A 135,543-nucleotide genomic window follows, 5' to 3' on the forward strand; every position below is an offset into this window, starting at 1 on the left:
CCAAACCCCCCTTTGGATCCGCCCCATTTCATTCATGAATATGGCAACCATCATTGAACATTTATCAGCATTCAGCATCCACTAGTGTAGCAGGATTTTCGTTTCCAAATAAAAATATATTGTTTTTAAAATAGTGTAGCAGGAAGGGGTAGCTTATATATTGATTGATTGTGCAACCATTTTAGTTTCATTTACGCTCATGTGTTCTATCTTGATCTCCCACTCATCATCGAGACCATGACCATCGTCTGGTTGTGTGCTTAATTTGTCAACTAATCAGTTCTTTCGTTTTTCTAGCAGTCTAGCTAAGAGAACAAGACTTACCGCTACATGCATGTATACTGCCCTTGTTTAGATTAAGGCATGATTAATTATTGCTTTTGCCACTAAGTTTGAAGTTTCTTATGGTTTCCAAAACGCTAGATACTTGCTCCCTTTTATGGTCATATGAACCTTTCTTTCCTCAACTCACTCCTTGGAGAGTAAATTAACAACAACTGTTATTGTAATTGGTTTACTGCTGCGTGACACAATTTAATCAAAGTTTACTCCTTTGGAGCCAAACAACACACAAGAGTTTTAGGCTTGCAAAGGCAAAGAAGAACATGTAATCCATCTATGATGATCTACGGTTGTGAAATGGATTTTATGACTACATTTATTACTTTAGACAATATAAAAGTGTTTGCTAGCTACTTGAAGTCTTGAACACTAAAACATGCATGTGTCACTCCTAAGTAAGAATTTACTACTCCCTCCGTCCATAAGAGAATCAATTCTGAGAGTTGTCCTAGTCAAGATTTTTAAAAATTGACCAAATTTCTAGAAAAAAATGCTAAGATCTATGTATCAAATTAATATCATTAGATTTATCATAGAATATATTTTTATAAGATGCACATTTTATGTCATACATGTTGTTACTCTTTTGTATAAAATTAGTCAAACTTAAAAAAAAATGACTGGCGCATATTCTAGAAATTAATTCTTTCGTGGACGGAGGAAGTACTTGAATACCAAAACATGTCACAATTTCAGCTATGAAATAATATTTTTCTCTCATAACCAATCAACATTAACATCAGCATAAGGTGAAATTCAGCTAGCCGAACAGGTTGTAACGATCCCATTGTTGCGAATTGTGTGGCCATTGAAGTTTTTAAAGTGTTCATTCGTTTAGAGCTATTCCTAGCATGAATCAATCCTAATGAGAGTTAGCTATATAAATTACTGAAGCATTCATGGCAGGATTGGTTACAGGGATGATTCCCTAGGGACCGGACGTAGCCTTAGTTCCAAACATGCATGGGAGACACGCAAGAACATCTTTTTTTTTCATAGGAATTTTTATTCCATTACTCGACCAAGTCGGCTAAATCGCCCGACACCAAAACTGTGATACAATTTGGCACTCCGGCAACACCATTGGTACTGAGTCATTATTTTTGCTACCTATCGAGGCAAGCTCATGAGCTACCCTATTACATTCGCGTGGAACATATTGAGGACTGTGGATCTAGAAATTTCCGCCAGCAGGTCTTTCAATTCATGGACAATGCCGCCCACCACGGCAAGTCTAAAATCATCACCTTGTACTGCCCAAACTGCCTGTTGAGCATCGGTTTCCAGAATGAAGTTATTTGCACCGATGGATAGCGCTGCCTTCGCTCCTTGCAGACATGCCATGAGCTCAGTGTGTAAAGGGCTGGTTGTGAATGCCACTCTTCCAGAACATGACTGAATTACTGCACCCCATTCGTCGCGGATGACATAACCCCAGCCTCCTTTCTTTATCTGAATCCCTGAATGCGCCATCAACATTCACCTTCAGGAACCCACAGGGAGGTTTCTCCCATCGCTTTCTACTGATATCAATGCCGCCGGCATTTTCAGGTTTCTTTTGCAGCTGCATTATTTCTGTTGCTTGTCTACCACTCAACATGGCGATATCATCTATCGATCTCCTCGTAGCCCCTTCTCTGATCTTGTTTCGTTCGTGCCACCAGTTATTCAGGAGGAGACCCGCCTTCAACTGTAGCTCGTCTCTCATTGTCAGCAGTTTCTGAACTGCCTCTCTTGCTGTGCAGCAGTTGACCTGGTCGGGCACAAGATGGATGCCATCCTTTTCATCACCAGCAGTGGCCTGTCCATCTGAATCAAACATGCATGAACAAGTACAGGAAAAAGTGAGTGAGTGAAATTCATCAAATATATAAGGCCAGGGGAACAAACAAACGATTTTTACCCCCACGGCCGGCCAGCAGAGATGCATGCATGGTCCGCCTTTTTGAGTTTGGACACAAGACAAGAACGAAAAACCTCCACTTGCTTCTGCAGTTTTGCTTGAACCAGATCGAGAAATTCAGGGTTTTCATCCGAGAAGGAAGAGAAGATCGAGCACTCATAGGTGGGAGTGGGACAGAGAAAGAGAGAGGCGCTTCGATGGCTTATCGCCGGGATCGAGCGACGGCCGGACGCGCCTAGCCTAGGCCTATAGGTCCAAAGCTAGATTGCTCACTGTTCCTCTGCTGCCGGCGAATAATGTTCAAATCCATTTGCCCGTGACGACAGTGAGACCGATCGATCGCCAGGTATATCATATGATGAGTGGATGGGGAACTCTCTAGCGGCCGCGGATGGAAGGTCACACTACTGCTCAGCTTGGATGAGGACCTGCATCGAAGTTTCGTGGAAATAATTAAACCAGCATCCATGCATGCATTTCCTTTCTTATCCTTCCAAGTTCCAAATCTGTGTAATGCAGTCACTCTCATCATGCTCCGTTATTGAACGATGGAATATGTTGCGTTTCCTTACTCTGCTCGAGTATCCAACACAGCCATGTCAAGACTCAAGAGCTAGCAAACGAAGTTTTTCACCCTGCACCACGAGGCATACAGGGGTATTAGTCCTAGATTAAAGTGAAACTCCACGTTTGCGAAGAAAAAAAAAAGATGAGACTACTACCTAGCCATACATGTATGATACGTACCTAAGTCCTAACCGTAGAGCCAAAAGCCCATGCATGCGCTAGCTTTTTCCTCTGTCGCCTCCCAAGCCATTAGTTTCTCCTCACAATGCGTTTCTTCGGTATTGACTTCTGCTATCCTTCTCACAAAGTCACAAGGCCACTACCTCATCTGCACGATGCTACTAAACGTGTGACACGGAAATTTAATGCATAGGTGGACAATCGGGCAGCACGCCACCGGGCAAACCCTCAGAACATCACCTACCTTCTTTCTATTCAAGGATAAATCTTGGGACATATTTTGTTACCAGTTAAATATAAATAACAAACTACTGTAACAACGCGCTGTCCAAACAATGCCCTATAGAAGTTGCACCCACATGTAAAATATATAGTTAAGAAGAAAATGAAATAGTTTTTTTTAAGAAACAAAAGGAAATAAAATTGAAGGGGAAAACTAATTGTTCATTGGGTATCTATTTCGGTCTCATCTAATAAATTACATCTAGAAGTTATGGACTAAGCACTAAAAAAATTATGGGTATTCGTAATGAATGGCAATCATAATATGGATTAGATTGTTGGTGTATAAATATTGATGTCATCCAAAACTATGAGCATTGGCCATGACTAGTATGGAGAAATGATATCTTATTTGTGCCTTTGTTGAGTCATCTGTTACTACATAATAAAGATTTGGTGTCCACACTTAGTTCAATGTATCAATCAAAGTTCAAAAGTTGTCAATTTTGGCAGATTTAGTGGGTTCTCCCTATGCAACATGATGCTGACTTCCTAATCAGAAATGCTAATTAATTAAACAGCATACTATTTCCATGCAGTATATGCGCCCATCGAAACGTGGATGTGCCTAGCTTGTGCTAGTCCTATAGCCTCCTAGGCACTACTTGCCAGTAGACTCGCTCGCGTCTCGATTCTGCGTTCTGCCAAACCGAAGCTTCCATTGCGCTAGCCGCTAGATAGGCATGCTGAAATAGCATCCAACAATCACGTACACGAGCAAAGCCGCTGAGGCCACGCGTGCCAGCCTCCGGCGTCCCTGACGATCGAAACACGTCAAAGGATTGGATCTGTGGCTGCGCGTCATCTTCATTCTTATTAGGTTATCAGGTGTGTTGTCAGCAAAAGGCGTTGTTCCTAGAGAAAGATCATCGATTGGATTAGTTATCAGGTGTGGTGTCAGCAAAAGGCGTTAACGTTGTTAGAAGTCAATAAAGTCAGTGCTTAGTTTATAGTAGCGTTTAACCCTCGCCGTTGCTTTGGGCTGCAGCGCTGTAGCATACTATGGATCCCCGGAGCGGCGCGGCGACGACTTTGACGCTACGCCCCGGCGACGGCCAGGCGGACCCAAGTCCGCATGGAGTTGTTGCAGCCAGCGCTTTTATAAAGCCTCGCAGCGTGCGGAGCAGCGTCGTCATTTGAGCATCACAGAGGCAAAAACCTTATGGAGCACTCTGCCATCTTTTCCGGCTGCTGCCTCGCGGCGGCTCTTCTCGTGCTCGTCGTAGCTCTCGCCGCTCCCCACCGTCTGGGCGCGGCGGCGGCAGCGGCGGCGCCGGGCGACGGAAGCGAGACGAACTGGCACGTCGTGAGCGTCAACTCGCTGCTGCCCAACACGGTCTGCACGTCCACCAAAGGACCAGCAGGTAGCCTTCTGCTGCTGCCATCCTATGCACTTGTTCCCGTGTGTCTTTCACATGTGGCTATTTTATTTGAAGGAAAAGAAAAAAAAACGATAGCGTCACATGACTAATAATAACTAGCTCGTCGCCTCGTCCTGCATGCAGCGGCACCCAGCTCGCTCACCGTCGTGCACAGGCACGGCCCGTGCTCGCCGCTGCGGTCACGCGGCAGCGGCGCACCGTCCCATACCGAGATCCTACGCCGAGACCAGGACCGAGTCGACGCCATACGGCGCAAGGTAACTGCGTCGTCCAATAAGCCCAAGGGCGGCGTGTCCCTGCTGGCGAACTGGGGCAAATCTCTCAGCACCACCAACTACGTCGCCTCTCTCCGCCTCGGCACGCCGGCGACGGAACTGGTGGTGGAGCTCGACACCGGCAGCGACCAGTCGTGGGTCCAGTGCAAGCCGTGCGCGGACTGCTACGAGCAGCGCGACCCGGTCTTCGACCCCACCGCGTCGTCCACGTACTCCGCCGTACCCTGCGGCGCGCGGGAGTGCCAGGAGCTCGCCTCGTCGTCGTCGTCGCGCAACTGCTCGTCGGACAACAACAAGAATTGTCCCTACGAGGTCTCCTACGACGACGACTCGCACACCGTCGGTGACCTCGCGCGCGACACGCTGACGCTGTCGCCGTCGCCGTCGCCGTCGCCGGCCGACACGGTCCCGGGCTTCGTCTTCGGGTGCGGCCACAGCAACGCCGGGACCTTCGGCGAGGTCGACGGGCTCTTGGGCCTCGGCCTCGGGAAGGCGTCGCTGCCGTCGCAGGTGGCGGCCAGGTACGGCGCGGCCTTCTCCTACTGCCTTCCGTCGTCGCCGAGCGCCGCGGGGTACCTGTCCTTCGGCGGAGCCGCCGCCCGTGCGAACGCGCAGTTCACGGAGATGGTCACCGGCCAGGACCCGACGTCCTACTACCTCAACCTCACCGGCATAGTGGTCGCCGGCCGGGCGATCAAGGTGCCCGCGTCCGCGTTCGCGACGGCGGCCGGGACCATCATCGACTCGGGCACCGCGTTCAGCCGCCTGCCCCCGAGCGCCTACGCGGCGCTGCGGTCGTCGTTCCGGAGCGCCATGGGCAGGTACAGGTACAAGAGGGCGCCCAGCTCGCCCATCTTCGACACGTGCTACGACTTCACCGGCCACGAGACCGTGCGGATACCGGCGGTGGAGCTGGTGTTCGCCGACGGCGCCACCGTGCACCTACACCCCAGCGGCGTGCTGTATACGTGGAACGATGTGGCCCAGACGTGCCTGGCGTTCGTGCCCAACCACGACTTGGGCATACTTGGGAACACGCAGCAGAGGACGCTCGCGGTCATCTACGACGTGGGCAGCCAGAGGATCGGGTTCGGCCGCAAGGGCTGCGCCTGAAATCCACCGTCACCAACAGCTATGACGTGATGCGATCTCCATTTGTTGGGGTTTTTTCCCCAAGATTTCAATAAGTACTTTTTAATCTTAGATCAGCTATCTGACTAGCAATAAACTTTGACAGAGAAACTGTACTGCTGGATATCACTGCAATACTGCATAAAGTTTCAGTCAAAGTGTACATGTATAGTGGCATAAAAACATACAGTGCTAAAAATGAAACTATGAAATATGTTGATCCTAGCGATCGTGGCTTAAATATGCATGATAGCTTACATGCGAAGAAATTGATGCATCGATTCCCCGATGCATATGTGTGAGTGTGAGTTGTCACATTAAGTCACCTTAGGAATGACATATAAACTGCTTTGTAATTAGATATTTCAAAGTAGGCGATGGGTGCATCACCTCATTGACGACAGTGGTGCTTGGGACGAAACTGCTGTTCGGAGGTTTTTTTTTTCTTGTGATGCTGTTGAAATTTTTAAGATCAAGTTGCTTGCTCATGAGACTCCAGATTTTGTGGCCTGGCATTATGAGAAGACGGGTTATTTTTCTGTTCGCAGTGCTTACAGGTTAGCTGTCCGAAATTTTTATGGGGCTGATAATATTACGAGTAGTTCTAGTACTGTTGAAGGTCGGGCTGAATGGAAGAAATTGTGGCAAATTGATGTGCCATCCAAAGTCAATGTTTTTGCTATGAAGGCCGTTAACAATGGTCTGCCTACTCGTGTTAATAAGAAACACCGCTACCTTGAGCAGCAGGATATATGCCAGAATGTGGGCAATATGCTGAAGATGTTTACCATGCCTTGGTGGCTTGTCCACATGTTGTGACCCTTACCGTCAGAGCAGATGTTTGCCAAGGCGGATCCAGAATGGTTGATGATGCTGATTTACAATAATACTCCTGAGGTATTGGCAAATATTTTTATGCTCTTTTGGCACACTTGGAGTATACGATATAAGAGCAACTCCAACAGCTTTGCTATTTTTATTATGGAGGCCTTTTAGAACTTCTATAGTAGAAAAAGAGGCTCCAACAGATATGCTATTTGGTTTTGTAAAATAGAAAGTTTGCTATCCCTTGATTTTCGCTGGCCATTTATAGCCAACCACTGACACTAGCTATGACACTAGCTATCTGATAGCAAGGCTGTTGTGAACCTCTTCTTTTTTAAGAAGTTATCTATTTTACAAAATGGCTAAACATTAGAATTTGACTACTAAATTTAGCCAAGCTCTTGGAGATGCTCTAAGGTGATTCATGAGGATATATGTCATTTTATTGCCAGCTCGGTCACCTTCCTAACCAGGTATATGACATCCCTGAATAATATCCGACAACAGACTGAGCACATGGATGCCAAAGGAAAATATTGTGCAAAGTCTGGGGCTAGTAATGCTCAAAGGCAATTTTAGTTCAGAAGAGGAAGTGTTGGGTGTCACCACCGCAGGGTTCTTTTAAGATCAATGTTGATGTTGCGTTTGATCAGCTATCTGGTGATGCTGCAATAGGGATTGTGATCCGAGATTGGCAGGGTTCCATGAAACTTACCGCCTGGCGGTTTTTATCTCATTGCAGGGATGCTGAGGAGGACGAGGCGACAGCATGTTTAGAGGGCCTTCACATGGCGTTGAGATGGCCAGATATTTCGATGATCCTGGAATCTGATCGTTCTGCCCTGTGGAATGTCTTTGCAATGATGCACGACGCCGGCAGCCAGTTATGCAAATTAGAGGTTGGTAAGATTAGTAGGGATCAGAATAATTTGGCACATGAGTTGACGTGTTTTGCTTCTAGGTCTAGGGAGTGTCAGTGTTTTTTTATTGTTTTCTAGATTGAGTTGTGTCCCTCTCTTTTAAGGATGTTATTTAATTTTTAATAAAGTTTGTTCCGTTCGCAAAAAAAATAGAGTTTTAGACATATTTCTTTTTGCAATTGGGCCTTTGGTAAAAAAAATCATATTTATACTCCTGAACAACGTAAAACATAACTTTAAACTCTTTTCTTGGCGTCGTGACCTACGCCACCGAGGTAACCCAACTTTGGACCCTCTTGAGCTTACCACCGTAAATCATGCTACTAGACTTGCCACATCACATTGCGAGTTATCCTCCAATCTTGGTGCCATGACCTATTGGTGTCAAGATGTGTTACCTCAGCGCCGATAAAAGAGTTCAAAGTTGATTTACGTCGCACGGGGGTATACATATGATTTTTTTTTTAAAAAAAAGAGCAGTTTTTTTAAAAAGAAATCAGGCACACATATCAAGTTCCACAGAATTTAAAAATTAACGGTTAATCTAATTATTTATTTAAAATAAAAAATAGGAAAGGGAAGAGCCAGCTGATGTCCTCTCACCCCCAACTCCTCCAACACGACACGCGGGTGTTGTCACACCCCTCCGAACGGCGCAACAGGAGCTGCCACGTTAGCATTTCTCAATGGTCGCATGTGAGGCCCTGCTACGCACCAACAAAAGAGTCATATATCTGAAGGAAAAAAATATTATTTCTAAGAAATTAATTATAAAAAAAACAGGGACGGGAGGTCCAGCAAGGGAGCAAAAGGCGCGTCCGTGTGCTCAGACTGAGTCACTGAGCTTGTTGGTGCCGTGGCTCGGTGGCTATGGACGCCGATGCCGATGATGCAAGGTGGCCGCGCCGATGCGATTCGCGTACGTACTCGGATTAGCTGGGCCTGTCAATTCCGCGATTGCCCGACAGTTCAGCAAATAACCGGAGCTCTGAAATGGGCCTCAATCTCACAGTTCAGCAGCAGCGACTCTCAGAGACTTGTGGAAGACGGCGCACGCGGCCCACCTCAAACTCGGCGAAGGAATGGCAAAGCACATCTCCTTTTTCTTTTTCTTTTTGTTTTGATGAGGAGTTCTGAAGAATAAAAATAATTGTGTGTCTCTTTTGCACCTCTTTTGTGTGTACGAGTACACAGTACTTGTACTTGTACGGTTGTAGATATACGACCGTAAAGGCGTTCGGACGCGCTTGCCCCACTGCCTCAATGAAAGTCGGTGTACATTTGGGAACTTATACGAGATCTTACGCCGTCTCACGCTTGCACGCACTTCCTCTCCATCGTAGGATCACGCCGGTACGTCGTTCACAAACCTGACGACGCAAGCAGATGGTAACCTAACAGGCAAGCACTAGAACTCTTGACTAGAAGCTTAGGCCTTGTTTAGTTCCGAAAAGTGAAAAAATTTCGGTACTGTAGCATTTCGTTTGTTTGTGACAAATATTATCCAATTATGGACCAACTAGGATCAAAAGATTCGTCTCGTGATTTACAGCTAAACTGTGTAATTAGTTTTTATTTTCGTCTATATTTAATGTTTCATGCATGTGTCACAAGATTCGATGTGACGGAGAATCTTGAAAACTTTTTGGTTTTCAGGGGGAACTAAACAAGGCCTTACGCGAGTGAATCTAATAAAGAGGCAAAATTTATGATTATTTTTTTATCCATCCATTTTTTCCGTTCATTCTCCCTGACTACCAGATAATATAGATTTCTATTCTAAAACGATGACACCTGAATAGCTACGGATTCTAATTCTAACTTAGCAAGACGTATAAACAGGGGATATATATATTTGTATCCTAGAAATAGAACAAATCAGATGTCACTTGAGAAAAAAAACGATTTGGAAACTTCCGCATGTTGAGTCCGATTGGGAGCATGTCATTGGAACAAAATAGAAAACCAAAAATAGAGTACAACAAGGCATATTGTTCCCAATGGAGGATGCCCAGTCTGTCAGAATGGAGCCGAAAACATTAAACACTTGTTCTTCATGTGTGATCAAGCCAAAGCAGTACGGAGATTGAAAGGAGTTTGGGAGAAAATTCAAGATCTGCTGGAGGCTGACCAATTAGGATCTGTTATGTTGGAAGAAATAATTAATAGAGGTGAGCAGATTTATGACCTAAAGCTAGGTTTTGCTAAACTTCTCTTGACTAGTTGATAGTACCTGTGGTGGGAACACAGACAGCTAACTTATGGAGAAACAGTACAACCACCATCAAGATCAAGATTAGCGATTGTTTCCTTAACAAAGAATTACAAGTTGGCAACGAAGAAAGATGCTAAGATAAGACAGGGATGGAAAAAACCAAAGGAGGGTTATATCTCACTGAATATTGATGTTTCGTTTGATGAAGATAATGGTTGCGGCAGTACGGGTTCTATTATTCGGGATGGTTCTGGGGGTATAATTGCAGCTTCAAATACTTTTATTCCCTATCTTGTTGATGCACCAACGGCCGAAGCTTTTACTCTTAAGCATGGATTGTTGCTAGCTCAACATATTGGAGGTAATCGGTTGATCGTTCAATCTGATTGTTTAGAGGTCGTTCAAACTACGGAGAATGGAGAATTTACTTCGAACTCAGTTGCTGCAATTTATGATGAGTACAATATAGTCTGGAATGGATTCCAAGAGATCTCCATTGAGGACTTAAGTAGGGAAGCAAACAAAGTGGCGCATCAGCTAGCTAGGTAAGCTATGATTTCTAGAACAAATTACATCTGGGACGATGATCCCCTAGTTTTATTGTTCAATTATTATTAGACGATGTAACTATCTTCGATCAATAAAGCTTGTCTCAAGGCTTTTATCAAAAAAAAAAAGATGGCATCTCTTTATTGCCTATAATTATTATGTAAATAGAAAAATATTATAGAAGGGAATCATCTGCATCGACACAACTTCTAACTCGTTAGCAGCAAATCCTGTTGCCCTCTTTCTAATTCTACCCAAAAATAAGAGGGTAATGTGATGACGCATTCGACCGTACGTGCCTCGACATCGCCGGAGACGGCATCGTCGTCCCAAGTCCAACGTCGCTACTACCATGGCCACATCATCAATGCGCGCATGCCGGCAATAATCGCCTTCCTTCACCAGGATCATTACTGTGCTATATGTCACGCCATCATGTTGTCGATGTCGAAGATTCCGAGCCAACACCCAATCGAAGTGTCTAGCATGGTTGCCTGTCGTCCAAGAGGTGCCAGAGACAAACTACACGCTAGGCATGCATATGTAGCTAGAGTTTGAGGCACCATCGGGCATAGACGTGGCCATGTGTGAACTCCTACGCCCATCGATGTCATTGCCATCAGCGCGGGAGGTGCAGAACGTGCCACCCAACCCGAGTCCTCAACATCGAGCCGCTATAGCACCCTAGCCATGTTGTGCGCATTCCAATTTTGACATGGTGGCTGGTGCGCGGCCAGACTCACATGAACTAGAGTAAGATGGGTAGCAATAGCTTCAAAAATTGCCAAGGGAGATGACATAGTGATGGAAAGACGTAAGTACAAAAGCAAGAAAAATGATGTCTAAATTCTGATTTACAAGATGGAGAAAGAGAGATATGGAGACAAAGTTTGTTAAATTTTATAGAAAAAGCAAAACGTAAATAAAAATATACTACTATCCATGTCTTCGTTTTCCCGTAAATATTTGTCGGCGTCTAGATTCGTGGTCTAGGCACTAACAAGTATAAGTCTGCGTGACTGACCAAGCTTGGATGGTGATGCAAGTGAGGCACAGGGGGTTTATACTGGTTCGGGCCAAGAATGCCCTACGTCCAGTGCGATCGAGGGTCCTGTATAACCTTGCACCCAAAGGTGCTTGTAGTAGGGGGTACAAGCAGATTGCGAGAGAGGGGGGAGCCCCAGGTCTCGGCTTGGTGATGGACAGAGTGTGGATTGCTGCTCTATGAAAAAGTGTCGTGTGTGTGAGTGTGTCTGTGTTCTCTGGGCCTCTCCTTAGTTGTGAACCCTGGCTCCCCTTTTATAGTCTCAAGGGGAAGACAGGGCTTTTACAAGAGTAGATTTCTTCTGTTGAATGGTGAAATCTCAGTCCCGACCCTGTTGAAGCTGGTCCATCTCGTCCTTGGGGGATGGTCGGCAGTATGGCTGTTCCTGTAGAGTGTTACCGAGCCCTGTAGGAGTCGCGGGGGTCGGGTCGCCGGCACTGCTGCGCGGGCTGTCAATAGTGGGAAGTGACCTCAAATAGTGGTGCTGATTAACCTCCCCCACTCCCTTCCTACTGTGAGGCAGTACGTCACAGTGAAAGAGGTAAGGGCACAGTGTCCAGGGTGGTTGGAATAGTTATCGCCTTGCCCTGCCGCGGTATGGAAGCCGTCGCGTCTGTCATGTCGCGGGTACGGGCGCCGTGTGATGGGAGGCTTGCTGCCCAGGCGTAGTGGGGTCCGTCGCCCGAGCCTGGACGCCCTGATGATTGTGGTTAGCGTGTTTCTTTGCGTTTTTTATTGCTTCTGATTTGGGTGTCCCTTATTATGGTACCCAACAGTAGCCCCCGAGCCTCTGAAGAGGTGAGGTCACCTCTTTAGAGGTTCTTTCCCCACGGACTGTGGTTGACTAGGAGCTTTCACCTTTCTCTGGGGGGTGCGCGCGAGCGCACCCGCCGGGTGTAGCCCCCGAGCCTTTTGGAGGAATGGTGTCATTCCTTCAAAGGCTTTCACCCTTTGACAGCTATAGTCTAGAGTATTTTTCAGGGATAGGTTGCGTGTTCTTTACACGTAGTGCCTGTTCCCATGTTGCGAGGAAGCCCCCGAGCCCTTTCCCCGCAAGGGTCGATCAGGTTCTTTCTCGTCTTGTAATTTCGTCCCTCATTCTTCCTTTCACTCGGAGGAGGGGTGGGTTGTGCCGTACTACCCTCGGTGGGCGAGTGACGACACTTCCCGGGAGCTGCAGACGGGTAGATCCGAGTGGATGTCCGAGTCCCGTTCGATAGGGATCGGCTAGTGGCCTTATGGGCACATCTCAAAAAGTACCCGAGGGCAGTCACGGTGGATGTCGGAACCGTTCGTTAGGTCCCGAGGGCTCGATGCCTCCCTCGATGGGATCCCACTCTCGTGACACCCGCATGGGTCTCGGATATGACTTGCAAAGATGCGCCGACTCCCCGTAGGGTTCGGACCTTGGCCTCTATTGTGCTCATCTCCAGTCATCCCTCACTCAGTTATCCTGAGGCGACTGTTCGAACCTGTGTCGCAGGTTAGTCTCGCAACCTTTGGAACATAGGTGGCCATGGCCTGGGGATTTTGGGCCTTGAAAGGCTTTCTTTAGACTCGTTTTTTCGCGTCGGGGTCGGGCGAGACGGAATCTGACGCCCGACGGAGACCTCCATGCGACGCTTGGTCAGCGGGGGGTCGGGCGCCACGTCCCCTGGAAGGAACCGCCCTGACATAACTTTTCAGGGCGCTCCTTTTGAAGCGCGGCGCGTGGGGACTCGAAACGGCTGTGCCGTCTCGCCCCGGTTTGGACGGGACGTTTCGCCTGCGAATTTAATGCGCGCGTGCGGCGGGCGCGGGAATCGGAGGAAGTTGGCGCTTCGAGTTTTCCACCTGAGTGGGGGACGGTTGCTCCCTCTCCCGTTTGGCCTTCCTTGCAGGGCGTGCGTGCGGCGGGCGTGGTCGTGGCTTGCCTCTCCTATAAAAGCGGCCGCCGGTGGCTTGGTTTCTTTCCTCTCACTCCTACGCCACAAAACCTTTGCCTCCTGCCCCTTCCTCTGCCGCCGTCTCTTCCACCTCCATCGCGCAGACTTTCCTCTTCCTCCCAGAGCCATGGCCGGCGTCGAGGCGTGGCCACCTAGCAATGTGACCAAGTCCGCGCTGGAGGCGCGCGTGAAGGCCGGGATTCTTCGTCCTCTCAAGGACGTCGGGTTCCCGGAGTGGATCGTTCCCTCGGCGAACGACAGGGAGCCAAACCCGCCGCCGGGCTATGTGATGTGCTTCCTGTCGTTCCTAGACCGGGGGTTCGGGGTCCCAGCCGGTCGCCTGATCAGGGCTATCCTCCACTACTACGAGGTGGAGCTGCACAACTTGAATCCTAACTCGGTGATGCAGGCCGCCGTCTTCACCACGATTTGCGAGGGGTTCCTGGGGTTCCTGTCAATTGGAACCTCTGGCTTCACCTCTTCAAGGCGGACATGTCGGCCCGCTATGTGGGGAAGGAGAAGATCCCCCTGCGGGCCGGCGGCTGCACGCTGCAGCTTCGCCAGCAACGGTCCGGACTGTACATCTGGAGCACGATGCCATCGTCAAACCGGGGGTGGCAGAGCGCGTGGTTCTACCTCCGGAATGACGGTGGTCTTCTGCCGAAGTAAACCGGGAAGATGGTGACAGAGGCCCCCCAGAAGTGGGTGTGGGGTGCTCCGGCCAAGGACCAGAAGAGGCTTGCCCCGCTTCTTGCGGGGCTTCAGAAGCTGCGAGAGGCCCGAGTCACTGCGACCACGGTGGCAATAGCGTTCCATAAGAGGAGCCTGCTTCCGCTGGCGCAGCGCCGGGTGCCCATGTTCGAGATGACCCGGGACGTCCCTTGGGCAGGGACGAGGATGTTAGCCGAGCCGATATCGGCCTCGGACATCACCGCCCGGGTCGAGAAGACGACGCACCCGGAGATGAAGAACTCCCGGGTGGTGCCGATGCGCCCTGAAAAGGGGTATATTTCCCTGGTAAGAATGTGTCTTGTATGTTGATCTCCTGCTCCCGTTTTTTCTTTCGCCTGATTTCCCTGTTGATCTGCTTGCTCCACAGGGGATCGGGGCCGTCAAGGACTCCCTGCCCCCTGTCCCGGAGGACAAAGAGATCCGGGCCAAGAATCGGGCCCGGAACGAGGAGCAAAATAAGGTCAAGGAAGGGAAGAAAGCTAAGGCGGCGCGAAGGGCGGAGAGACGGGAGGTCGCCTCCAAGAGCCGCCGTGAAGCCGAGAAGGCAGGGGTCGCCCCGCCTCCGTCTCCTGAGACTTCAGTCTCAGAGATAGAGGGCGGGGGCGGCGACGTCAACTGGCTCGACGAGCTGATGGAGGAGGACGACGCAGTCCCTCCTGCCGGGGGGATCGAGGCCCCGGAGGGGTCAAAGGCCCAAGGTGGGTCGGAGACCCCCGAGGGGACCCAGGCGCCGGGGGGCGGGCAGCCCGTCCCCCACATCGTTGTGGACGACGAGGACAGCGTCCCTCGTGAAGATTCAGCCCCCGTGGGCCTCCAAGAGGTGGAGAAGGCGTCGGAGGCCGAGCCCGAGGAGGCCCCTCAATCGGTAGCGCCGGAAGGTCCGGCCGAGCCCACCCCAACGTCCGGGACGGGAGCTAGTGCCCTCGTGGAGGTGTCGCAGGCCGGGGCCATCGTGGTGCCCCCTGCGCCGTCGGCAGGTGAGGTGGGGGTCCGGCCGTCGGCCCCTGGTGCCGCGGGGGACCCCCAAGGAGCCCCGGGCTCCCATAAGAAGTCTGCTCCCCGGGCGAGGTAAAAACAGGATTCCTGATCCTTCTGCCGATTTTTTGTTTTTCTCTTTCTTCTGACTTGACGCTGTTCCCCCAGCCGTAAGCAAAAAGCGCCTTCGGTGGCGCTAGCCCCCCCTGAAGGCCGTGAAGAGGGGGGCTCAGTCGACTCCCGGGTCGGCTAGGCCTGCGTCGCCGCCGCCTCCAGGCTACGAGGAGGCAGGGCGCCACCAGGGGCAAGACACGGGGGCGCCAAAGGCCCAAGGGCCGGAGAGGACGGCCCTTGCCCCCGGGGCTGCGCCTCCTTCGGGAGATGCTGATCTGGGGGGCGCGGGCCAACCCGCGCATACCGAGGAAGGGCGAGCCATCGTGGTGTCCAGCGCGGCGCCCGAGGCCCCCGCGGCGGGAAGGGAGGAGGAAGCCGGATGGGGCAAGAGTCCCGTAATCTGGCCCAACCTCGGCGATGCCGAGGGAGGAGCCAGATTTGTCCTGGATGACTCGTCAGAGAATTACCTCTGGCAGGGTTTGGATGCGTGTGGGCGCGTCGGTGTCGAGGCCCTTAACCGAGCTACCCAGCTCGTGGGTCGTGACATGTTTAATTTGGCTCAGGTAAGATTTTTACCCGTGTTGAAAAGTAGTTTTGTCCTTACTTTTGCGGTATTAACTCCCTGTGTGACCTCTGACCTTGCAGGCGCTCAAGGCCACCTCCCAGGAGAAGTCGGTATTTCTCCGTCGGGAGAGGGACGCTTGGGCGTCCTTTGAGAAGGAGAGGGCTACCAGGGAGGCGGCCGAGGGGGAGCTTGCGAAGGAGTGCGAGATTTCTGCCGAGCTTCTGCAGAAGTGCTCGGCACTGGCCACCGAGGCTCGGGAGGCCCGGGATAAGGTTGCCCCCCTGGAGGAGAGGATTGGGGTCCTCGCCCAAGAGTCTGAGGCGCAGAAGGCGGCGGCTGAGGGGTACAAGGTTGAGGTCGCTCGGCTTGAAGCTTTGCTCGCCGAGAAAGACCTTGCCTTGAACCAAACTCAGACCGACTTGGCCGGGACTCTGAGCCAGGTGTCCCGCTGGCATCAGAGCTCGGCGGAGTACGAGAAGCGCGCCAAGGGTAGGACTCGCGCCCTTTACCTTAGACGCCTTTGTACTTTTGAATTTGTCTTCCCTGATTCCTTTTTTCTTGTCGTGTTTTTTTTAATCAGAATTGGAGGTGAAGGTGGTCGAGACGTCCTCTGCTGCCGAGGCCCTGCAAAGGTCCCTTGACGCCGAGGCTTCAGACCGCTCGGCTCTTGAAGCCGTGGTCACCTCGGCGTGTGAGGGGCTCGGGGTATCGGCGTCGGGATCGTCGCTGCGGAGTCGGGTCGAAGCCCTTTACTCCCGGGCCGGGGAGAGGATGAGGGAGGCACACCACGCTGGGGTGAAGAAAGCCCTAGCGGTGGTGAGCTCTCACTATGCCGGCATTGATTTGCCGGCAGTCTGTGAGGGCTACGTTCTCCCGGATGATGAGACTGAGGCCCAGGAGGAGGTGCAGAGGCTTGAGGATGCCGTGGCTGCCCCCGGAGATGCCTTGGCCACCTTCTTTGACGACGAGGTGGAGCTTCCACCCCTTGGGGCTCGAGGACCTGAGTAGATAGGGAAATAGAATTCTTAGTTTTTCTTTTTTCTTTTTGTGGGTGTTGAGGCCAGTAGGCCTTGTATTATACAATGTTTAATGTTCAATGCAGATATTTGTGTAATTGCTTTTTAAGCCGTTTTCTTTTTTCCTTATGCCGACCCGACCTCGGCAGCGTGGGGTCGGGTAAGCTCCTTGCGGTAGCCAGAAACCCCAAGCCTGAGTCCTCTTCCTTTTTCCCTTAGTGGTTTTTTAGAAGTCCAAATCCGTCCCCCGAATCTAAGGTGAGTAGGAGCGGTCTCTGGCTCGTGAGCGCTGACCTTTCCTAGTGCTCATGCCTTAAGATTTGTGGGACGAGTTTCCGGTTTTCCTAAAACTTTCTAAGAGAAAAAAGGGAGGAGGACTTTGGGTCGGAGTTCTTTTAACTTGCGCGAAAAAAGGAAAAAGGTTTGGAGTTGACACGGGGGGTTCCCCCCCTATGTAGCCCCCGAGGGAGGCTCGGACTCTGGTGGGCAGGTCCGAGGCTCCCTGATAAAAAAGGGCCATATAACTTAAACTTTCATTTATTTCTCCATGGTGATGAACAAACGAAAGTTTTTACAAAAGTTCTAAGGGTAAAAGCGACGTAGCTGTTCTATGTTCCATGCGTTTTTGAAGACCTCCCCTGCTTCATTGGCGAGCTTGTAGGTGCCTGGTCGGAGAACCTCGGCGATGACGAAAGGTCCTTCCCAGGGGGGTGTGAGCTTGTGACGACCCTTGTTGCTCTATCTGAGCCTTAGCACCAAGTCGCCGACTTGAAAGGCTCGGCCTCGGATTCGTCGTGCGTGGTATCGGCGGAGGGCCTGCTGGTATTTGGCAGAGTGTAGGAGGGCTACATCCCTGGCTTCGTCCAGCTGGTCCAGCGCGTCTTCTTGGAACGTCTTGCCGCTATTTTCGTCGTAGGCCTGTACCCTCGGGGACCCGTACTCCAGATCAGTGGGGAGGACGGCTTCCGACCCGTAGACCATGAAGAACGGGGTGAAGCCTGTGGCTCGGCTTCGGGAGGTTCTCAGGCTCCAGAGCACGGCTGGTAGTTCCTTGAGCCACCTTTTTCCAAACTTGTTCAGTCGGTTGAAGATCCTGGGCTTCAAACCCTAGAGGATCATGCTGTTGGCACGCTCCACTTGACCGTTGGTCTTGGGGTGAGCCACTGCCGCCCAGTCCACACGTATGTGGTGTCTGTCGCAGAACTGCAAGAACTTTCGCCCGGTGAACTGTGTGCCATTGTCGGTGAGTATGGAGTTCGGTACCCCAAATCGATGGATGATGTCCGTGAAGAACAACACGGCTTGCTCGGCCTTGATCCTTGTAATGGGTCGGACTTCGATCCACTTAGAGAACTTGTCGATTGCGACAAGCAAGTGGGTGAAGCCCCCAGGCGCTTTCTGCAAAGGCCCGACCAGGTCAAGTCCCCAGACAGCGAAAGGCCAGGTGATGGGGATCGTTTGCAGGGCCTGAGCGGGTAGATGTGTCTGCCGAGCATAGAACTGGCATCCCTTACAGGACCTGACGATCTCTGTGGCGTCGGCTACGGCGGTGGGCCAGTAGAAGCCTTGTCGGAAGGCATTTCCTACCAGCGTCCGAGGCGCGGCGTGATGGCCACAAGCCCCCGAGTGAATGTCCTGTAAGAGCTTGACTCCCTCTTGACGTGGGATGCACCGCATGAGGACGCCCGAGGGGCTTCGCTTGTACATCTCCCCATCAAGGAGGACAAAGGTCTTAGCACGACGAGCCACGCGCCTTGCTTCAGCCTGGTCCATGGGCAAAGTGCCGTCGACCAGGCGTTGAAGCAAAGGGTAGCGCCAGTCGGGCGAGTCGTCAGGCGCAGGTGGCTCTGGCTCGATGTCCATGGCCTCCTGTTCGCGAACGGCAGCGTCCTTGGGGTCGGAATTCTGTTCGCTTGGGGGTCTGTCCGACCCCCCGTCGTCCTTGTAGTCGACGGAGGGCTTGTAGAGGTCGCTGACGAAAACATCCGGGGGGACCGTGGCCCGCTCGGATGCCATCTTGGCGAGCGCGTCGGCGGCCTCATTATACTTCCTTAACACTTGGTTAAGTTCGAGGCCGTCGAACTTCTCTTCCAGGCGTCGAACCGCTTTGCAGTACGCGTCCATCTTGGGGTCATGGCAGCTAGACTCTTTCATGACTTGATCGACGATGAGTCTAGAATCGCCTCGGATGTCGAGCAGTTTGATCCCAAGCTCGATTGCGATATGGAGACCGTTAACAAGGGCCTCATACTCTGCTGCATTGTTTGAAGCAGAGAAGTGAAGCCGGATTGCATATTGCATCCTTACCCCGAGGGGTGAGATGAAGACAAGGCCTGCGCCGGCCCCAGTTTTCATCAGAGACCCGTCGAAGTACATGGTCCAGCATTCGTGTTGGATTTGTGGGGGTGGGAGCTGAGTCCCAGTCCACTCTGCCACAAAGTCTGCCAGGACCTGGGACTTTATGGCTTTGCGAGGCTCATAGGTGATCCCATCGCCCATGAGCTCTATGGCCCATTTGGCAATCCTCCCGTTAGCCTCTCGGTTCTGAATCACTTCTCCCAAAGGGAAAGATGAGACTACTGAGACCGGGTGAGATTCAAAGTAATGTTGGAGCTTGCGCCGGGCCAACACTACAGCGTAGAGTAATTTCTGGATCTGGGGGTATCGGGTCTTTGTGTCGGAGAGTACTTCACTGATGAAGTATACCGGCCTTTGGACCGGCAGGGCGTGCCCTTCTTCCTTCCTTTCGACCACAATAGCTGCGTTGGCCACCTGATCAGTGGCTGCGACGTAAAGAAGAAGTGGTTCCCCCTCGGCGGGGGGCACCAGGATGGGAGGTTTGGTGAGTAGAGCCTTGAGCTTGTCAAGGGCTTCCTGGGCCTCGGGGGTCTAGGAAAAGTGCTCAGATTTCCTAAGTAACCTATACAGAGGCAGCCCTTTTTCCCCGAGGCGAGAAATGAAGCGGCTTAGGGAGGCTAGACACCCCATCACCCTCTGTACTCCCTTTAGGTTACGAATGGGGGCCATACTCGCGATGGCCGAGACCTTTTCTGGGTTGGCCTCGATTCCCCGCTCAGACACAATAAACCCGAGGAGCCTGCCTCGGGGGACCCCAAAAACGCACTTTTCGGGGTTGAGTCTGATCCCTTCTGCCCTAAGGCATCGAAATGTTTCTTCTAGGTCGGCAACCAGGCCGCTCGCTTTCCTGGACTTGACGACGATGTCGTCTACGTAAGCCTCTACCGTTTTGCCTATAAGGTTCCCAAAAACCTGGAGCATACATTGTTGATATGTAGCCCCCGCGTTCTTGAGGACAAAAGGCATGGTTACGTAGCAATACATTCCGAAAGGGGTGATGAAGGAAGTCGCGAGCTGGTCGGACTCTTTCATCTTGATTTGGTGGTAGCCGGAGTAAGCATCAAGAAAAGATAAAATTTCACATCCCGCGGTGGAGTCAACTATCTGATCAATACGAGGCAACGGAAAGGGATTTTTTGGACATGCTTTATTTAAACTAGTGTAGTCTACACACATCCTCCACTTCCCATTTTTCTTCTTAACTAGCACGGGGTTGGCTAACCACTCAGGATGGAATACCTCCTTGATGAATCCAGCCGCCAGCAGCTTGTGGATCTCCTCCCCGATGCCTCGGCGCTTCTCCTCGTCGAATCGGCGCAGGCGTTGGTTCACGGGTTTGGAGCCGGCTCGGATGTCCAAGGAGTGCTCGGCGACCTCCCTCGGTATCCCAGGCATGTCCGAGGGACTCCACGCAAATATATCGGCGTTTGCGCGGAGAAAGTCGACGAGCACCACTTCCTATTTGGGGTCGAGGCCGGAGCTGATCCTCAACGCCTTGCCCTCAGAGGTTCCGGGGTCGAGAAAGACTAGCTTAGTTTCCTCCGCCGGTTCGAAGCTCCCGGCGTGACGTTTGGGGTCGGGGACGTCCTGGTCGCAGTCACCGAGGCCGGTAAGGATGGCCAGAGACTCTGCCAGAGCCTCGGCCTGCTCGACGCACTCGACGTCGCACTGGTAGGCGTGCTGGCTGGTCGTGCTGACGGTGATGATGCCCTTTGGCCCTGGCATCTTGAGCTTGAGGTAAGTGTAGTTGGGGACGGCCATGAACTTGGCGTAGCATGGTCGTCCCAGGATCGCGTGGTAGGTCCCTGGGAACCCGACCACGTCGAAGGTGAGGACTTCCCTTCTAAAATTGTCAGGGGTCCCGAAGCAGACGGACAGATCGATCTGTCCGAGGGGGTGGGCACGATGCCCCGGCACCACTCCGTGGAATGGCGCGGTGTCGTTCCTCAGCCGGGACTTGCTGATCCCCATGAGGGCCAGAGTCTCGGCATAGAGGATGTTGAGGCCGCTGCCTCCATCCATCAGCACCTTAGTGAGACGAGTCTCGGCGATGATGGGGTCGACGATCAGAGGGTAGCTCCCGGGATTGGGGATCCGATCCGGGTGATCCTGTCTGTCGAACGTGATCGCGCTCTCGGACCATTTGAGGTACAAGGGTGCGGCCGTGCTGACTACGCAAACTTCTCGGAGTTCGTGCTTCCTCTGACTCGCAGTGAGGCGAGCCGTTCGTCCCCCAAAGATCAGAAGGCAGTTCTTGACCTTGGGGAAATCCTCCCCCTGGAGGTCGTCGTCCTTGGGAGGCTCTTCGGCATTCTCTTTGATGATGATGTCGGTGTAGTACCGACGGAGGACGGTGCACTCCTCAAGGGTGTGTTTGGTTGGCCCCCTGTGATAGGGGCACGGCTTTTTCAACATTTCGTCGAAAAGTCCGGGGCCAGCAGGAGCCCGCTTGGGGTTCTTGCGATCTACCGCGGCGACCAGGTTGTCGTCCGGCTGTCCCTGCTTCCCCTTGCGACCCTTCTTCTTCTTTGGGTCGCGCGAGCCCGAGGCCTCGGTGGCCTCAGCCTTCTGTTTCCCCTTGGCTGTGGTGTCGGAGAAAATGGCGCCAACTGCTTCTTCGCCCGAGGCAAAGTTGGTGGCGATGTCGAGCAGCTGGCTAGTGCTCGTGGGGGTCTTGCGTCCGAGCTCGTGTACGAGCTCCTTGCAAGTGGTGCCGGAAATGAAGGCTCCGATGACGTCGGAGTCCGTGATGTTAGGGAGCTCGGTGCACTGCTTGGAGAATCGCCTGATGAAATCTCGGAGGGACTCATCGGGCTTCTGCCGGCAACTCCTGAGGTCCCAGGAGTTCCCAGGGCGCACGTACGTGCCCTGGAAGTTCCCAACGAAGATCCTAACCAGGTCGGCCCAGTCGTGGATCATGCGCTCAGGGAGGTGCTCAAGCCACGCCCTGGCCGTGTCGGCCAGATGCAGTGGGAGGTTGCGGATGATAAGCAGGTCGTCATCCGCTCCACCTAGCTGGCATGCCAGGCGGTAATCCGCCAGCCAGAGCTCAGGGTTAGTTTCTCCTGAGTACTTGGCGAGGTTGGCGGGTTGTCGGAATCGCGCCGGGAATTTGGCTCTGCGTATGGCCTCGCTGAAGACGCGGGGACGCGGAGGCTCTGGTGACGTGCTTCGGTCGTGATCGGGATCGTACCTCCCGCCTCGGCGCGGTCGGTAACGTCGGGACTCGGCCTCGTCCCTATCACGTCGCCTGGCCTCGAGGGTGGCCCGCACGTCCGCATCGGCTCCGACGCGCTCGTGGACTGACGGGGCTCTGTTGCCCCCTTGTGGGTTAGGGGGTGGCAGACCCTGTATTGTTGGTGCCTTGTTTGGATGGGGTCGGTCCCCACGACGTCTTGTGCTATGGGATTGTGAGGCAGAACTCTCCGCGTTCTGTACCACAGCCTGCTCCAGGAGGCCGCGTAACCCCTGGCGCACTCTTCTTCCCTCAGGGGTCGATGGCTCGGGCATCGCCCTGAGGAGGAGCGCAGCGGCCATCACGTTTTGGCTGGCCGTGCTGAAGACTGGGGCGTTTTCCCCTTGGTCCGCGACAATGCGACGGTTGACGTCACGGGCGCGACGTCTGGCTTCACCCCCGTCTCCGCGGCCTGACGGCTCTCGGACCAGGGCCTCGCGGAGTTGGCGGAGGCGTGTGCGCTCTTCTTCGAGCCTGGCCTCCAGCTCATCGAGCTGTGCGAGGTCAGGACGGTGTCCCCCAGCGGGGGCAGATGCTACCCCACGGGCTCCGGGATTAGTTCCGGGAGTTGGATTGGGAGGTGGAGTTGCGTCCTCTTGCCTGGAGGGCCCTGCGTCCCCCTGGGCGCTATGCGGCGTGCCTCCGACCTCCAAGTTGAAGCATTCTCGTGACGGGTCGTAGTTTCCGTCGTCGGAGTCGGAGTAGCCGAGACAATAGTTGCTGGCCTCCAAGAAACGCATGAAGGTCTCCGGGTCGCCGCACCCGGAGAAATCAGTGCCAGCCCACTCGTCGTCGCCCGAGGTGAGGTCCCCTGGGTATGATGAGACGGGCGGTGTGGAGACGAGGTCCAGTGTAGACCTCAAGTGATGTCCTGGAAGTTCCGCGTACGCACTTAATGAAGTGCTCACGGAAGAGGCGTAGGTGGCGGCGGCGTTCCTGAGCCCAAAAGGTAACTCGGGAGGTGCCGCTGCGACTCCTTTACCCGTAGGTGGAGGAGGACGGGATGTCGAGGCCCCTTTGTCCCCCTTGCGGGGGACGGGCGCGGGCCGTGCCTTCCCCTTTGAACGGGGTGGGACGGGTGGTCGCGGTGATCCTCTGTTGGTCCTGGGTGTGGAGCTTGATGCCCCGCGAGCCCGTCCTCTAGCGCCTGTCGGGCCGGAGGAGCGGGCGACCTGGTGAGGAATATGCGGGGGGAGGGCCGGACGAATCCTGGCCTCAGTGGTAGGGTCGGAGATTCTAGATCTCTGACGCCCCCTCCGTGAGCCCCTCGCATGGTGTCCCGAACGTCTCCCACGCACTGACTGTGGTGGGATCGGCTCGGGGCTAGGCTCGACGTCGTCACGTGGCGGGAGGAGGACCATGTCGTAGCCGGAACCGAGGGACATGAACTCCAAACTCCCAAACATTATGATGGTGCCGCGACGGAGCGGGTGAAATCCGTCTGCCATCCAAGCCTTCCCAATAGAGACTGGCAAGCGTCACACAGAAGGCCCCTACCTGGCGCGCCAACTGTCGGCGTCTAGATTCGTGGTCTAGGCACTAACAAGTATAAGTCTGCGTGACTGACCAAGCTTGGATGGTGATGCAAGTGAGGCACAGGGGGTTTATACTGGTTCGGGCCAAGAATGCCCTACGTCCAGTGCGATCGAGGGTCCTGTATAACCTTGCACCCAAAGGTGCTTGTAGTAGGGGGTACAAGCAGATTGCGAGAGAGGGGGGAGCCCCAGGTCTCGGCTTGGTGATGGACAGAGTGTGGATTGCTGCTCTATGAAAAAGTGTCGTGTGTGTGAGTGTGTCTGTGTTCTCTGGGCCTCTTCTTAGTTGTGAACCCTGGCTCCCCTTTTATAGTCTCAAGGGGAAGACAGGGCTTTTACAAGAGTAGATTTCTTCTGTTGAATGGTGAACTCTCAGTCCCGACCCTGTTGAAGCTGGTCCATCTCGTCCTTGGGGGATGGTCGGCAGTATGGCTGTTCCTGTAGAGTGTTACTGAGCCCTGTAGGAGTCGCGGGGGTCGGGTCGCCGGCACTGCTGCGCGGGCTGTCAATAGTGGGAAGTGACCTCAAATAGTGGTGCTGATTAACCTCCCCCACTCCCTTCCTACTGTGAGGCAGTACGTCACAGTGAAAAAGGTAAGGGCACAGTGTCCAGGGTGGTTGGAATAGTTATCGCCTTGCCCTGCCGCGGTATGGAAGCCGTCGCGTCTGTCATGTCGCGGGTACGGGCGCCGTGTGATGGGAGGCTTGCTGCCCAGGCGGAGTGGGGTCCGTCGCCCAAGCCTGGACGGGGTCGGGCGAGTCGGAACTTGCGTCCGAGGCCCTGCGGGGTCGGGCGAGTCGGAACTTGCGTCCGAGGCCCTGATGATTGTGGTTAGCGTGTTTCTTTGCGTTTTTTATTGCTTCTGATTTGGGTGTCCCTTATTATGGTACCCAACAATATTAGATATATAACTTTGCACTTTTGCTAGTATTGCAAAAACGTGAAAAAAAAAAATACTGGCCGTCCCGTGCTAGCTAGTCGTAGTAGGCGCTTTGCCCGTTTGCCGGTTAGGTACAGACGACGTAGAGTTGCTTTCTAGCTCGATTTGTTTTGGGTAACCGCAAGCCTGATTGGCCCAGCTCTGCTACGGCAACCACGAGCAGTGTGCTGCTTTTTTCTCGCGCTGTCGTGCACGCACATGAGCGCATCCCATGTCCGACGGTACGCGTCGCGTCAAACAATAATGATTTCCAAGTTCTAAAATCCCGCCGGTGACAATAATCCTGTCGTCGTTACATCTGCGTTCCAGCCGTCGCAGCCGCGCATAAACAAGAGGAAATGGGAGGTGGTCACGCGGAGTCCCTACGACGACCTTGCCATGCAGCCGAGGAGCACCCGTTGTGCTCGCATGTCCGATTCGGCGTCCTGATCGCAAGGAAACGCGATGCGACTGCCTAGTTCGCGGGCTCTGGTCGCTGTTAGTGCTTCCCTGTACTGCGGCTTCTGTCAGCGTACGTAACCGATGCAGTACTGATGACTTGATGAATGCATGATAACCCACGTACGCTCGTAGCAGGCAGCGACCCGTACGTCCCGATCGACAAGTCACGAGCCATGATCACTTCGTCACCATCTCGAGCGCCGTGGCTCACTGATGCATGCGCACCTCGATCGTCCTGGACGACGCATCGGCGCGGGTAGAGGCATGATTTCACGTTTTTTCCCCCTATACCATGTGGTGGACGACAAAGAAAGCTACGTCCGCATCATCATCCGATCCATTTCCATTTCCATTTCCATCCGGGCACAGCACTCACTCCCTCAGTTAGTCAGATCACTCGCCACCGCCCGCGCGCGCGCGCGGTCGTCGCTGTCGACGGGGATACATAGGATCTCGACACGGCCCCAAGCCAAGTGCTGCCATTTTCTCCACTCCCCTACACTGCACGCGTTACGTCCCGGTCTAGCCGAATCGAGGGGGTGGCGGCCGTGCGCGTGTGCGTGGCGCACGGCCTAATTTTTGCGCACGAGACCGTAGACTTTAGCGCGGTAGGGTGAGTCGGTAAGGGCCACGCTGCGCACAACACACACTAGGTCGCGCGGCTGGCCGGTCCGGCCAACAAGCAGTCCAGCACTAAGCTAGTATATAAGCAGCGTCGACTCGGCTCGTCTAAATCGGAGTCGATCGCTCTGATCATTGGAGTGGTTAGCGAGCGAGCTAGCATTAGCAGCTGGCTACTACAGAGCCCGGCCAGTCGTCCGCCCATGGCGTCCGTGACGCGGCGCGCTCTGTCCCGTGGCTGCTGCCGCCGCCTGGCGGTTGTGCTCGCGCTGGCAGTTGTCGCGGCGGCGGCGGACGACGAAGGCAGCGGGCCGAACTGGCACGTCGTCAGCGTCGCCGCGCTGCTCCCGGACGCTGTCTGCACGCCTAAGAGAGGTAGGCTTCGTCTGTTCCTCCTCCTTGCACTGCGCTGCTGCTGCTTCTTTTTTTTTTTTTTCGGTGCTGTGGAAACTGCTACTGCTGCTGTGCTATGGTCGGCATTGTCATTTTTCCCCTTAAACCCAAAGGATGGTAGGTCAGCAGTGCGACGATGCGTGGACTGCAGAATACGGCTGATATATGACTATATATAATATGATATAAGTGACACATCGCTGGCATTATACTGTATTTCTTTTATCACCCCTGGAGATACACACACTATAAACAGAAGATATGAACGATGTTAATATTTTTATCACCCCTGGAGATATCACCCCAGATATAAAATTTGTACTTCCGAATAGGAGTAAAAGTCTATACACGGAGTTCGTATTTCCTTGACATTAGTCAATAAAGTATTCTTGTTGTTCCCTAAAAAAAAGTATTCTTGTTTTTCGAAAATTTTGATGTCCTCAGCTTTGACTAAATATATATAATATTAATATTTATGATATATATAATTAATATTATTAGATAGATCATTAACTCTGTTTTTATAATAAATTTCTTTAAAGATATAAAATGGTGTTAATATTTTTTTATAAATGTAGTCAAATTTAAAGAAGTTTAACCGGCACACAAAGATAGCGACAAATAAATAGGGGAAGAGGGAGTACCTAAGCTCTACCACCGTAGATAAAATGAGCTGTAAGTATATGTGTAAATCCTAGTATTGTGAGACAGTGGGAGCAGATAGCTTAGCTTTATGCCGAAGTCAACAAAGGAAGTTTTTTGACAAGCAAGTTGGTTGTATTGCACATTTGTAGCACTAACTACTGCTGTTAGGTACACTCGACACGACAGTTGCACAAGAGAATTTCTTGATGTGACCATCCAACCAAAGACCAAAGCGCTCCCAAAAAAAATTGCAGCAACTCCGTTGTTAACCGAAACAATGATGACCGCCAGTGCCAGAAGTCACCAGAAACCTTCTAATATAATTCCCATGCTTTCTGAAATCATGCAGCGGCGGCGTCAAACTCGTCGGCTCTCAGCGTGGTGCACCGGCACGGCCCATGCTCGCCGCTGCAGGCTCGGGGCGGCGAGCCGTCTCACGCAGAGATCCTGGACAGGGACCAGGATAGGGTCGACTCGATCCACCGCCTGGCCGCCGCTCGCCCGTCGTCGACGGCCGACGACCCGTCCAGCGCCTCCAAGGGCGTGTCGCTGCCGGCGCGCAGGGGCGTGCCTCTCGGCACGGCCAACTACATCGTCTCGGTCGGCCTCGGGACGCCCAAGCGGGACTTGCTGGTGGTGTTCGACACCGGCAGCGACCTCTCGTGGGTGCAGTGCAAGCCGTGCGACGGCTGCTACCAGCAGCACGACCCGCTCTTCGACCCGTCGCAGTCCACGACCTACTCCGCCGTGCCCTGCGGCGCGCAGGAGTGCCGGCGGCTCGACTCGGGGTCCTGCTCGTCGGGCAAGTGCCGGTACGAGGTGGTCTACGGCGACATGTCGCAGACGGACGGCAACCTCGCGCGCGACACGCTGACGCTGGGCCCGTCGTCGTCGTCGTCGTCGTCCGACCAGCTCCAGGAGTTCGTCTTCGGGTGCGGCGACGACGACACCGGGCTGTTCGGCAAGGCCGACGGGCTCTTCGGCCTCGGCCGCGACAGGGTGTCGCTGGCCTCGCAGGCGGCCGCCAAGTACGGCGCCGGGTTCTCCTACTGCCTGCCCTCGTCGTCGACCGCCGAGGGTTACCTGTCCCTCGGCAGCGCCGCGCCGCCCAACGCGCGGTTCACGGCCATGGTGACCCGCAGCGACACCCCGTCGTTCTACTACCTCAACCTGGTCGGGATCAAGGTGGCCGGACGGACGGTCAGGGTGTCGCCGGCGGTGTTCAGGACGCCCGGCACCGTGATCGACTCGGGCACCGTCATCACCCGCCTCCCGTCCCGCGCCTACGCCGCGCTCCGGTCGTCGTTCGCGGGGCTCATGCGCAGGTACAGCTACAAGCGGGCGCCTGCGCTGTCCATCCTGGACACGTGCTACGACTTCACGGGGCGGAACAAGGTGCAGATCCCGTCGGTGGCGCTGCTGTTCGACGGCGGCGCCACCTTGAACCTCGGCTTCGGCGAGGTGCTGTACGTGGCGAACAAGTCGCAGGCGTGCCTGGCGTTCGCGTCCAACGGCGACGACACCTCCATCGCCATCCTCGGCAACATGCAGCAGAAGACGTTCGCCGTCGTCTACGACGTGGCCAACCAGAAGATCGGGTTCGGCGCCAAGGGCTGCAGCTGAGACTACTAGTCATCAATCTGCGTGGGCGTGGCGTGCATGCATACGCCCGCTGGTGATTCGATATACGATTCATAGTTTCATACGTATATAATAGGCAAGTTGATGATCACGATCCGATGACAAATGGAAATAAAAATGATCAAACCGAAAACTCTGGCGCGCCGGTATGGAAGGACAGCGCGGCTGTCGCCATCGTCACTGCCCCTACAAATCCACTCCGTCACACCAATCTCACCATCGTCTGGCCACGACACAACACAATGAAGGCGCTCACGATCCTACTAGCCTCGTGGTGCTCGCGCGTTTGCGCGATCGGGTCCGCGTTCTCGGTGGTGATGATGCCCTCTGCCGCGCTCCCCGTGATGGCACCTGCCGCCGCCGCCGCCGCCGCCGCTCCGAAGAGCTCCCTCGAGGCCATGCTCGACACGGTGAAGAAGCGCGGAGTGCAGGAGCAGGACGACTCGTCGTCGTTCCTTCCGCCGTTGCCACCCCGGCCTAGATGCCGTGGACGGCCGCCCACTCCAAGACCACGGTCACTTCATCCTCCTGGATTTAAGGCTGGAAATGGTGAGGCCGTTGTTGAGAGTACAGATGCCAATTGACGAGAAGACAGATGATGGCACGGGCAGCCGCCGTCCTTAACAACGGCCGCGGCAATCGTATACAGTAGATGGCAAAGTCTGTGCTTTGCCCTCCGCTAAATCTGTGATTAGATAATGACACTCATGTGATGATGTGAGTTATGACAATGGCACAAGGCCCATTATTTTTAGTTGCAAACTCGTGTGTGGTTACATTACATTAACACACGAACAAGCGCCGCCCATGTGTGTTTGTGCGCATCAGCCAAGACGTGGGCGCTGACGAGACCCCTGTCAAAGCCCAAGCTAAAGCTACGGCACGCCGTGGCGGTTGATGGCGTCGGTGGCCGTGCCCCCGGGTCGCCCAACTCCTCCACCACCTCCCAGGTCTCGCTGCGTCTGGACGTCGTCGGGGCCCCGGCCCTTCGTCTTCGCCACGGGGATGGCGGTGCCGGGGACGGTGGGCGCCTCGGTGCCGGAGCCGCCGTGGGGCACGTCGGAGACGGGGAGGTGGCCCTGCGCGCCGTAGCCGCGCATCTTGTAGTCCTCGATGCCCTCGTACCGCACGTACGGGCTCGTCTCCGTCGGCAGCTGCACCGTGTCGCCCTCGCCCTCGGCGGCGGCCTTCCGCTGCTGCTGCTGCCGCCGCTCCTTGGCCGCCTCCATCGCCGTGTGCCCTTGGCTTGATTCGCTGCTCGCGGTTGTACGCACCCTTTCTTGTGGATTAGTGGGACTTGGTAGATGCTTGCACGATGTTTTGTGAACCGACACGGCGGAATCGCGCCTCCATTTATAAGGGCCGTCACGTGAGTTTGGAACCTAGAGCCGCGCGCTATGGCCACCTCGCCGGATCAGGGAGCGGCGTGGCGGGCGGAGAGGTGCCCTCCTTGCACACGTGCCAACACAAAGGATGGGAACACGTTGCGTTTTCTTGTTCCAGGTGCTGTTTCGGTCTTACAATGAGACCCACCTCCCCCTTCCCTTCCGTTACCCGCGCACGCAAACGGAGTTAAAGGTATGTTATTCTAAAATTATATCACTCTATCTAATAAATTATTTAAAGAAATTATTGTAGATAGTGTAATATAGTTAAAAGCAGTTGCCACGAGGAGCCACAAACAAAATGTCACACATCCACCAATCTTTAAACGTCAGGAAGGCCGGAGGTATGCAAAGCTTTAACTTTTAGAATTTGTGTCGGTTAAATTTTTCTAAGTTTGACAACATTTTAAAAGAGTATCAATATCTATATATAAAATGATTATCTTCTGATATTATAAATCTTAGTGTTTTTTTAGAAATTTAATTAAAATTTTAAAAGTTTACTTTAGAATAACTTTAAAAATTAAAACTTTTTGAAACAGACGGAGTATTTCAATAGGCGCATCTTATTACCTGCAAAGCTGCAGTTATAGCAACTCCACGTCTCCACGGCGATCTGAAACACCTCAGGTTGCCAAGCCGTAGGTGCGGCATGCCAAAACTATGGCCAACAAATCATGCGCCAAAGACTTGGCAGAAGATGTTGCAGAAATCTGAAGAGGAAACTATGGCAAACCAAAGATGCGGCGAGTTACCATAGCATGGCAAGTTGGGACAATAAATTTGTTAAGTCGTACTTTTTCTACCAGCAGTATTTTTTCTATATGAACAGTATTTTTAGTTATGACTTTTCATATCAGTAAACAAGTTAATGAGATAAATCACATGTTTTTTATTCTTTCTAAAAATCTTTGACAAAGTTAAAACACACAGCATACGATGGAAAATTTTCTATCCAAGTACTTTATACCATCATCGATCCAAATACTTCATACCAAAGCTTTTCTATACTTCATACCATCAAACTTTGGTAGATGATGAAAAGCTCTCAGAAAATGCAAAAACACCCAAAAGCACTGGATGACTGGACCACATACGATGAAAAATTTTCTAATACTTTATAACATCTGACTCAAGCCTTGGTAGATGGAGCTCTCAGAAAATGTAAAACTAAGGCTTTGTTTAGTTCCAAAAATTTTTAATTTTCAGAACTGTAGCACTTTTATTTTTAATTAATAAATATTATCTAATTATAGAATAACTAGATTTAAAGATTCATCTCGTGATTTATAAACAAACTGTATAATCAAATTAATTTTTGTTCTCTTAAAAAGTTTTTAATTTTTGAAGTAAACTAAACAAAAGCAGTCGACCTCATGGGTGGGAATTCACCAAAACGACAATTCGTACCGCCCGAACTCGTGGCCTGCAACTATGAGAGCCAACTTAAGGGAATAGTGGCAACAGCTCCGATTCCAAGTATAGCAACACAGAGAGCTACATATTTATAATTATATTAGTTAACCAACCAAAAGATATTGTAATTGCATTACGAGCACCGAAAAACTGTTCAAAAGATACCACACTCTGATACTAACACGGATAAAAAGCTGATCCACATTCCCGTAGCTGGCAACACAAAATCGATACGGGCCAAAAGCGTCCAACAGAGGACGGATAGAATGGCAGCCGGCAGGCTTAGTCGACCTCCTCCATCTTGCTCTCGCCGGCGTCGTCCTCCAGCGGGGGCATCTCAGCGTCAGCCTCAGCCGACTCATCCTCGTCGATGCTCAGGCCGAGCTTGAGCATGCGGTGGATTCTGGTGCCGAAGGTGTTGGGGTCTTCCAGGCTGAAGCCGGAGGTCAGAAGAGAAGTCTCGAACAGCAGCATCACGAGATCCTTGACTGACTTGTCATTCTTGTCAGCCTCTGCACGCTTGCGGAGCTCATCCATGATTGGGTTCTCTGGGTTGATCTCCATAGTCTTTTTGCTCGACATGTAGCCAGCCATGCTAGAGTCCCTCAGGGCCTGCGCCTTCATGATTCTCTCCATGTTGGCAGTCCAGCCATACTCACCGGTGACAAGGCAGCATGGTGAGTCCACAACACGGTCAGACACCACCACCTTCTCAACCTTGTCGCCCAGAACCTCCTTAATTACCTTGCAAAGCCCATCAAACTTCTCCTTCAGCTCTTCCTTCCTCTTCTTCTCGTCCTCGGTCTCATCAAGCTTCAGACCCTCCTTGGTGGCAGAGACAAGTTTCTTGCCCTCAAACTCCTTGAGCTGACCAACAGCATACTCGTCAATGGCATCAACCATGTACAGGACCTCGTAGCCCCTCTTCTTCAGCTTCTCCAGGAAGGGGGAGTTCTCCACTGCTTTCTTGCTCTCACCAGTGATATAGTAGATGTCGTTTTGTCCCTCCTTCATCCTGGTCACGTAGTCCTTGAGGCTGGTCAGCTCATCACCGCTCTTGGTGGAGTGGTATCTCAAAAGCTCAGCGATCTTGGTCCTGTTCTGCGAGTCCTCATGGATGCCAAGCTTGAGGTTCTTGGAGAAAGCCTCATAAAACTTGTTGTAGTCCTCCTTGTTCTCAGCAATCTCGAAAAAGAGCTCAACACACTTCTTCACAAGGTTCTTCCGGATCACCTTCAGGATCTTGTTCTGCTGAAGAGTCTCACGAGAGATATTCAGGGGGAGGTCCTCAGAGTCAACAATACCCTTAACGAAGCTCAGCCACTCAGGGATCAGCTCCTCACAGTTGTCCATGATGAACACCCTGCGCACATAGAGCTTGATATTGTTTTGCTTCTTCTTGGTGTCAAAGAGATCAAATGGGGCCCTCTTAGGAACAAAGAGAACAGCCTTGAACTCCAGCTGACCCTCCACAGAGAAGTGCTTCACAGCTAGATGCTCCTCCCAGTCATTTGTCAAGCTCTTGTAGAAGGCAGCATATTCTTCTTTTGTGATCTCTTCTGGCTTCCTCATCCAGATGGGCTTCTGTTTGTTGATCAACGACCACTCATGAGAAACCTCCTTGATCTTCTTTGTTTTCTTTTCCTTCTCTTCCTTCTCCTCATCAACATCCTCAACCTTTCCTTCCTCAGTGTCTTTCTTCTCTTCCTCATCTTCATCATCAGAAATTTCCTTCTCAGTTGTTTTCTCAGTCCACAGGGAGATGGGGTAGCTGATGAACTCAGAGTGCTTCTTGACGAGATCCTTGAGGCGACGCTCCTCAAGGTATTCCAACTGCAAACAGAAAGTTCAAAGATGAGTTCAATCAAAACCAGCAGGCTTTACAACAAATCACTTCTTTACACAGAACAAGCAAACATATTACCAAAGAAACAGTCTGGTAATTGACAGGAGAATGAGATCATGAAACTTGTACTGTAATCTTAACAAAGAACATACTGCATGACTAATATAGCAAAACAAGCATAAAAATAAGAATTACTAATTCTAGCGAGGCTTCACAAAGAAGAATACAAACATATAAGTCATAGCTGAATCACCAAGTGGAACCTCAAAATAACTAGTATACAACTACAAAATTTACTTGATTGTTTATAAACATTATGGAGCAAATTTGTATCCCAGAAAGGAAATTAAGGCACAAATCTCTCAGAAAATATGTACCCCCATTACAAGTCATTTTTACATTTCGAATTATGCTAGGCATAAAATGCTGTAACCACAGTGACAATGCCACAACACTAATATCATGGGGCAGGTAAAGATGAACGTGTCAATCTAAGACAATGGTAGTTCACAGATTATGTTCCAACGAGCATCACTCTATATAGGTGCTAGTCTCAAATTAATATCAGCCTTGCAAAAGAAAATGCTGAATTTCTGTACCCCAACACTGAAAGTACCAAAATGAAGCATAGGACGACCTACCAACTAAGAGTTTACTGGTTAACATGTAGATTAGATGAGCTACGGGTAACGCATAATCCCCATCAACAATTAAACATAAGCACAGGTCAATTAGTCATGTAGCTGAGTTATCATATATATTATAAATGATAATCCACAGGGCAACAACATGGGACGGATGGTATATATAAAGGAAATTGCTAATCTAGAGTCCCAAATATAATAAATCTAGCAAAGCACACAAGCCATGAACTATCACAGCTGCAGATCACAAACAGCTCCATATTTTTTACATAACAAATCTCAAAAGACTGAACACAGTTAGCATACCTGATCGTCCTTAAGGAAGAGCGTGATCTTAGTACCCCTGCCAAGCTGCTCTCCAGATGTATCACGAGTCACAGTGAACGATCCACCGGCCTGAGACTCCCAAACGTACTGCTCGTCGTCGTTGTGCTTGGTGGTCACGACGACCCTCTCAGCGACGAGGTAGGCGGAGTAGAAACCGACACCGAACTGTCCAATCATGGACACATCAGCACCAGCAGCGAGGGCCTCCATGAATTCCTTGGTCCCGGACCTGGCGATGGTCCCCAGGTTGTTGACGAGGTCGGACTTGGTCATGCCGATGCCGCTGTCGATGATGGAGAGAGTGTTGGAGGCCTTGTCAGGGACAAGGTGGATGAATAGCTCTGGCTGCGCATCCAGCTTGCTCTTGTCCGTGAGACTCTCGAACCTGATCTTGTCCAACGCCTGCAAAAATCAAAACAGAACACGAAACTTAGACTACAGAGAAACAAAATCAATCGTTCAGAACTCGCGAACCGGACAGATTTGGATCGCCACCAAAAAGCCCGCACATCATCTCGCAATGCTCGGATTAAACCACATCATCTCGCAATGATCAGATCAAACCAGAAGGATATATAAAATCTAATACAGTAATGCACAGATGTATTCAGAATTCGTGAATGATGGGGGCAGCTTACATCAGATGAGTTTGAGATGAGCTCGCGGAGGAAAATCTCCTTGTTGGAGTAGAAGGTGTTGATGATGAGGGAGAGCAGCTGGTTGATCTCGGCCTGAAAGGCGAAGGTCTCCGTGTCCGTCGCCATGGTTCCTGAACTCCGAAGCTTGGAGGAGGCGGCGGCTAGGGTTGGAGGCTTGAGGGGTTTCCGGATCGAGAGGACTCAGAAGAGCCGCGAGGCTCAGGGTAGGGGGTATTTATGTGGTTGCGCAGTTCTGGAATGTTCTACATGGGCCTAAAAAAGCCCGGCGAGGAGAGTGCCGTTGCTAGTAGGACTGTTTGATCTTCATGTGTAAAATTTTTATATAGACTAGGTAGCATGCCCGTGCATTGCTACGGAATAGCTACAATTTTAAACTAAAGACACACAGATCACATGATAAAATAACAGTACTATGAAATTAAATACCGATATTAAAGTGACATTTAATTCAAAAGGCAAAGTTTGTGAAATCAAATTCAAAGCTCTGATGACTATAAATCCAAATTCCAGTGTTGTTCACAAATGACTTCACACATATGTTATCATCCCATAAATAGATTTTTACCTGAGTATGTTGAGGATTCCTGTCTCTGTTTCAGTTCACATTCTATACAACTAACAGAAACATAAGAGAGAATATACACCAACATACTGGTATTTTTGTTTCTTAAATACAAATGATAGCTCCATAGCATACAATAGAGAAATATTAAACAAAATCAATTTCAACTATTGTATAGGAAAATAAAAGACATGATCTGAGTGCTTCTTATCTTCTGCCATCAACAATCAGAAAGAGACAAAAATGAGAATATAGCAAGGGCATCCTGAGAACAATGCTATGTCAATAAATTTCAGCAATTCCATTGCATACATGACATAACAAAAAATAACAACAAACCTAATAAAAAGATCTAAATAGAAGGCATGAACCAGATAGGTGGTGACCGGTAAACATGAAACTAACTTGATAACTTTGTAATATTTTTCAATTTCTTGAACATGTACTCCAATAAAAGTTAAAGGTTCATTATCACAGCTAAATTGGGAGGGGGTCGGGTCATGTTACTAAATACTAAGAAATAAATAAATAAATAAATAAATAAATAACCCTAAAAGGTCAAGAAAATGTGGGAAGAACAATAGTATTTAGTAAATGTGAGGAAAAGAATAGAAGAAAGGCATAAACATATACAACTACAAGGGTGTTGATCCTAGCTCTCTACTCTGGAACAATGAACAGGAATCACATGCCATAAGTTCATAATTCAAGTTCCTCCATGTATGGCATAATTCCCTTGCTCCTATTGCAATCTAAATGTACAGAAATAAAAAATGAAACCATGAACACGAAAAGAAAAATAATCATCAAGTAGTCATTGAAAATATCTCTAAAACTTTAGGCTCATGGCTGATATTTTTTGATAGTAGACATGTAATGCACTTTTATCACTCAACATGCTAAAAATAATATGACAAAGTTCTTTAGGGAGATACGATTTCAACTGTGAAACATTATTTTGGCTATTGTAACTATTGCACTAAGAGCTCACGGTGCTGATATCCAAGAAATTAATATGAGAGGAAGCATTGAACCTCGACTCATTGTGTCCTAATTTATCTAATAACACTAACATCGGAACCCATTGATGAATTGTATCTCATGCCTTCATTCAACTATATATGCAGAAGTAAAATTGTAATGCCTGACAGGCTGCAATATAGCCTAATGGCATGTAAAAAGCACAATGCATGCAGCAAATCAAAAGGAAAAATTTAAACCAAAGGCATGGCACTCCCACCAACAAAAAGCACCAGCTAACCAAGGTAAATAGCTAACTTCCATATCTCAATGCCCAGGGAATGAAGATAACAAATAGATCATCTATATATGCTGTAGGAAAGTAAGTATTTATATTGTTTGCTCAGATCTATGGACCAGCTAGATTTTTATTTTTCCAGTCATGTCAAATTTCATGGGCCAATCAATCGAATATCATGTCTCATGGTCATCATTTTGCTCTGAAACATGCTAAAGAGAATATATTAACTTTGCATAAACTCCATTATCCTGCAGTGTAAATTTAAACCCAAATTCATCAAATTAATAAAAATTACTTCAGTTAAAAAGGCATTGATGTGAATTAATAGGGATTGAGCATTTTTAAGTAGGTAGTGCAGAAGTAAGTGCAAACACATATATATTGACAATCAACTCGTAAAGAGACAAATAGCAGTATCCCATCTGCAGTTCTGCACATGCGCCAAATCAAAGTAGAGCGTGCATCGCTGTCCATTTGGGCACATATGCACCATCCTCCTTCCAGATCAGGCAGATACATGTATATGAGTTCCAGAAATAAGAAAATACGGCTCAAGTTGTGATCGAATGAGTAGCTGAAAGGTCCTAGTTTGGTTTTGGTAATTGAGTGACAACTTAGGTGAACTAATAGTGTTTATGTGAGATACACAGGAGATTAGTCCACAGGTGATGATGTGATGATGAAGGAGCTCATTGCATATGAGACATGACATGGAGTCATGTGACCAAGGTGGAGAAGATCAAGATGAGGCTTGGCTTGATGGACCGGTTGCAAGAGTGAAGGGCAAGTCGGAGGCTTTGAAGCGAGGGACCGCGTGTGACGGTGAAGCTTGAGCAAGACTTGGCGCCGATGGACCGAGACAACGGTGAAGAGCAAGTGAGGTCAAGATCGATGAACCAATACGGTCACGTGATGATATGAAGTGGATCATATCATTTGGTGATTGGTTGATGCATGTGTTGCATCAACATTGGAGGAGATGGAATGGAATGCGCAAGGCAAAGGTATAACCTAGGGCATTTTCATTTCACCGGTCATAGGTGTGTAGAGAAGTTTATGACCGGATTTAGGATAGATGGCTGTACTATCAAGAGGGGCAAACTTGTTTGCATATCGGACATCTAGTGCCACTTGAGCGATCTAACTTTGCATACGTGTTAGGATCGAGTGGTGTGGCAAGTTTGAGAGGCTAACTCCTTTGGTAAAAATGTTTGTGAAAATGCTAACACACTTGCACAAGGTGGTGTACACTTGTTGGTGTTGGCACACTTTACAAAGGAGGTGGTTTTCCTAGGGTTGAGAGGAGTGTGGGTTCCTCTCTTGTAAGTGCATCTAGACCTTTAGTGGGTTTTGGTGAATTGAATGACAACACAGTTAAAGGTCTAACAAGTCTGCTAAGTGTATCAAAGGTTCAACTAGAAAGCAAACTTGATGGTATTTCACATAATGTTCAAATGAAGACCAAAGTTGTGTATTGTTATAAACTGAAGCTTGATTGGTATCAACACTCATATCAAGAAGATATTCAAGCAAGGATCACAATATTGAAGAAATGGTTTTTCAATGGATGCTTAACATGATGTGACTTGAGTATGGCTCGATAGGGTGAAGATAGCAAGGAAAGGGCTTCGAGGGACTAAGCGAACGTGAAGGGCAAGCAATGGCTTGTAGACCGAGGTACCATGGCTAAGGTGAAGAAGAGAGTACTTGCATTGAGTCGAGGTACTAATTGAGCTATGAGGAGTCATATTGTGTTGAGGATCAAATCATTAGTGGAAGTGACTTGAAGCCATGGATTGAACTCACATGTGTTGAAATGATTCAAGTCACATGCTCAAGCTATATTTACTCAGAGAGAGGAGACAAAGTTGATTGCATCCCTAATGAAGTGATAGTGAGAAGTGGCATATGAAGACATTGAAGACTCAAGTGGTTAAAATGGTTATATACTTTTGATCTTGAGTTTAGGATTTGCCGTACTATAAAGAGGGATGCAAATTTAGTTGGTCTGAGGAAGATAGAGTGCTCAAGTATTAAAACTAAATCAAAAGAGAGACACTCTAGCACTTCACGAGCACGTAGAATAGTTTTGTATGACTTGGGGTGTCGGAAGTCCCGACGTACGTCGGAACTGATGACGTATGTCGGAAGTGATGACGTTCGTCGGAAGTCCCGACACCTGACCCTCTTGCTACCTCTGCTCGCGCTTGCGTCGGAAGTCCCGACGCGCGTCAGAACTGATGACGCATGTCGGAAGTGATGACGTTCGTCGGAAGTCCCGACACTTGGCCCTCTTGCTACCTCTGCTCGCGCTTGTGTCAGAAGTCCCGACGTATGTCGGAACTGATGACGTGTCGGAAGTGATGACATGTGTCGGAACTGATGACGCGTCGGAACTGATGACGTGCGTCGGAACTGATGACGTTGACTGGTTTTGTATAGACTTCTAACTAAGGTGAACAGTGTTTTTAGTGTATGTCGGAAGTCCCGAGATCCACGTCGGAACTTCCGACGTAGATCTGAACGGTTAGTTTTCAGCTTCTTGTATAAGTAGCTGTCTCCTCACTTCTAACCGTTGGCTCACTCTTCCACTCGACTAAACCTTCGGCCAAGGCACCTCTCTAGCTCCCAAAAGCTCCTCTCTTCTATCCCCTTTGCTCCTAACTTCAAATCTTGCAAGGGATTGAGTGAGAGAAGGATTCTTGGTGAGAGAAACATCAAAGCAAAGCTTGAGCACTTGATTTCTTCGTCAAGCCGGTTGGATTTGTGTTTGTTACTCTTGGAGCAAGGCTCCTAGCCGGCTAGGCGTTGCCCGTGGAGCTTCCAACTTATGTGGTAGTCCCGGGAGGTTTGTAATCACTCAAATCATCTAGTGAAATCACCCCTCATCTCAAGAGATTGCTCTCTTGACATGAGAACGAGGATAGGGTTGAAAGAGACCCGAAAAGCTTGTATGGCTTCCTCAACAACGTGGACATAGGCAAGCCTTGGTGGCGAGCTGAACCACGGGATAAATACCTTGTCACTTTGTGTTCTTGCTATTTGTGTTGCTCTCTACTTGTTTATTTGTGATTCTAGGGTTTGGTCCCGATCTACAAATTGGTGGCTCTCTAAGGTCAAGGAAGCACTTGGATAACTTCATCTTACCACTAGGAAGTGGGGTTGTAAGTTATTGGCTTCACAAAGTTCATTTAAGCACTTGCAGTTCATTTCCCGTAGGCGTCGGAACTTCTGACAGTTTGCGTTGGAACTTCTGACGACGTCGGAAGTTCCGACCTAAACTGTCATCACTTCCGACAGTTGCTGACAAGTGACTTTGAGTTGTGTAGAAATTTTTAGATACGCCTATTCACCCCCCCTCTAGGCGACATCAAGGTCCTTACATCTCTCCCTCCCGCCGATCTTGCGAGGCGGGATTCGACGCTTTTGAGAAAATTAAGTGCATATTTTCTATTGCGCCGGTGGGAAATTTGGAGAAGTCGCGGGAGTGTTTCTCAGTAGGAAACACTCACCGGACGCTCTGCGCGGAGGCACCGGACGCTGGCCTTTAGCGTCTGGTGTGCTGTTGGGTGCAGCAGAGTGCACCAGACGCACCAGAGAGAGTTCGGTGCTCAGCGTTCGGTGTAAGGGCGTTTTGCTACCTTCTCTGCGCACGAGTCCGGTGTGCACCGGATGCGTCCGGTGTGGACTAGTTGAGCGTCCGGTGGTGCTGTGCAGGCGCGCGTGCGCAGTAGCCGTTGGCGGCAATGGTCGAGTTCAAACGGCTAAGAGGACCCACGTACCTGCCCATGAAATTCAAACCATCCCGTCGTCTTGGCCCTTTGCTTGCTGGGGGCTGGACATGATCGGACCATTTAAACCAGCCCCGGGCAACTTCAAGTTTGTCTTCGTGTTAATCGACAAGTTCTCCAAGTGGATTGAATACATGCCCCTGGTCAAGGCAACTTCCGAGAAGGCTGTGGAGTTCCTCAATCAAATCATACACAGATTCGGCATCCCGAACAGCATAATCACCGACCTGGGCACTCAGTTTACTGGCACCACTTTTTGGGATTTCTGCGATGACAGAGGCATAGTCATAAAATATGTGTCAGTGGCACATCCACGTGCCAACGGTCAAGTTGAACGTGCTAACGGAATGATCGTCGACGCCCTAAAGAAAAGATTGTACACCGAGAACGACAGAGCACCCGGTCGATGGATGAAAGAATTGCCGGCAGTAGTCTGGGGCCTCCGAACTCAAACCAGTCGAAACACAGGGGTGTCTCCCTATTTCATGGTGTACGGCGCAGAGGCGGTTTTGCCGTCCGACATACACTTCGGATCTCCTAGAATCGAGCACTTCGACCAGGCGACCGCCGACAACGCCAGAGAACTCGAAATCAATTGCATGGAGGAAAAGCGTTTAGTTTCATGTCTCCGAACAGCAAAATATCTCGCGGCAGTCAGGCGGTACTACAACAGGAACGTCAAGGACCGTTCCTTCGTGGTCGGTGATCTGGTGCTTCGATGGAAAACAAGCCAGGAGGGAATGCACAAGTTATCTACTCCCTGGGAAGGACCCTTCGTGGTGACCGAAGTCACACGACCTACGTCCTACAGATTGGCATACCCAGACGGAACACGAGTACCTAACTCTTGGCACATCGACAAACTGCGACGTTTCTATCCATAAAGTTTTAACGACTTTCTTTTGTAAGTGTCTTATAATTGTCGACAATAAAATTCTCTATTTTTTGCCTATACCTTGTCATACACAGCACTCGGCAAAACTCCTGCAATGGATGCTCTTGGCGACAACCAAGACAAATACGGTGACACGTCACTCAGACATTTTTACAGCGCTCAAAACAACAGTCATGACAAAAAGAAAACTTTATTACAAACTTTACATACAAAGTTTACAATAAATACCCTGACGGGCAGATACTAGTCTATTCCTACAGACTACTTTATTGGCCCAGCTGCTCGGGCTGATCACCCGCCTGGCCCTGCTGCCCGGACGAAGGGGTCGGGGCCACCGGCGCCTGGCTGGTCGAGACCGCAGGCGTCGACCGCCCATCTCCAGCAAAGGACGCGCCCGACAACTCCCTGGCCGACCTATCTGAGCTCGGCTGGTCTGGAGGAGTGGCCGTTCCGCACAGGTTGATGTCGCCGATCACTGTCGACGACAAGTCCAGCAGACTACCCCGAAGTTCGTCCGCTTCCTGTGGGCCGACTTCCTTCGGGTACCCCTTCTCCAGCCTGCTCAAGTCGACCAGGGGGTAGTGGGCGCGTACCATGCTGAGGACGTGCGCGCCGGCAAACTCCCCGGCGTCCTTCACAAACTGCTGGAGCCAGTCCCACGCCCGTTGCGCCTTTTGGACCGGGGTCAACTGCGGCGCGCGGGGCTGGCTCTCCGGGAGCTCGGGACTGATCAGGTCCAGGACCGGGGACACTCCCTTCCAGATCCTGCAACAGTTGACCTTCCAGGAGTCCCGGTCCTTGATCAGGTCATCCAGGTGCTTTTTGGTGTTCACCCTGAGCACTGCAAACGAAACGAAACGTTACTTTCGGCATACCAGACAAGCAAAGGGGCAGGCAGCAACCAATAAGGCGGCACCCATTACCCGCTAACTCCCGATCTTTTCGACCTAATTCCTCTTCCGCTCGCCGCCCGGACTCCTGTGCACTGGCGAGCTGTTGGCCGAGCTGCTCCTTCTCTTGTTGGAGGCTCGCCACCTCCTCCTCCAAGTCTGCGTGAATCCTAAACTAGTCAGCAAAGCAAATTATACAAGTACGCGAAACTGCTCGGAGCGTGTGACCAACCTTCCTGCAGCCGGTACTGGTCGGCCAGACGACGAGCGAGGTCGAGACGACGCTCCTTTTCAGCGCTCATCTCGACCACCTTCTCCCCGACCTCCGCCCGCAACCGGTCTACCTCCGTGGCAAGGGCCTTGTTCTCGGCCATGACGCCTTCTATCTGGTCAAAGCACCGTTTCCGGTACTTCGCCGTTTTCATTACGTCCTACAAAGCAAGCATACAACGATCAAGCAAGACAAGACAAAAGAATGCGCAGCAGTACAAAAAGCCGCTTACCTTGACTTCGTCGACAAGGCGCTTGGCCGCGCGCTCCACCCTGGCGGTCTCTTCGGTCTCGGCGACCTCCTTGTGACCGATAAAGTGATCCCCGCGTTGGCGCCACACATACACGTGTTGGCGGCCATCACGGGGACGACCCTCGATCTCCTCCACCTCGTCGTCGGAGGCCGCCCGGGTTTCTTCCTCCTGTGCTGCGTCACCCCCGGTGGTGGTCCCAGGCATTACTGGCCCTTGGACCAGACCTGGGGAGCCCGCAGCCGAAGAGGCTCCTGCTCGGGGCGGCGGGGGGACTTCACTTCCCCCGGCAGGAGGAGCGGTCGGAGATCTCCCCTTCTCCGAGGAGTCAGTTGGGGGAGCCTCTCCAGCCCTGGTCGGGCTGCTTGTTGTCGGCGCCGCGCTCGGGAGCCCCTCGGTGCTCCCAGGCGCGACTGCAGCTGTTGGCTGCTCTGTGGTCTGGGGGGCTGCATCCCCAGAACCGCGGGCAGGCTCGCCCGCTCCCTGGCCGGCAGTTTGGCCAGGGTCGACATCCGATGCCGCACTACAGGAACTAAAGTTAAAAAAAAAGAAAGGGGGAGGAATCCAAAATACGTAAGTCGAACACTTACAGGTCTGACCGACGATGGGCCGCGGTGAACCTCCTTCTCGCCCGGCCGGTCGGCGCCTGTGCCCCCACCTCGGCAACTTGCGGGGCAGCGGCGCCACTGGCCACTCGATCAGTGGCGATCGGCGCAGTGTCTGGGCGGTTCCGAGGCCGCCGGACCAACGAAGGCGCAGCCTCCTCGTCGTCGTCGTCGTCGTCGACGATCCGCACGAGCCGACGACGTTTCGGCGCTTGGCTGCTCTCCGCCGGCAGGTCTGCCGGCAGCTCTGGTGTCGGCAAGGGATCCGCCGGCAATGGCCTTTTCCCCGCTACCCTCTCCTCGGAGGTCGGGACGGGGCGGGCTCGGTCTTCCTCACTGCTGGTGTAATGAGTACACCGAGCAGCATCCTCCTCTGGCGGGACCTCTCCCACAGGATCTTCCATCCCCGGTGCCAGTGATACATACACCACGCACCGGTCGACATCACCGACCTGCAAAAGCAACAGAGATAAGCCAACTGCAGACAATATACGAATGATCAAACGGAGTTTGCTACATACCTTTGGTGCTGGTCGTCCTAACTTGAAGGCTTGCACCCGATCACTGCTACGGGTGAAGCCCCCATCCGCGAAGTTAAACAGCTCGTTCAGCAGCTGTTGTACCTCCGCTTTCTCCAAGATCTCCGACCGCATCCTGGTCGGGTCTGTGCTTCCGGCATACTCGTACGCCGAGTGCACCCTCTTCTGGCAGGGCATCACCCGGCGACAAATGAAGTTGCCGACCACGCCAAGCCCATCCAGGCGCGACCAGTCGATCAGCTTCATCAGATCCGCCACTTGACCGTCGAACTCTGGGCGGTCGGTCCAGCTCGACCTCTTCTCGGGAATGTACCCCACGTCGCAGAACGTGGAGCTGCCCGGCTCCTCCCTGACATAGAACCACTTCCTGTACCATTCGGTCAAGGAAGTGTTCCATGGGCAGTGCAGGTAGCGGTTCTTCATCCCATCACGAAGGTTGAGGTATACTCCACCTGCAACCTTGGATCCTCCAACTGCTCCTTCTTCCTTAAGCAGAAAAGGTACCGGAAAAGATCGAAGTGCGGCTCTATGCCAACATAGGCCTCGCACAGATGGATGAAGGTGGAAATAAGGAGAATTGAGTTCGGGTGCAGATTGCAAATCCCGATCTCATAGTACAAAAGAAGTCCTTGAAGAAAAGGATGGACAGGAACACCAAAACCTCTCTTAACGAAGTCTTCAAAAACGACGACCTCACCGGCGCAAGGATCGGGGTAGCTCTCCCCCTCCGGTGCCCTCCAGCCGCCGAGCTCTGCGTCGTGCAGAAGCCCCATATCGACGAGGTCACCAAGAGATTTTGTGGTGCTGCGAGACTTCTTCCATTCCTTGGCCATCAGGTCGGCCCTCTTCCTGGAGTCGCTCTTCGCCATTAGAGGTGCGAATGTGGGCTGGAGTTAGGAAGATGCAGGTGATTGGGGAAGATGAGAACGGAAGGTTTGAAGGCAATGGCAGGAGAAGCGGTACAGGCGGTCCTATTAGGCCCTTATAAACCCGCGACCCCACCTCTCCCACTTCCTGTAATCTCGGGAAGTGGGCAGGCCTTGCGGCGGACGCGGCGTTTCGGTTTACAATGATTATAGACAATTAATGCGGCGGAGTTTTCGTACCAATTGATGGTTTCCTTTTCTCAAACCATGCAAAGAGCGGTTGTACAGTTGCCAGGCACAGTTTTTCATGCATCCGTCTGACATATCGTCAGGAGACCCCGTCACGTCAACTTTAAATTTGAAAGACCTTTTCAAAAGTAAGAAGACACATACGCCAGTGAGTCAGCAATCCGGGGACTGCACCGACCACCGAGCACTCGACGCTCGGGGACTGGTCGCCCAGTCTATCAGCTCGGAACTCCAAGGACTGCACCGACCACCGAGCACCCGACGCTCGGGGACTGGTCGCCCAGTCTATCAGCTCGGAACTTCAAGGACTGCACCGACCACCGAGCACTCGACGCTCGGGGACTGGTCGCCCAGTCTATCAACTCAGAACTTCAAGGACTGCACCGACCACCGAGTACTCGATGCTCGGGGACTGGTCGCTCAGTCTATCAGCTCAAAGCCTTAAAGCATGCACCGACCACTGAGCACTCGATGCTCGGGGACTGGTCGTACAGTATAGTAACATGTAATTCCAAGCAGCACACTAAGTGCCTGGGGACTGGTCGATTGGTCTTTTCGATTACAGACGAGCATGACATGCTCGGGGACTGGTAAATTCAATTTTTTAGACCTTGCTACAAGGCTCATACTTCGCCTTCCAGCAAGCTCGGGGACTACATCGGTACGATGCATCTAGCGATGCATCTCAGTCTCAAAACTACTTTGGGGAATTTTCTTTTGACCCTGACACCACGTGCCTACGACACCTACTACCAGGCTCGGGGACTAAGTGGGCACACTTCACCTAGCGGTGAATTTGCTTGCTTTTTTGATGCTTCTGCCTTTCAGAAAGGCAAAGTGGGCACACTTCACCAGGAAAGAATTTTTTTTTAGAGCACCATGCATTCTTCGAACAACCCGCTTCTTCGATGTCAATGTTGATCAACTGTCTTTTGAGTTGGTCAAAGAACCGTTGCAACTGTTTGGGCGACTTTCCCACTTATTGAAGACGTCAAGTCTCACTGATCGAAGAAACTCAAGATGGCGTGTTACATCACAATACATGGTGCTCGGGGACTAGCTGTGGGGGGATATACCCCTATACCCTTACGGCTAGACTTCGGCCAGGAGGCTTGGCCCATTACGAGACGAGTTCAAGGCTTGATCCGACAACCTAGAGTTTCGCGCAAGGAAACAAGATGTGGAGATCAAGCAGGATTCTAGTCGGTTAGAATAGGAATTGATATCGAATTATCCATGGCAATTGTAACCGACTAGGATTAGTTTCCAGATCTGTAACCCTGCCCTTCAGACTATATAAGGAGAGGCAAGGGACCCCCCTAGGACATACGATTCTCTCAACACAAATCAATACAACCAGACGCAGGACGTAGGTATTACGCCAACTCGGCGGCCGAACCTGGATAAAAAGCTTGTCCGTGTCTTGCGTCACCATCGAGTTCGTAGTTTGCGCACCGTCTACCGATAAACTACTACCGTGGGTATACCCCAAGGTAGACTGCCGACTAGCTTTCGTCGACAGCTAGTGACACGTGGCCGACGCCTGAGCACCGGACGCTGGGAGTTGAGCGTCCGGTGGCTCCCTGCGAGCGTCCGGTGCCCTAGTGTTTTGCCTAGTGAAGGGGTAATGGCTAGTTTAGCCCTTGGGGCTATAAATAGAAGTGGTGGCCGGCCTTGGCCGGTGCTGAGCACCCTTGGGACTTAGTGTCCATGCTTGAGGAGTGCTAGGAAAGCCTCTAACTCACTTGTGCTTGCAAGAGTGCGAATCAATAGCGAGTGAGCGATTCTAGTGCGTTGCATTGAGAGATTGCATCGAGTGGCACTAGGTGTTCATGTTGCAAGCCGGTGGTGCTTGTTACTCTTGGAGGTTGCCACCTCCTAGACGGCTTGGTGGCTTGTGACTCCGTCGAAGCACGCAAGGAGATTGTGCGGTGCTCCGGAGAAGAGATTGTGAGGGGTACGGTGCTCACCTCGCGGGGATCGCGAAGAGCAACTCTATTGGATCGTGTGTGTCATTGAGCTACTTCACTTGTGGGTAGGTTCTTGCGGTGTCCTAGTGGGGACGAGGTTCGTGTAACACCTCTTAGCCGCTGAACCACCAAGTGTTGGTCGACACAACGGGGACGTAGCTTGGTGGCAAGCAAGTGAACCTCGGGAGAAAATCTTCGTGTCAACATTGTTCTTCCCGTTGGTTTGCAAGTCCCTAACACAAGCTTGTTCTTATATTCATATACTTGTGCTTGTGTAGTTGCTCTTGTAATTAGTTAGCTTGTGTAGCTTGCTAGTTACCTTCTTGCTTGTGTAGCTAGAAGTAGTTCCCTTGAGTGACTAATTTGGTTTGTGTAACCTTGTTAGTCACATTGCTTAGTTTGTGTAGCTAAGTAAGTTGCGCTCTCTAATTTGGCATTAGTTGTCTTGTTATTGAGCTTGCTAGTGAGCTTAGGCTTTGTGCGCTTTGCCTCACTAGTTTGTGTAGGAGCTCCCCCGGTTTGCAAAGTACTAGTTGCATAGGTTTGTGTGACCTTGCTCCTAGAATTGTTTAGGTGAGCTCTTGCTAAGGTAGCACCTTGCTTGCTTCTTTAGGATCTTTTCAAGGTGCTAGAGAACTTATATAGAGGGGTGTAGTCTTGGCTAGACCGATAGTTTTAATTCCGCTTTTGTTTCGGTTAGCCGGCGCGATAAGTTTTAGAAAGGACTATTCACCCCCCCTCTAGTCCGCCATCTCGACCCTTCAGTAGCGAATCTGGGGCTTACGTACCAGCGCTTGGCCTCGGGCTCGTTGGCATCGCTCTACTGCGACCCATTCTTCGCCTCATTGTCGTCGAAGGTCGTACTCCTCCACCATGTGAGGCGGCCTGAGTTGCCGGGGGGAGGGGGGAGGGCTGGCTTGGTGGCCCAGGAGGCACCTTGGGGAATGGGGACCTACAGCGACCGGTGCTCATGGAGGCAGGAGTGCAGGACGGCACTATTTCTGCTTAAGTGAATATTCACATGCATCAAACAAAATAGGGGTACTATGAAATGAGTCATTTTTCACCCTAAACTTCACGAGACACAGAAACATACACCCAACATACTGTAAGATCTCTATAATCGCTAATTCTTAGTTTTCATCTTTTTTCTAAAAGCAGAGTGAGGAATTTTCAAACAAGTGGTAGAAAATGTTGAAATGGAAGAAAACCTTGGGGCGCCCAATGTTAATTGCAACATCCTCACCGTCCCTAGGACTTGAAGGGGCCTGAATCTGCTCTCCTGTCATGCTGCTCAGGTTCAATCAGATGATGATGTCATAAGTAGAATCAACAGTTCAAACGATCTTCAGGGTGCATAAGCTAAACACTGGTAAAACTCAGCTTCATGATAAAAAAACAAACATAAAGTTTTAGTCAAGTTAACAACAGTAAGAAAAATAGAATGATTGACCCTACCTCTTAAGGCTCAATATATTTACAAGGGAATGAAAACCAAAGAGCTCTAGCTTTGAATCCCCTTGAGATCCACTGGATGTATCATGATCATCAGGAGAACCTTCCCGAATACTTGGATCAATAGTTAGATTAGCATCAGGCTTCATGTTCCTATATCAAACATAAAAGAGTGAGTCCATACACCTAGCACCTCGACAATATGTTTTCTACTAAATTCTCTTGTATCTATGATTTTCAAAAGAAAAGGACAAAAAACAAATAAGAAAGATCATGACCAGTAATACCATTTCAAGTTGTTCATCAAAGAAAACAAGGTTGAGGGTATATATGCCATGTGGCAAGCCATACCATGCACAAGAAGTAAAATCGATACAAGGACAAAACAATATTCCCTTTCAAGCATCACAAACTGACATTACACAGTCTAGCCGCAAAACTAAAATCTACATCAACAAGCTTATAGTTGCTTGACAGCCTATTTTGTACTGATTTCAACAATGGTGGCATTGCAGTTGCAAGTGCTCCCATAAAACAGATATGACAGACATGGTCTCACAGACTTGCGCCCGATGCCCACAGTTTTAAATAGGAGGAAGCAACCCAAGGCCCAAAATAGTAGTTTCAGTGTTTCCTAGCACCCAATGGAAGTCCACCTAAAATCATAACTTCCGATACATCCAATAGATCGAGTATGCTCAACAGTCCACAACTACTCTCCAATTGCTCCGTTCAACACCCCATGTGCTAAGCAATGCATGTCCAAGACAATGCACACACTAATTTGCAGCAACTATACTGGTGGTCCACGCAGCACCTATGCAATCTGCTAGCACGTGACATAAAAATTTGCTCGCTAAACCTGCAAATGGGAATAAAGTCCGCATCACCTTGGCGGCTGGGGCGTCACGACGGCGTTGATGGTGGCAGAGGAGGATCCCGACTCCATGGAAGTCATCTGCATCACGGCGCGGTCGCTCGACCCGACTGGCCGGTACCGCCGCCCATTGGGCGGCGCGGGCACCGGCAGTGCGTCGTCGGCTTCCTCGATTCCACCGTTCTCCATCACTTAGGAGACGCTGCGGAACACGCCGAAATTGATCCGAGCCGAACCTAATCAGGGAAACCCACACCTAGAACAACCGAATGGCACACGCACGCGAGGACAAAATCCAAGCCCAGGAGAACCGAAGGAGAAGGAGGACGATGACGACACAGGATCGGAGCAGGGGAGAAGGCGAGTGAAGGGAAGGGGACTCACACTCCTCCCGCGACGCCACCGACGACGAGCGACTTGCAGATCACGGAGGGGATGGGGGGCCTACCGCTGCCCAGCTTCTCCGAGTCGATGCGGATCACGGAGGGTGCCGCAGATGCGGATCACGGAGGGATAGGAAAGGGTCTTCAGTCTTTGCTCACGACGATGGAAAGGGGAAGGGGATCGGGGGTCTCTGGTCAGTGCTCATGGTGAAGATAGGAAAGAGGGAGGGGATCACGGAGGTAGCTTGTTTTGGGAGGTTGAAAGTTAGTGTGTTGTTATAGCTATTCGTGGGAGATCATATGGACAGTTAGTGGTAGATGATACGGATGACTTGCACGTTGAGACATAACTTATAGTGGATATTAATTTTATAAGAAAAAATAACAGATAAGAGATATAGATATGGTGTCATAAACATTAAAATTGTTTTACATATATTTAGTCTAACTTTAGACACATAATAAAAAATCTACAATTGCATTAAACAATTTTGTATGAGTGCTCATTGCTGCACCATATCATTTCTTGGACATGATGTTCAAGGTCTTTAGTTGTGTCGGTTCTATAATGTGCACTAGATGATTCGTGGAATCCTTCTTGTCTTCACTGTGTCATTTGATGGGCTGAAAAGTCATGGCTGGAAGTACAATTCACTGATTTATCATGAGAGAAAAACATTGTTGAATGACTGATATATTTAACATACAATCTCAAGCGAAACAGGATGTTTGTTTCCTTTGGTTGACATATTAAACTTCATTGTCGATGAGGATTCTCGAGGGAATCATCATCATTTTTTATCCATTTGAACTCTGATCTCGATCAAACTTTAAGCTTATGTTCTTGGGAATTAGGCATTGAAGATTTATTTTTTTGGATTTGGATTATAGCACTATCGTTTGTATTTGACAATTATTGTTCAACCACGGATTAACTAGGTTTAAAAGATTTATCTCGCAAATTACAGATAAACTGTATAATTAGTTATTTTGTAATCTATATTTAATGCTTCGTGTATGTGCCGTGAGATTCGACGCGATAGAAAATTTTGAAAAAAAAAGATTTTAGGTGAAACTAAACGAGGCCCTACTATAACGTACTATCTTGCATCTTGCACATATTTAATGCATACATGGGCATATACTTGTGGGGAACGTATCATGTGCAACCCAGCTTCGTGTGCAACCTATGCAACCATCAATTAAGACCACATGATTTAGATCCAACATCCGAGATTTTTTTTCACTTAAACCCTTCCATCTGGATACACACGGGTTATATTTAAACCCACGGGCGGAGGGGTTTAAGTGAAAAAAACCTCAAACGTTGGATCTAGATTTTGTGGCCTTAATTGGTGGTTGTATAGGTTGCACACGAAGCTGAATTGCATATGATACGTAGGCATACTTGTGTTTCCATCACATTCACCAAAGCTAAAAGGTATTATCATGGACACATGATTCTCACATATATGCCCAATATTGAAAGTATTCGTTATCTATATATTCTCTATTTTGTTAGTAGAGATAGAAAATTTATGTCTTTTAAAAGTTTTCGGCCTTTCTAATTCACGTGTACTAATAGATTAGAGCTATTTATTAAAGGTTTGTCTAGAGAGCAACTCTGAAAATATCTTTATATCATTCTTAATTAATAGAAATAGAGTTTTCGAAAGTCCCCAACAACTTTTGTAATTGAATCTTTAAATATTTCCATCATCCATTTTGAATTTCCCAGTAGCAAAAAAATAAAATAATTTTCCCTTAAAATGACTCTCTAAATGCTAATTTATTTAGAAAGTATTAAATTTTAGAATTTTTTATTTACAAAGTATTTTTTATTTATTAGAAAGTAAGATTTTAAAAAGAGCTCTTACCTTTCCAATTTTTTTTTTTAAGAAAAGCTCTTACCAGCTTTCCATATGCTTTGGCTACTATCCGATCCGACCCAGGCCACACCCATCTGGAGCTAAAACAACCCCAGGCCCGTATGTCTTCCCGCCGAATCCATTCCGTCCACGACACTGTGGAGGCCCACAACCAAGTCCTAAATCCAGTCCGTTGGACCAGCAGAAAACGCATCCACGATCGTCCGTCTCCGCCACCCCTCCTCGCCTCTCCGTTCGGCCGAGTCCAGTCTCCCAGTCCGCAACGGAAGGAGAGGAGGCGTCCGTCGACCGCGCAGGCGCAGCGCAAGCGTCGAGGGAAAATCGCACCAACCCGGGGGCGAACGAATCGTCGGAGAAGGCCGGGGAGGAGCTCTAGAAGGTGTGGGAATGGCGACGGGGGTTTCCCTGGCGGCGGCGCCTCATGTTGCTTCGGTCACGGGATCGGGGTCGGTGGAGGAGCAGGCGGCGGGGGTCGGCATCTTGCTTCAGATATCGATGCTCGTGCTCTCCTTCGTGCTCGGGCACATCCTACGCCGCCGAAAGTTCTACTACATCCCCGAGGCCAGCGGCTCCCTCCTGATCGGTGCGTACGCGTTCCCCGCCCGCCACCTTGATCCTCGCAGTTTTGTTTGCTAGAATTTCGAAATTCCGATCAGCACATTCGGAGCTGGGGATTCTAAAATTCAAGTGGCAGGGGGATGATAAGATAAATGCGACTGGATCAGTTGGTGTCTGGGGATGTTATGAGTCCGGCTATGACAAATGCAAGTTGCGACGTGGAGCGTTCGGACAAAGCAAATGTTCATCCAGCATAGGAGAGTTCAGTTTTTCTTTTATTTGAGAGATAATATGAGAGTGTTTTTAAGGGTACCTTGGGCTCGATTAACAAAAAAAATGCACGCATCATACTGTATTGTTCCATTAGTATATCTACATTTTTAGATCGCAGCCTTCTGATTCTACTATCATGGCGTGTCTAGCTGTAATTTGTCTGCGCTTTGCAGGAGAGAAAATGAGCCTTCACCTTGGAAATTTACACTGAAGGATGCTTGTTATCCTGATCAACTATCTTGTTGCTGCTAGAAACTGGTTTAACTTTTATGATAAGTGAAGGTTTAAGATGAATGTAGCATTTGGATGGATTACAATATTACTAACACTATTTATTTTCTATCTACGAACCTTAAGAATAGAACCTCTAGTAACATGGGTCACTTTTAGAGTCAGATAATTTGTTGAGTCAACGTTCACTTTCACACTTCAGTTACTAGATATTTGGTCAGTTAATGCCACATGAAAACATATGGGTGCTTTTTTCCCTAGACATGTCAATGTGCTCGATCTATGACAGGCCAATGTCTTTGCATTATTCTCAGCTGGTCTTGCTTGTTAATTCAATAATGTTGTTCTAATGAAATCGAATGCTACTGCATTTTTTCTTAAAACAAATAATGTCTGCTTCATGTGACACGTGTTATGCACTTGCTAGGACTCAGGAGTTAATGTGTTTACCTATAAAACCTAACACATGCATTCAAATGTGTTTACCTATAAAACCTAACACAGGCATTCAAATGTGAGTCACGAGTTGCCAAGTTGATTATTGACTTAGTTTTCTTAATAATATGACTTACTGAGGGCCTTTAGGAGCTTTCGCTTTGTTACTTTATTTTATTAAGGCATGTACCAGAATAACAATAGTCATGTTATCTTGAATCGATACTGTAAACTACTGAAATGTTATACAAGTTTCTTCTGGTAAACTGAAGCTTTTAATTGCACCCTGTACCTGATGAGAAATGAGAAATCATTTTTTTTGTGTGTCAGGGATGATTGTTGGAGGACTTGCTAACATATCAAACACTCAGAAAAGCATCAGGTGTATATGCTACATCTCTTACTCCTTTTGGTTGACCAAATAATCCCCACAAAAACATTGTTGTTAGTTAGTTTTGAACATTGTTTGATGTTTCTTTCCTTTTGTCAATTCAGGAGATGGTTCAATTTTCGGGAGGACTTTTTCCTTCTCTTCTTACTGCCTCCAATTATATTATATCCTTGATTGTATTCTGCTTTTATTTCTTATTGCTCATTGCGGAGATTTTTCATGTTTTACTTGACTGCATCTTACCCAGTCAGGATTCAGCTTAGCACCAGTAAGTGTTGGATCCTGAGGCCCTTTAGATGCTTAGCATATCAGGAACAGTTAATCATTATATTATTATTTATTTTATAGAAACCATTCTTTTCGAACTTTGATGCTATCATAACATTTGCAATCCTGGGAACCTTCATCGCCTCCATTGTTACCGGTCTTTTGGTGTAAGAACCCATTTCAATTGCATCCATACGTTTTCATACTTATTTATTCCATTGACAAATGCAAGTAATCTAATTTACACCTGTGTCAGCTACCTTGGTGGGTTACTATACATTGTCTACAGGCTCCCACTGGTGGAGTGTATGATGTTTGGTGCTCTTGTATCAGCAACTGATCCTGTGACGGTTTTGTCTATATTTCAGGTTTTTGCCACCACTTATCAAATACAAAAAGAATTTGTGCATGTTTTGGGCTATGTTTTTGAAAGGAAATGTTTTGGGCTATGTTGAAACAAATTCTTACATGCCTCTCATATCTACTGCTATCTTGAAAGAATGTTTATGAAATTGCAGGAGCTTGGTACTGATACAAATCTATATGCACTGGTTTTTGGAGAATCAGTTTTAAATGATGCTGTATGCAGAAACTTTTCCTTACCTCATACCCATTTCTTTAATTTTTTTTCTACTGATGCTTATAAAATTCTCGGTACCCTTCTATGGTCTGTCATTTAAGGTGGCTATATCCTTGTACAGGTGAGGATGTGCTTCTGAGTTTTTTTTATTTCTTATTTGAATAATCCTATTTTGAATAGCTTTACCTCTCAGGACTATGGCATCTATGAGGACGCACCATTCTGGAAAGAACTTTTTCCTTGTAATTCTGAGGTTTCTTGAAAATTTTGTTGGATCAATGTCATCAGGTATTTTATAGTTCTTTATGTACTCCCTCTATATAGGATTTAGAAGTCGTTTAGGATAGCGACACGGTCTCCAAAACACAACTTTGACCTCTTCTTTTTATAAAAATATTTAGGAATATATATATACACACACTTTTATGATAGTATTTTTCAAGGAAAATCTATTCATATAATTTTCACATTTGTAAACTCAACAATTTAAAGTTATTGATGATTTATATTCTCAATGTTTGACCCAAACCCTGTCCAAAAAACGACTTCTAAATCCTATACGGAGGGAGTATATCAGAACATATTATGAGCAGCCTATAACCTTAGTTGTCTTAATCAGATTATTCCCTCTCATTTTTATGATTGCTTGTAAGCATTTATATGTTGTTTCACATTTTATATTGTAATGACCTTTTCTCTTGTAGGCATCGGTGTTGGACTGATTTCCGCTCTCATATCCTTTAATCTAATTTTACTTTATAAAAATGAACATGATTAATCTTGAAAGCTGTGTGGGAGGTTTGGCTTCTTTTATAGTAAGTCTTGTTCACTCATGGGGAAATTTTTAGCACATACAAGCTGAGGCTCACCCAAAAAGGGCTGACAGCTATGTAGACTGCAAAAATCTGCACTAGATCTTAAAAGTCCCCCCTCCTCCCAAAAAAAATATAAGACATCCTTTTTGAACCAGCACCACTTAGATGTGTTTTTGTACTTTTGTCAAGTCATGTCTCAACTTTGCCAGTCCTTAATTCGGTCGAACCTCTTCAAGTATGCAGCACTGGGCGTTGAGAAGTAAGTACAAGTTGGCACTTGTAGTTTGTCTGAAACTGGATCTCATCACATAGACAACTAAACTTTGTACCATTTTCAGCCTTCACAATCTGGAGAGTTGCTTGTTTGTGCTTTTTCCATACTTCTCGTAAGCCTTATTTGAACTTCATTTTTTTATGTTTTTTCTAAAGGTTTCTATTAGTTACCATCATATGTATTAGGTACATGCTAGCAGAAGGCATTGGTCTATCTGGCATTGTTTCTATTCTCTTCACTGGTATTGTAAGTTCAACTCCAATAATTTACCATGGATCTTGTTCTAGGCTTTTATTGCTGGACTCAAAAATACTTCCATTTATCCTATGAGTTGTAGCTGCATTCAGTTTCGCGAACCTAAATTGTTTACTACTTCCAGGTGATGAAGAGATACACATTCTCTAACTTATCAGATGATTCTCAGCGTTTTACAGCTCGCTTTTTTCATCTTCTTTCTTCACTAGCAGAAGCTTTCGTGTAAGTCAGGCTGTACTTCAGCTTGCATATGCAAACAACTCTAGATGATGAGTTGGCTGTGCTTCTATTCAGGTTCATATACATGGGAGTTGATATTGCAATGGAACGTCAAAGCTGGTCACATATTGGATTCATATTTTTCTCAATTGTATCCTTCTGTTGGATTGAACCACCAAACTTCTACTATGCACTGTACATAATGAAATATGACATAATGAAATATGTTTCTATTTTTTCTGTTGCTTCCTTAATCTGTTGTTTATCATTGACGTGTAGATCTTCATACTACTTGCAAGGTATCATTTGGCTCATCGAAATCCCCTCCCCCACCCCTCTATTTTCTGTGTTTTGGATGTTTATCAACTTGATTGACTGCTTTTGGAAAATGCTTTCCAGTTTCCACTTTCTTTCTTTTTTTTTCAGTTTCTCATATCGTTTTGATTTTGAAGGGCTGCAAATGTCTTCCCTTGTGCATACATACTGAATTTGGCACGACCTCCACATTGCCAAATACCTAGGCAATATCAGCAGGCTCTTTGGTATAGTGGTATGTGTGAAATAAAACATGTTCACTTTCGATAATTCCGCCATAAACTATGACGTCATACATTTTCATGCTTCCAAGTACTGATGCTACTTCTTCAGGGCTTAGAGGAGCTATGGCTTTTGCCCTCGCTCTTCAGTCTGTTCATGATCTTCCGGATGGACATGGCGAGACAATTTTTACTGCTACCACATCTATTGTTGTTCTAACTGTAAGTCGCTCGGTGTAATTCTTTCCACATTATATAAAATGAACTTTTTTTGAAAGTAAATAAAAATGAACTTAGAATATCTGTATGGAAATGATTTGGATGGTATGCCTCTGAATTTTGTGATCCTACATAACAAGGCCTTGCTTCAAATGCAAAATTTTACTTGATTTGAATTGAATTTATCCTTTGGAATTCTTTCAAAATTCTGGCATAAATAACCCTTGCATGGCAATATTCAAGGTACTCCTTATTGGTGGCTCAACTGGAACAATGCTTGAGGCTCTACAGGTAGTTGGGGACAGCAACCGTTATCGCCAACTGTATGAGGTAACTTCTTTTGCAATGTGTAACAACAATTAAACACTTTTATTCTTTTCGAGTCATCTAGTACATTGTAACCTTAATGCCGATTGGTACAAAAAAATATACACACATTGCATTTCTTGCACCATGGACCCCCTCCTAGTGGTTCTCTACAGAAATGCACTCTATTTGCCATCTGCATAGAAAATTACAAACACGCGAGGGGTTGTGATCACCATGTTGTGGTTTTATTTTGGTGCTTACAAGCGGACCATTAATGTTGTCCAATGCCGCAAATTCAAGTATTTTATTTGTATTTAACTTTATATACCATGAGTGTTACTGATTCTTTCTGTATTATAAATGCCTTGCTGGGTAACTGTAGGAGAATTCTAATGGCGACGACACTGGTTACATGGGACAAAATTATGATGAAGGAGCATCCGCTTCAAGCAAAATCAGATCTAAACTTAGAGATCTAAGGAGAAGGTGAACTAACTAGCTCTTGATTGAAATGCTGCTGATCTCGTTTGATTTTTTTACAACCTCTAGTTTTTTATTTATTGTGTTAACCTATTACACTCTGGTGATTCAATTATCTTATTTATAACGCAGCACCTCGTCTTTCGCTTTACTGGACAAAAATTACCTTACTCCTATTTTCACTTCGCGAAATGGAGACTGCGATGATGATAGTACTACAGAAAGTCCCAGTAAGAGAACTCGTCCCTGTAATTTAGATACTCTTTTCTTAAGCCTTGTTTGGATGTTATCGTAACTTGAACTAAATTCCACACCAATCCACTCTAACATATGCAATAACATCCAAACAAGGCCTTAAAGATTTTCCTCACTTCATTTCCATTCCTTATTCAACATCTACAAAGTGAACCTTTGTTAAGTTAACTTGGGACTAACTATAGCTCTTGGATGCAAATGCAGATGAAGAATTGACTGTATCCAGAGGCCCTGGGGATTTGGAGGTACATGATTGATGACTGCAGATATGAAGTGCTTATCTTCCAGGAATCTACACGATACCCCTTGTACCTTTCTCGGCGACCAAAAGTGGAAAGTGCAACCAGACATTCGAACGTAGCATTGCCATTATTATATATTAAGCTACAAACATTAGTTAGTTAGGATAGTTCGACGTAAGTAGTCTTTGTACGTAGAGTTACATGTAGGTGGAATTTATCAGCCTTGAAATTCTGTTCTGGTCCGTTCCATCAGAAACTGTGTGTATTGTGCACCTACAACAGTAGTAGGTCCCTCGAAATTGAATTCGTCTAGAATTTCAGAATCGTGTCGAACTTTGTGCTAAGGCCTTGTTTAGTTGACTCCAAAAACTAAAAACTTTTTTAAGATTCCTTATCATATTGAATCTTACGACACATACATGGAGCATTAAATATAGATGAAAATAAAAACTAATTGCATAGTTTGCTTGTAAATCGCGAGACGAATCTTTTAAGCCTAGGTCTTGTTTAGTTCACTTCAAAACCAAAAACTTTTTAAGATTCTCCGTCACATCGAATCTTGCAGCACATGCATGGGGTATTAAATATAGATAAAAACAAAAACTAATTGCACAGTTTGCTTGTAAATTGCGAGACGAATCTTCTAAGCATATTTACTTCGTAATTGGACAATGTTTGTTAAATAAAAAAGAAAGTGCTATTGTGTCAAAATCCAAAAACTTTTTGATCTAAACAAGGCCCTGGTTACTCCATAATTAGACAATGTTTATCAAATAAAAACAAAAGTGCTACAGTGTCAAAATCCAAAAACTTATTAGATCTAAACAAGGCCTAAGTGCTGCGTACTTGCGCCAGTTTCATGATGGGAATTATGTTTCCCAATATTCCGCAAGCAGAACATTTTGCCTATATTTGTGAATTTGTTTGAAATTCTGAATCCCAAATATAGTCCCTAGAAATCAGTTTCTTAGAGCAAGTTAATAATACATCCGACTATAAAGTTTTTTACAACCTTCTCTTAGCTCACACATATAATAGTTATATTTTCTTATTAATATACGGCTCACATGTCTCTTCTATAAATTTTTTTGGTTCTTGTGCCTAAGCCAGTCTGTTTCCTCTCTCTCTTCTCTCCTCCACCTTGGTATTTAGCCATCTTATAACCTCTTACTATACTTATTCTTACTCAAACTAGAAAATACTATGTCTCTAAAAGCTTCAATTTCTAGAATCCATGTTAGTCACAACAACATCAATATCTATGACATAAAATTAGTATCTAATTGGGAACTAGTCTCCTTGAAGAAAGAATATGGTGGTCTAGGTCTTCCAAATCTCAGAGGTCTTAATATTAGTCTTTTGGCTTCGTGGTTGAAGAGATACAAAACTGATAGAGATAAGCTTTGGAAAGAGCTTATTGACTATAAGTATGATACACAGAAACCTAATATATATCTTCTAAACATAAACTATAGGTGCTTCTAGCTTCTTTAAAGGGTTTTATTTTGGCTGCACAAGCAGCCAAAATGGGCTGCAAGTGGAAAGTAGGTAATGATAAAAAATAGATTATGGGAAAATAATTGGCTGGGGTCTTCAAGTCTAGCCATTTAGTTTTATCCTTTGTATAGGATTGTGAATGAAAAAGGAAAAATGATTGTAGAGCTCTGGGATGGGGTTAATTTACATTGTACTTTTAGGAGGAATGTCTCTAATGAGCTGTATCAATCTTGACTTGACATAGTAGAATTAGTTGCTTCTATCCAACTATCAGATGAAGAAGATGGAATGATTTGGCAGTACAACTCTTCTGGTCTTTACTCCTCTCATTCCCTGTATAAGATCATAAACTTTAGAGGAGTTTAATCGCTTCATGTGTTTAGCTGCCTGGAATCTCAAAATCTCTCCAGGGTTCATTTATTCCTATGGTTAGTAATGAATAATAGAGCCTTAATAAGAGATAATTTAGCTAAATAAGAAAGGTTGAGGATGATATTTTCTGTTGATTGTGTTGTGGCGAGACAATGCTGGAAAGTAGTTTGTGATATTTTTGGGGTATAAATAGTTGTTGATCTATTTAATGTTGGTACTTACTGGCTAAGCAGTAAAAAGAATTGTTTGCTAAACATAATTTCTTCTGTTGTTATTTGGTTTGTTTGGAAAAATTAGAAATGATTTTTGTTTACAGAGGATTGGTTGGAGAGGCATGGAAATGCTTCTTTGCAGGATTGTTGGTCTTTTATTGAGATGGATGGCCCTCTGTCTAGCCGACAAGAAGGGCTTTATGAAAGAATATATAGACAAGATCAATTTAGCAACAAGCAAAATTCTGTGGCTTCCTTTGTCTCCAACCAAGCCACTACCTAAAGATACAGAGAAGCAGTAAAGAAGAGGTGTTTGAAAACCACAAGTCATTGAAGGCTATAGAGAAGGTGAAAGGAGGGTAGGAGCTGCCGTGATGGAGTTTGCTGAACACTTCCCTACTCTAATCAGTGTGTGTGGGGCTTGCTGGTCTAGTTCCTTGCTGAGTGTGTTGGTCCTACCGTCTGTGGCCTAAAACATTTTTAGAGGTTCCTTGTTGCCTTTAGAGTTTCTGATGTTAAAGTCTCTTTTAGTCCAGGTGGACTTTTAGCTTCTTAAAACTGTGCTGTAAAAGACGCTTGGTTTTTCGATGTCAATTGAAAAACCGGGGTAATAGCCCTTGAATTCTAAAAAGAAAATTGATATCTTATAAAAATATATTTTATAATAAATCTAAAGGTATTAATTTAGTATTATAAATTTTAGCATTTTTTTAAATTTGATTAAAATTTAAAATTTTGACTCGAGACAACTCTAAGTTGAAGGTTTCAGATAGAGGGAGTATATCAACGTTCCAACCAATTAATGCCAATACGCCTTAAGACAATTGCAATAATGGAAACCTTCCATACTTGGTGGGCCAGAAAGAACGCAAGGCCGACGATGGACAACATGCCCGCGAGGCCCAACCAGCAGCGAACGAACGAGTCAATGCTCCAGTCTCGCCGGCTTCTAGGCCCATGTGGAACATTCCAGAACTGCGGCACCACATAAATACTCCGCTACCCCCAACCTTGCTGGCCGTCTCGATCCGAAAACCCCTCCAACCCTAGCCGCCTCCTGCAAGCTCCAGAGCTCAGGAATCAGGGCGCCATGGCGACGGACACGGAGACCTTCGCTTTTCAGGCTGAGATCAACCAGCTGCTCTCCCTCATCATCAACACCTTCTACTCCAACAAGGAGATCTTCCTCCGCGAGCTCATCTCCAACTCATCCGATGTAAGTTATCCCCCCCGTTCCATGTCGAAGTCTGGATGCATCTCAGTGCGTTAGTGTTTAATAGGTTGGATGCGTTACTGTTTGTGCTGTGGTGTCATTACACACTGCGAGATGTTCGATCTTTTCGGCAGCCAATCCGAATCTGTGCATCTCGCGCTTTCTAAGCGGTTAGTGCTGATTCTGACGCTTGATTTTGCTTTCGGACTTCTGTTTTTTGTGCGACTTGTGCAGGCGTTGGACAAGATCAGGTTCGAGAGCCTCACTGACAAGAGCAAGCTCGATGCGCAGCCGGAGCTGTTCATCCACATTGTCCCAGACAAGGCCTCGAACACGCTCTCCATCATCGACAGTGGCATCGGCATGACCAAGTCCGACCTCGTCAACAACCTCGGTACCATCGCCAGGTCCGGGACCAAGGAGTTCATGGAAGCCCTTGCTGCCGGCGCTGATGTGTCCATGATTGGCCAGTTCGGTGTCGGTTTCTACTCTGCCTACCTCGTCGCCGAGAGAGTCGTCGTGACCACCAAGCATAACGATGACGAGCAGTACGTCTGGGAATCCCAGGCCGGTGGGTCGTTCACTGTTACGCGTGACACATCCGGGGAGCAGCTTGGCAGGGGTACTAAGATCACACTGTTCCTCAAGGACGATCAGGTATGCTGGAAGCTGGATCAATCAAAGCTCGTTATTATGCTTTCTGTTGCAATGCATGATGTAATAGTGTTCTAGTTGCATAATCAAACTATGCCTGTGTTTTGTCTAGCTGTCCTTTAACTATCCTGTACAACTTATACTGATAGTACTACAGGGCTTCTGGTTACTAGGAATTGTTCCTTTTTATACTAGACTAGATAGATTACTGTTATGTGTTGTCTATTAGTCCTAAGATTGTAAAGTTCAACTAAGATTCTAAAGTTCATGAGAAATATGGGCTTGTGCAGATGTAGACTTATGGATCATGGATGCAAGCACCACTTGTTTGCATCTTTAAGTTGACCCAAAATTTGCTAAAAGAAAAATGCCATCTCCACCTCACTATTTTATGGGGGAGGGGGATGAATTTAAACGGCATGCCACTATCATTAGTTAGCTGATCCGAAGTAAGCCATGGGTAGAACACTTGCATTCCCATGTATAATATTTGGGGTGTCGTTTCTTCTAGCTTACTTGGCTCATCTACATTTACCTTGATATTCCATCATATACACATATCGTGGAAACAGTTCAACACACTCTTCTGCAAATTGTGATCTTAATTATAAGCCAACTTGCGTATGAGCGAGATGTTTCCCTGCAAATTAGCACTTGTATACTGAACGCAACATCAAAGTTTGTTTATAAATATTTGTTTAAAAACTGTGATACGTAAATTAGTTGGCCTCAAAGTAATATGTTTATCTATTGAAGTGATCATGTAACTGTGCCCTGTTTTTTTTTTGGGGGGGGGGGGGGGGTGCTATTTTGGGAAATGTTAGTTTTTATATATGCTTGCTTTTCTGTATCCATTAAATATATGCCAAATATTCCTTTTCCTTTTAAAGAAAAATAAATTGGTTAATTATTTATAGAGCTGTTAAACAGTACAAACTACATGCTCTTATTCTCTTGTCACTAATTGGGTCATTGATTATTCAGAAACGTGTTTATTATTCTCTGTAATGAAGTGCTTTTCTGTGAAAGCTGCTGGTGTTACTTGTACTCATCTTTGAACTTACCACTTGCAGCTGGAATACCTTGAGGAGCGTCGCCTCAAGGATCTGGTCAAGAAGCACTCTGAGTTCATCAGTTACCCCATCTCCCTGTGGACTGAGAAAACAACTGAGAAGGAAATTTCTGATGATGAAGATGAGGAAGAGAAGAAAGATGCTGAGGAGGGCAAGGTTGAGGATGTTGACGAGGAGAAGGAAGAGAAGGAAAAAAAGAAAAAGAAGATCAAGGAGGTTTCTCATGAGTGGTCGTTGATCAACAAGCAGAAGCCCATTTGGATGAGGAAGCCAGAAGAGATCACGAAGGAAGAATATGCTGCCTTCTACAAGAGCTTGACAAATGACTGGGAGGAGCATCTGGCTGTGAAGCACTTCTCTGTGGAGGGTCAGCTGGAGTTCAAGGCTGTTCTCTTTGTTCCTAAGAGGGCCCCCTTTGATCTCTTTGACACCAAGAAGAAGCAAAACAACATCAAGCTCTATGTGCGCAGGGTGTTCATCATGGACAACTGCGAGGAGCTGATCCCTGAGTGGCTGAGCTTCGTTAAGGGTATTGTTGACTCTGAGGACCTCCCCCTGAATATCTCTCGTGAGACTCTTCAGCAGAACAAGATCCTGAAGGTGATCCGGAAGAACCTTGTGAAGAAGTGTGTTGAGCTCTTCTTTGAGATTGCTGAGAACAAGGAGGACTACAACAAGTTTTATGAGGCTTTCTCCAAGAACCTCAAGCTTGGCATCCATGAGGACTCACAGAACAGGACCAAGATCGCCGAGCTTCTGAGATACCACTCCACCAAGAGTGGTGATGAGCTGACCAGCCTCAAGGACTACGTGACCAGGATGAAGGAGGGACAGAACGACATCTATTATATCACTGGTGAGAGCAAGAAGGCAGTGGAGAACTCCCCCTTCCTGGAGAAGCTGAAGAAGAGGGGCTATGAGGTCTTGTACATGGTTGATGCCATTGATGAGTATGCTGTTGGTCAGCTCAAGGAGTTTGAGGGCAAGAAGCTTGTCTCTGCCACCAAGGAGGGTCTGAAGCTTGACGAGACCGAGGACGAGAAGAAGAGGAAGGAGGAGCTGAAGGAAAAGTTTGAGGGGTTGTGCAAAGTCATCAAGGAGGTTCTGGGTGACAAGGTTGAGAAGGTGGTGGTGTCTGACCGTGTTGTGGACTCACCGTGCTGTCTTGTCACTGGTGAGTATGGCTGGACTGCCAACATGGAGAGGATCATGAAGGCGCAGGCTCTGAGGGACTCGAGCATGGCGGGCTACATGTCGAGCAAAAAGACTATGGAGATCAACCCAGAGAACCCTATCATGGATGAGCTCCGCAAGCGCGCTGAGGCCGACAAGAATGACAAGTCGGTCAAGGATCTCGTGATGCTGCTGTTCGAGACTTCTCTCCTGACCTCTGGCTTCAGCCTGGATGACCCCAACACCTTCGGGACCCGGATCCACCGCATGCTCAAGCTCGGTCTAAGCATCGATGAGGACGAGTCTGCTGAGGCTGAAGCTGAGATGCCTCCACTGGAGGACGACGCCGGTGAAAGCAAGATGGAGGAGGTCGACTAAGCCCGGATGCTTGTCGTTTATCCCTAGTTACTTGTGATAATCTTGAGCCTGACCTGTGATAATCTTTCGAGGATTTTGGCATGTTATCGGTTGTCCTGCTGGCCAGGCTATGGTTTAGGCGTTTAGCTGTTATGGTACTCTGGTTTAACAGTTTGTCGTTATCCGTAATGCTACTAGTATAGTACATGTTCAACGTGCCGCCCTGTCTTGCCGTTTTTTTACTATGTTTTTTTTTCGTGCTGTCCTGTCTTTGCTGTTTTTTACTATGTTTTTTTCGTGGCTTTTTTTTACTATATACTAATTGCTCGAGCAGCCTTTGTGTTCTTTAGTAAAAGATGCTTTTTTGGGACAGGACTCGGTGTTTTGTTGTACTACTCCCTCTGTCCCCTATTTCTAGCCTGAGAATCAATTCCTGGGAGAGCTCCCACCGGCCAACCTTGTAGTCATCATAACATTTACTTCGTGTGTGTTTTTCCTTTCCCGAAGTGTGTTTTTCCTTTCCAGAAGTATTTCCTTTCTCTCTCTCTCCCGTATTCCTAGTAGAAAAATGTTTTAGCGCCATTCTGTTAGTTTTGATGTGTGATTGTTCAGCTGGAGGAGTGAATGGCTGCAGTAAATAAAAAGACAGCACGTAACCCATCAAGCATTGTTTACTGTGTTGCATAATGGTGGAAGTGAATTAATTGAGGGCACTATGGGTATTTGTCAACTCTACTAAAATTGACTTTTTTTTGGACGGAGGGAGTATATAATAGGTAGAAAATGCTCATCAAAATTTGTTTAGAGAATAGGCCCGGCATGTTCAAAGCAGAGTTAGGCCTTGTTTAGATAAAAAGTTTTCGGATTTTGACACTTACTTTTGTTTTTATTTGACAAATATTGTTTAATTATGGAGTAACTAGATTAAAAGATTTATAGATAAATAATTCGTTTTCGTTTTTATCTATATTTAATACTCCATGTATTTGTTGTAAGATATGATACGATAGGAAATAAGTTTTTTGATTTTTGAGTGAACTACCTTACTATCTTTGCTCCATTCGCTGCCGTATTTTTTTTTTGTTGGCTAGGGAACAGTATTTTCAGCAGCCTCAGGACTGTTTATGTAGCTTCTGAAAAAAATCATAACTGAAAATATTATTCTATGAAGAAATCATAGCTGATTATATTATTTTCTAATTTATTATAAGAGAAAAATAGTTGCTGGTAGAAAAACGGAGACGTTCATATGTTCAGGAACATAGAAGAAATAGCTTATCGTATCATGAATTCCTGATGGTGTGTGATTACTACTGAAACCAAAGCATCCATGAAGTCTTCCCTATGGCTGTCTATATGCTAAAAATAGAATTTGTGCTTCTGCCCACGTGGACTGATAATACAATTAAGGTTTAGTTTGTGAAATTTTTTTAGGTTCAACTTATTGTAGTACTTTTGTTTGTACTTAAAAATTATTGTCTAATTATAGACTAACTAAGTTCAAAAAAATTGTTTCGTAAATTATATACAAACTATACAACTAGTTATTTTTAATCTATTTAATTTGATGTGAAAGAGATTTTTTAAAAAAGTTTTGAGACTAAACAAGACATTAACAGTACATGGCTACCTGCATTCCAAGACCTACTCTATATTGGCAGACCAAGGTAAGACCGTCTCCAACAAGCCATGCATACCATTACCAAATCTATTTTGGATCTTGTACAGTAAAAAAATAACTCCAACAGAATATGCAAAGAGGATACCTATTTTGGGTAGAAGGAGAAATGGAACCCAAATATGAGTCCTCATCCCGTCATCTCTCTCCGACCCAAATCCTTGCGCTGACGCTATGGTGGGCCCATAGGAGGTGTCGAGGAGCAGTTGGTGTGCCGGGTCTGCGAGGCGTGCCTGCGGCGAGGAGCCGCAGGTGCGACAAGGCAGGAGCGCAGCGGGGAGTCATGACGGGCGTCGGGTGGGATGGGGCTATGGGCGCAGGTGCGGAGAGCCGAGAGGGGCACAGTCACGAGTCTGCTGCGGGCGGCGCATACAGGTGCGGGCGCAAGGAGCAGGGAGGGGCGTGTCGCGGGTCCGCTGTAGGGGAGGTGCGGGCAGCGCTGTGAGGTTTTGTTTTGCGCTTGTGCTGTTGGAGAAGGGATGTTTTTGGGTGCGGGACCTTTTCTCTGTGGGCGACGCAAAATGTTGAATGCGTCTCCAGACTGTTGGAGACAGTCTAAGGATAAATGATAAATACTATAAAGAGGGGAATCCACACGAGGAGTTCAGCATGCAAGAAAATTACAAATCTTAAGGCTTTGTTTGGATGTACTTAGATTTGTATCAATCCATATGTATTTGGGTGGATTGAAATGAAACTTGAACTAAATTTCACCTTAGCACATGTGAATTCGACAACATCTAACCAAGGACTAACACACAGAAAAATGATACATGCCAAGAAAACACAACTCAAATATATCAAGTCCAAATTGCTTGCTGAGTTTTCACGTGGCTGGCACACATATCACTCCCACACTGTTGACAATAATGCAAAGTCAAACGTTCACAAAATAAGTTTAAGGCAATAGTCTCGGAGGAACAGACGAATAATGCCATCAAAGAGTCAAGTATACTAAGACATCTTATTTCTTAGAGTTAAAATCTAGGAGGCTTCCACTTGTAAAGCATTTCACAGTTCTACAGAAGTAGTGCACAAGAACGAACAATGCAAGGACATTGCAGACCTATACTTTGGAGGTTCTGTTTCTAGGTATCATCCTTTATGCAGTGCAAGAAACATCGGATAATTGGATATATCATATGGGCTCCCTACGTGCCTACGTCACTTGGACTTCCAGCACATCGCAATGTGCTAGACACAGGTAACGACAAAACTTTCATAGTTGTGTACTATCAACCACATTTTTCTTGTCAAAGATCCAAATAGCTCTTCACATGCTCCGTTGTTGCCTAGGTGGCATAAAGGAAGCAAACAATGAATCCCATAACACCACCAGAACTGTCTTTTAATTTTTCACTTTAAAAATTGATAGCCTTGCTGAAGCCAATCCAAACCAAGTGACCTCTGTCTCTTTCCTAATTCTTTGCTCTAATCATCATGGTTTGTCCTGGTTTTGACATGAACAAGGTTTGTCATGATCAAGTCTACGATAATTAAGTTACTTCTTTTCCAATGCTTAAGGTACTAAGCAAATGCACATGCCCTATCTATAAATGTATTCATGAGAGCACACTGCCACGAACGCTCAAGGCATACAGATTCATCTAGCATTCACGATACAAGGAAAGGATGGGCTCACAGAGCTGTGGTTCTTGCTATGTGAAATCCATTCTGGACAGGATGAAGCCCAGATGCCTGGAAGGAAAGCCGCGTCGCTGTGAGAGCAGCACAGCCAGTAGCAGGGCAGAAGCAAGGCAAGACACTCTTGAAGACATCCTGTATTCTCCACAGAGCATCGAAGGCGACGCACTTGGGGCACCGTCTCCTCGGAGGCATTCTCCAACAAAGGTCTGCCCACTTAACATGGAGTGCTCTTATGAGAACAACTCTCCAAATGTCAGGGAGAGCTTCTCCATTGATCGAATGTCCCTGAGGAGCCAAAACAGTGTTGTCAGGAGGGTTAGCTTCAGATTGCCTGACGAATCTGATGTCTTCATCATCCCAGCGCGCAGAGATCCTGACGAGTACTCCACTGATGATGAATCCACAGAGGATGTAAGTGAAGAAATTGATCCAAAGAGACCTCATTATGTAATAACTAGATACTATTAATGTCGCTCCTCTGTGCAACATCAAGATGACTAGAAGAAATGAGTAACACAGAAAAAAACTAGTCACTGAATAGATGGTTGCCTTTTATCATGGAATATACCATATGCCACTTTAGGACTTGTCAATCATATTCCATTCCATGCAGGACTGCATGAGCATGAGTATATGCACTTTTATGTATTCCGCTGTCCAGTTCCCCAAAGTTTTGTAATATACAGTTCTTCGACCTTGTTTTGGAAACTGGAGAATGTCTAAGAAAACGTTCTATGTTTTACAGACTCCAACTTGTGCAAGTACCTTTCTCGTCAAAATGTTCAATTAGCTGTACAAAGTTCTGAACTTCTGGTAGAAAATAAATAAATAAATAAATAAATAAATAATGGAATTACAGTCAAGCAGTACACAACAGACATATCTATAACTAGTAGGCATCTTTTTTCTTTAACACAATAATCAGTTCCTAATGTTAACATACATTCAGTAAATCAGGGCCCAAAAGAGAAACACCAACTGTTCTACTTACATACACTTATCTATATTCAGATTTGAAGCCTTCTGTTAGAGCAACAATCTTTGAATTTAGCTTAGGTTGCAGCCTGGAAACAGCCTGATGAATATCCTACAAAATCATCAACTGGGTCAGATTAGTGGTGCCATTGACAATTTTGGTCAGATTAGTGGCCACTGACAATGATTTGGATCAGATACGTGGCCATTGACAATGCTTTTATGGGTTGGCTACATACCTCAAGACTATATCGATTTGAGAAATGAGTGAGTACGATTGTTTCGTTCCTGAACCACTGGGAATGCTCCATTATCTATACACGACATAGTGGGTGTAGGTTAGCAACTGGAGCAGTAATCATTTCTTATATTCATCAGGAATTCCAAAAGGCTCGTCGGCAGGTGTAGGGAGTATCAGCATGGAAATTGTCACCTCAGAAAGATGCATGTGGCCATGTTCCCTAGCATGCTCAACATCAACATGGTCATCTAGGAACGTTGCCTGCAGAGTGTAAAACTATGTTGGTACTAAATAATAAAAAGGCGAAGAACTTCAAATTGTTCTTCATGATTCATATTTGAAGTACATCTGATGAATAAGCTAGTGAAATTATTGTTTCATTTACAGTATGTAAGAACAAATACTGGATGGATGCGTAAAGACAATACCTCAGTTATGAGAACCTTTGCTCTCAGGGCATCTGCATTTCTTGGGTCAAGAATAAAATCAGACTTTGTATCTCCTGTGAAGGCAACTTCTGGGTACAGTATCGTATCTGTAATCTAATATTAAAATGTGTGGTGAATACCATGTGGGAGATATTCCTAAGCAATAGGGCCAGTTCAAAAGTACAGCACAGCTTACCTCAGTTCCTGATTGCTTCAGTTTCATTATTTGACTACCCTTCAAATGAGCATACTGTTTTTTCAACTTTCTTCGAATAGAGTAGATGACATAACCCTTTACACCATTCACGAGATGGATAATGTCAATAAGCATTAAATTGTGACCAATAACAAAAATACATGTTTGCTAGCTCTAAGGAGCAGTACCTGGCTAGGTATAGCGTGGTATGTCTGAAATGGCCTGGCAACAAGATCATTACGTATTTCATATGTCTCTCCTGAAAGAAGTTAAGTTGTTGCATTATAAGGAACAAGCAAGCAGAAAACATTCAAGACAGCAGCGAAGCAATATCCATACCCAAATCAAGTGCAACTAATTCAACTTTCAGCTCAATTTGACTCATCCTACGATGGACTTGAAGCAGATCCTCAACATCATCCTTGATGCAGGGTGGTACAAATACAGTAGGAGGCTTCAAGTTGTAGAGGCCACGGGTCGCTATGTACATTGGAAGACCACCCTGCACGATCACCATAGCAGAAATTGATGTGGTAAGCATCAGTTCGGCACTGATAGTTTTATAGTTTTGTAAGAGCTGGACTCAGCAATGGCACATGTAAATAAACCAAGTAAAAGCAGAATTACGGCCTCGGCCTGCAAATACGAAAACAGGGCCCGTGGCGCTCACGATGTGGTCGAGGTGGGCGTGGGTGATGAAGAGATAGTCCTGGCTGACGGCGAACTGCGGCCCGCGGCCGATGTCGAACGCGACGTTCAGCGACGGCACGGTGACGCAGGTCTCGTGCCCGCCCACCGAGATCCCCTCGACGGCGTACCCTTCCACCTCCACGCCCTTGCGCTGCACCTGGGCGCGCGCGCGCCGATACTCCTCCTCGTCTGCCAGCGCGCGGTCCAGCACCGACAGAAGCCCGCCCCCCTTGCCTCCGCTTCTGCGGCTGCCGCTGGTGGCGGTGGAGGAGGAGGACTCCACTGGCTTCCTAGCGGCGAGGGTCTGGAACCGGGAGCACCGGGCGGAGGTGCGGGAGAGGGCACGGAGCGACGGGAGGGAGAATAGAGAGGCGGTCGCCATTTCCGGGCTGCGAATTGGGGAGGCGGGATGAACGGTGGCGAGTCGCCGACGGCGAGCGGCGGCGCCGCGAGGGTTCTGGGTTTTGGACTTTTGGTGAGCTCCAGAGCTCGGCTGGAGGATAACGAGATGTATTCGCATCGCAGCCCCTGTATTGTTGCAATATCCGCTAGCCCTCGCTGCAGCTGAGAGCAGAGGCAATATCCGGTGAATTATTAGTGGAGAAAAATGCCAACAAAATCAAGCAACAAAGTGACAACCAGGTACAGATGAAAGTAGAGCTCGTTTTTGATAAAAATAAAAACAAGGAATGACAAGTCGGCAACTAGATAAGTTGCTATGATATGACTGATCATATGATATACTGTCTTCGTTTTAAATTGTAAACTATTTTAGTTTTAGTTTTATAATAAATAAAGTTTGTTTAATTTTATTCATGCTTGTAGAAATATATATTACCCTCATATGATATACAGTGCTTTATCTAATGAATCTTGTTCTGATGTTGCACTTGTTTGTAGTATTTTTTTTATAAAAAAACTTGGTCAAATTAGACAAGTTTAACTTAGGATAAAGATAAGTGATTTGCAATTTAATATGGAGAAACTAGAATCAGAATCTAATTAAAATTACAAAACTAAATTATTATATACAGCCTCTTGATTGCTATTTATTTGGAAGGATCGTACGTGCATTACAGCTATGTACATGTACATCACCTGTTAAGTTCAAACTTTATCCTTTTTAAAAGTGCTGGCAGGAATTCCAAAGTTATATTCATAGAGAAGTGAAGCAAAATAAGTCTGATCATGAGGCTGAATACAAGGGAAAAAAAAAGGTGATCTCAGGAAAAGCTGAAAGATATATGTAGATACATGGTAAAAATTATGCACTTAAAAAACTAGAACAGCTTATAATTTGGGATAGAGGAAACTGTAGTACCTAACGATTCCACTTAGAGGCTACGGAATGGCTCCTATCTGTTGATTTAATATGCATATATACATACATACATACATACATATATACAGTGCACAGTTATTTACACATTTTTAAAAACAAAACACTGCGACGAATAGCGTTACTGTTTACAGGAATTTTACACTAGTTATCGGTGGCTGCCAAGTTTTGGCAGATCCAATCAGCAAACCAACTTCATGTGACAAATCTTCGTTGGTCTTGGATTCTTGGATAGGAGACAGAACCTCTGGCTCAGGGAACGCAACATTGCAGCTAACAATCATTCTTGAGTAAGAAGTGAGGACATATGCATCTATGACGGAGAATCCCTTGATGATGGGCAGCTGGAAGCCTTGCTCGAGATATGAGTTCACATAAGGTACAAACAAACTTTTCAGCAAAATCCTCAGCACGGTCTGCAAGCGTAACAACATTCATTCATATACTAGTAGAGAGGCAACATATGAAGTTTAATGCAAGATATCAAAGCAATTGTGAAATTTAAGTGCAACTCAACAAGCCATGATACTTGTTCATATTGAGTTAAACGACAATGCTCCATGCTGCCAAAACGGCAGTGTGTAGCATTTGAATTTAGAAAGATTGCAGCCTATGATGGCACCCTAAACCTCTATAACAGTATTTATTTGATTACAAAAAGTTATGGTGTTTCAATTAATTAGTGATCTCCAATATCTATTAGACTGCCAAAAAATAATTATATCTGCAATTTCTTATACCTACCCACATGCCCGAGTAAGTGATTTCAAAACTGCATTGTAAAAAAATTATAGTTAAGCAGAACCACCTGCACTAGACTGGTGTGGAGTTTGCCAACTTTGCTCCATTTCAAGGTAAATGAGAAATAATCCAATTTCACTCTCCCAACAAGATTATTCTCTGATACCGCTGCAGCTCCAGAAACAGCAACCGACTACAGAAGCAAAGACCATTTTCAGTAACTACAACAGTAAATGTTGGAAAACTGGACAGTGCATGCATTTTCAAGAAGATACAAAAAAGTAGAGTATAATAAGACCTCCTTATAAAATTAATCGACAATATGTCGAGCATAATCACACAGAACAGTTTAATTGGGAAAACATAAATGTGTATAAAAAATTTAGTTTCATTGAAAATTCTCATTGAGTGAAAAGCCTGAGATGCTTGAACCTAACACAAAACAATATTACTGTCAGATTGCAGACTCCAGAAACTGCAACATAATGCCAATCCAAATGAGTAGGAGCCTCTGGCTCCTCCTGATTCCTCAAAAAAAAAGGCACTCCAAATGGATTATTTTGTTGCTTGAGTGGCTTAACTAAGTCGTTAAAGCAAAGATGGATAGAATCTCACCACTGATATGCATGCAACTGGAACTATCTCACCAAAATCCAAGACATTAACTGTGACATCTAAGTCAACTGTGGCATCAATTCTACCCACATTAATCCTCACAGAGGGAGGCGAAACTGCAGAGATATTCAGTAGCATATCATCGTCAGGATATTCTCGATACAATCGAGGAACCAAAAATCTCCAGCTAGCAGTGTTCAAAAGAAACTGTTCAGGAACCTCGTCCACCATCCGTTGCAGCAAACCAGCCTGAATGATCAAAAGTGTAGCATCAATCAGAATATAACAATTACAGTTCAAAAAAGAAAAAAAAAGGATAAAAGGTCGAAGTCCACAGCTCCACATTGACAGTTAAGAAAATATTGTGCTTGTGACAAAAGAAAAGGAGCGTTTACTTTACTTGTACCTATCAAGAAAAATGACAGGTTCATTTATGAATTATGTCAAATGAATTAGAACATACCTTGAAGTAGAGAGCTGAAACGGAGTTGAAAACATCTTCATCCAATGAAATCCAAAGCATTCTCGAGGAGCTCCCAAGAGGTAATGCAAATTGGGTATTTCCAAGAAGCATGTCTCCGGGAGCAGTTTCATCCGATGGAATAAATAAGCCATCTATATCAAACTCAACAGAGGAGCTCTTGAATAGTGGATCATTAACAAAAGTCACATTCATTGCAGCAACGCTATCAAGATCAATTTTCTTTGGAAGGTTTCCCAGGAAAGAGTCAAGCTTCAGTGCACCTTCCATTACTTTGTTCTCAATTGCATTTTCCACTGATGATCTGATATGATTACTGAAACTATCTATAAACCTACAAACAGTAAGCAGAAGCAACATCTCACACATGTCCTCATCAGATTCAAGTAAGATGCGGACTAAAATTCATTTAAAAATAAATCAGGTTGGTTCAGGAACAAATAGAAGTACTCAAGAGGATTCTACAGAATTTTCTATCTACTGTAACAACAAATGAAAGTAAAATGAGGTTGAGATGCAAAGATATGTGAATGATTTCCACTTCTTGCTGACAAAGGAAAATCCAATTTACTGAGTGCACCCTCAAAGGAATTAACAACATTGTGCATATACAACAAATCGGGAACCACATACACTTGATAGAACCAAGATGCTCCTCCACTTAGTGTTATGTCTAAGTCCTCCATATTACAGCTACATTCTGTAACAGACAGCTTGATAGATCCATTCTGATTCTTCATGACCATGGAAACACCAACCTCCATTCCTTCAACCTTAGCAAAAAAGTATCTATGAATACTTCTTGTACCTTCATATACATACATGTGAAACATGTCTAGTATGTAGAATACAGTTGAAGTTACAGGATGTATAAGAACAGCTGGGCAAGGTATTAAGAATAGTAACGACATAAACTCTGAGTCCAGTTAACTTAGCTGCTTGTACTTGTTTCAACATTACGGTTTCAAAAAGTACGCGTAAGTCACATCTTTTGCATTGCTGAACAACCAGCTTGTTACTGAAAAACTGTCACTATCTAGGTGCCTTCTATAATTCAGTTTTTATATACTCATAACACTATCACTGGGCTGAAATGTTTGCCTAGTTTTATCTTACAGGACAGATTACAGACTGTCACCTTGTACTGAAGCTAAGTATAGCATTATGCTGCTAACTATAATTTGCAATGTCTCATTTCATGAGAATGTGCTCATAGCAAGATGGTAGACCTACAAGTGGAGGCCCTGGTTCTCACAAAAAAGGCCATTGCTGTCTTTTCCCTACGGCTGTGGCATGGTGGGTAGGAGCGGGCTCTCAGGTCGGGGCTTTCACTCCACCTTAAGTGCAACGTGTTCTGGATGTGTGTTGAGTGTTTTTTTTATACTATCTCATATTTCATAGAACATACTCCCTTTATCCCAAAATAAGTGCACACCTCACTTCTCGAGGAGTCAAATATCTTTAATTTTGACTAAGTATAAAAAAGTAATCATATTTATGATGTGTAACAACTAACAAGTATCATTAATTGACATTAGAACATACTTTCATAATAATTTTATTTGGAGATACAAACATTGATGTTATTCTCTATATGCTTGGTCAAATTTAAAAGGGTTTGACTCCGTGGAGAGCGAGATGTGCACATGGAGGGAGTAATAGACACTAAAGAAGGCACATAGGTAACCACTCTGTTTTGTCTTTATTACTTATAAGGTACTCGTATACCATCTGGAGAGCTGAAGCTTGAAAGTACCTTCAGCACCACTCAATTTGGCAGCATCATGGATTCTAGAGTCTTTATATGAATCCCATTTTAAACATAGTAATAAGTGTGAATTACTTGCTCACTTCTTAGATGATTGATTCTACTTCTGACAGAAAATAGATATTCCAAAATTGTAAGCGTTGCACGATCAGTCTCTACTTGATAGCAAAAAAACGATGCATATATCTCATACCCAATATTAAAAAAACGGCCAGTATCATATGATTCAATTAACAGCTACCAATCAGCAAGCCACGTCCCGAGGAACATAACTGATGGAATATCGGCCAAACAGGAGTCCCATTTATACCTGGATCGAAGCATTCCCGCTGTCGGATATGGTCACAATCCAGGCGCTGTACGAGTAGTTCCACTCCATGGTGAGGTTCGCTCTGGCCAACGAGGCGGCCACGACAACACCCGTGTCCCCGATAGCGACGGTGGAGTTGGTGACGGCGAGGCCGTTGAGCACAATCCCGGATGCGGCCACGCGGACGGTGCCCACGACGGTGCTCATGGTCTTCTGGATGTCCGGCACGTTCAGGGGCGTGAGGGTCGCGACGGCACGGGACACGAGCAGGTCCTTGGCGAAGTCGAGGCCCGACTGCGAGATGACGACGGAGATGTGCGACGACGCGACCGCGGGGGAGGCGGCGGTGAACAGCTGGAGGGTGACGAGAAGGGGGAAGAGGAGAGGGGTCCCCATGGCGGTGAGGAGATTGAACCTAGGTTTGGGGAGATGGTGACTGAAGTGGGAGTGGCGTAAGGGGGACGAAGACAAGCGCCGCGGCGGGGTGGAGGTTTCGAGCTCGCGGCGGCGGTGTCGAACTCACGGCGGCTTTGAGCAGTCGTCTTCTCCTGGTTTGGTGAGAGACGTGGAGCGGGTTTGGTTTCGACATTGCTGACGTGGCCGCTGGCTAGGCCGCAGCCCGCAGCGGCATGCCTCGAGTCCCAAATGCTAGTCACCTTCTCACCGACACGTGGTCCCATTTCATAATTGCTGCATCGCCCCGTTTGTGACTTGTGAGGCCTTCCAATTTTTTTCGTCATCTCAAGTTAGATCTTTAGTATAACTAGGTAGGATGTCCCCGTGCGTTGCTACGGGACGGTTAAACTTTTATACTAAAATACATAGATCACACGATAAAATAACAATATTAGACAATTAAATACTGATATTAAAGTGATATTTAATATAAAAGGCAAAGTCCATAAAACTAAAGTCACAGAGAGCATGGGTCGCAAGCTAACAAATTCTAATGTTAAATCGACTAAGATAATATATTATATCGGTAGAAAGAAATCTCTAATATTTATTTTTCATGAGCCAATAAATCCATAAGTTCCGCAGCATTGGTCATTTTCCCCTCTAGGATCATGCCCATCGTTGCTACAGATCATTTTATTCCTATGATATTATATCATACCCATCTATTCTTGCTTTTATAGTCACTCTTTGGTAAGTCAGCCATCAAGTGCATATATGCAAATATCAACGTAGCACATACCGGAGAGAAAGCAACATAGAAATATATCTACAAGGATTGATAGTAAATGATGCTCAATTTAGCTAACATGTAAGATAAATAAGCCATTAGCATCATAATGGGAACTTTATAGTACCAAACACCAAACTACAAGAGGAGGATGTCTCATCTTGGCTTAACACTTGCAAGGTGCAAACCGAGTCAATTTGCACATCGTATCGTTTCTAATATAATTTACATGGGGTTACGTACTCAAAATATAAGGCTATAATAAATTGTTTACACACAAAAATCTCATCTCTTGGATGTGTTATGAATTTTCTTTTTGAGGATGAACCTCGACTTGCACCTAACCTTTTGTGTGTCTTGTCTATTAGCAACACACCCAAATATTGTCTTTAAGGTGAAACTTTAGCACTATTGGATGATCTTGACTCTGGCATGGTCATTGACAGGTCCGAGGGAGGTCTCCAATCTCCATCTTAGTTCCCGTAGTGTGATCAAGTATCATGTTGACCTGCCATATGAAGTGAAGTGCTATGCAAGGACATTCATACAAAGCAGATCAGCTTCACAGAGCATCTATCCACTCATGACTCAACCAATGCACATGTAAGTAGAAAATTTCCATTTTTAAGCCAATTTTTCAATCAAAGCTGAAACTATGAACCTAAATAGAACAAAAAAGTTACTTAGTATCTAAACATATCAGACAGATATTTCATATTAATTATCTAACCAATGGTGAGAACATAGCTATTTGGGCACAAGAATATGTAGCACATTGTTTGCTCTATGATGCGGCAAGGGGTTGCATGGACCCAAGACAACCTTGACATAGTATGTTTTCAGTTTGTGATGACAAAAGAACAAGCTCGGCAACATTTGAAGATATTGTGAAATGTATTAGAAGAATTTGCGGATGCACTTAGAAAATTGCTCAAAGCATGATCCGCAGGGTGTTTTTTTGGTGCTTCCAGCCTATTGTTCAAAATAACAGACTGAAATAACCTGTAAAATGAGAAGAAGAGTAGCATAATAAATATAAAGTTTTTGTTCTTTAACAGCTGGTAGACTACGGAACCCATACCTTGGAGCCATTACAGGACAGATAAAAGCAATGTATATTGCAATTACAACCAGAAATCACTCCTTTTAGCGCAGCCTTCTGCAACTTGCAAGAATAAATTACTTGTTAATAATGGCATGAGATAAAAAAACCAGGCAGACAACAAACCAAGGCAAAATGTCATCAGAGCAACTCTAATTCCATGATGGCAACTTTATTCTTAAGTGCTCCTCGGTAGCGTCATGTATTTTTTGCAACTGAAGCTTTCCTATCTGAGGACTAAAATTTTGATGCATGAATGTAAATCCTAGATAAATGGCATTACCATTAGTTACTTTGCTCTGAATAGGTTTATCATCAGTGACTTCAAATTCAATGGCCTTAGCATTCATTATTCCGTCCTCAATGTCCTTATCATTCTTTGCTCTGTCTCAACAGCTTTGTCATTGATGGCTCTACCTTTAACGGAGCTGTCATCCTTGATTTTCCTTGAACTGCTTTATCATCTGCGGGCTATTAGTAAAAAAGAAAAAATCCATCTCAAAGAAAAAAGGAATTAAAATTATACCATTTAAACATGAAAAAAATCAGACAAATATTAAAGAAATGGCTATTAGTATGTATGATTGTTAAGTACTTTTCATATACGGGCAACAAATCATGAGCGAATCATTGTGGTCTAATGGAATGCATAAATAACCAGCGCCATAGTCATAAATTAAGTCTGTTGAGCTAAACAAAACAGGGAGACAAACCCAACCATTTCCCTTGCTTATATGAACAATCTAATAGAGATAAATATCAAGCCACTGCTAGTTTCTTCCAAACTACCATGCCTGCATGTTTATAGAGGTGGAAACATTATCACAAGATTATGTAAATTCGATTAACATTTTGTCTCTTTCTAGCAAGAAGCCAATTATGACTACCCGCTCAAGATTATGATTTAGTAGTACATACTACCACCTAATTAATTCTAGAGCTCAGAGAAATGATGTGGTAAGATATTTCACTGCCTTAAATAGTTCCTGTATTTGTATTATTACCGGCAATAATCTTAGTATTTTTTTGTGAAACTATCCGAAGGTACAAAATTACCTGTGACAATCGAGTCATGCAAAGATTAGATAGAAAATATCAAAGGTGTATGAACCCCATCATCTTCTTCCTCATCATTGTCCCCAGCATCATCCTTCTCAATGACTCGCTCTAGTACAGCAGTAGATTAAGCACCATACAAAAAGGAAAAAAAAGATGATCAAAGGTGGCTGAATTTTGACAATAGTATGTATACTCACAATCACCGATCCCAACGAGTGCCATCAGCCTGTCAGCGACGTCGAGCTCCTCGGCATTCTATAGGGCACGCAAAGGCCTCGAGATCACATTGTAACATCAAGTAGTTCACATGTTGAGAAAAAAAACCATTACTTGGTCTGCTTTCATCAGATCTTCCAGATATCAGTTGCATACAATCACTTGCTGCCAGTTTATCTTTCTCAAAACCAAATTAACGAACAGCTAGTCAACAGAGTATTGTTGTGTCTCACCAGTGCATTCGACGAAGCAAATATTTAATAACATAACAACATCTATGGGAATGTGCTTAACGAAATTTGGTAGGCTTGATATTAGATCAGATCTGAGTACACCAAATAGCTTAAGTTAGGGTTTGGGTCCTCGGCTTCACACAGAAGGGAGAGCAGGGAAGGGGTGGGTGTACCTGTTGGTGCTCGTCGTCGGCGAAGGGTCCAGCGAAGACATGGCCAAGGGCCCCCGACGAAAACCTAGGCACCTGGCTAGCCGGCGCCCTCGCCTGGTGGGGCGGCCCCGTGTCCACTGGTGCCTCGCCGTGGGGGAGAGAGCAGGGCCCTGCGCCCTAGTGGTCGGCGGTGGGCGGCCTCGCGTCCTTGGCCGGCGCCCTCGCCTGGTGGGGCAGCCCCGTGTCCGTTGGTGCCTCACCATGGGGGAGAGAGCAGGGCCCTGCGCCCTGGTGGCCGGTGGTGGGCGGCCTTGCGTCCTTGGCCGGCGCCCTCGCCTGGTGGGGCGGCCCCATGTCCGCTGGTGCCTCACCGTGGGGGAGAGATTGAGGAGAAGTCGCATGCGGGGGAGAGATGGCGTCGGGGGAGTGGGGGTCAAGCGCGGGGTGGGAGGCGTCGGGGGTGAGGGGTTCGCATGGATGGCAGACGGATGGACGAAGAAAATTGTTGCACCAAAAAATTGTCCACTCTTTAGTCTTTTTAGTTGTATGTATTTTTAGTTGTATGTACTAGTATAGTGCCCGTGCGTTGCTACGGTTTTATTTAAAGGATATACTTAAAACAACAAATGTGAACCATCCATCTTTTTATCTCTACTAAGAAAAGATACTTTCGTAATTAATTATTATTAAAAAAAATTGCAGTAAAAAAATGCTCTTCAAAATAACCATAAATATAAATATAGTATGAGGTACATCCATCCATGCATAAAGGCGTTACAATATCATGTATTGCGTACTACAAACTATTAGTAGTAGAGATAAGCTCTGAATTGCTTCAGTAGACCCTTGAGTTCTCCAGGGAAGTTGTCGCATTCATTTTCACGACTCCTCAAAATATCCACTAAAAATTCCATCCTTAGTGTATCTTCTACCTGTCAATAATAGATAGTAAATTAACTTATTAATTTGCTATGTATTATTCAAATATACACAGAGAATATATATGCTCACAGTGTTGAACATCAATCTCCCCCGTTCCACTTCTTTAGGTAATTATACGCAAGAAAGCCTGATTTTTTCCTGGATAAAAGCAAGTGTTTATTTATTGTAACTTAAACAAAAAAACTACTTGTTAATAAAGATGATACATATTGTAAGTTATTACCAGTTGTGTGTTCTTGGAACCCATGTAGGGAATTCACGATGCCAGTCAAAAATATTATCCTTCCATGCAGGATTCGCCAATTTCATGGCGAGGTTGAAGTGATTTGCAACATCAGATAATATATCACGATATGGACTGCATCGATCATCACCTATCATCTTCTCTTTTAGATTAGGGCTAAGGGGATCCATAATGTAGACTAATTTCTTTGTCATGTCTATTATGAATAAAATGTAGAGTCTATCGTGATGATATGGCAATAGAACCTGTAAACAAACACCGCTATAAGTGGAACATATATTTTTTAAAAAGAATTTATACAACATATAGAGTCTATCGAGATGAGAGTACTTTTCTCATTTTTTGCTGCCTATAATACATGTCAAACAGTCAGATGACAAGAATCCAAAAGACAATACAGGCTATAACAATTCCTGCAAGTGCTCCTTCAGAAATGCTATTTTCCTGTTCCATGTAGTAGAATGTGAATTAATTGCCTTTGTTTTTATGAACTGAACAAACCATCCAAGTTTGCTTGTTGATGTTATAGAAGCATATCTCACACAAGATTAGAAATGTGCCAGCACTACACAAGGTGATGAACTATCAGAAATCTGAACCTATTAAAGATGGTACTTGAACAGTTAACACAACAATAGTCACCCTGATTCCAAAATGCAGTAAATACCGTCTGCATCTTGGAAAAAAACCAGTAAAGCACTCCCAACACAATTAATTGATGCTATATGATTAATTTGTCAAACAAAAATTGTGCAGTTCCTTGCAAAAAGAGACCAGTCAATTTAAGTAAAAAGAACCATAAATGCCTTAACTAAATGCTGAGTTGGTCCTCTTACGTCATCAACTAAATAGCTAACCCAATAACTATGATTAGCATATGAACCCTATAAACTCTTCATTCATTTTCAACACATCAAGTTACTGATTTAGTATCTGATTGCCGGGCCCTAGGCATCAATAGTAGCATCAAGATAACTGAAGTTACCACACAGTAAATTTATAGTACCAACGAAATGGTATATTTAAGGACTATAATTTTTGCACGGAAGGAAGCTAACAAGCATGATCCTTGCCTCCGTCTCCTCCTCAGCAAGAACTGAAGATATATATCATATTGTCAGGAAAGAGTGTTTACACCAATGTTTGAAATATATCATATTGTCACAGATATTTTGTACTGTCAAACAAATAAAAAAATGATAGTAAACAATTTGAGAGATGAGGCTGACTATATATAAGACAGGAACCAAGAATAATAAATTAAGAGAAGACAAACAAAAATGTTTGCGCACCACATGTTGAGGCAGAATAATAGTCATGTCCTTAAGTGAATGGCAGGCCAAAGATTGAATAACAAAAGGATCTTTTTGTAGTGTGTCAATCAGTGGCCAATGCTAATGGAAAATGAGACATCTATGTCAAATCGGATGGCCGAAAGGCATTTCCGTTTGGCACTAAGATTTCCTGCAAGAGTTTAGGGAGAAAACCATCCAAGTAAAAACAATGTATATGCAACCAGTAATCACTCCTTTTAGCATTGTAAAATTCTAAACATAAGGTAAAACAGGGTTGAATTATAGGAGAAGTAATGGATTACCCTAACGTTGCTGAGATACTATTATTTCTGAGAAACTTAGCCACCTCAACAGTAATGGATTACCCTATCGTTGAAATATATTTTATGCCATCTGAGGAACTTAGGCACCTCAACAGTAATGTATTACCCTATCATTCAACGGCTTTATCATTGAAAATCATTTCTACTCTCTAGAATATTAGTACTGAACGGTAGCTACACATGATGGGCCGCCATACTCTCATCATACAAATAACTCCCAATGCAAATTTCCTAAGAAGCATTCTATCGAACAAATGGCAGGCACCATTCGTGACAAAGATTTTTTTTCCATATTGGCAAAGGAACAATTTAGCTAACAGGTGGGTCATGGGAGGATTATAACAGATAAAAACCACGGAAGGACATAAAGTTAGAGATTAGGGGAAAACATTCATGTTGCTAGCAGAATAAGAGAAGATAAATGATGCTCTGCGTAGGATTACAACAAAAATGGCCAGTTGCTCTTACTTGCTGGATGTGTCCTAGGTATTGAGTCCCGGTGTGATGGTCTGGTACTCGGAATCTTCATCACCACAACATGCAAAGCATGGCATGTTGTACCCAAATACAAGACCTGGAAGTTGGAATCAAAATCCTTTGAAAAACTACAACTTCTTCCTAGTCCCATACGACGATCTCCCACAAACGGTGCCCCAGTCACCTAAAATCCAGTAAGTACTCGCAATAAACAACAAAAAATAAATAACCAAACTTAAGAAAATCAGAGTCAGAGGAATATATCGAAGTCCACAAAAGATTAGAACACACCACACCGGAGAGGAGGGAAGGAGACAACGCCGGAAAGGAGCTCGCCCGCTGGGGAAGACGTAGACCCAGGATGGAACTGGCGGTCGAGAAATCCTAGCCGCGTCTGCTGTGCCGCTGTGTGCTCCATGTCCGCCGCATACGTCATGCCGCTGCGTGCTCCGCCCGCCACGCCGCCGAGTCTACCGAGCCACAGCCGCCGCCACGGCCGGCCGCGGGCCGAGGCGAGCGTCCTCCAGGTGCCCGTGGTGTTTCAACGGTGATTCGTGATTATTACGGGCTGGTCCTCCTCAGACTGGCGCTCGTGGGCAGGGGCGTCCTGGCGGCGGCGTTCCCCGGTGTCGGCGTCCTCGGCTAGGCGCATCCTGGCGGCGGCGGTCGCAGGCAGGGGCTCCCTGGCGGGGGCGGTCGCAGGCAGGGGCTCCCTGGCGGGGGCGGTCATGGGCAGGGGCGCCCTGGCGGCGCGGGCAGGGGCTCCCTGGCGGCAGCGGTGGCGGGCAGGGGCGCCCTGGCGGCGGCGGTCGTGGGCAGGGGCGCCCTGGCGGCGGCGATGGCGGGCAGGGGTGCCCTAGCGACGGCTGTGGCGGGCAGGGGCGCCCTGGCGGCGGCTCGCTCGCGGGCCGAGGCGTCCTGGCGGCGCGTGGGAGGGAGTCGGGCAGAGGAATCGAGTGGGAGGGAGTCGGGGCCGAGGCGTCCTGGTGGTCGCGATCTCGTTATTGCGCGCCGAGGTGGAGGGGTGAGTGATGAGTTTGATCTGAGCGTTCCTGGCCGCAAGATGATGTTAGAGTTAATCTCCTCCTTTAATTTTGTAAATTAGACATTACTGTGTGCAATTAGTTGGGTATACTTAGATTAGATAATGACTGTGGGGTGTAGTTTGCTGTGTGGATTTAGGAAAGTTTTAAGTGGTGCATTATATAGTAGTGGAGATGTAGGAGAAGGAGATTTGTAAGATAAGACTTTGAGTCTAATTAGTTTATAATTAGACACTAAATAAAAAAACAAAAATATTATAGCAACCAAATTTAATTTTTTTGAACTAAACAAGCCCCGTCACTTTGGTCCTCCAATTATTGCCGGAGATTTTGTTTCATCTCTGAATTTTAATATGGTTATTTTAGTCTTTAAACTTTATTTCTGGACTCACTTTTATCTTAAGGGCACTTTCAATGCATGAAATTATTATCAATTTCTATAACATATAACATCCTTGCCAGTGTAAGATTTTCTACGGTACATGATGTAAATTTTCTATATGGGCTACGAGTACTTTCTTGTCTATTGATATTCTTAGTTAGGCCTAGTTTTTTGGATTTTTTTCTCTTCATAAAATAACTTGCCACATCATAAAATTATCTATGTGGCAGTATAATTAATTGCATTGTGAATGTCTAAGTCTGTCAGAGCCATAGTTCCAGTACTTAAATGTTGCATTAGCTATTGGGGACTAACCTTTCTCCATGAACTTACTGTTGAGGGACTAGATCCAAATGCATATTGATAGTTTATTGATTTATAAAAGGGTAAAGTTCATGGTCAGTCATCCAACTTTAGGAGTACGTTGTATCGGTCCCTAAACTAATAAAGTTTATCATTTTAGCCCTTAAACTCTATTTGGGTCTCATATTCATTGAAATAGGTATGGGCCCTACATGTCAACTCTATCTCTTGTCGCTCATGGCTATGGCTAACTCGTGTGCATAGCGATATGCGGACAGCTCACCTACGTGTCGGTAGTTGGTGGCAGCTCGCTCATGCACCTATGCGGTAGTGACGGTGGAGCTCGCCGGCGCAACCACGACGGCGGCTTGCTCGCGCGCCTCTGCGCTGCTGCCGCCAGCTCCTCGCTTGAGCCTGTGCATGACCGCGGCACTATTGCGAGCTTGGCACCCTGGCAACTTGCAACGACCACGATTCGGGAGCCGGCTCGCCTGCACGGCTACTCGTGCATGTGCCTATGTGACTGCTCATGCATGTGTGCTCGCCTATACCTATACCTGGCAACGGGCCAGCCTGGCACGGCACGTTGCCTAACGGCCGAGGGGGCACGCCGTGCCCTGCGGGGTAAGGGCCATGCCTTACCGGTCTGCGTGCCTGGCCTCCGGCCCAGGCACGGGCCTGTGGGCCTTTTTGCGTACCGGGCTCGTCCGTCAGGCACGACAAAAATAGAGGGTCGAGCCAACCCATAGCCCGTTGAACAGATAACATATCAATAAACACAGATTTAAAAGAAGATTTCAAACACATTCATTAGTTCGTCACTTCATCAATATAAGCTTTCTACAAATCTTACAAATAGCTTCAACACGCACACGATTACCATTGATCATCTCAAAAACCTCATCGAATGTTTCCCAACACTTATTTGGCGGGCCGGCCTGTGGGCCTAAAGTGCAGCCCAAGCACGGCCTGCACGGCTGCACCCCCGTGTCGTGCCAGCCCAGACCCAATGACCTTCGGGCTAGGCCGGGCCAAAATGACGGGCTTCGAGCCAGACCGGACCGTGCTCACGAGCTCGGGCTTTATGCCCAGGTATACCTATACCCCTGTGCGGTGGCGATGACAGCGTCTCGCTTGAGCCCTATGCATGCTACAGGCGGTAGTGACGAGGAAGAACATGATTGTTTTCATATAGTCCTTCATGAAGTTGTAAATATTTATGTAATTTTATATGTCTGGACGATTTTATTTTTAACCCCACTAATATTTTAGTTTAAGCAATTAAGTTTTATCTCTGCTCATGGATATAAACGTTTGGATAAATACGAGACCAAAACAAAATTAAAGAAACCAAAATAATATACTTTCTGAGTTTAATGACCTAAATGACACAACTCACAAATACAAAGACTGACCATGCACTCTACTCTGATAAAATTGAGCTTAGAATTCAAAGTTCTTTATTTTGAACATCTCAGAATCCAAAGTTTAAAGATTGAGATGGCCACTTCATAGGAAGAAACTAAGTCTGAAAATAAAGTTTAAGAATTTAAATAGTCATTTTAAAAGTTTATGGATAATATTGAGCCTCGGACCAAGGCCAAGGGATCAAAATTCAAAATGACGACTCCACCTGTGAGGCTGTGACTTGTGACACACGAACTCGTCAGGTCCCGGTCCCGGTCCCAGGTCCAGGCACCTTCTCGCTCGGTCGCTCGGAAGCTTTCCCCTTCCCGAAGCTTCGCACCGCCTCCTCCTCCCCTACCCCCCGCCGCCGCCGCCGCCGCCGCGGCGCCTTCTAGAATCATCCAGAGGCGTGCCGGTGAAGCGCGAGAGCGGTGAGGCATGGCGACGCAGACGGGGGTCGCGGCCTCCAAGGTCCTCATCCTCGTCGGTGCAGGTCTTCGTCTCATCACCGTCATCGACTTCTCGCCCCCATCAAATCTCTATCGCATTTGATGCGATTTCCCCCCGATCGGCTATTGTTTCGACACCTTACGTGGTGAAATGGTGTCCTTGCAGGGATGACGGGGTCGATCCTGCTGCGGAATGGACGCTTATCTGATGTGTTGGGGGAGCTCCAGGTCTGTATACTTTCCCCCCATTTCTATGTTCATGTTTGATTATACGCACTGTCACGTGGTTTGGATAGCTGAGCGTTGTCAGATAGCTGATATCTGAATTTTTTGTAATGACTTGGCGATGGGGTACTAGTAGAAGCATTGATTCTGTCTTTATATGGATGTGATTAACATCATGCGATAAAATTGCATCAACGACTTGATGGTTGATGCCCCAATTGCATTCGGAAGTGCATAATTTTATACTTCACTTAGTGATCCCTGATACATATCATACAGATTTTGATGATATGCTGTGAAACTTCCGAAGTGTGTTTATCACGTTTCCTATATCTGAATATCTCAGATGCCTGACATCAGAACGTGAGCCTGTGAGATTGAAATTGAAGAAGCACTCATGATAAAAGATGAAGAACAACCCTCTGATCTAAATCTAATGGTCCCTGATACGTTGCCTAAAACAAACTTAAAAAGCAGGCGCCTGTGCTTTAGCAATTCCCAATGTTTATTTAAGACAATGCTGTATTTTTTGTTTTTAGGAGATTATGAAGGGTGTAAATCAAGGAACTGCTTCGGGTCCCTATGACATTGCACTTATTCAAGCTCAGGTATGCTCTTCTTCATATGGAATACATCTCACATCTCAGTGTCAGCGTCTGCGCAGAAGTTACTCTTGCTTTCTTTCATCTTGGTAAAATTATTCATTTCATCTTAACTTTGCTTGCTCGTGCTTGATATTAGATTCGGAATTTAGCCCAAGAAGTCAGAGATTTGACATTGTCAAGGCCCATTACCATTCTGAATGGCAAATCTGACTCAGGAGGTCTGCATCAGTTTCACTGTCTCCTTGTTCTGTTTCCTTTACTCACTTATGTGTACAATTTACCATTTCAGACAAATCTTTAGCTTCAGTTTCAGAAAGTTCCTCCATGAATGTTCCCAAAAGATTAAATAAACAGTTTCTTAAGCCCCTGCGGGCTTATGTACACTTCTAAACTATCCACATCTGAAAGGAGATCCATAGTAGTTCTGCTAAAAACTCTTGAAAACATGTTCAGTGCTGAAGTTAGCAATGGGTGATACGTGATGCTCGATTATTTACAAGTTGGAATCGCATACATAATGATTCTTAGCTTATAGCAGTTTAAGTGGTAAATGTACTGGTATATTTTCCCAGTTATGTGCTTGTTCCTTATGCAGGCGGTTTATCATCCTACATACTGCCAGCAGCAGCAGTTGGAGCAATGGGTTATTGCTATATGTGGTGGAAGGTAAAATGCAAATCTATGCCCCCTTCTTTTCCTTCAAAAAAATATACGCCCTTGATTAGTTGATTGTGAATATTCTTTCTTCTCTCCTTTTCTCCACTAGTTGTCTGTGTTTTTTTAGCTTCAAGGTAACTTTTATTGAGTTAGTAACTGAATAAAAGAAAGTAAAATATATTCCCTGCATATTTTTTTATTTTAGCTATTCTGATCTCTTTTGTTGTCTGAGTACAAAAAATTATGATATTTGTGTTTTAAATAAGGAAGTTCATCATTTCTCACTGATGCTACCTGTCAAGGGCGTCAAATCCCTGACTGGCCGGACCACGGCTACGTAGTTCGTAGCCGTCGGCCGTCTTCTCCGGTGAGGTTATGCCCCTCTACCGCAGGCTTAGATGAAAGAGAGAGGAAATAATTGTTCTTGCTTGCCTTGATCAATCTGATTACAAGGCTTATAAAGCCATAGTCCCAACTAAAACGAGTAACAAACTCCTAGAATCATGGGACAGATAACAGGGAAGGAAACTAACAATATCTTTCCTTCTAACCTATCCTCCTAACCACTAGACGCGTCTGGGCCAGAGACCTGCACGCCCCCAGCGTCCCCAGACGCCGCGCCTTTGGCTGCGCGTTCAGCAGCCCGCCGAACGTCCCTGGCCCGGCGCCTCCTGGTGTAGACCTTTCCCCACATGACATCTCCCCCTCCGTCGAAGCTCAGCTCGTCCTCGAGCTGGAAAGAGGGGTACTTGGCGCGGAACGCGTCGACATCTTCCCAAGTAGACGATGCCGCATACTCGCCTTTCCACTGGATCAAGACCTGGCGGACGCCCCGAGCCAGGCGAGAACGCACAGCACGAGCCGGTTCGGGAGCAAGCGCGCCATGGTGCACCGCTGGCAGAGGTGGAGGCGCTGCTGGTGGAGTCCCCTGGAATTTCTTGAGAAGGCCGACGTGAAACACGTCATGCAGTCGTGCTCCTGCGGGCAAATCGAGGCGGACGGCGACGTCGTTGATCAGCTCGGAGACGCGGTACGGCCCGAAGTAGCGGGGCTTGAGCTTGCCCGTCGACGCTTGGGGCAGGGAGGCAGCGGGGCGCTGGCGCAGTCGAAGGAGAGCCCAGTCGCCTACTTGATAGGTTACTGGACGGTGGCTTGCATCATAGTGGTGCTTCTGGACTTGCTGAGCTTGCTGCAGCCGAGCACGAATGTCCGCCAGGAACTCATCACGCTCCTCCATGCTGCGGGCCACAGCAGCCACCCGCGTCTCGCCGGGCTCGTAGGAGCAAAGTGATGGCGGGTCGCGGCCGTACACGACACGGAACGGGGTGTCCCGCAGCGACGTCTGATAGGCAGTGTTGAAGACGAATTCTGCCCAAGGGAGCCACCGAAGCCATTGCCGCGGTCTGTCACCTGTCAAACAGCGAAGGTACATAATAATGACCCGATTAGCCGCCTCCGACTGGCCATCGGATTGGGGATGGAACGCCGTCGTCATGTGCAGCTTCGTGCCCATCAAGCGCATGAGCTCTCGCCAAAACGTGGAGGTGAAGACCGGATCGCGATCCGACACCATGGACTGGGGAACGCCATGTAGACGAACAATGTCGGCGAAGAAGGCTGCTGCTACAGACTCCGCGGAGTACGGGTGCGCCAGGGGTATGAAATGACAGTATTTGCTGAACCTGTCCACGACCGTCAAGATGACGGACTTGCCACGCACCTTGGGCAGCGCCTCAACGAAGTCCAGAGCGATGTCGGTCCAAACGCCTTGGGGAACGGGCAGCGGCATGAGCAGGCCGGCCGGGTGCAAGTGCTCAGCCTTATAACGTTGGCAGACACCGCACACTTTGATGAAGTCCTGCACGAACTGTTTCATATTAGGAAAATGAAAGTCGCGGCGTAGTCGATGAAGCGTCCACTGCACGCCCTCGTGGCCGTCCTCGTGCACGGCCTGCACGATCTCCCGAACAAGGGCTGAGTCGGGCGGGATGTAGAGCCGGCCCTTGCACTGGACCAGGCCGTCCACCAGGGACCAGGGAGCACCGCGTGCGCCGCTGGAGAGCTCCTGGAGCAGTGCCCCCAACGCCGGATCAGTGCCATGAGCCTGCCGGAGGCGCGTGACGAAGTCGAACCGTGGAGCGGAGAGGGCGAGGATGGTGCTGCCCTCGCTGTCGTCTGTGTCCCGGCGGGAGAGCGCGTCGGCGACCGTGTTTGCTGCGCCCGGCTTGTACTCCACGGTGAAATCGAAGCCCAGCAGCTTCCCCACCCAATGGTGCTGGGGAATCGTCGAGAGCCGCTGGTCCAGCAAGAACTTCAGGCTGTAGTGGTCCATCTTCACCAGGAAGCGACGACCCCAAAGGTACGGCCTCCAGTGCCGTACAGCTTGAACCAGGCCGATGAGTTCGCGCTCATATGCAGCGAGCGCGCGATGTCGAGGGGCGATCGGCCTGCTGAAAAAAGCAATTGGGTGACCCTCCTGGATGAGGACAGCACCGAAACCGTGGGAGGACGCGTCACACTCGACGGTGAAAGGCTTGGCGAAGTCTGGCATGGCGAGGACGGGCGCTGAAGACACAGCGGACTTGAGGGCGTCAAATGCCGCAGCGGCGTCATCGCTCCAGGAGAACCCCTCCTTTTTGAGGAGAGCGGTGAGTGGGGCAGTGACGGCGCCGTAGTTGTGGACGAATTTGCGGTAGTAGCCTGCCAAGCCGAGGAAGCCCTGCACGGCGCGAGCGGACCGTGGGGCAGGCCAGTCGCGGATGGCCTGCACCTTGGCTGGGTCCATGGCGACGTCGGACGCTGAAATAATATGGCCGAGGTAGGAGACCGACGTTTCGCCGAACGCGCACTTGCTGCGCTTGACGAAAAGTTGATGGCGCCGAAGCTCAGCGAGCACGACCCGGAGATGACGCAGATGCTCCGCCCACGACCCGCTGTAGATAAGAATGTCATCAAAAAATACCAGAACGAACCGTCGCAGAAAAGGCCGCAAGACGTCGTTCATGAGCGCCTGGAACGTCGCCGGCGCGTTGCACAGCCCGAACGGCATCACCAGGAACTCGTAGAGCCCATCGTGAGTCCGGAACGCCGTCTTGTGGATGTCGGCGGGGCGCATGCGGACTTGGTGGTACCCCGATCGTAGGTCGAGCTTGGTGAAGAAACGAGCGCCGTGGAGCTCGTCGAGCAGCTCGTCGACGACGGGAATCGGGAACGCGTCCTTGACGGTGAGCGCGTTCAATGCCCGGTAGTCGACGCAGAAACGCCACGCACCATCCGCCTTTTTAACGAGGAGGACCGGGGAGGAGAACGCCGAGTCGCTGCGACGGACGATGCCCTGCTCGATCATCGAAGTGCACTGCCGCTCCAGCTCGTCCTTGTGGGCAGCCGGGTAGCGGTAGGGGCGAACTGCTACCGGCTGTGCGTCGGGCTGGAGGATGATGGCGTGGTCGCGGGAGCGCTGGGGTGGCAGTCCGCTGGGTGCTGTGAACACGTCCCCGAAGCCAGCGAGGAGCTCGTCGAGAAGAGGCGCTGCTGTGGTGGACGCGCAGGGCTCCACCATCTCCTGCAGGGGCACCCCGGTCCAGCAGGTCATGAGGCGGCCCAGGGATTCCATCCACTGCGTCCCGAGCACCAGGTCGTACCCAGCAAGGGGCATGACGAACAGGTCCGCGGTGAAAGAGAGATCGCCGATGACGAGGGGGGCCTGACGAAGCACATCGGGGCAGGGCACCTTGTCGCCATTGGCGACAGTGGCTGTCAGCCGTGGGCGCGGCTGGATAGGCAGCCCCGAACGTCGCGCAGCTTCTTCCCCGATGAAGTTGTGGGTGGAACCGGTGTCGAGGAGCGCGATCAGAGACGTCTCGCCCACTCCTACGCGGAGCTGCATGGTCTTGCCCACGGCCACGCCGGCCACTGCGTGGAGAGAGAAGACGGGCGCCTCCGTCTCCGCGGCCGCGGCCGCTGCCCCGGCACCATTCGCGTCGTCGATCTCGACGCCGTCGATAAAGAAGATGCGCCTGCAAAATCTATTGTGGCCACGAGAATATTTTTCATTGCAATTAAAACACAGCCCCTGGCGACGCCGTTCAGCCATCTCTTCCGGAGTCAGACGACGTTGATTTCCCGCGCCGCGGCCCTGCTGGGCGGCTGCGGGGGGTGCAGGCAGCGCCAGCAACGGTGGAGGCGCTGGGAGGGCTGCGCGGGGCGGTGCCCGTGGCGGCGGCTGCACGGGGCGTTCGGCCTCCATGAGTTCGACTTGGCGAGCCAAACTCATCGCAGCGGCTAGGGTCTCCGGGTTGTGGATGCGGACGGCGTGGCTGAGGGGTGGAAGGAGACCACCCGTGAAGCTGCGCTTCTTCCAGGCGGCCTGCGCGCGGCAGTAGGCCCTGGAAGCGATTAGCGTAGTCCTCGACCGTCCCGGTCCGTCGGCATTCGGCGAGCTCGAACAGTGGAGCCGAGCGGAGGGGAGGACCGAACCGTAGATGCAGGAGCTCCTTGAAGCGCCCCCATGGAGGAGCGCCCTCATCCTCCAGAAGCTGCGTGTACCACAGCTGTGCCACTTCGTCCAGATGGTAAGAGGCCATCCAGACCCGCTCCTCCGCCATGGTCCGGTGATGGCGAAAATAAGATTCGCACTTGTTGAGGAAGAGTAGCGGATCAGTCGTGCCGTCGTAGCGGGGGAAATCCCACTTCTTGGGCTTGGGGGGGAAGTCGTTGTCGCGCGGCTCCTCCGGCTTGCGACCGCCGGCGCTGTCGGAAGACGACGCGGACTTCTCCTTCATCGCGGCCAAATCGGCCTTCATGGTGGACATCTCGGTGGACAGGGTCTTGAGGGACGCCAGGACGTCGGCAAGGGTGGGCTCGGCCATGGCTGGTGACTGGTGGAAAGATGCAGCGGAGGTGGGGGATGTGGGCGGGGTAGGGTTTTGCTGGCCAGCGGCAGTGGAAGATTGGGCGGAGTGGGCAGGGGAGGATCGCCGGAATCCTGATACCAGGTTGTCAAGGGCGTCAAATCCCTGACTGGCCGGACCGCGGCTACGTAGTTCGTAGCCGTCGGCCGTCTTCTCCGGTGAGGTTATGCCCCTCTACCGCAGGCTTAGATGAAAGAGAGAGAGGAGATAATTGTTCTTGCTTGCCTTGATCAATCTGATTACAAGGCTTATAAAGCCATAGTCCCAACTAAAACGAGTCCTAGAATCATGGGACAGATAACAGGGAAGGAAACTAACAATATCTTTCCTTCTAACATATCCTCCTAACCACCAGACGCGTCTGGGCTAGAGACCTGCGCGCCCCCAGCGTCCCCAGACGCCGCGCCTTTGGCTGCGCGTTCAGCAGCCCGCCGAACGTCCCTGGCCCGGCGCCTCCTGGTGTAGACCTTTCCCCACATGACACTACCACATTCAGTTCCAGTAGGGTCTTATACTCTTATGTGAATGCAGCTGTAGAAGTGGTACTCATCCATGTGGACATGTAATTCGACATTAGTAACTGAATAATTGGTATCGTGTGGACACCATGGATAAATCCTCTATATTTATAATAATGTCTTCGTGGTTGGTTATGGAATATCCAATCAAGTTTCATGTTAGAGTTGACAGTTGATGGGCACTTTGGTTCTAATAATACTGTTTTCCTTATTCACTCGGATTTAGAGGCAAGACCATCAGATGTTTCAAATCGTAATGACAGGATTGACAGCGCCAAGTCAAAATATAACATGTTGCTGTTAGAAGACTGTTTCACCCATTCTGTTTAGGCTTTCTTACATGTTAATAACCTCATGCAGGGATTGTCTCTCTCAGATGTCATGTTTGTCACAAAACGTAACATGGCAAATGCTGTTGAGAGCATGTCGAAGCAGTTGGAGCAAGTTTCATCAGCACTAGCTGTATGCTCTGTTCCCAACTTCATTTCATTTTTACTTCAGCATCGTTCATCTGTATAAGTGCAATTAATTCCAGGCAACAAAAAGACATCTAACTCAACGTCTTGAGAATTTGGATGGCAAAATGGATGAACAAGTAGAGGTCTCCAAAGCTATTAGAAATGAGGTTCGTTCATTTTAACTATGTTACTCCTGCCTCCTGGGCAGTAATATTATGATATTTGCTTGATATCCACATGGGCGTCTTAGGAGGCTGTTGTTTGCTGTGCCTGAGCATCAATGTTCATCTTTTTTAATACTATATGCCTGCATTTGATCAGCACCAAGTCCATGTACCGCCCTGTTAAATTAGCATAAGCGGTTTCATTTTCACACTTATTTATGTCTAGTGCTGCAGAACTGTTTCAATAAAGTTATTCATCTAGAAGCTATGCAATGATTTTCTTTGGTATCTGCTCCAAACTAAAAATAAAAAACTGGAGCCTGTACCAGTGAGCACTTGAGATAAACTGTAAACAACAGAAGATTACAAGCATTAGCATGTTGATATTATTTTTTATTAAATTATGTGATTACATTGGGCTATAGCTGTTTGATAAACCAGTGTAAATCTTTAACACTAACATTCCCATATATGTGGCACTGATATGTTGATAGCTCGTTTCATTTTCTTCGCTTAGAGCACCAAAGACCTTCTATGTCCTTCCCAATGATATGCAAAAGCTTTTCAACCATACCAATATACCATACACTTACAAGCTCTGAGCTATAAACTATATTTAGTTCTCCTTGTTTCAGTTTATTCATACAATTTTGTTCTACATGTGAAGGTCAATGATGTTAAAGATGACCTGTCTCAAATTGGATTTGATATCGAATCGATTCAGAAAATGGTTGCTGGATTGGTGAGTTTGAGCATTCTCTTAAATTTGTTCATGAACTGCTGTCAAAATTATACATCTTGACCTTTCTTTTCCTTGTTATCAGGAGGGAAAGATCGAGTTACTTGAGAACAAACAGGTAGTTTAACTTGTGAGTATTAGTTATCCATGCCATCCTTTAATTCCCCTTATCCTAACTTCCTGTGTATACTGAACAGGACGTGGCTAATACTGGTATATGGTACCTCTGCCAAGTAGCAGGTGGTTTAAAAGATGGAATAAACGCCAAGTTTTTCCAGGTGATGAGATTATTGAGTATTCTGCATGATAAAAGATTTTTCCATTCATGTAAACTTATATCCTCCCAAGAACTAGCAAACCAAACATAGGATAAAGCAGGCTTGGCAAGATTGGGTCAAGCAGAAACAATGTGTAAAAAGACATGTATGTATTTGTTCTTTTCTTCTGATGATTCTTCACTGCTCTTCATTACACAGGAAACCGGTGAGAAGCTGAAGCTCTCACATTCAGCTCAACCCGAAAACAAGCCAGTGAAGGTACCACCCCCCCCCCCCCCCCCCCCCTCCTCTCGTTTTCTCTTCCAATTCTCTGTCCTCCTTCCATTTGTTATGAAATTGTTGATGCCGAATCTCCTGTTTTATTTGTGCACATTGTAGGGACTTGAATTTTTTTCGGAAAGCACCAAGGAACAGGAAGTAGTTGACTCCAAACCAATTGCGGTCACAATCGACGCTAAGAAGCCTGAGAAAACCACAGCTGTAAAGGGCACCGCAGTGCACAGGTCCATCAGGTTCTCATATCGGAAGGAAGGCCTTGCATTGTGATCAAATCCTCTCCGCTTGAGATGCACATGGCCTTCCTGGTTGCTTTTGTCTAATAGTCAGAAAACATAGAAGAATAACCTGCATCCGGAGTGACAGAATTTCTTTTTCCCCGGAGTAGACAGGTGTGATTATGGTCTGTTTTGAAACTATCATTTATTATTTTTCTTGGATTTTGATTCATTTTTGCGTTTTGATTTGTTGCTGTGTACACTGTAAAGTCATTCGAAAGAATAAATAAAACACGATTGTTTTCTTGTAAAATTGGTGGAGATGTAATTCCAACCCCGCGAGATTACAAACTGGAAACTGCCTTGACTGGCTAATAAGCCATGACAGAAACTGATTTGGAAAAAAATACTGTTGAATAGTTGATTGTTGTAAGGAAAAAACTACTGTTGAATGATTGATCGATTCGGCTGACAAGCTCCAGCCAAACAGCTGTTGACAAGGAATGAGCTCGACAGCCACCGCGCGCAGCCGCCTAGCTGGCGTCACAAAACGAGGTGAACTCGCGGGGAAGCTGGGAGGCCGAACCGTCCGGAAGCGTGCGTGGCCTCCTCTGCACGACGGCGGGAAGGACGGGAAAGGCGACGACTAGGGAAGCCGCCGCCGCCGCAAGAAGTGGGACGCATAGGATGTCCTCTTCGATGCCCCAGGCTATATGGACCCATGCTGTCCTCTTCAAGGTATAGGCCGAGGAAAGCCTAACCCATCGACGCCCAGGCTATGGACCCAGGGAGATACCCGCCCTAACCGTCCCTTCTCCCCGTCCGCCGACAGAGTCGGTCCTCTTCTTCCGGGCGCCTCACAAGGTAAGCAGCGCCCAGTGCCCGTGTGCTATCTATTCTTTTGTTCTTACGCGTGTGCTTCTCCATGGGTTTATCAGTCGGAGCTGTTCACAATTTTGTTGAGGAATCCGGTGTATGCGTTCCATAAAATCCGTAGCGATCAGTTGGATATGGTTTGTGCGAGAGTTGAGGTGTTTGATCGATCGATTGATACTTTAGCGATTAGCTGCTGCTTAGATGTGACATGTGAGAACTAAGGTTCCCTATAATCCATAGCGATCAGTTGAGTTGTTTGATGGATTGATACTTTGGAGATTAGCTGATGCTTAGATGTGACAATGGAGAATTAAGGCTCATGTTGGGTGTACGGATACCATGGTAGTTCGAGCATGACCACTGAAACCTTGAATTAGTTTTGTGCTGCCTTTTCTGTGTGGATTTTGTGCAGCCAATGTCTGTAGTCTCTCAATGGCATCTTACCTTTCCTTAGCTTGAACGAAAAATCATTCTTGCCTGCAGATGATGCGTTATGATTTGTGCTCGCCTTAGGTTTTTGCTGATGCCAGTTTAATTTGCTTTTCTTTTTCTTATAGTATCATTGCCGTGCGTAGTAGCAAGGTGCTGTGTGATTTAAATTGGTTCATTGCCATTCTAAAGTAATAGTTTCTCAGTGCGCCAATAGCATGTTCAACTTAATATGGAAATCGGTTTGTCTTTATGTTTGGTCTGATTAATTTGGACCCTCTTGTGGAGATGCATATTGACGCTTTATAATCATTTCAGAACGAATGCTCAAAGACATTATCTGTTGGTTATGTCATCTTAGAATTTCTTATTCCTTATTATTGTGCTGTGTACCATTCACATGTGTTTTTGTTTTACAGGAATTGGTATTCAAGTTTTGTATCACCAACGGTGCTGTACAATTTCAAGAAGATCACTGTTGTCCCTCCTGGGAAGGACATCATTGACATAATCCTGTCCCGCACTCAAAGGCAGACACCGACTGTTGTCCACAAGGGATATGCTATCTCCGGCATTTGACAGTTTTATATGCACAAGTTTAGGTATTCCCAGCAGAACTTTTATGAAAAGCTCTCCACCATCATTGATGAGTTTCCTCGACTGGATGACATACATCCTTTCTATGGTGATCTCTTCCACGTGCTCTACAATAAGGATCACTACAAACTTGCCCTGGCTCAGATCAACACAGCTAGGAACATCTTTGCAAAGGTATCCAAGGACTTCTTGAGGCTCTTCAAGTGTGGAAAGTCCCTTTACCGATGCAAGCGTCTGAAGGAGGCTGCACTAGGGCATATGTGCATTGCTGTGAAGAAGATCAGTCCTAGTTTGGCTTTAGAGCAGACCAGGCAGCACATGGCCAGGCTTCCTTCCATAGACCTGAACACCCGGACTGTGCTGATTTGTGGATATCCAAATGTGGGCAAAAGTTCTTTCATGAACAAGGTTACAAGGGCAGATGCTGATGTCCAGCCATATGCCTTTACAACGAAATCCTTGTTTGTTGGTCATACAGATTACAAATACCTGTGCTACCAAGTGATTGACACACCAGGTATACTTGATCGGCCTTTTGAAGATAGAAACATCATAGAAATGTGCAGCATCACTGCTCTGGCACAATTGAGGGCTGCAGTGTTGTTCTTTCTGGACATTTCCGAATCATGTGGGTACAGTATCACTCAGCAAGCTGCACTCTTCCAAAGTTTAAAGTCTCTGTTCATGAATAAGCCTTTGGTCATTGTGTGCAACAAGACTGACTTGCAGCCTCTTGAAGGGCTTTCTGAGGATGACCTGAAGCTAGTCATGGAGATGAAAGCAGAGGCTATGAAGACTATAACCCAAGCTGCTGGTCCTAATGAAGAGGGTGTTCTGTTGGCTATGAGCACTTTAACAGATGATGGTGTAATGGCAGTAAGATGCTGCATGCGAGAGGCTTCTTGAACAGAGGGTCGATGTGAAGATGAAATCAAAGAAGATGATGGATTGCTTGAATAGGTTTCATGTTGCTGTTTCAAAGCCTCGTGACAACAAGGAGAGGCTTGTTTGCATCCCTCCGGCCGTTCTGGAAGCTAGTGTGAATGCTGCTGCAAAGGAAAAGAAGCTCGAGAAGGACCTTGAGAATGAGAATGGAGGTGCTGGGGTCTATTCTGCAAGTCCCATGAAACATTATATATTGGCCAATGATGAATGGAAGGAAGATATTCTTCCTGAGATACTGGATGGTCACAACTTTGCTGATTTTGTGGATCCAGATATCAAAGTAAGGTGTTAAGAGTTGGAAAGAGAGGAGGGGCTTCGTCTGGAAGAACAAGCTGCAGAAGATGCTTTCCAGATTGATGGCCCTCAGGAACAGAAGGAGATTTTGGTTCAGATTTGGAAGAAGAAGAATGCATTACTCGTCCAACAGCATAGAATGAAGAAGAGAACTGCAGAAAGACGTCCTATTGTCCCTAGAAAGTTTGACAAAGATAGGAAATTCACAACTAATATTATGGGACGGCAGCTTTCCTCCATGGGTCTGGATCCTAGTGCTGCCATGGATAGAGCTCGCAGCCAGTCCAGGGGGCGCAAGCGTGAGAGGTCAGTGATTAGAGCTGCAGCTGATAGTGATGATATGGAGATAGATGGTCTGCAATCCAATAAGAAACTGCGTCTGATGTCAAGGTCTAGGTCGATCAGCAGCAAGACCGGAGTTCTTCAGTAATCTTCTGGAAAAGGAAGTCAGTCGTCGATGGCCGGCGTGCCGTAGCAGCCCTCTCAGGCTAGTAATTAGTTTTAGCTCTGTTAAATCTTGACCTTGAACCCTTGGCTTTTCGTTCTCGGTGAGGTTTAGTTGTCTACTGTTTTGGTTGCCGTTCTGGTTGGGCCCTGTGTTTTCAGTTTGGATGATAGTTGGTTTTTGGTCACAATCAATGTCTCTGGCCAAGCTTGTTGAAGCCGCCTAGCTTTTTCTGGCGTGACTAACTCGCGGTTGTGAAACAAACACTAGCCTAAGCGGTGTGGCACGCCTAACATTTGGCGTGGCAATCTAAGATAGCCATGCAAATACAATGTGTGCTGCTGCTCAGGAGTCCATACAACTACTCTGAAAACGGCACGTTTGCACCCACACGGATTCAAAGCTTGAAACTAGTCAAGATACTACTAGCGTCAAAGCTTTGCGTCCCCTGAGTCTCGGTCTCGGACACCGATTCTCATGGCATGCATTGGGCATCGGTGCCACCAAAGTCAAAACCAGCAGCTCAAGGAGGCTGATCGAGGCTGACCGCATGCATTAGTAGCCATCGGTCAGGCAGATTAGGTAACCAAACCGAGAGAAAGCAGATTAAAAATACTAGTCCATTACCCAGTAGTACGGCACTGATGTGAAGAAGTGCGTCCAAAACCTTTGATTCCTAGCAACGCTACCATAATGACTCTCCGTGATGCCGCGGGTGGCGACGCATGACGCGGCAGCGTTACTCGTTTCGCGGCGGCACCACACGTGCAGTCACGGAAAAGAAAACGTATCCCGAGGTCGTACGTACGTACTGTACAGCGGATTTCTGGACACGCCGCCGGCCGGTGCAGACGTGCAGTACGTACGTAGGAGTACCGCTGTGGTACAGGCCGGTACATACAGCGGTGCGGTGCACTGCAACGACTGCCGGACTTTCGTATCTACCCTGTTGTACACATATATATCAACCAGAAATTTAGACTTCTCCGAGTAAGATAGGCTTCTCTTAGTGTATTATCATGTGCTGTAACTAATAATAGGTATTTTACTACTGCTTAAAAATATTAGGAGAAATTCACTATTTTGGTAGGGTGTTCGCAATGTCATACATACATACATACATACATATATATATATATATATATATATATATATATATATATATATATATATATATATATATATATATATATATATATATATATATATATATATATATATATATATATATATATATATATATATGCTGATGTATATTAATTACTCATGTCCATAGTAACTAAACTTTTTAAAAGGGTAAAGAATCTCGAAAATCTGTCTACTAGTTGTGATTAATGTGAAATTCATGCTTCCCGAAGGAGGCAGGGAAATGCTTCTGCACGTCTGTTCAAATTAAGATTGTCAAAATGAAAAAAAAAATAAACTAGAAGTAACATGTGTCCTAGCTACTCTATGCATGCATCAATGATCAGCAGCATGTACTTGATAACTTGAAGGGCTGCAAAAGTAGCACATATGTCCAAAGGCCATACTGTATTAACAAAGCGAGAGGTAGAATTAGGTGAAGAACTGGTACTTCTAATTCTCAACACCTGCCACCTAATCTCACAAGCTCCCCTCCCCTCCCCTCCCATCAACTGACATTGTATTAGTGATTGTACCTGGTACTGGCCGTGAGATAGTCAAGAGTGAAGGGTGCACGCTTAAGGCACGCCTAGCTAGGACAGGGGAAGAACAAAATGATTTAACAATCGGTACCATCACTGCACATTATTATCTTTGCTCCATCAATAATGGCCCTTTCCAGGGACAAGGTCCAGACTCCAGAGCATCTATCTGTGAAGGCACGGCAAAATAAATATTATCGGAACGTTCTGTACGTAGATCCTCTTCTAGTCTAGATTAAACGGACAGTAGCTAGTGTACGTACCATACTGCATACGTACGTACACGTACACGCAGTCTGGCCTAGCTAGGAAGAAATTGCAGTACGTACTACACAAACGGCGCTGTGAACTGGGCACATATGGACAGCGCACACACAGACCCCGGCACTGTGCATGGCTTTGGCTCGATTGGACTTGTGACTCCATCCATGTAGAACCTGTAACAACAACATACAGTAGGTACAAAGGCACGTTCCCGAATTAATCAGCTAGACACAGCTATAGCATTGAAATTACACGTTAGAGTAAAGCGTTCCCTTTGATCACTAACTCTCGAGAACATGTACGTGCATTACAGCCTAATTGTGCTGCTGAGAAATTAAGTTTTTGTCCCTATATGCGTCGTTGAAGTCATTCTTTCTTACTTGTTCTGAGAGCAGGTATAACAGGAAGAAATATGTGCAAGAGTTTCCACGTCATTGTGTTGAGATGGAAGAGGAAGAAAAGAGAGGAGAGTGATTTACAATTACAATCACCGCTCCAATAAACTTTATGTTATAAGGTGATCCAACCATTATCATTAATTATAGTCATAATATTATAAGGGCACTCCCAATGCTAAAAATTATATCTAGTTTCTATACCTATTAATTTCTATAGACACTGTATAACTATGGTCCCAATGAATACTTTCTATAGAATAATTTTTTATCCAATTACATTCATTCTCTCTCCATTCTCAATCAATCATATCACTTCATGTCTTGGATTTCGTGTAGACATAGTTTCTAACTTAGACCTGATTTCTATGACTTTTGCTCTCTCTCTTTAATAACCACCTTTTGCCACATCAACAAAATGCTTAGATGACACTGCAATTAATGTCTATAGAAATTATAATGTTTTCTGCAGTGGGAGTACCTCTAATGTTAAGCTAGTAACTGTACCTACTAGGCTTTTGCTCTAGCTTATCGTCGAATCCTAACTACTTATTATGCGCACTAGCGTCTTCCCAGTGGGCGTGAAGCAGCCGGAGTTCCTCAATGTTGTAAAACAATTCCTTCCATCTTAATGAAATACGGTACATGTACCCTTTCGGAAAAAAAGTTATTATATTGGCTAATGGCAATGAGGTAAAGACCACAATTAGCTTTATTATTAGCCATGCTCAAATCCTACATGCAACAAATTAAGCCAACATTGGTGGCACACTCGACTCCGGGCAACAACTAATGTCACAACGAATGATAAATTTGATCATCCAGGATCTTGATATTTTCTATGACATATATACGAATGATAAACGGCATGCACAATTAAACGTCTGGCACAAACGGCTAGTACTGTGCAAACGAAAAGAAACGGCGCGTACGTAGTAGAGGCGCCAGAGCACGTATGGTTAGTGATAGTACAAACCTTTTAAAAAAAGTAGTCTCCAGTAACTGGATCCATTAATTTACATCGGTAACAAGACACTGGAAGTACAAATGTACAGCCACATATATACAACATTCCCAAACTTTTAGCAGGTAGGATTACGTAGCATAAAACATGACACGTCAACAAATGTTCATTTGATCGATCGGTGATGGATTCTCTAGAACATATGCATGCATTACTTAGAATCTTACAAAAGGAGACAGAATACGAAGAAACCTTTAGCAGCAAGTTGTATAATCGCACCTCGAGGAAAATGCAGATGTATACATACACCCCACTATTTTGGTCTCAGTAACCTAGCTCCTTCAACTTCTTAGTAGTACTACTACTATTATATGCCTAAAGAATCCCAAAATTAAGAGACTAAGAGAGGAAACGAACAGATGATTAATTGGATTAAAACAAGACCATCACCGTGCAATGCATGGAGAGGAAAGCTAACGGAAGGTACTTGAACTTGCGAGAAAATGCCTGGCTTTCCCATGTATGCCGCCGATCGAGTTAATTAGACCTACACGAACACCACCAGTTAGCTCCTTTCTGCAGCCCTTGGATTGGATCACTACCGCCGCGCGCGAAGACGACGACGACTCGATCCCCTCCATCACTTGGTCGATCGATCGATCTGTCCCGCGCGCCCGACCATGCATCCCCGTAGGCAGCTAGCTGCACCGACGAGCAGGAAGCAGGCAAGGATCGGAGAGATCACTGCCCGGCGGCCGGAACGAGCTCCCGGAGCCGGCGACGGCTGGACGAGAGCACCAGGCATGCGCGGGAGGCGCCTCCTCCTCGTGGGCCTCTCGCCGCGCACGCCCTCATCAACCTCTTGCCCATGTCGCCGCCGCAAGGTAGTAGCTAGGCTGGCTAGCTACAAATGCGAAAGCATGCACCGCTCGAGCTAGCTACTCGAGAGGCCAGAATGCCTGGACTCTGGAGGGCGAACGAGAGAGACGGGCCGGGGAAGAAGAAAAGGTTTGAGCTGCTGCTAGCTGAGCTGCGCTGCCCTTTGGCCTCGGAATATTTCAGGGGCTTTTAAGGACGGGACAGGAAAGCGGAAGAGGCGCCGGGTCAGGAGATCTCTCCCTCTCTCTCTCTCTCTCTCTCTCTCTCTCTCGGCCGCGCGTGCGTGTTGCGCTTGCGTCCGCCCGGCGGTCCGGCACCGCACGTACGGCCTGTGCACGTTGGCGTCGGGATCCGCGCGCGTCCAACTCCAACAGCAGCGGGGGTTACGGGTGCCGGGCGCGGGCGCGTGCGCGAGCGTCGGTGTCTCCAACCAGAGCTGACCTGCCGCCTCGTCCGTGCCGGTGCCGGCTTCCTTGGCGTGGCAATCTGGCATGCGGCAGCGTACTGTACGCGCGCGTCAAATTCTTCGCCGGCAGGCAGGCGCGCGGGTACGCCCAGCCCAACGCGCCGCGCCTGCCGCTGCCATTGATCCGTTCGGTTACGTTCAGACGTGACTACACCTGAACTGGGAACAACTGCCCGACGCGCTTGGGTTTTGGTGCCGAGATTTTCCTCTTTCGGGGAAAAGGCTTTTTTGCTGCCAAGTGCCAAGATTAAAGAGAGGTTCAGACCCCGGGGGCCACGTTAAAGAGGCAGGACGACGGACGCGTCTTTACTTGCACAGTGAAAAGCAGCGCCGGTGGTGGTGGCTTTCGTTATGCTCGTCGAAATCTCTGTCCTGCAAAGCGTGGAACAATATGCATGGGCTCAGCCCGTACGTCGGTCCGCACCGGGGGCAAGTGGGGAGGTGCAACCACTGCGATGTACCAGCACTATCATCATCACGGTTAACTTCCTTTTCTTTTGATTCCTAGCCTACTCCAGAAACCATTATAGTTTATATAAACATTTGTCACCTACTCCATCCATCCTAGAATAAAGTGTATTCCGCCATTTGAGATATGTTCCTAAATATAATATATTCGAGGAACATGATAATATTTACTTAAATAAAGTTACGGAAGAGGAAAGTAATTGAGTGCTCACCATATTTTCTATAAAAAAACTTAGATTGCACCTTTAATCATACGAATAAGACCAGATTTTTATAGATTAGGAAGTTAAGTGAGGGGTGTATACGCTTATTGCCGTCTTTCTTATTTTGTTTTAGAATAGCCATAACGCACTATATATATATATATATATATATATATTGTAGGACCGAGGGAGTAAGCATTTTGCTGATGTGGCAAGGTATTTATTAAAGAGAGAGTGAAAATCATAGAAACCAGGTCTAAGTTAGAAACCATGTCTACACAAGAACCAATATATGAAGGGTTGTGATTGGTACATAATAGAGAGAGAATGCTTGTGATTGGATAAAATATTATTCTATAAAAAATATACATTGGAACTATGGTTTCTATATATAGTGTCTATGAAAACTAATAGTTATAAAAACTATGTATAGTTGGAGACTGCCCTTACAGGCTTACTAGCATGACACGACTTAAATAAAATGAGATATGATAAAAGCTTCGTAGGATAAAATAAATTTTATGAGAAAACTTGTTTACACTGTTTTCAACATTTGAGAGTCTTAAAAACATGGATATGAAACTTTTACTGAGACTGATCTAACTACACATACAATTTTGGGGGTTGGGTTGGTCATATGCAACATGCAGGCTTAACGATGATGAGTGTTGAGTTATGGGAGTAGTAATTACTCCCTCCGCCTTGAAATATAGTATATTATAACTTTTAAAATTTGTACTCAAATATAATATATTCTACATAATAATTATGTTTAGATTTGGCAAAGTTTGTTAAAATGGAAATCATAATTTAAGGAGAAACTCAATAATTAGAATAATTTGTGGGCACATGCTTTATTTGAGTGTTCCATTAAATTGTCTTAGAATTTTTAAAATACACTATATTAGATGACAGAGTGAGTAGTCTTTCTCTTTTTCGAAACAAGCATATAGGCTTGCTTAGAAACGATCAATTTTAAATTTTAACAAAATCAACACAAGTACCATGTTTGTAATAGACACTAGTCTACCGTTGAAACAAATTTAGAACCGCAAAAAATAGATCAAAGTTTATCACGGCTCCGACTTTAATTGGCAAAAAATAGGTCAAATTTTACTCTAATTATGATAAGTCACTTCTCACCTAGTAAGTTTATCACGGCTCCGACTTTAATTGGCATTAAAAAGAGTAATGAAAACAATATGATTGAACTAAGGCCATGTGAGGATACGGATCTCATTCTAAGGCATTGTTTAGTTGTGAGAGTTTTTGGATTTTGGCACTGTAGCATTTTCGTTTGTTTGTGGCAAATATTGTCCAATCATGGATAAATTAGGATCAAAAGATTCGTCTCGCGATTTACAGACAAACTATTCAATTAGTTTTTGTTTTCGTCTAAATTTAGTGTTTTATGCATGTGCTGCAAATTTCGATGTGACGGAGAATCTTAAAAACTTTTTGATTTTTGGAGTGAACTAAACAAGGCCTAATTCTAGATAGTAAAGTAGAATCAAGATTTGAAGAAAGAAAGGACGGTGTTGGACCTTATTGTGCTTTTGTGTAGTGAGAATCTCGGATTAGTAAGGTTTGGATAGATAGCTGGATTCTAGAATCTCATTTTAGAATCCAAGTGTTTGGATTATATTCTCACTTTTCTTAGAAGAAGATCCAATCAGGACCTAACAAGCATAAGTCGTTCCCATCGTTTTTCTTCAAGCTGAACATGATGCTTGTATAGACAACCAAGGTTACGTTGCTCATGTATGTTTAAGATATCAAACGCATATTAGTATAGTCGTGCTGATTTCTGGCCAGTTTCGAAAAAAAAAATTGGCACACAGGGGTGTAAAGAAAAGAAAAAGAATCAGATTTAACTTTGTTCATGACCGGTGCATAGGCACATAGCGATGATATGATATACTCAAAGGTCAAAGCTAAACATTGTGATTGCCTTGGCGTGACCTTTTAGAGCGATTCCTAATTTGGGACTGGGAGTGGGACTGTGGGAGTGCATCTTTTATACCGCCAGTCCTTTTGAGAGAGAGAGAGAGAGAAAAAAAAAAAGAAACAGCGATGAACTTTGTGGGAGGACCGGATCACCGTGGTCCACCGCGCACCACCATCCCAACCCAAGCCGAAGAGATCGATGGGGCATTGGAGGCGGGGCGCACCCCGGGCGACCCCCACTTTGGCTCCAGGCGCGCCGCGGAGGCCCGGACGGCCGGACCACCACTTCTGCCGCGCCACATGCGGCGCGGGTCCGGGTCAGTGCGAGGATGTGGTGGCCCCTGAGCTGGCGCCGTGACGGTCGGGTTCCGCGTCCCCGGCCCCGGGCGTCCGTCTCGCGGCGCGCGGTGGTTTTTGGTTCCCTCCCGGGGACCGAATCCCGCGACATCGGCCCGGCTCTTGCGCCGATGCCTCGTCCCGTCCGCGCCGGCTTCTATTCCGTTTCGGAGCATTCACCGCCGCGCGCCGATCTCGATGCCTCCTCAGCGGCGAGGAGGCGACCCCTACTTCTGGTTGGAGTAGCAGTAGGCTGTGTAGCCTGTTGTCTGGCCTTGTTTAGTTCTAAAAAATTTTACAAAATTTTTCAGATTTTCTGTCACATTGAATCTTTAGACGCATGTATGGAGTATTAAATATAGACGAAAATAAAAAAATAATTACATAGTTTGGTCGAAATTGACGAGACGAATCTTTTAACCCTAGTTAGTCTATGATTGGACAATATTTGTTAAATACAAACGAAAGTGTCACTATTTATATTTTGCAAAAAAAAATTCGCAATCCTTTCTTTTCGAGTGGAGGGGCCACATCTCAGACTGCGAGGAATCTTTTTTTTCCCGAGTGGACTGCGAGGAAACTGTGCGACCGTGCAGGTGCGCTGCGCCTATGCGCCGGTGGCCCACGTTCTGAATTCAAACAGGCGGCGGCAGCAGCAGCAGCAGGGAGCGCGGCGCGCGAGCCTCGGTCGGCGTCATCTCATCTCAAGCGGCCCAGCACACAGACACAGGTGAGCACCTGCCGAGGGTGTGGTGTGCTTCACGCTCACTCCAGTAGTCCAGTCCGTCACTCGGGCCCGGCCTGGCCCGCCGACGCGTGAATGCGCCAGGCCCACACTGCCCACTGCTGGCCTGCTCTGCACGGCTCCACGCTGCCCGTGCTGGGCCTTGTTTAGTTTACCCGAAAACCTAAAAATTTTCAAGATTTCTCGTCATATCGAATCTTGCGGCACATGCATGAAGTATTAAATATAAACGAAAACAAAAATTAATTACACAATTTGTCTGTAAATCGCGAGACGAATCTTTTGATCCTAGTTATTCCATGATTGAACAATGTTTACCACAAACAAACGAAAGTGCTACAGTAGCGAAATCCAAAAACATTTCACATCTAAACAAGGCCCTCCTCTCCCACAGCCACCGGGCTGCCGCCGCCGCCGCGGGGCAAAGTGCTGTACTCCGTAATTCGCTCGCGGCCAGTTAATTATCACCTGGATTTGGCTGTTCCCTGCTGTCGGCATCCAAGTAGTACGGCGTACTACGCAGACACGATCACGGATTCACAGGACGCGCACACGGTGCACGGCAGTTACCTAGGCCGGTAAAAGTTCACCCGTGCATTTTTTCCAGCATCGTCAATCGTAGCTGCAATATGGACAAAGGTTTCAGCAAACGTCCCGGATGCGGATGGAGTAGCAGGATATCACAGGTTCAGAGCCCAAAGGCACAAAAAGTCTCTGGATTAGGCAAATTTGTTTCTGCAGATTGAAGCACGGGAACCAGAACAATAGCGGCCTATACGTACATCCAAGACGAGGACAATGTGTGTTCACGGCCAAAATTGGCTCAACCAAATTTTATCGTGAATGTTTTTTTCTTCTTCTTGTTCTTTCCTTTTCTTTTTTAACTGAAGTCCGCTATTTATTCACTCATAGACATTGATGATGTACGACCATGGAATATATCACAGTAAGAGCTAGTCACATTGCGACCACGTGGTTGTTCTTGGAATCTTGATCCCAGAGTTTACTTTGATATGGACACAAGAGTGGATCACAACGATGCGGTAGGGGGAGTTAAACCCTCTTCTGCCGCTGCTAATCCCATGGAGGCTCATCTCTCTTCTGGAGTCGCTACTACAATTTTTGCCACGGTTGGCATGAGAAGGGTTTGGAGTGGTTCAAAGATTGAAGATGACACTAATTATAACTTGGGCCAATGAACATCTCTTTGGCCCAACATGCAACAAGAGCTCTATTCTCATAACAAGGCCATGGCCTCTCTCTTGGTAGCAAAGGTGAGAAAGTGCTATAGGGCATTATCTTCCTAACTCCAAATAAGCAAAGAACCACTACCTCCACCAATTCAACCACAGAAAAGGAACATATATTATATGAGATTGTCTTGGATGTACTTATTGTATGTTAGCACAGGGTTAGCCTTCCGCTACACCTCAGAGCCACCGTTGCTGTTGTGGGCGTTTGAGTCAAAACGCCCAACATATTGACCTATGTACTTCTTGTCCCACCTACACCAATAACTCTACACGATCTTCTTGGGTGGCGGAATGGCAAGCGCCGACGAGGAAGTCGAAGAGGTGGGAGCAAATGCGGGAGGCGAGGCCAAGATGAGAGGCTTCCGTCCAACAGTGGCGAAGCTACATGTAGTGTCGTGGATACGGATGCACCTATAAAATTTTTGAATATCAGTGAATAGGGTTAAATTTTCACCATAGTTATGACTCAAATCTATGTATCTACAAGACAACCGCATCCATCTCGGATTTGCTCTAGCTTCGCCACTGTCGTCCAATATACAATTCCCTTGAGTGCACGTGTTGTCCATCGTGGATTAGCACATACACAAAAGAGTCTGTTGTCCGCGTCCCGTTCGGACATGTATTGTTGCGCGAGTCTAGTTCTTCAGCTAGCTAGACGTGTGTTTTGGGAATTTAGTGACCTAGCTGCAAAGTTTAAGGTACACCGTTGTATTTTACTCATCCTTTTTAGGTATGGAGTTGCTTCATCACATTTTCCATCTAGTGGCCTGGCACTCATCACGCGTGATTCTTGCCACTTGGCACACGAACTATGCTGCAGAGTTTGACTAAGGCCTTGTTTACATGCGAATTTTTTTTGGATTTCACTACTGTAGCACTTTCGTTTGTTTGTGACAAATATTGTCTAATTATAGAATAACTAGGATCAAAATATTCGTCTCGTGATTTACAGGTAAACTGCAATTAGTTTTTATTTTCATCTATATTTAATGCTTCATGCATGTGCCGAAAGATTCGATGTGACGGGAAATTTTGAATTTTTTTTGATTTTCGGGATGAACTAAACAAAGCCTAATTAAATGCTACTACTAACCAGTTGCTATTTCTACACCACTAGTAAAATAGACACATGGTGTTAAGCTTACATAATTAATAAGTAGTTAAAAGATATTCTCAGTCAAATGGAGAACTGAACGATTGCCTAAGATCTGATTCATCTTCTATTGAACACAGATTCTTCGGACAAAAAAAAAGGTTGCATGTGGGAACACAAGCCATGCTCAATGCACATGGTAGTTTCAGTTATTTTATAGACATACGAACCAACCAATCCGTTCAGCTCGCTGAATTTCAACGGCTGATATTGATTTATTGTGGAAGAAAACAATGATCCTTCATTAGGCCAGTTTCAATGAAATTTTATTGAAGTTTCATGAATATTAAATATGCTGATATAGCACCATATTAATAAAGAGAGAGGTGATAAGAGTTTTATAGGAGTAGAGAGAGTTTCATGGGGATGGAACTCTTCTGCACTATTTTTAAAATATGAATGTATTGAAAACTAAATCATAAAACTTGCATTGAGGATAGCTTTAAGAATAGTGCTCATAAGTTCAAGCAAACATGCATCAATCTTTCAATTCCCTACACCCACTTCAATGAACAAAAACGTAAAACTTCAATGAACAAAGTTGTGATCTTTAGCATGTTGTTCCTGCCATGAACAACTCAGGCCTTGTACAGTCGGCCAAAATTTTACATTTTGAATACTATAGCACTTTCGTTTGTATTTAGTAATTATTGTTCAATTATGAACTAAGTAGGCTCAAAAGATTCGTCTCACAAATTATAGCTGTGTAATTAGTTTTTATTTTCTCATAGTGTAGACTCGGGGATATGTGCCACGTGTCCAGCGGGCATCAATAGTTCGATAGGTGAATCAGTGAGTCAGAGGTGAGGTGCTGGTTGAAAGCAGTTTTAGATCTTTATCTGAACAACTCTCATGGTTCTTTTGGAACACAGAAATTTCACAAAAATTATACAGAAAATTTCCGCAATCCAAAAGGGGCCTCAAAATGTCTCTGATCAGATCACCAGCTGGCAGCTGCATAGTAGAGGGACTAGAGGAAAAGTGGTAAGCTGTGAAAAGTTTTTCTCGTATTCATTCGTTCAATCATCCGTCCATCAAAAAATGATAGAAATTATGAGGGTAATGTAATGTGACACGTAAAATACTCCAACTCGATCCTAACGGTATGCCTACCTTATATGTCCAAAAGAATTGACTCCAGCAACCCATTCAAAACGAAATCAAGTGTTCCCGTGGGGAAGCACGACGAGTACACAAATGGCAAGAACCCACGAGTCTCACCACTGGAGAACCATCAAGCACCCTGCGGCAGCGAGCAGCAAGGAACTGGCGACGCCGACGGCACCAGTGCTGTGCGCGGCGGCGCTCGTCGAGTCACCCTTGCCGCCGGCCAGCCCGCCTGCTTTGCCGGCCGCCGGGCTGGGCGCATCGGACGCCCCGGACTCCGGCGCGGGCGCGGGGGCCGGCGCGAGCGGCGGGTCCTTGCTGAAGAGCTGCATGGGCAGGAGCACCTTGTTGAGCGCGTAGATGGCGACGGGCTTGGTGGCGTAGACGCTGCTGGCGATCTTGGGCCTGGACCACATGGACTGCACGTAGATGCTGCCCATGTCGTCGGTGAGGTTGAGCGTGTAGGGCGCACCGGCGAAGGTGTTCACCGGGTTGAGCGAGCTCAGGTTCTTGAACTCGGCCAGGGAGTAGAACTTGGGGAACGCGTGGTACAGGAGCAGCGTCTTGAGCTGGTCGGAGGTGAGGTTGGTGAAGGTGGACTTCTTGAGCGCCGCGAACGCCGAGTCCTTGGGCACGAAGATGGTGATGCCCACCTTGGTGTTGTTGGCCTGCCCCTGGAAGGTCTCGATCACGTCCGTCTTCTCCAGGTAGTTGAGGAACGTGTGGAACGGCCCGGCCACGCTCAGGAGCTCCGCCAGGTCCACGTAGTGCGGCGCCGGCGCCGGCGCCGGCGCCGGGGTCGGCGGCAGTGACACGGGCGCCGGCGCGGGCGGGCTGCTCTTCTGAGCCAATGCCGGGGCGGAGAAGAGGACGGCCAGTACAGCCGCCGTGGCGAAGATTGCAGCTTTGGACCCCATCATGCAGCGTCTGTCTGTCTGGCGCACCTGATCCTCTACCACCACCTCTGATTTGATGCAAGCCCCTAACGAGATCACGCAGAAAGTATAGTTAGCCACAATTTGATCTGATTGATCAAGGCTGAGAGTTCTTTATATAAAAAAGGGAAAAGTTTGGTGGTTGTGTGGTCGTTGTAGAAAAGTTTTTTTTCTCTTGGATCAAAATGTAGTACAAATTTATGCTGATATTTCTGGGTTCAAATCAATACTAGTAGTATTATGGAATTGTGCCGTTACTGATCTACTCGGGAGCATATATTATACATTTTGGTAATTGATTCACTCGCTATCACTAGGAAAAAGAGTCACTTCGGATACAAGTTGGATCATTGGATCTGCTAGCTTGTCTAGACGGCACGTTGTAGGAATGCCACTGCCAACCAAATCATGATACGAGACAGGGGATACAGCAATTGCTTGAACAAAAAGGCAAAGGGAAAAAAAAAAGAACTTTCAGATCTCAAACCAATACAAAAAGGGCAAAGAACCAACCAACTACCTAGATCCTTATCAAAAGAAAAGAAACAGCTGCCTGACCAGCACTCAAGAGCTAGGTAGCCTACACGATCTTCGCTTCGACTTAAAGTCTAAAGATGAAGAACTACACCATCGTGTGCTAGATAACATAAAACTCTCATGTTACTAAGATCATGTACTGACACGGCGAAAAGCTACAATAGCATCACAATGCATGTAGAGTTGTAATTCTCAAGCTGACAATTGCATGTAACCGACGAAAAGAACGTCATGATCAAAAGAACATCATGATCAGGTAGTACAATATAATGCCTTGCAAATGCAGGAGAACAAGAGGAAAATCCAAGGTAGGAGCAAACCTGATGGAGCAGAGCAGAGAGGGGACGAGACAAGAAGCGTGGTGTTCTTTCGAATGAGCGCTTGGCAGAGAGGGGTGCTATATAAAACCGTGGTGTTCTTTCGTGTCGGGCGGGAGAAAATATATTAAAAATAAAAAAAATATTGAGATGTTCGTATTGGTGGCAGCTGTTGCGGGCGGGGGCAAGTTGTTGGTGCCCGCGCGCTCTCAGCGAAGAAGATGCGTGCTGATTGCTGAAAGCTGGCCAGGAATCGGCTTTTCTCCTGCCTGTCCTGGGCTTTTCTGACCCGTTCTTGAGTAATTTGCACTGCTCCATTAGTGGAAATAGGACAATTAGACCCCATTTCCAGAAAATAATTCTCAATCATTAGTGGGAGCAGTGCAATTAGAACCCTCATTTCAGAAACTACTGTATTTCAGATTCAGACCCGGTCATTTGCTGAAAACATGCACTGCTTGCTTTTCTGACAAACTGTTTTCAGAGCTTGTTAATTTTGTTAAGGTTGTGTACCATCTGACCAATAGGATACTGCATGTCAGTTTTATTGCAAGGTCAATTGAAACTGTCACCCGGCTGCATGAAGTGCTTCTGACTTTTTTCGAATCCAGCTGCGCACTCTGCGCTATTAAACTCGTCCTGTGGAAGGCCACAAGAGTATGAGAACTGTAAACTTGTTTATTCGATGTCTGACATCGAGATCTGCTAGACTCAAACTGGTTTCTACTATCTTTGTTAGAAAAAGGTCATAGGGAGAACAGGATCGCAATGTTATCAGAAGTAACAGTGTGCTAGCTCTAAACACAGGGATTCCTACTCAGCCAAAAACGAATGCAGAGAGATCAGATTCCTCTTAGGATAGGTATCTGCATTTCATATAAGCATTTGAGGGTAAACTAAAGAAACTCTGGTTTGAATCACTATTGCTCTCTGATCTGGAGTCTAGACCACATGTACAAACTACAAAAGTCAGCAGCAGATCAGCAGTGGTTACTAAGGCTATTCATGGAAGACTTCAAGTCAGCTTAGTGCATCGTTGCGGTTAATAATCCTGACAGTGTAACCAATGCTCCTTTTTTTCTATATCAAGGATTCCTTCAACTTGTATGACACTTAAAGTACTAATACCAAACTATTTTTCTTGAAGTAGACAAGCATATGACTACGAGAAAATGTCACAAATTGCCATCAGCTACCTTTTTATCTCATGAAAATTTTATCTTTCTAGAAAAGTAGAAATGATGGGTTAGTTCTTGATTAGAATTGAAGGATTCACAAATATTCAGTAGAGACCTTCTTATTCTTATTAAATGAAATAAGTTATATACATACAACTGGATTTGATAATGTCGTGATCGATATATAATGAAGTTCAGACACCAGTGATATGAGGTGTCAACTGGATTTGGTAACGTGAGCTCACTATCTGACTTGATTTTGAAGTGTCGGTGAGGCGGCCACTTGACACAGTTGCTACAGTTGTATCTGGTGGGGATCAATTAAGCATCGTGCACTGCATATTGTTCAGCGGTAGGTATCGATGCCTTAATCAACAAAGGAGAGGAAAGTTCATTTCTGGACCTGCCATGTTTAATTAAGCTTCGACAGGAAATCAAATTCAGTTCCATTATTTGTCATACCCAATCAAGTAATAACATGTTTAACATCAATAGACTGCAAAATTCGATGAATTTGACTGCACAGTTGAACATGTCCACAGTAGTACTATAGCTCAGTCTGATAAGAAAACTAAAAAAAGGAAATAATAAACATGTTTTTTAATACATATTTCTAATTAGGGATGAAAATGGATCGGATCGAAGCAGATATTATGCGGATTCAGATGTGAATACTGAACTTTTAATGTCAGAAATAGTACGAATTTGGACCACTGTCGGAGCGGAAGCAAACTTTTTAAGTCAGATAATATGTACTTACGTGTTGTTTTTTATGATGAGAAAAAACACTAACCAAATTAATACAGGTTCTCAATTTGAATTTAAGAGTATAAAATAAGCGTGTAAAATAAATAAATATTCTTAATGAAGCAAAACTTTACTGTGTGCTGATTAGCAGCAAAACTTCACTAGGATTACCATTCGATGTCGTGTGAAAAGATATTAAAATTAGTATATTTAGTTAACGAGCTTTGCTTGTGTGGGCGATAATATAATAACTATAAGAGTTTTGTTACGGTGCTTGAGAGGAACCACCGGTTCCTTCTTGAAAATTAGTTTGATCTTGAAAGGGTACTTTAGTATTTTTACTGTACACGATAACTCGGACGCTCTGGTTCCGCGCGGTTGTATGCGGCCCGTGCTGACGCGCCCCTGGCTGCTACTGCGCCAGCTAGGTTCGTCCTTGTTGCAACGCTTGGAAGAGGGTAGGGGTGCTCCTGCTGCAAGTGCTCGTGTCCTACGCTCATCAGGGTACATCCGTACATGTGTATTTATATTGTATTTAGATATATTCTTCTAAAGGAAAAAACAACGTATATTGCAAATACCGTGACATCACCATGCTAGCAACGGAACAGAGCATGCACGCAGGCACCTAGCACGCACACGGCCGGCCGGCTGCTTGCATCGATGCCGCGCAGCGCTCTGCGTGTGCACGTATTTGCGGGAGATGCGCTTCGCGCTCTGTTCACCGGAGCTTGCAGCAGCGGCGCGAATTGTAGCTAATGACCGAATTTCTTGGGAGATCGGAAGGTCGCAGACTCGCAGGGGCACGGAGAAAGCTCACCGAGACTTTCCAAGGGGGGCAGAGGTGCCTCCGCGGTGGCTGCCGCACGGCAAGGGCAGCTAGGCGCAATCCGCCGGCTCCGAGAAAGAAATAGTGGAGGTGGGGACGGTGGCTGGGAGGCTGGGACTGGTGCGAAGGGCTGAGGATTGTCTCTGCCTCGGTGAGAAGGAGAACACACGGAGAAGAGATGAGAAGCAGCTCTGGATACGTAAAAGTACCATTATACCCTTCAAATTTAATTAAGAATTAGTTCCGGGTCCATATGTCTTTGGTTCCGGCCCACAACTTAAGTTCCTTCTACTTGGTTCTTCTTATTTTTAAACCATCAGATCTAACGAGATGGAGGGCTCGCATTATCTCCAAGCACTATAAAATTTCACTAACTATAATATAATAATACTTGTATTGTGGGCTGCACTAACTTGTATTCTTGTTACTTGCTCTCCTTAAAATATTTAGATTATCTTATTATAAGTATCAAATAATCCACGTTCAATAACTTAATAATCCATATCCGCCGGATTTCGCCAATCTCATATCCTACACCGAATCTGTATATAATCAGATTCAAATTATCCGCATCCGCACGGATATATTAAAAACGCTTCTCCATATCCTTAAAATCCGGATTTGAAGTGGATCGGAACGGAAAATTATCCATACTATTTTCACCGCATTCAGATACATACTTACATGCCATTTGTTGGACTAGCCCTGAATTTTTTTTAGCTTGTATATCACATAATCTATAGGAATAAAGTTTGCAGCGAGAAGCTCATGCCCTCCTTTTCACTATAAACAACTACCGAGCAGTTTTTTCAACTTTACCTTTTGGTTTCGCCAAAAGAAAAACCCTTCACTTTCTGGTTTCGTTTCACTTTCCAAGAAAATGTGATGTGTTTTGTGCTTATTCTCTTGTTTTCCACTCTAAGTATAGCAGTACCACCTCTACCTGAAAACCGAGCTCCTGTTTGGTCTGGAATTGCAGGTAGCTTAGGTACGTAATGCCCCCTCCTTTCGCCATAGAGAACCAATTAGTGCATGCCTAATTCATGATCGCCTCCTTTCACTTATTCAATGACCACCAATGAAGAGGCTGGCAGGCTGCGCTCCAGACTTTCAGTGGTTGATGACTTTGAGGTAGCCTAACTTCATTCGTTGTCAGGATCAAGCAAGCCTTCTCTTGTTCTCATTCAGAACTGTAAAGAGGAAGGTAGACCTTAGATTGTTCACATTCAGAACTTCGGATTCAATCCACTTGCAGCTGCAGATCTTACCAACTCGGAGCTTACAAACACTGCCTATTTGGCTGTTTTTATTCATCCCGGAGAAAATAAAAGGCAGCCGCAACACATTGTAGGGATACTTGTATTTGTCCCACAGGCCACAGTGCTTTATTAATAAACTTCCACGCAGCAAAATCATTGGTCACGGCGACGCCAAATCTCGTGATGGTCGTGGAGACGTCACCGGAGCCGCAATTATTGGCGACTGATGACGGGAGAACCACCACCGCCCACCGGACCGGAAATGCAATGGAACGAGCACGCCAGCACGGGAGAGGAAGGAAGCAAGGAGAGAAAAAGGAGTGGCCTTGGCCTGACGTAGAACGCGGGAGAAGAGCGATCGAGATGGTTGCCATGTCGCTCAAGCGAAGCGTCCGCGGATCTGCTGGCCAGACATCCACGTCCGGCCCGCGCGAGGCGACGACCGGGGCTATTTATTAATTCCCTTGCAAGCCATGGTGCCGTGCTGTCTGCTGCGCGCGTGTGCTGGCTGAGGCTGTGTGCGTGCCATGTCGCCGTGGTCGCTGCCGGTGCCGGGGACGGGAGTGGGACAGCAGCGCCACCGACGCCGACAGTTTCGGTTTGGACGCGCCTGGGCCACCTTTGGGCTTCGATCTCTCCTAGGCCTTGTTCATGCCTTGTTCACTTCAAAAAAAAAATTTGGATTTTGACACTGTAGCTATTTCGCTTTTATTTGATAAACATTGTCTAATCATGGAATAACTATGCTTAAAAGATTCGTCTCACGATTTACAGATGAACTGTGCAATTAGTTTTTGTTTTCATGTATCATACATGTGCCGTAAGGTTCGATGTGATAGAGAATCTTGAAAATTTTTAAAAACTAAACAAGGCCTCAGTTGCTAAAAAAGAAAATTTTTGGACACCGTACTCTGTAGCACTTTCGTTTGTTTGTGATAAATATTATCTAATTATAGACTAACTAGGCTCAAAATATTCGTCTTACAAATTACAGATAAACTATGTAATTAGATATTATTTTTATCTATATTTAATACTCTATATATGTGCCGAAGGATTCGATGTGACGTAAAATCTTAAAAATCTTTTAGGTTTTTGGATGAACTAAACAAGGCCCTAGTAGTTTGGGCCGCTGACTTGGATTTCGGATGGGCTGGCTGGTCCATGGCTTGGCCAGGTCTCTGTCGCAGAGTGGGGATGGGAAACCTGGGCGTGGGTTAAATCCATATTATATCTCTTAGCTTTCGTAAAAAATCTATTTTTTCTCTCTGAACTTTAAAATCAGAAAAAACACTTCCTTCAACTTTTAAAACCATTCATCTTATCTTCATGGCCCTGTTATAAGCAGATTGAAAGGCGGTTTTTGTCTTTTTTATTTATTTCGGTTGGATCTTTAGAAAATTATAGTAAATCATAGAAAATATATAAAATAGAAAATTTATTTTTTGTCAGATTTTACATAAGTAAATCTACACAGTAAATATATAGTATGCCTTAGTACAAGTTTTTTTCTGTAGTTTTAGATCTACGCTTTTCTATAATTAAATGGAATAATTCATAGCTGCAGTTTCTATGGTCCAATTATGGTGAAAATTTTGTGGTGGGCTAATTATTGTATGCAAAAACTATAGTAAAAATTTAATACTCATTGGATCATGTATAATTTAGTTATAGATTTTATTTAGGTTTATGCTTGTTAAATATAAATAAAAACATAAATAAGTTATATGTGATTCAATGAGTATAAATTTTTACTAAAAATCAACCATACAATAATTAGCTCGCTATAAAAAATTCATCACAATTGGACCATATAAACTGCAACTTTGAATTATTCCAATTAGTTACAAAATCTTAGATCTAAAGTAACAATAAAAATTTAATACTAAAGCATATCATATTATATATTCACGGTGTAGATCTACTTATGTGAAGTTAAATGAAATTAGATTTTTTTATTTTATGGTTTCACTATGATTTACTATGATTTTTCAAAGATTTAGTCGAAATAAATAAATAAAAAAGATAAAACCGTCTTTAAAACGGCTTATAACATGACTATTGAGGTAAGATGAACGGTTTTAAAAGTTAGGAGAAGTATTTTGTCTGATTTTAAAGTTTATAGAGAGAAAAAAACAAACTTTTGAGAAAGCTGATAGAGATATTGTGGAATTATTTTCCTTAATGAAACTCAAACTGGTGTGGTGTGGTTGATGTCGTCGGCAGATCAAACTAGCCCAGGTTGGCCCATCGATTTGGTCCCCCGGCCAACTTGCGGGTGCGGGGGGCGTGGCGATTGCCCAACACGGGCTGGCCAGGTGCATCAACTTTTACGAATATCTATTCTTTATTTTTAAACTTTAAAATCAGACAAAATATATCTCTCAACTTTTGAAATCGTACATATTACGTCCCTGACATGATTACGAGCGATTTTAAAGGCAGTTTTATCTTTTTCATTTTTATTTATTTCGGCTGAATATTTATAAAATTATAGTAAATCACATAAAATTCATAAAATAGTAAATCTAATTTTATTGAACTCCAGATAAGTAGATCTACAAACAATGAATATATAATATGGTATCCTTTAGTACAAAATTTTTGTTGTAGCTTTAGATTTGTGTTTTCTATAATTAATTAGAATACTTCATAGCTATAATTTGTATGGTCCAATTGTGGTGAATTTTTTATGTTGGGCTAATTATTATATGTTTAAACTGTGGTAAAAATTTATATACTCATTAGATCATGTATAACTTAGTTATAGATTTATTAAGATTTAACAAGCATAAACCTAAATAAATCTATAACTAAGTAATACATGATTCAATGAGTATGAAATTTTTACTACGACTCAAGCATAGAATAATTAGCCCACCATATAAATTTCATCACAATTGGACCATAGAAACTATAGTTATAATTAGTCTAATTAATTATAGAAAATCATAGATCTAAAGCTACATCAAAAAAGTTTGTACTAAAACATACTATATTATATACTCAACATGTAGATCTACTTATTTGAAGTCCAACAAAATTGAGTTTTCTATTTTATAATTTTTATGTGATTTACTGTATTTTTTTAAAAAATATCAGCCTAAATAAATAAAAAGATAAAGATAAAAACACTTTTAAAACCAGGCCAAGGATGTAATGTGCACGGTTTTAAAAGTTGAGAGATGTATTTTATCCGGTTTTAAAGTTTAAAGATAAAAACTAAATTTTTATGAAAGTTGAGGGACCTAAAGTGAACTTTTGTCCGCTAGAATGCCCGCTGCAGTGTTTGTGTTAACGGACCTTTAGCCTTCGGCCTTCGGCCTTTGGCCTTTGCTCCTTTGCTTCCTCTGCTCCTACCTTCGTTTTGGCACGCACGATCTGTTAGATGTTTTTCTGGGAGGTCGGCATTTTATTTGGCCCCCACGAAGAAACTCGGAACGATTTTGGCATATGCTTTGGTTCCTTTTAGTGATTCTACTAAAGTTTAGTAGATTCCACTAAAGTTTAGTAGCACCTTGTTTGGTTTTGTTCATTAAAGACCACTAAAACACTAAACAAAGACCATATTACCCTTAATCAATACAAACGAGGCGGAATTAATAAGGGGTATCCTCTGTAATCTTTGCACTTTAGTCACATTTAGCAGCCCTTTATCTATTAAAGCCATAGTGACCCTTTTAGACGAGGTGTTTGGTATTTTAGTTACTAAAAGTAACTAAACTTTTGTCACTAAACTTTAGTTGGGGCGAACCAAACAGGCCTAGTATTGCCGCTCTGTCTATGGACTAAACAAAACCCCAACTAAGAACGCGCAGCCACTGGTTTCTACCCCCAGGCTTCTAGTATTCCTGGAGCTGGCTGCAAACAGCTTATGCCAGGACAAGGTGTGTACGACGAGTACGACCTTGACACTCCTTGACGTTTTAGGCCCCGTTTAGTTTCTCATATAAAATTTTTTAATCCATCACATTAAATCTTTAGACACATGCATGGAACATTAAATGTACATAAAAAATAAACTAATTATACAGTTTGGTTGAAAATCGCGAGACGAATCTTTTAAGCCTAGTTACTCCAGAATTAGCCTTAAGTGCTACAGTAACCTACATGTGCTAATGATAGATTAATTATACTTAATAGATTTGTCTTGCAGTTTCCTGACGAGTTATGTAATTTGTTTTTTATTAGTTTCTAAAACTCCCTTCCGACATCCTTCCGACACATTCGATGTGACATCAAAAAATTTTCATCTCCAATCTAAACAGGGGCCTTAACCGGTCTCGCTCGACGCCGACAGAAAAAGAATGTTGTTGATGACAGGCTCGCAGCCATGGCTTCGGACTTGTATAGTGTGACGAAGGCGAATTCCCCTAGCTGGAGCTCGCTGCAGTGCCCACACGAAGCTCAGCGCTCCCCGCTCAGTAGCCAACGAGCGACTGAGCTAGCGCGGCCGTTCTTTTGAAAAACACGCGAAAGCGCACTTCACGGGTTCTCTGTCGAACGCGCGCATTCTGTCCAGAGATCGCGCGCGCACATTCCCCGCGTGTTCTGTTCTGAGAGACGCCGCGAGCCTTTAGGCCTCGTTTGGGATCACAGAATCTCTCTGGTTTCCCTGTAAATTCCCAGAGAAAGAAAACCTCGAAGCAAGCTTCCCTGAGCTAATCCACCATGCCCTTTGGAAGCCCACTGGACACGGGATTGTAACCCATATCCTGTCGTTTTTCACGGGACAGGAAGCCACGAGTCATGTGGCCGGGAGTGCATCCCCTCTCCGTTGCGTCACGTATCTGTCCCTCGCTGACTCTGCCTTGAGTGAGACTGCCCAAACAACAGCAGGGAACAAAGACTGTCGACGAAAGCTGGTCGGCAGTCTACCTTGGGGTATACCCACGGTAGTAGTTTATCGGTAGACGGTGCGCAAACTACGAACTCGATGGTCACGCAAGACACGGACAAGCTTTTTATCCAGGTTCGGCCGCCGAGTTGGCGTAATACCTACGTCCTGCGTCTGGTTGTATTGATTTGTGTTGAGAGAATATGATGTCCTAGGGGGGTCCCTTGCCTCTCCTTATATAGTCTGAAGGGCAGGGTTACAGATCTGGAAACTAATCCTAGTCGGTTACAATTGTCATAGATAGTTCGATATCAATTCCTATTCTAACCGACTAGAATCCTGCTTGATCTCCACATCTTGCTTCCTTGCGCGAAACTCCAGGCTGTCGGATCAAGCCTTGAACTCGTCTCGTAATGGGCCAAGCCTCCTGGCCCAAGTCTAGCCGTGAGGGTATAGGGGCCTATCCCCCCACAGCTAGTCCCCGAGCACCATGTATTGTGATGTAACACGCCGTCTTGAGCTTCTTCGATCAGTGAGGCTTGACGTCTTCAATAAGCAGGAAAGTCGTCCAAACAGTTGCAACAGTATTTTGACCAACTCAAAAAACAGTCGATCAACATTGACATCGAAGAAGCAGGTTGTTTGAAGAATGCATGGTGCTCTAAATTAAAAAAGATTTCTTTCTTGGTGAAGTGTGCCCACTTTACTTTTCTGAAAAGCATGGACCTAAAAAAAAGCAAGCATATTCACCGCAAGGTGAAGTGTGCCCACTTAGTCCCCGAGCCTGGTAGTAGGTGACGTAGGCACGTGGTGCCAGGGTCGAAAGAAAAAGTCCTCAAAGAAACTCTGAGACTGAGATGCATCGCCAGATGCATCGTACCGATGTAGTCCCCGAGCTTGCTGGAAGGCGAAGTATGAGCCTTGTAGCAAGGTCTAAAAAGTTGAATTTACCAGTCTGACTGCAATTGAATAGATTAATCGACCAGTCCCCGAGCATATAACGCTTGGTGGTCGGTACAGTCCCCTAGCATGTAGTGCTCGGTAGTCGGCACAGTCCCCGAGCACGGTGTAGGTTCCGTTGGACAAGTCCCCAAGCGCGGTTGGGAACGTAAATAATAGTATGACGACCAGTACCTAGGCGCAAAGTGCGCTGCTTAGTATTCTGCGTTGCTATACTGTACGACCAGTCCCCGAGCATCGAGTGCTCGGTGGTCAGTGTAGTCTTTGAAGTTCCGAGCTGATGGACTGGTCGACCAGTCCCCGAGCATCAATTGCTCGGTGGTCGGTGCAGTCTTTGAAGTTCCGAGCTGATGGACTGGTCGACCAGTCCCCGAGCATCAAGTGCTCGGTGGTCGGTGCAGTATTTGAAGTTCCGAGCTGATGGACTGGTCGACCAGTCCCCGAGCATCAAGTGCCCGGTGGTCGGTGCAGTCCCCGGATTGTTGACTCTCTGGCATATTTGTCTTCTTTTTATTGAAACGATCTTTTCAGTTAAAGTTCACATGACGAGACCTCCTGATGGGTTGTCAGATGGACGCATGAAAAGTTGCGCCTGACAACTGTGCAGCCGCCCTTTGCGTGGTTTGAGAAAAAGGAAACCATCAATTGGTACGAAAACTCCGCCGCATTAATTGTCTATAATCATTGTAAACCGAAACGCCGCATCCGCCGCATGGCCCGCCCACTTCCCGAGAATACAGGAAATGGGAGAGGTGGAGTTGCGGGTTATAAGAGCCTGACAGTTCCGCCTGTACTCCTTGCCCTGCCATTGCCCTCAAGCCTTCCATTCTCGCCTCTTTCAATCACCTGCATCTTCGTAACCCAAATCCACTTCTCACCTCCAATGGCGAAGAGCGACTCCAAGAAGAGGGCCGAACTGATGGCCAAGGAGTGGAAGAAGTCCCGCAGCACCACCAAATCCCTCGGTGACCTCGTCGACATGGGACTCCTGCACAGCTCGGAGCTTGGCGGCTGGAGAGCGCCGGAAGGAGAAAGCTTCCCCGACCCTCGTGCCGGTGAGATCGTCGTGTTCGAAGATTTCGTTAAGAGGGGATTTGGGGTTCCGGTTCATCCTTTTCTCCAAGGTCTTCTTTTGTATTATGAGATCGGGATTTGCAATCTGCACCCGAACTCAATTCTCCTTATCTCCACGTTTATTCATCTGTGCGAGGCCTATGTTGGCATAGAGCCGCACTTCGATCTGTTTCGTTACCTTTTCTGCTTGAGGAAGAAGGGAGCAGTTGGAGGCTCCAAGGTTGCAGGTGGAGTATACCTCAACCTTCGTGATGGAATGAAGAATCACTACCTGCACTGTCCATGGAACACTTCCTTGACCGAATGGTATAGGAAGTGGTTCTACGTCAGGGAGGAACCGGGCAGCTCCACGTTCTGCGACGTGGGGTACATTCCCGAGAAGAGGGTGAGCTGGACCGACCGCCCAGAGTTCGACGGTCAAGTGGCGGATCTGATGAAGCTGATCGACTGGTCGCGCCTGGATGGGCTTGGCGTGGTCGGCAACTTTATTTGTCGTCGGGTGATGCCCTGCCAGAAGAGGGTGCACTCGGCGTACGAGTATGCCGGAAGCGTGGACCCGACCAGGATGCGACCGGAGATCTTGGAGAAGGCGGAGGTACAACGGCTGTTGAACGAGCTGTTCAACTTCGCGGACGGAGGCTTCATCCGTGGCAGTGATCGGGTGCAAGCCTTCAAGTTAGGCCGACCAGCACCAAAGGTATGTTGCAGATTATTTTGTTTTAGTATTCGTATATCGTATGTGGCTGGCTCATCTTTGTTGCTTTTTGTAGATCGGCGATGTCGACCGGTGCACAGTGTATGTATCACTGGCACCGGGGATGGAGAATTCTGCGGGAGAAGACCCGCTGGAGGAGGACGCTGCTCGGTGTGCTCATTACACCAGCAGTGAGGAGGAACAAGCCCGCCCCGTCCCAACCACCGAGGAAAGGGTGTCGGGGAAAAGGCCAATGCCTGTGGATCCGTCGCCGATGCCGACACTGCCGGCGGAGAGCAGCCGAGCGCCGAAGCGGCGTCGGTTCGTTCGGATCGACGACGACGAGGAGGAGGAGGAGGCCGTTCCGTCGTTGGTCCGGAGGCCTCCTTGCCGTCCGGACGGCGGGGCGACCACTGCCGACCGTGTGGCCGTCGATCCACCTGCGCCTCGCGCTGGGGAGTCGGGAGCACAGGTGCCGACTGGTCGAACGAGAAGGTGTTTACCGCGACCCACCGCCGCTCAAACCTGTAAGTGTTCAACTTACGTATTTCACCGATGTTTTTTTTATTGTAGTTTTGTTCCTTTAGCGCGGCGTCAGATGTCAACCCTGGCCATGCCGCTGGCCAGGGGACGAGTGAGCCGGTTTGCGCTGCTGAAGACGCGGCCCCGCAGACCGCAGAGCAGCCTACGGCTGCAGCCGTGCCTGAGAGCGCCGAGGAGTCCCCGGCCGCGGCACCGGCTACGTTGAGCAGCCCGACCAGGGTTGAGGAGGCTATGGGGACGCCTCCCCCAGCCAGCACCACGGAAAGGGAGGGAAGGGCCCCGACCCCTCCTCCCGCCGGGGAGGGTGAAGTCTCCACGCCGCCCCGAGCAGGGGCCGCTTCGACTGCAGGCTCCCCAGGTCTGGTCCGGGGACCAGTAATGCCTGGGACCGCTACCGGAAGCAACGCAGCGCGGGAGGAGGAAGCTCAGGCGGCCTCCGAGGACGAGGTGGAGGAGATTGAGGGTCGTCCCCGTGATGGCCGCCAACACGTGTATGTGTGGCGCCAATGCGGGGATCACTTTATCGGGCATGAAGAGCTCGCCGAGACCGAGGAGGCCGCCAGGGTGGAGCGCGCGGCCAAGCGCCTCGTCGACGAAGTCAAGGTAAGCGACTTTTTGTATTGCTGTACATTCTATGCCTTGTCTTGCATGGTCGTTATATGTTCGCTTTGTAGGGCGCAATGAAAACGGCAAAGTACCGGAAACGGTGCTTTGACCAGATAGAAGGCGTCGTGGCTGAGAACAAGGCCCTAGCCGCGGAGGTAGACCGGCTGCGGTCGGAAGTCGGGGAGAAGGTGGCCGAGATGAGCGCCCAAGAGGAGCGTCGCCTCGACCTCACTCGTCGCTTGGCCGACCAGTACCGGCAGCGAGAAGGTTAGTCACACGCTCCGAGCGGCTTTGCGTACTTGTGTAGTTTGCTTTACTGACCAGTTTACGATTCACGCAGACTTGGAGGAGGAGGTGGCGCGCCTCCGACAAGAGAAGGAGCAGCTCAGCCAACAGCTCGCCGGTGCGCTAGAGTCCGGGCGGCGAGCAGGAGAGGAATTGGGTCGAAAGGACCGGGAATTATCTGGTAATGGGTGCCGCCTTATTAGCTGCTGCTTGTCGCCCCTTTGTTTGTTTGGTATGCCGAGAATAACGCTTTGTTTCGTTTGCAGTGCTCAAGGTGAACGCCAAGAAGCACCTGGATGATCTGATCAAGGACCGGGACTCCTGGAAGGTCAACTGTTGCAGGATCTGGAAGGGAGTGTCCCCGGTCCTAGACCTGATCAGTCCCGAGCTCTCGGAGAGCCAGCCTCGCGCGCCACAGTTGACCCCGGTCGAGAAGGCGCAACGGGCGTGGGACTGGCTCCAGCAGTTCGTGAAGGACGCCGGGGAGTTTGCCGGCGCGCACGTCCTCAGCATGGTGCGCGCCCACTACCCCCTGGTCGACTTGAGCAGGCTGGAGAAGGGGTACCCGAAGGAGGTCGGCCCACAGGAAGCGGACGAGCTTCGGGGTAGTCTGCTGGACTTGTCGTCGACAGTGATCGGCGACATCAATCTGTGCGGAACGGCCACTCCCCCAGACCAGCCGAGTTCAGATAGGTCGGCCAGGGAGTTGTCGGGCGCGTCCGTTGCGGGAGATGGGCGGTCGACGCCTGCGGTCTCGACCAGCCAGGCGCCGGTGGCCCCGACCCCTTCGTCCGGGCAGCAGGGCCAGGCGGGTGATCAGCCCGAGCAGCTAGGCCAATAGAGTAGTCTGTAGGAATAGACTAGTGTCTGCCCGTCAGGGTATTTATTGTAAACTTTGTATGTAAAGTTTGTAATAAAGTTTGCTTTTTGTCATGACTGTTGTTTTGAGCGCTGTAAGATTATCTGAGTGACGTGTCACCGTATTCGTCTTGGTAGTCGTTAAGAGCATCCATTGCAGAAGTTTTGCCGAGTGCTGTGTGCGACAAGGTATAGGCAAAAAATAGAGAATTTCATTATTAACAATTATAAGATACTTACAAAGGAAAGTTATTAAAACTTTATGGATAGAAACGTCGCAGTTTGTCTATGTGCCAAGAGTTAGGCACTCGTGTTCCGTCTGGGTATGCCAATCTGTAGGACGTAGGTCGTGTGACCTCGGTAACCACGAAGGGTCCTTCCCAGGGAGTGGATAGCTTGTGCATTCCCTCCTGGCTTGTTTTCCATCGAAGTACCAGATCGCCGACCACGAAGGAACGGTCCTTGACGTTCCTGTTGTAGTATCGCCTGACTGCCGCAAGATATTTTGCTGTTCGGAGACAAGAATCTAAACGCTTTTCCTCCATGCAATTGATTTCGAGTTCTCTGGCGTTGTCGGCGGTCGCCTGGTCGAAGTGTTCGATTCTAGGAGATCCGAAGTGTATGTCAGACGGCAGGACCGCCTCTGAACCGTACACCATGAAGTAGGGAGACACCCCTGTGTTTCGACTGGTCTGAGTTCGGAGGCCCCAGACCACTGCTGGCAACTCTTTCATCCATCGACCGGGTGCTCTGTCGTTTTCGGTGTACAACCTTTTCTTTAGGGCGTCAACGATCATTCCGTTAGCACGTTCAACTTGACCGTTGGCACGTGGATGTGCCACTAACACGTATTTTATGACTATTCCTCTGTCATCGCAGAAGTCCCAAAAAGTGGTGCCAGTAAACTGAGTGCCCAGGTCGGTGATTATGCTGTTCGGGATGCCGAATCTGTGTATGATTTGATTGAGGAACTCCACAGCCTTCTCGGAGGTTGCCTTGACCAGAGGCATGTATTCAATCCACTTGGAGAACTTGTCGATTAACACGAAAACAAACTTGAAATTGCCCGGGGCTGGTTTAAATGGCCCGATCATGTCAAGCCCCCAGCAAGCAAAGGGCCAAGACGACGGGATGGTTTGAATTTCGTGGGCAGGTACGTGGGTCCTCTTAGCGAAAAACTGACATCCCTCGCAATGTCGAACCAGTTTTTCTGCGTCGCCGACCGCGGTTGGCCAATAAAAACCTGCTCAGAAAGCCTTTCCGACCAGCGTTCTGGATGCGGCGTGATTGCCACAGGATCCAGCATGTATGTATTCTAAGAGCTTGATACCATCATCTTGGGGTATGCACTTGAGCAGTACTTCGGAGCTTGCGTTTTTCCGCATGAGTTTACCGTCGACCAGGATGTAGTTCTTTGATCGTCGAATGAGGCGCTCGTTCTCTGTTTTGTCCTGAAGGCCTGTCCCGTCTGATATGTATTTGATGAACGGGGTACGCCAGTCACGCCCACCGGTTGTCGGAGTGGCGTCGTCTATGAGCATTGCCTCGGTGGGTTGCTTGTCGACCAGGGAGGAGCCTACGCTCGGCTCGTGGATGTCCTGGACGAAAATACCCCGCGGGATCAGGGCCCGAGATGAGCCTAACTTCGACAACGCATCTGCTGCTTGGTTCTTATCTCGGACCACGTGGATGTACTCTATGCCGTAGAAGTTGGTTTCCCATTTGCGAATTTCTTTGCAGTAGAGATCCATCTTCTCGTGGGTTGCGTCCCACTCCTTGTTGAGCTGGTTGATGACCAAAGCGGAGTCGCCATAAACGTAGAGGCGCTTGACTCCCAGCTCAACGGCTAGTCTTATGCCATGCAAGCATGCTTCGTATTCGGCGACGTTGTTTGACGCCGGAAAAAGGATCCGAAGGACGTAACGCAGTTTGTTCTTGTTGGGTGATACGAACAGTATCCCAGCGCCGGCACCGTTGATGTTCAAGGACCCGTCAAAGAACATTGACCAGTGGTCTGAGACGTCGGGAACGGAAGGCTCGTTGAGATCCGTCCATTCAGCAATGAAATCGACCAGGGCCTGAGACTTGACTGTGGTGCGGCTCTGAAACTCCAGGGAAAATGGACATAATTCCATTACCCATTTCACGATTCTGCCATTGGCGTCTTTATTGCGCAGGATGTCCCCGAGAGGGAAACTGGTTGTCACCAGGACTCGATGGCCGTCGAAGTAGTGCTTCAGCTTTCTTGACGTTATTAGAATGGCGTATATGAGCTTCTGTATTTGTGGATACCTGGCCTTGGACTCGCTTAAGACTTCACTTATGAAGTAAACTGGTCTCTGGACCTTGTAGGCGTGACCTGGTTCATCTCGCTCGACCACTATTGCCGTGGAGACAACCCTGTCGGTTGCAGCAATGTAAAGGAATAGGTCTTCATTGGGCTGAGGCGCTGTAAGGACAGGTGGTGAAGTGAGGAAGGTCTTAAGCTGGTTGAATGCGGTGTCGGCTTCTTCTGTCCAAGAAAATTTTTCCGACGCTTTTAATAGTTTGAAGAAAGGGAGGCCTTTTTCTCCTAGCCTTGAGATGAAGCGACTGAGGGCGGCCATACATCCGGTTAGCTTTTGGATATCCTTTACGTTCTTCGGTGGTCGCATGTCGAGTACCGCCTTTACTTTTGAAGGGTTTGGTCGTATGCCGTCGCGACTGACAACGTTGCCGAGCAGTAGACCGGAAGGAACGCCGAAAATGCATTTCTTGGGGTTGAGCTTCCACTTGTACCTATTGAGTGCCTTGAAGGTTCGGTCTAAGTTGTCGATTAGGGTGCTCGCGTCCCTTGTTTTTACGACCACGTCGTCCACATAGGCCTCGACGAGGTCATCACGAATCTCGTCGTGGAGGCATTGCTGGATGGCCCTTTGATAAGTGGCTCCGGCGTTTTTGAGTCCGAAAGACATGGTCGTGTAGCAGTATGCGCCGAAAGGTGTAATAAAAGACGTTTTGATCTGATCTTCTTCCTTTAGCGAAATCTGGTGATAACCAGAGTAGCAGTCTAGAAAGGAGAGGAGTTCGCATCCGGCCGTTGAGTCGACCACCTCGTCGATGCGAGGGAGACCAAAAGGATCTTTAGGACAGTGTTTATTGAGATCAGTGTAATCAACGCACATTCTCCATTCATTATTCTTTTTGCGTACAAGAACCAGATTGGCGAGCCAATCGGGGTGATACACTTCTTTTATGAATCCGGCTGCTAGAAGCCGTGTGATTTCTGTCCTAATAGCCTCCTTTTTGTCACGAGCGAACCGTCGCAGCTTTTGCTTGATTGGTCTTGCGGTCTTTGAGACATTCAAGGAGTGCTCGATCAGGTTTCGTGGGACGCCGGGCATGTCTGCGGGTTTCCATGCGAAAACGCTTACGTTGTCCCTTAGAAACCTGACGAGCGCGTCTTCCTATTTTGGATCCAGGTTGGCCCCGATGAGGGCCGTCTTCTCGGGGCTGCCATCGACCAGTTGTACTTCTTTGTGCTCCTTGGATTTTGAGTTCTTTCTGGCTGTCTCCTGCTCAGGTAATCGGAGCTGGTCGGGAAGCAGCTGCGCGGCTTGAGTTGCTGTTTCTGCCATGCGGATTGAGAGGTCGATTGCTTCGGTGATCTTGAAGCTCTCCTCTTCGCAGGTATACGCAGTGTAAACATTGCCTCTGACGGTTAGGACACCCTTCTCCGTAGGCATCTTAAGGACCAGGTATGAGTAGTGCGGGACTGCCATGAACTTTGTCAGCGACGGTCGGCCCAGTATAGCGTGATAGGTCCCGTCGAAATCGGCGACCACGAAGTTGATGAACTCCGTCCGGAAGTGGTCGGGTGTGCCGAATTGGACAGGCAATGTTATCTGTCCGAGAGGCACTGAACTTTGACCCGGCAAAACCCCCCAGAATTGGGCGTCGTAAGGTTTTAGTTGTGCAGGAGATATCTTGAGGGCGGGCAGGCTGTTGCGAAAGAGGATGTCAATGGAGCTTCCCCCGTCCACGAGCACGCGCTCGAATCTGATGCTGTTGATGCAAGGGTCCAGAATCAGGGGAAAACGACCCGGCTCTGGGATAGCGGCCCACTGGTCCTTCCTGCTGAACGAGATCTCCCTGTGGGACCACGGAGGGAATTTTGGGTCTGCGATCAGCCCGTCCGTGCTGTCTATGTTGAGGCAGGCTCTCTTTAACAGCTTTCTTTCTCGCTTAGATTCAATGGAGACCTTGCCCCCGAAAATGGACTGGACCACGTCGGTGGGGCTGACGTACTGGTGTCGGGGGTCCCTATCTTGGTCCTCGTCCTCATCTTCGTGGTCGTGCCCGTCCCGCTTGTTGTTTTTCTTGGCGGAGTCGTCTTGGGTGGCCCGCCGTGTATAGATGCTTTTGAGGACGCGGCACTCTTCCATGGTATGATTAGACTTTGGGTGCAGTTGGCATGGTCCCTTCAACATTTTGTTGTAGTCTTCTTGGTAGTCCCGTCGTCCGTTGGGACGCTTGACCGTGTTTACTTCGTGGTCGTAGTCGCGAGGGCGCTTTCCTCTGAAATCGTCGCGGATGTCGCGCCGCCGATCCCAACCCTCTCGGTGATCGCGGTTGTCGGAGCGGCGGTGGTTTCTGCTGTCGTAGCGACCACGACCGTCATCTCGCCGGGGAGGCTGGTCGGGACCTCTCGCATCGTCTCGGATTAGTTTTTCTGCGTCATCGGCATCGGCGTAATTTTTGGCCGTGGCGAGGAGCTCTGCTACCGTTGTTGGACGTTTACGCAACAGCTTGTTCCTCAGCGCTTCGTGGAAACGCAGGCCCTTGATGAAGGCTGAGATGGCCTCGTCGTGGGAAATCTTCGGGATTTTGAGGCGCATATCCGAGAATCGTCGGATGTAATCGCGCAGAGGTTCGTTCTTCCTGTCCCTTATCCTTTCAAGGTCATACTTGTTTCCAGGCTGCTCGCACGTGGCGATGAAGTTGTCGATGAAAGCCTGGCGTAGCTCTTCCCAAGAGTTGAAGGAGTCCTCGGGCAAGCCAAGAAGCCACTGATGACCAGCCTGGTCGAGAACTACGGGGAAGTAGTTAGCCATGACGTGCTCATCCCCTGCCGCTGATCGGACGGCGATTTCATAGAGGGTGATCCAGTTCTCTGGATTTTCCTTGCCGTCGTATTTTTTAAGTTTTTCGAGCTTGAAATTGCGGGGCCACACGACTTGGCGGAGGTGTGAGGAGAACTGTCTTAGGCCCGGAGGACCGTGCGTTGCATCGTACTCGATGCGGCGCAGGTTTTCGTGGACTGCTCTCTCTGTGGCGCGCCTGTTGATGCGGTCCCGGGCATCTTTGGGAGGGATGTTGTGGCGGAGATCCCTGTGCTGGTTTACTTCTTGGCCGCGTACGCGGTTCTGCTTGCGGCGACCGTCGGCGTCCCGACCACACACGTCGCGCCGTGAGTCCTTTCGACGGTTGTCGGGAGAGCGGCTGCGGTGACGCCTGCTGGGAGACGGTGAGGCCCCGCTACGATTAGTCTGGTCGGAGGCGGCTTCCGTATAAGAGACGTCCTGGACTCTCTTGAGCAGAGTGGCTGTCTGTCCCATTACAGCGATCAGGTGTGCTCGGATGCTGGTCCGGACTCCCTGGCACTCGGGGGTATCAGGAAGCCGATCTAGGTTAGCCATGGCGACAGCCACGTTGGCGCTTGGCGTTTTGTAGACTGGCTGGTCCCCGACCATGTCAAAGGCATCGTTGAGATTATTTGGTGGCATTTGTTGGTGCTCGTCTGCGCGTCGTCGGGCGCGATCGGCGTTGCGCTGTTTGCGGAGTTGCCTCTGGTCATCTGTTTCTCCATCAACGACCGGTTCGTCGGCGCTGACATTGAACACAATATCTCCTCGCCGGGGGGGGGGGGGAAATGTCGGGAATCGGGGGAAACCCGGAGGGTGTGAAGGAAAATCCAGGTCGTAGTCCTCGTCTTCGGTGTTTATAACCTCGGTGGGGACGGAACCGGTGCTTGAGTTGGTGCTGGAAACCTGGCCGTCCCGTAGTTCTCGGATTGTCACCATGTTGACGTAGTGACGATCGTTCCTTGTCGGCGACCAACCCGCCTTGCTGAAAACGGATTGGGTGTGCTATGAGTAAACAGAGGCCGAGTTGTTCAGGCCGCAAGGATAATCTTCCTTCTTGAGCTCGACGGATCGTCCTGAGGGTGTTAAGGTTACCGTCAGAGACGTTCCCAGCCGTTCGTGTGTGGCGACACGAGTTGGCCGGCGGGATTTGAAAAAATCCGCTGGAGCAGCTTGGTCGGGCCGACGCAGAACTCCGTCTACTAGTTGGAAAACTTCGAGTAGCTTGGAGTCAGCGCGATCAAGCGCTTGGAGAAGGTCCGAGCTGTCGATCTTCTTTCCCTTGTAGAGCGGGAACGGTGGTCGGGCGCTCGGTGCCGCCACGTGCGTGGTTGGAGACGGCGTGATCTCAGATTGGATCTGGGTCTCTTTCGAAACCGTGGTCGTGAGGCCGCCGCTGCACGTCGTCCACGTGATCTGGCCAACGGTGAACGTGAGGCCTTCAGGCACGGTCGCGGAAGCTGGGATCGTGACCATCTTGTTCGCCGGAAAAGTTGCACGCACTCCCCCTACCTGGCGCGCCACTGTCGGCGAAAGCTGGTCGGCAGTCTACCTTGGGGTATACCCACGGTAGTAGTTTATCGGTAGACGGTGCGCAAACTACGAACTCGATGGTGACGCAAGACACGGACAAGCTTTTTATCCAGGTTCGGCCGCCGAGTTGGCGTAATACCTACGTCCTGCGTCTGGTTGTATTGATTTGTGTTGAGAGAATATGATGTCCTAGGGGGGTCCCTTGCCTCTCCTTATATAGTCTGAAGGGCAGGGTTACAGATCTGGAAACTAATCCTAGTCGGTTACAATTGTCATAGATAGTTCGATATCAATTTCTATTCTAACCGACTAGAATCCTGCTTGATCTCCACATCTTGCTTCCTTGCGCGAAACTCCAGGCTGTCGGATCAAGCCTTGAACTCGTCTCGTAATGGGCCAAGCCTCCTGGCCCAAGTCTAGCCGTGAGGGTATAGGGGTCTATCCCCCCACAAAGACCCTCGGAGGAAAGTGGGCACAGGGAAATGAATGTAAAAAAAAATCCGCGTTAGAGGTTTTGCTCTCTGGGAAAGGTTCCACTAACTTCCAAAGTAGCCCTTACCGGCCGGCGACCGAATGGGAATCCACGGGAACGAACCTTTTACTACTCCTTCCATCCCAAATCGTAAGTCATTCCAAAAATTTTGAAGAGTCAATTTTTTTTAAGTTTGACCAAACTTATATGATAAAATTATTATTATTATGATACCAACTAAGTATCAATAGATTCTTCCTTAATCATATTTTCATAATATACTCACTTTACGTTACCAATTTTAGTATTTATCTCTATAAATTTAGTCAAACATAAAAATACTTTGACTTTCTAAGATTTTTGGAATGACTTACAATAGAATGGAGGAAGCAGTACTTTTCTCTTTGAGGAGAACAAAAACTTGGCTTACATCTCAAGCGCATCTTGGATTCGATCGAGACCGCGCACACGCAAGTCGCCCTGCTGCTTCCGCACATCCCACAGCATATTACCACTCGGCGAACCGGACCAGATCACGACGCGGCCACAAGCCCACAAGTGGGCTCGTCGGGCGCTATAAAACGCTGCCGCTTCTTCAAACGGACACCAACAAAACAAACAGTGCCCAACACAGACAATACGAGACTACAAGAGCTCTTCCCAGTCCAAGGATCCAATCCAACAGATATGAGCGTGGAGATCGTGGACGGGCGGACGGTGCAGAGCTTCGTGGAGGACGAGCGCGCGTTCAACTCGTGCGTGGACGCGCGGTTCGCGGCGCTGGACGCGGACCGCGACGGCCGCCTCTCGTACGCCGAGATGACCGGGGAGCTCATGGCGCTGCGCGTGCGGGAGGCGCACTTCGGCGCCGACGCGCCGGCGCCCGACGCCGAGCTCGCCGGCCTGTACGGGGCGCTCTTCGCGCGCTTCGACCGCGACGGGGACGGCGCCGTGGACAGGCACGAGTTCCGCGCCGAGATGAGGGAGGTCATGCTCGCCGTCGCCAGCGGACTCGGCGTGCTCCCCGTGCAGATGGTCGTCGAGGAAGGCAGCCTCCTCAAGAGGGCCGTCGACAGGGAGCTGCTGGCGACCACTACCCCTACTACCACTACCCTGGCAGCTTGACCAGCTCCATCGGCTCCATGTCACCTGGCCACTATCATGACAGGGAGCTGGCCACTATCACACTGCTAGCCGAATGGCAGTTTCATCACCTGCCTATGTAACCGTACGCCGAGGGTGTCCTTTTAATTTGGACCCGTCTAATCATTCGTGTTTGTCGAACTGATGACACGAGTATATAATGTACGTACTGAATCTATTTTATCAGTTATCAAAAAAATATTTTTATCAGACCTTATTTAGTTGAAGAGGTGAAAAATTCTTAAGCTATTGTAGCATTTTTGTTTTTATTTGAAGAATCTTAAAAAATTTTGGGAACTAAACAAGGCCTTAGACAAAAACAATACTGCGTCGACCATTTAAAATTGATTTCATTAAGTGCATCATAAAATATGTTTAATAATTTTTTTATAGGAACTCGATAAAAAAATAAAGATATTTGAGGAGCAAAACCAAAACGACCTATGTTTGGAACCGTAGCAAACAAGCCATATAAAACAGAGCTTTGGAGTTGTGACGGCCGACTGATATATTCATGCGAAATTTCCATAACCC

The 135,543-nt window shown here is 47.1% G+C and overlaps 14 protein-coding genes and 1 pseudogene across 18 annotated transcripts; 8 read left to right on the top strand and 7 right to left on the bottom strand.

Moving 5' to 3' along the window:
- On the top strand, window positions 4,425-6,289 carry LOC8063767 (aspartyl protease family protein At5g10770). The gene is made up of 2 exons (XM_002460385.2): window positions 4,425-4,638; window positions 4,780-6,289. Exons 1-2 carry the CDS (start codon window positions 4,437-4,439, stop codon window positions 6,042-6,044), a joined length of 1,467 nt encoding a protein of 488 aa, XP_002460430.1. The 5' UTR covers window positions 4,425-4,436; the 3' UTR covers window positions 6,045-6,289.
- Window positions 14,220-16,935, top strand: LOC110432754 (collagen alpha-1(I) chain-like). Its single transcript, XM_021453558.1, has 8 exons — window positions 14,220-14,390; window positions 14,641-14,803; window positions 14,924-15,341; window positions 15,502-15,757; window positions 15,839-15,925; window positions 16,008-16,037; window positions 16,341-16,416; window positions 16,781-16,935. Exons 1-8 carry the CDS (start codon window positions 14,220-14,222, stop codon window positions 16,933-16,935), a joined length of 1,356 nt encoding a protein of 451 aa, XP_021309233.1.
- Window positions 26,173-28,886, top strand: LOC8055852 (aspartyl protease family protein At5g10770). Its single transcript, XM_002460386.2, has 2 exons — window positions 26,173-26,449; window positions 27,462-28,886. Exons 1-2 carry the CDS (start codon window positions 26,278-26,280, stop codon window positions 28,733-28,735), a joined length of 1,446 nt encoding a protein of 481 aa, XP_002460431.1. The 5' UTR covers window positions 26,173-26,277; the 3' UTR covers window positions 28,736-28,886.
- On the bottom strand, window positions 29,464-30,058 carry LOC8055853. Its single transcript, XM_002462508.2, has one exon. The coding sequence runs from the start codon at window positions 29,980-29,982 to the stop codon at window positions 29,629-29,631; it is 354 nt and encodes a 117-aa protein (XP_002462553.1). The 5' UTR covers window positions 29,983-30,058; the 3' UTR covers window positions 29,464-29,628.
- Window positions 31,619-35,229, bottom strand: LOC8063768 (heat shock protein 81-2). Its single transcript, XM_002462509.2, has 3 exons — window positions 35,010-35,229; window positions 34,351-34,773; window positions 31,619-33,387 (listed from the first exon to the last, which is right to left on the bottom strand). Exons 1-3 carry the CDS (start codon window positions 35,133-35,135, stop codon window positions 31,837-31,839), a joined length of 2,100 nt encoding a protein of 699 aa, XP_002462554.1. The 5' UTR covers window positions 35,136-35,229; the 3' UTR covers window positions 31,619-31,836.
- Window positions 48,331-49,708, bottom strand: LOC8063769 (cation-chloride cotransporter 1). The gene is made up of 3 exons (XM_002462510.2): window positions 49,525-49,708; window positions 48,638-48,787; window positions 48,331-48,469 (listed from the first exon to the last, which is right to left on the bottom strand). The coding sequence occupies exons 1-3, from the start codon at window positions 49,698-49,700 to the stop codon at window positions 48,331-48,333; spliced, it is 465 nt and encodes a 154-aa protein (XP_002462555.2). The 5' UTR covers window positions 49,701-49,708.
- On the top strand, window positions 51,989-58,498 carry LOC8063770 (sodium/hydrogen exchanger 6). The gene is made up of 22 exons (XM_021452078.1): window positions 51,989-52,366; window positions 53,611-53,662; window positions 53,776-53,835; window positions 53,915-53,939; window positions 54,020-54,105; window positions 54,195-54,306; window positions 54,457-54,519; window positions 54,620-54,639; window positions 54,712-54,806; window positions 55,223-55,251; window positions 55,561-55,592; window positions 55,672-55,719; window positions 55,793-55,853; window positions 55,987-56,084; window positions 56,157-56,232; window positions 56,361-56,380; window positions 56,534-56,631; window positions 56,730-56,839; window positions 57,080-57,166; window positions 57,528-57,631; window positions 57,758-57,855; window positions 58,085-58,498. The coding sequence occupies exons 1-22, from the start codon at window positions 52,171-52,173 to the stop codon at window positions 58,135-58,137; spliced, it is 1,623 nt and encodes a 540-aa protein (XP_021307753.1). The 5' UTR covers window positions 51,989-52,170; the 3' UTR covers window positions 58,138-58,498.
- LOC8055854 (heat shock protein 81-2) lies at window positions 61,210-64,918 on the top strand. The gene is made up of 3 exons (XM_002460388.2): window positions 61,210-61,419; window positions 61,651-62,073; window positions 63,144-64,918. Exons 1-3 carry the CDS (start codon window positions 61,294-61,296, stop codon window positions 64,692-64,694), a joined length of 2,100 nt encoding a protein of 699 aa, XP_002460433.1. The 5' UTR covers window positions 61,210-61,293; the 3' UTR covers window positions 64,695-64,918.
- Window positions 67,658-71,084, bottom strand: LOC8055856 (tRNase Z TRZ2, chloroplastic). 5 transcript variants are annotated; one of them, XM_021452394.1, is made up of 9 exons: window positions 70,509-71,084; window positions 70,178-70,340; window positions 70,027-70,097; window positions 69,839-69,934; window positions 69,643-69,756; window positions 69,407-69,475; window positions 69,213-69,287; window positions 68,994-69,085; window positions 67,658-68,283 (listed from the first exon to the last, which is right to left on the bottom strand). In XM_021452394.1, exons 1-8 carry the CDS (start codon window positions 71,046-71,048, stop codon window positions 68,996-68,998), a joined length of 1,218 nt encoding a protein of 405 aa, XP_021308069.1. In that variant the 5' UTR covers window positions 71,049-71,084; the 3' UTR covers window positions 67,658-68,283; window positions 68,994-68,995. The 5 variants fall into 5 exon arrangements, with proteins under 5 accessions (XP_021308069.1, XP_021308068.1, XP_021308067.1 ...); XM_021452393.1 differs by having other exon boundaries at window positions 67,658-68,386; XM_021452392.1 differs by having other exon boundaries at window positions 68,990-69,085.
- Window positions 71,734-76,414, bottom strand: LOC8064213 (putative BPI/LBP family protein At1g04970). Its single transcript, XM_002462512.2, has 6 exons — window positions 75,783-76,414; window positions 74,338-74,477; window positions 73,687-74,038; window positions 73,224-73,472; window positions 72,676-72,801; window positions 71,734-72,283 (listed from the first exon to the last, which is right to left on the bottom strand). Exons 1-6 carry the CDS (start codon window positions 76,176-76,178, stop codon window positions 71,996-71,998), a joined length of 1,551 nt encoding a protein of 516 aa, XP_002462557.1. The 5' UTR covers window positions 76,179-76,414; the 3' UTR covers window positions 71,734-71,995.
- On the bottom strand, window positions 80,433-83,395 carry LOC110432333. Its single transcript, XM_021452504.1, has 6 exons — window positions 83,303-83,395; window positions 83,003-83,195; window positions 81,990-82,012; window positions 80,896-81,161; window positions 80,742-80,810; window positions 80,433-80,662 (listed from the first exon to the last, which is right to left on the bottom strand). Exons 2-5 carry the CDS (start codon window positions 83,160-83,162, stop codon window positions 80,753-80,755), a joined length of 507 nt encoding a protein of 168 aa, XP_021308179.1. The 5' UTR covers window positions 83,163-83,195; window positions 83,303-83,395; the 3' UTR covers window positions 80,433-80,662; window positions 80,742-80,752.
- LOC110432858 lies at window positions 86,369-95,956 on the top strand. The gene is made up of 12 exons (XM_021453845.1): window positions 86,369-86,639; window positions 86,762-86,823; window positions 87,360-87,428; window positions 87,562-87,643; window positions 88,021-88,091; window positions 93,871-93,972; window positions 94,046-94,135; window positions 94,800-94,874; window positions 94,957-94,989; window positions 95,069-95,149; window positions 95,348-95,407; window positions 95,528-95,956. The coding sequence occupies exons 1-12, from the start codon at window positions 86,585-86,587 to the stop codon at window positions 95,693-95,695; spliced, it is 948 nt and encodes a 315-aa protein (XP_021309520.1). The 5' UTR covers window positions 86,369-86,584; the 3' UTR covers window positions 95,696-95,956.
- LOC8055858 lies at window positions 96,078-99,446 on the top strand (annotated as a pseudogene).
- Window positions 110,957-113,068, bottom strand: LOC110432381 (fasciclin-like arabinogalactan protein 7). The gene is made up of 2 exons (XM_021452676.1): window positions 112,872-113,068; window positions 110,957-112,061 (listed from the first exon to the last, which is right to left on the bottom strand). Exon 2 carries the CDS (start codon window positions 111,997-111,999, stop codon window positions 111,190-111,192), a length of 810 nt encoding a protein of 269 aa, XP_021308351.1. The 5' UTR covers window positions 112,000-112,061; window positions 112,872-113,068; the 3' UTR covers window positions 110,957-111,189.
- LOC8055859 lies at window positions 134,460-135,230 on the top strand. Its single transcript, XM_002460393.2, has one exon. The coding sequence runs from the start codon at window positions 134,554-134,556 to the stop codon at window positions 134,989-134,991; it is 438 nt and encodes a 145-aa protein (XP_002460438.1). The 5' UTR covers window positions 134,460-134,553; the 3' UTR covers window positions 134,992-135,230.

Source organism: Sorghum bicolor, chromosome 2, assembly GCF_000003195.3.
Source record: "Sorghum bicolor cultivar BTx623 chromosome 2, Sorghum_bicolor_NCBIv3, whole genome shotgun sequence".
NCBI classification, from domain to species: domain Eukaryota; kingdom Viridiplantae; phylum Streptophyta; class Magnoliopsida; order Poales; family Poaceae; genus Sorghum; species Sorghum bicolor.

Bases quoted from the DNA above. Each gene is read 5' to 3' on its own strand.
- LOC8064213 (XM_002462512.2), bottom strand. From the start codon at position 76,178: ATGGGGACCCCTCTCCTCTTCCCCCTTCTCGTCACCCTCCAGCTGTTC. The intron at 72,802-73,223 runs GTGAGATTCTAT...TTGCTTCTGTAG, and splicing joins CAGTTGCATGCATATCAGTG to TCGGTTGCTGTTTCTGGAGC. The intron at 72,284-72,675 runs GTGGTTCTGCTT...TTACGCTTGCAG, and splicing joins TCCACACCAGTCTAGTGCAG to ACCGTGCTGAGGATTTTGCT.
- LOC8063768 (XM_002462509.2), bottom strand. From the start codon at position 35,135: ATGGCGACGGACACGGAGACCTTCGCCTTTCAGGCCGAGATCAACCAG. The intron at 34,774-35,009 runs GTAAGCTGCCCC...TGATTTTTGCAG, and splicing joins TCATCTCAAACTCATCTGAT to GCGTTGGACAAGATCAGGTT. The intron at 33,388-34,350 runs GTATGCTAACTG...TTCTGTTTGCAG, and splicing joins TCTTCCTTAAGGACGATCAG to TTGGAATACCTTGAGGAGCG.
- LOC8063769 (XM_002462510.2), bottom strand. From the start codon at position 49,700: ATGGAGAACGGTGGAATCGAGGAAGCCGACGACGCACTGCCGGTGCCC. The intron at 48,788-49,524 runs GTGATGCGGACT...TGTTTGATATAG, and splicing joins GTGACGCCCCAGCCGCCAAG to GAACATGAAGCCTGATGCTA. The intron at 48,470-48,637 runs GTAGGGTCAATC...GAACCTGAGCAG, and splicing joins AATATATTGAGCCTTAAGAG to CATGACAGGAGAGCAGATTC.
- LOC110432754 (XM_021453558.1), top strand. From the start codon at position 14,220: ATGGTGACAGAGGCCCCCCAGAAGTGGGTGTGGGGTGCTCCGGCCAAG. The intron at 15,926-16,007 runs GTAAGATTTTTA...CTGACCTTGCAG, and splicing joins ACATGTTTAATTTGGCTCAG to GCGCTCAAGGCCACCTCCCA. The intron at 16,417-16,780 runs GTAGGACTCGCG...ATTTGCCGGCAG, and splicing joins GTACGAGAAGCGCGCCAAGG to TCTGTGAGGGCTACGTTCTC.
- LOC110432381 (XM_021452676.1), bottom strand. From the start codon at position 111,999: ATGATGGGGTCCAAAGCTGCAATCTTCGCCACGGCGGCTGTACTGGCC.
- LOC8055854 (XM_002460388.2), top strand. From the start codon at position 61,294: ATGGCGACGGACACGGAGACCTTCGCTTTTCAGGCTGAGATCAACCAG. The intron at 61,420-61,650 runs GTAAGTTATCCC...CGACTTGTGCAG, and splicing joins TCATCTCCAACTCATCCGAT to GCGTTGGACAAGATCAGGTT. The intron at 62,074-63,143 runs GTATGCTGGAAG...TACCACTTGCAG, and splicing joins TGTTCCTCAAGGACGATCAG to CTGGAATACCTTGAGGAGCG.
- LOC8063770 (XM_021452078.1), top strand. From the start codon at position 52,171: ATGGCGACGGGGGTTTCCCTGGCGGCGGCGCCTCATGTTGCTTCGGTC. The intron at 53,836-53,914 runs ATATCCTTGATT...ACTGCATCTTAC, and splicing joins TTACTGCCTCCAATTATATT to CCAGTCAGGATTCAGCTTAG. The intron at 56,840-57,079 runs GTAAGTCGCTCG...GCAATATTCAAG, and splicing joins CATCTATTGTTGTTCTAACT to GTACTCCTTATTGGTGGCTC.
- LOC110432858 (XM_021453845.1), top strand. From the start codon at position 86,585: ATGGCGACGCAGACGGGGGTCGCGGCCTCCAAGGTCCTCATCCTCGTC. The intron at 87,429-87,561 runs GTATGCTCTTCT...GCTTGATATTAG, and splicing joins TTGCACTTATTCAAGCTCAG to ATTCGGAATTTAGCCCAAGA. The intron at 95,150-95,347 runs GTGATGAGATTA...TTCATTACACAG, and splicing joins TAAACGCCAAGTTTTTCCAG to GAAACCGGTGAGAAGCTGAA.
- LOC8055856 (XM_021452394.1), bottom strand. From the start codon at position 71,048: ATGCGAATACATCTCGTTATCCTCCAGCCGAGCTCTGGAGCTCACCAA. The intron at 70,341-70,508 runs GTGAGCGCCACG...GTGATCGTGCAG, and splicing joins ACGCCCACCTCGACCACATC to GGTGGTCTTCCAATGTACAT. The intron at 69,288-69,406 runs GTGACAATTTCC...TGTCGTGTATAG, and splicing joins GCCACATGCATCTTTCTGAG to ATAATGGAGCATTCCCAGTG.
- LOC8055853 (XM_002462508.2), bottom strand. From the start codon at position 29,982: ATGGAGGCGGCCAAGGAGCGGCGGCAGCAGCAGCAGCGGAAGGCCGCC.
- LOC8063767 (XM_002460385.2), top strand. From the start codon at position 4,437: ATGGAGCACTCTGCCATCTTTTCCGGCTGCTGCCTCGCGGCGGCTCTT. The intron at 4,639-4,779 runs GTAGCCTTCTGC...TCCTGCATGCAG, and splicing joins GTCCACCAAAGGACCAGCAG to CGGCACCCAGCTCGCTCACC.
- LOC8055852 (XM_002460386.2), top strand. From the start codon at position 26,278: ATGGCGTCCGTGACGCGGCGCGCTCTGTCCCGTGGCTGCTGCCGCCGC. The intron at 26,450-27,461 runs GTAGGCTTCGTC...GAAATCATGCAG, and splicing joins TGTCTGCACGCCTAAGAGAG to CGGCGGCGTCAAACTCGTCG.
- LOC110432333 (XM_021452504.1), bottom strand. From the start codon at position 83,162: ATGGGACTAGGAAGAAGTTGTAGTTTTTCAAAGGATTTTGATTCCAAC. The intron at 82,013-83,002 runs GTAAGAGCAACT...ATATATCTTCAG, and splicing joins ACCTAGGACACATCCAGCAA to TTCTTGCTGAGGAGGAGACG. The intron at 81,162-81,989 runs GCAAGGATCATG...GTTTGTTTACAG, and splicing joins TTGCTGAGGAGGAGACGGAG to GTTCTATTGCCATATCATCA.
- LOC8055859 (XM_002460393.2), top strand. From the start codon at position 134,554: ATGAGCGTGGAGATCGTGGACGGGCGGACGGTGCAGAGCTTCGTGGAG.